The 122,936-nt window shown below is 43.2% G+C and overlaps 2 protein-coding genes and 1 long non-coding RNA gene across 7 annotated transcripts; 1 reads left to right on the top strand and 2 right to left on the bottom strand.

The window, feature by feature from the left end:
* Positions 1–40,152: 40,152 nt before the first annotated feature.
* LOC128134392 (uncharacterized) lies at positions 40,153–49,146 on the bottom strand. 4 transcript variants are annotated; one of them, XR_008232735.1, is made up of 4 exons: positions 47,492–49,146; positions 43,040–43,129; positions 41,291–41,426; positions 40,153–40,376 (listed from the first exon to the last, which is right to left on the bottom strand). It is a non-coding gene; the product is annotated as an uncharacterized LOC128134392 (long non-coding RNA). The 4 variants fall into 4 exon arrangements; XR_008232736.1 differs by having other exon boundaries at positions 41,291–41,423; XR_008232733.1 differs by lacking the exon at positions 47,492–49,146 and having other exon boundaries at positions 43,040–43,829.
* On the top strand, positions 41,493–44,350 carry SMIM32 (small integral membrane protein 32). The gene has a single exon (XM_052772062.1). The coding sequence runs from the start codon at positions 42,310–42,312 to the stop codon at positions 42,628–42,630; it is 321 nt and encodes a 106-aa protein (XP_052628022.1). The 5' UTR covers positions 41,493–42,309; the 3' UTR covers positions 42,631–44,350.
* Positions 49,147–53,664: 4,518 nt separating the features above from the next.
* SMAD5 (SMAD family member 5) lies at positions 53,665–81,765 on the bottom strand. Of its 2 annotated transcripts, none has more exons than XM_052816560.1 (7): positions 81,412–81,765; positions 62,828–63,456; positions 61,321–61,572; positions 60,003–60,122; positions 59,135–59,356; positions 56,597–56,853; positions 53,665–55,637 (listed from the first exon to the last, which is right to left on the bottom strand). In XM_052816560.1, exons 2-7 carry the CDS (start codon positions 63,228–63,230, stop codon positions 55,494–55,496), a joined length of 1,398 nt encoding a protein of 465 aa, XP_052672520.1. In that variant the 5' UTR covers positions 63,231–63,456; positions 81,412–81,765; the 3' UTR covers positions 53,665–55,493. The 2 variants fall into 2 exon arrangements, with proteins under 2 accessions (XP_052672520.1, XP_052672519.1); XM_052816559.1 differs by lacking the exon at positions 81,412–81,765 and adding an exon at positions 73,231–73,382.
* Between the last annotated feature and the right edge of the window lie 41,171 nt (positions 81,766–122,936).

The following is a 122,936-nucleotide window of genomic DNA, read 5'->3' as shown; positions in this document are numbered from 1 at the left end:
TTGGACATCCTGGGGGAAAGGAGGGGAAAGAACCTCAGTATTGGCTGAAAAGCCAAATAACCTTGTTCTCACAGACTGTAAGAAAAGCCCTCTGTCCTCTCCACCTCTGCTCAAAAAGAAAAGAAAAGAGAGAACATTTATCTTCACTTAGCACTGAGTATCTCCTGTTACAGATTTCTGAGTGATTCCGCTACCTATAAAGCAGTAGGAGAGAAAAGACATTCTTCCTCTCTACACATTACGTTAGACATCCTTAAATAGCTCTCAGACTGTCCCGCAGACCAGGACCAAAATGACAGTGTGAACCACCGCTGTCTGACACTTGTGATATTCCTGCTTCTGTGTGCACATCTGTTTGAGTTGCCTTGTGCATAATTCAGCACAATTGTACACATTTCTTGGTTAACGTACTCAAAATAATCGTTACTCAGCTTGATGACTAGGTCCTCACTTACAGCCATCTGGATGGTTTATTTTAGAAAGTGATTTGAAAGAACAGTGGTTTATTCATAATTATTACGAGGGCTCTGCGAGAACACGAGGGCTGCAGGGATCCAGCTACTGGATGTACCTTGCCTTTCTCTCATCAGCCTCCAGCTTCAGGTTTACCTTAGAAGTTCCCACATTTTTTGAAGGAGGAAGATAACATCTATCATTAACCACAACATGCTCTTATCATCAGACTTTGAACACCAACACCATAAAGGCCACCTGGCTCCAGAGATGATTCACCATAAACCCACCGACTGGTAGTTGCCGCTTCCACACCACCAGCACATGTCAACCTGCACCGGGCTGCGGCCAGATAACAGAACTACGCTTACCATTAATGCCAATTAATGTTCAAATGACTCAGACCTTTTCTGGAAGTGTTGCCTTTCAGCGTACCGCTTGCTGCGGCTGGAGCCGCACGTGGCCATGGCAGGCTCAGGATGCCTTCGACATAGGTCTGAGAGGCTGCAGGCCCCCTGCAATGCAAAAAAGGAGAGGCACTGTACATTTAGGAGGGGGTTTTATGTATCTCAGCCAAGCCTCACAGTACCTAAATGAGTACTGTGCATTTGCTGCATTATTTTTTGTGTCCCTTTCGCCCACACATGCAAGGAACCTGAGCTAGTGGCTCTGCCACAGACTTCATACCTCATCCTAGCTCCAATGGTTTCTTCCAATTTTCCTCTAAAGGGCAGATTACCATGCTGTTTTCAAAGTAAATACGTTTTTCCTTGGGTGCAGAGGTCTCCTTGGGTGAAAAGGTCCCAATCATAACCTCTGGAGAGGCAGGAACATGCCCAGCAGCCATGGCAGAATGAGCTGAAATTATCACAAAAGGTCACTGAGAGAGAGTTTATATTATAAACATGGTTCTGGTCACCGTAAATAAGCAGCCGTCTTGCTAACCACAGAGTATTTACATGCCCAGAGGGTAAGCACAGGGTATTTACAAGCCCCGACGGGTACTGCTGGATCCTCCTGCAGCGGTTTTCTCCTTGGAAGAAGTTATCGTGACTGTGGAGCATTTCCCATCTCTGAACCACTGATATGTGGGGCAAAGCCTCTGCGCTGCTCGTTTCCCCCGAGCCAACACTGCCTGTTTCGAAAATGTTGCCATCTGTAATTACTGCACAATGGGGTGAAGTGAGGGTCCTTTGATCACGTATTTATTATATCTCCCCTGCTTTGAAGATAACTCTGCAGAGTGACAGCATCTGTTTTAATCCCTAGGTGGTGCCAATAAATACAGGAACTGGTAGTTTAATACAACGCTATCTGTGGTCTCATATTCCTTTAATAGCTAATAATAGAACAAAACTACAAAATATAGCAATGATCCCACAGCTGCAAACTACCCATTAAACCAACACAAGACGTGTAAAGGATGGCTGTTAGCACCCTCAAAGGCAGTGAGTGAATCATCTAATGCCCTCCCATCTGCACAAAGGATTGCACATTCCATTTATTTCTACAATACCTGTCAGAACAGAAAAAGAATTGCATTTTAAAAGGGTATCAAAAATCATCGCTGTCAGGACCAGGCTGGAACCTCCTAAATTGTCAGATTTCACAGCAGAGACTGCATGACACTTCTGCAAGTCTTTCATAATCCTGCCATGTCAGAAAGTTTGGGCTTGCAGTTTGATCTGTAAAGGAATCGCTAGCTGGGAAAAATAAGCAAGGCCACCCATTATATTTCACAAAGAACAAAACAAAACAAACAAAAAACCAAGCTAGAGGATAGATTTGGCATGCTGAAACAGACAGATATTCCCTCAACTACATTGCAAGCGTCAGGAAGATGCACTAGCTTGTTTCCCACTGTGGATTTTTAATAAAAGAAACAGAAGCAAATAAGGAGGGCTGATACCATGAGTCTGCAAAGGCATCTGTAATCTCAAGCGAAGGAATTTTGCCTATAGTTCTTGCTCTGTGGTCTCCAGGGATGTATTCTTAGCTGGCATTAATCGGCATGGAAAATCAATGCAGCCATGTGTATAAGCTGAGGCTGCTGCCTAGGTCTTTCTTTTCCTTCCCCTTCACTTGCATAGAGGTGTGTATGTGGACAAATTGCTTCTTGGGATGATATGTGCTAACTCCACATTTCCTCCAGTAAACTCATTTTTCTTTAATCCCCTCTGGTGCAGAGGCTTATGAAGGGAGTTGTGATTCCCAGCTCTCTGCCTTTGGCTACACCTGTGATTAATACCATTCCCTGAGTCTTGCAGATTTAGGATTTTAAGAATATGGTGGGAGAAAACTTGAATTTGTCAGGCCCCAGGACTCTAAAGTATTTTGAGTGCCACATCTTTCCTGTGTGGCATTAGATTATCCTCATTGATACATTATTTTATCCAGACTTTGCATTTCAAGTAACAATCCTTTAGGGGTGCCTTGTATCCATTTTTTGTTAAACACGTAGAAACACACTCAGGCTTTTTTGCTGCTCTTTCCCTTGACACTGCATTCTTTTTTGGCTGTACCCTCCTGCTTATTTTTCTCTTATTTAAAGCTGAATAGTTTACTTTTCTCTTTTATTTCTACTCACTTTTTCTCTTATTTCTTTCTGGTCTTTGCAATTCTCTGGTGCTGATGTGAGCATCCCAGAGAGGGCAGGACAGAAGTCATGCAGTCCCAGCAGAGTGGTCTCCTCTCGCAGGATCTGCGGGGTTCAGTACCGTTCCTTGCTCTTTATTGGACTTCTATTAAAGACTGAAATAACAACTGTGACTCTCAAACATGCCGATGTGTAACACGCGCATTCAAAAAGCAGCCGGAGGATTGAAGCTGGTAGGAGACGTGGACGGAGGAACATCAAGTCGGCAGGTCCCAGCGCAGCACAGCCGAGGGCCAGGCACCCATCAGCTCACCCTGTCCCAGCCATGTGCTCTACAGCACCGTGTCACACCTTTCTCTGGAAACCAGAGGAGTGCAATGAGCACAGGCTTAGAATATTCCTTGCAGAAATCATTTTGCTGTCTGTTTTCTGCAGGGCTTCACGTGCTGAGAACTGACTACTACCACTGCAGGATAAAAGGGAAGGAAGACAGCTTCCAAGAACAAATGGACATTCAGCAGCAGACATTGGATAAATCTCCTAGAAGGCATGTTATATGGATCCCAGCAAATCTGCAGCATAAACCAGAATTGTGACCAATCTGTATGTGATTAAGAGGGAGCCAAGCTTACCTCTGTCTTCCCTCCCAGTGGCTTCTTCTCCAGTCCAGCGTCAGAGGGATTTGCTTGACAGTAGCAGAAGCAGATGGGAACCTACAGTTCAGATGATAAACAATATAAACAGGGAAACAATAAAATCATTACACGGGTTGCACTTACAGGGGAATGAGAGCAGTAACGGTGGCGTAGCCAGGATGGTGCAGCTCCACAAGCAATAGTTTGTAAATGTCCCGAGGAAGGGACTTTCTACTCAAAACCTTGCGTTTTCCCAGAATTACCACCTGGTCTAGTGAAAGGCTCTGCCTTTCCCTACGGATTTGGTGTCGGTCATGGACGACACTTGATGCTGGCTTAAGCGAGTGTTAATCCTCAACTCTCACCATGGGAAGAGGTGACCTCGTTGGACACCACTGCAGGCATGGGGCAGAGGAGGAACACGTCCAGCCTTGGCTCTCTGACACTGCAAAACAAAGGACAAAACGAATCTGACTTAATGACACTATCCAAAAAGAAAGCGCTTATATCTCTAAGGATTTAAGCCATTCTATCACACGTTGCTCCTGGCATGAACTGTTGGCATGGAGACTGATGCGAAATGTAATACAACATAAATAAAATATTAATGACATAGGAGAAACCAGCAGTGATTTAAAGAGATACTGAGCTGCCAACCAAGCTACCGTTTGGAGTTCATCATACGAACAACAGGGAACACTATGACTAAAGCTATAAAGGGCAATGAGGAATAGTCCCGTTCTGCCAAAATCTTCTGGCCATCAAAAACACTCAGAAAAGTCTGATTTGGCAGAGGGATGAAGTGAAGAACTTCCTAAAAATATTTTTCCTTTTTCCCAAACAGAAATGAAAGGAAGGCCCCTGCCTCATGAGTAGCAGGACCAGGCCAGCAGGCTGTGGGACATGGCTTAGAAATGCACCAGATACATCACAGCACTCACTGAGATCAGAAACATGCAGTCACAGGTCTTGCCTCACAGTCTTGGGTTGCCTTTGCAAGAAAACCAATACCCAGAGGGGAGGAGAAAGGACATTGCCGAGGTGGGATGCCCGAAGCCGGGAGCTGGGAAGCATTGCTGATTTTATTAGCGTGGACGTAGACCGAGAGATTCAGGCTCAAATTCCTGTTTCAATAAGAAAATTGTTCCAACAGGTTCAGCTGAGTGAGAAACTAACCCCAGATTAGCAAAAGCAGTGTTAGGGTGTTCACTGGAGGGAGGAAAAGGCAGCGTGAAAAATGTATCCCAGTCTCCCACACCTTGCGCAATCACCTTTCCCAGTAGAAATGTTGCTTTTAGTGGTACACTCCCGGTTTGAGAAAGTTTTTTTTCAGCAAAGCTATTTCGCTGAAAAATTCCCAACAATCCCTAATTCTGAATTCTCACACTAAATTATATTTGAAGTGACACACTTCCAAAACATGCAAAGATAATGAGCATTTAGTATCACCTAGAGCATGATGGAAAAATACTAAGTGAAATCTGATTCTTATATGAGCTTTTCACAGGCTCAGATAATTGCAAAGCTGTTGATAAGCTGTCAGAGAGTCAGCAGAGGGGCAGAAATCACCAACTTTATTGAAATAGCTGGCCTCGGCAGATTTACATCATTGGACATGGAGGCAGAATTTAATCCCAAAACAGCACATTTCTTATTTATTAATGTCTAAAAGAATGGGACTTAAGTCCTCCCTACTCACATCCCTTTTCTCTTTGCAAGGCTTTGTTATCCACATCCCTTGCTCCAGATCCTCTTACTGGTTGCATGTAAACAATATTAAAAAATAAATATATTTTCTGAAGCCCGATAATTTCCCATTTACATAAATCATAAAAATTTCTCTTGCAGGAATTGGAAGAGAAAGACCGAGGGGTTTGGGAATAATACAAGTCTATCTGGACTACATATCTGAGAGAGAGCTGGAGATGAAAGACTCCCAGATACAACGCAAATTAATAGTCATAATTTAAAAGCCCTGTCTCCAGGAGATAAAATTGTCCCAAGTAACTACTATAAAGGCTGAATTTCTGATACGGAACTTACAGCACTTCTTATTGAATGCTCCGCACATCACAGACCCACATCACAAAGTGCTACTGGAGAAGGACATTATGTTGGCTGACAATGGAAACCGAAGCATAATCACTGGCGATTTGCGTACTGTCATTAACTTGCTATTCAAAATGAACCGGAGACAACTGAGAGATACGCATCCTCCGGAGCCACAGGGCAACAAATTCAAGGGCCTTTTTCTGTTTGCAGGTGCAGATAAATCAACTGTGTATTTGCGCATGTGAAAATTTGTCACAGTGCCTTTTGCACAACTTGTAAAACTGCGTCTAAAATATTTTAAACATAATCTCATTGTAGAAAGCCTACACAGGCAAAGAAATTACTAGGAATAGTATATTGAGACAATATACATGGAACAAACTAAGTTCACATTTCTATCAGTTATTCAGTGAGTGAGAGCTAATGTTTGGGCCAGACCACAGCTGTATCAGTTTATTACGCACTATCTAGAAAGCTGCATGAGGTGCTTATTGACTCATGGGGATGTGGGGAAATACAGGAGAATGGTGTGGAAGTGCTCATTAAAGTGTTTAGCACATGCACCTATTGTGCTTGTTTTCCTTCTATTGTCTCTTAGGCAAGCCAGGAGGCTGGGCCGTTCTCGGAGAGAGGATGTCTGAAGTCAACATCAAAAATATTTTCCTGGGAAGTGGATGCTGAGTTTATAAACAAAAGTACTCTCAGCCAGAGGCCAAGTGTCCTCTTTGCCTGGTTAATGTCACCTCTGCACCTTCCACCATCCCTCTGAATTCATCCCGCTGAATTCATCCCGCAGAGGATAAACCTCCTGCCTTACCTGCTGTGGATGGGCATCTGCAAAGGGCTTTGCTTTGCAGTAGTGATGCTGAATACCTATTCCTCTATACCTTCTCCATATAATTCCCCTCTCTGGACTCTATATTCTAGACTGAAGCTGTCTTTATTCAGAAATAACTCTACAATTCTCACGTCATTGTAGAAGAAAAAGACAAAACCAGGATGTCTTATTCAGAGCACCTGTCACTAAAAAAAAAGGAATACAGAAAACCTGTCCAATGAAAACAAATACCCACTTGTGGTTTCTTTCTGACAGTGCCCATGACCCCCAGCCTGACTGTGCTTCTAAAAAAGGGTTCTTATCTCCCGGTGCCCTGCATTTTCCTCTTTTCTACAATGTCCCTACAATATTCCTTCCCCCTGTGCCCCTTGCCTGTTCACACTCTTTGGAGCAGTGCCCTGCAGTGTAAGCTCCTTTCTATCCTAACTACCCACCTACGGTTGGCATCTTGAGACACTAATCCCACTCAGATCAGCCTTTTTGGTGTTGTTATCATGCTATCATGTTGCATTATATTTTCATTACTATAGCTTCAGATGTTACTTTAGTCCCATTAAGTGCTAGCAAAATCCTTTGTGAAGGTACTTGCAATTAGGTAAATAATTATAGCGCATTTATAATAATTCACCTAGGATGCGGAGCATTAGGCTGCTCAGAAAAAGCTCCTTTCCAGGCAGGTAGGTTTCACCAATAGTGCCTTCTCACTGCAGAAGGTGAGGGTGACTAGAGATGGATACCTGGGAGGAACGATCCCAGCTGTACTCCCAGCCTGACCCATTTTGAGCGTTGAAGACAGCCAGTGCAGAGGGCAGCCCCTCCGCTGCTGACCTCGGGGACTCACACAGCCCTGTGAGGTATTTTTCTGGAGCAGGGCCCCGCAGGAGTGTGTTGTTCTAGCTACCATCTACTGTCTGGGGTAGAGCATCAACAGCATCCGTTGGAGGGGCTATTGATAAAAATCGTGTACATGGCAGCACTAAGGCATAATATTAGCACTGGAAGAGAAAACCAGCAAATGTTCAGTTTTGAACAAAAACGGCAAGGCAAGAGCGTGTGAGAAGTGCAATGAGCAGTCTCGGCAGCATTTCCTATTTTTCTCAACTGTCTTGTAACATCATGCAAAAGTAAGGTCTTTCAGCAACCCTACCAGACACTCTTCCCTATGCTGCCTGCTGAGCAAACCTGAGAGACACCCCAGCACCAGGAAACCCACAGGAGTCAGCTGCCGTCTACTTCCCAACAAACAGCAGCACGTACCGCGCTCTTCAGGCATTGCAGTAGCGTGCTGCTTTTAAACGATGGCTCAAACACCCTTAAAAGCACCCATGTTTTGTCAGACTTCTCCACAGGAGACTTTCCTGGAGGAATTTAAGAAGTTATTTGTATCCCCTCCTTCCAGCCCAGCCCTAGGGCTGTTTGCTGGCACGGCCAGCACCCTCCCCTGCCCGCCGCGCTAGCTCAGCTCGCGGGGTATCAGTCACTAATTGTACCAACGAAGGTTATTAAAATAAGCCAGCCGATTTGGGGCAGAAATAGTAGCCCTTATGTAGTTTTTGTCAACTTTGGCTATGGCAGCGGTTATCATCAGCTGAGGAGTTGTAGCAAGCGTCAAGTGGAGATGGTTTCTGCAGCTGCCTCAGCAAGATCACAGCAGAGCTCCTGGCTATGCCCTTTAAATGTTTCTCTCATTGAACATTCAAAAGCTGAAGGGCTCAGACACATTCTTTGCCCCTCATTTCATGACAGCTGACCCAATAACATACAAAGGGAGCTGATTTGCCTTTGGAATGCCAGATTTTGCAACCATGGCAATACGCAAATGTGTTTCCTTTCCCCTTTCTCAGGGAAACAAACTGAAATACAAAACCACAAGAAGAAAAGAAAAGTTTGCATGCTCAGTGAATCTGGTGGTGAGCAAGTAATATCAGCTGGGAAGAACCCACCAGAAATGTCCAAAAGTGCCTAATACAAATTCTCTGCAAAGGATTGACAGCTTCGAAGATTCGTACGTGTTAATCTACTTAGCTGAATTGCTATAAGCATGGCTCAGCTTTTAAGACTTGCTATAAGCTACCAAACAACCCTGCCTGATTAGTTTTAGTCATTCCAGCGCAACTTTTTGAGTCAGAAGAATTTAGTTTTTCTATTGCAGAAAATGATAGTTCTGCTTTGTAGGAGTAATGCTTGTATGCAAGGAAAAGTCAGAACCTGAGATGAACCTCAATGTATTTTGACCTCGTGCACCATCTGAGCTACAGGGGTTTGTTTTCTTTAATGAGAAACCCCCGGTACTTTATAGATACAAGCTTTATCGCAGCAGAACAAAATGTTCACGTCTTTAAACATGCTCATATACTCTGCGGCTCACTTCGGATGTTCATCTCACCGGTGATTCCCACCCTAGCCTTTTCACACACCATTTCTCCGGGTGATTGCAGCTTATTTTCCAAAGGCAATCTAAAAGTCTCCTTGAGACGTGCAACAAAATTCCTCCAAGTAAATAGGAAAAAACTTTCACAACCGCCTTGTGGCTGTTCTCCAGCGAAAGCTGTGCCTTTCCTTTTTGCTGGTCTGTTTGCATTGCGAACAAAAGCACAGAGCTGCTCTTCACTGAAACTGCTCTTGCTCTGCAGCGTTTCACCCTCCCACATCCAGCCTCTCTTTAGCGTGTGTTTCCCTGCTACGGATGCAAGGCAGCAGACGCATGGATACCCGGGATGGCAGAGCAGACGCTGCGCTTCATCCCCCAGCCCATGGGAGCGAATGGGCGCCTTGGCTTCAATCCCGCTCCGACTCGCCTGGAGACTTTGACACTGAAAGGTAAAGACGATGGCTCTTCACGCACCGCTTTAGTCATCGCAGCAGAAATCATTTCCGTCTCCGCGTACCTACCGGGAATAGCTACAGGAACATACTGGCAGCATCCTGTTGTTTCTGAAAGAGAACTGCCCCACAAGAGCTTTCCCATGTTACCTCACTCCTCTGCTATCCAAAGCATCCGTCTGTCCTTGCTGGCTGGGAGAAGCTTTTTGGACATACAGAAGGGCCCTGGGCTTTCCTGGTGGCAGCGGGGCACAGTGCTCAGCCAAACTTATCGTCTGCTCCTCGCACATCTCTGGCTTTCAAACCGTTGTGTTTTATAGGAGGTGTGCGGGCGGGTTCGGGGAGGATGCCCAGCTTTTACACGGGTGAACGGAGGACTCGCGCTCTCCCCTCTCCTGCCTCCCGCACCTTCTGTCCCACTGGTAGTAACCTGTTCTCCTGCGGCAACTCCTTTCTCACCACGCAGCCCCCAAACTTGCAAAAGCCCACAGACAAACGCAATTCAATAACGAGGAGCCTAAATGCACTAACACACGCTTAAATGCAGAAGCTGCTGTTGCTAATAGAAACAGATGCTCCATTTCTATAGAGGCAGTTTCCTCGGTAACTGATGCCAACACAAGGCCTCATCCTGCACGGTGCTGACTGCTCAATGAGAGCAGAGAACCACATAGGAGGTGCCGAGCATCTTTCCATAAACACCCTGTTAAAAATAGGCAGGGTCTGTAGCTGTTTCAAAAGCAGATTTTGATTTCTCTATAGTGTGAAATAGTTACAGGAGGGAGGAAAACATTGCCCCATCCACAGGACATTTGAGCAAATGCTCTAATGAGAACAGTCACTAGTTTACAGCACACAAGCAATGTCACACCTTTAATCTCACATTTGAATATATCATGGTGACTCTTGGCCATTAGCTTTAACATCAGAGAGTACAAACCCCATGGGAGTGAAATAATATTAAGGAATTTATCTAAGCATTTATCAAATGCCATATGGGCCACACAGCTCAGGCTCCCCCCGTGTCCATACTCACCTGGAAATGCCAGGGGACCCCTGAGGGCTTTTCTGCAGCACTGGAAAATCATGGAAACTTATTCAGATGTGACATGGATGCGTTCACAACCTGGGATTCCCTGGGCACAAAGGTCCCAAGGGTTACAGGAATAAGAATGAGCAGGTGAAAGTTGGAAGGCGTGAAGTAACCGGCCGTTTTGGGAGCCGGTTCCAACCCCAAATCTGGATCTGGTTACAGGATCTCTAGCCGTCCAACCACTGCAGCCACCTGAGCGTGCCGAGCCCCGCGTTCTCCCAGCGCATCTCCTGCCCACCTCCAGGGAGGAGGCAGCTGCCCGCACTGCCTCAGGCTGGCAGCCACAGCCTGCACCCACCGGGTCACGCAATGCGCGGTCCCGTGCCCATCCAGCTAACTGGAATATCCTGCTCTGGGTTAGCCCAGCTGTCCGGAGGCAGCCGAGGTTGAGGAAAACCAAGGCTTATGCCCCACTCCGTGTCTGGCCCTCGCGGGCAGCAGCAGGCACAGAGGTTGCAGGAGTCCGAGACACATGCAGGAAAACATATGAGATGTGGAGACTTCAACAACGGGAGGGTGTCTCTCTAACTGCTCACGAGTACTACACCTGCTACTATTCCTCCCGTCATGGTCTAAGGGGCACACATCCAACTAAGTTGTTAACAACTTGTCTCAACTCCTATTTAGTTTTGAAGACCGCTGTTCCTATTCACAAGCACTTGGATGCTGAAAAGCTCTCCTAATTTTCCAGCAATACCAGATCATCTGAAAAAAAAGATTTTATCTCTGCCTACAGACCTTGCACTGCCTGAATATGGTCTGGTCTTGATGACACTTGACAGGTTATTGGACAATATAAAATCCAAAATGATGATATCAGCACTTTATCTGGTTTGAATGGTAGATTCTCCTCTGATTTCTATAGGTGTAGCATCAAGCAATACGAAAAACTGATTTTACGGAGTTGCTTTTTTTTTTCCCCTCTCTGCAGAGATGGTGTGAAGAGCTATTACATTTCCTTCCCTCTGCCCTCAGATCTGCCCGAGACCTCCCATAAAAGAGCAGCCACTCTTTATTCTGCTGGGAACTAAACAGAGCGCAGAAACTATCGCTAAACGCAGGCTTGCCTCTCCTGCAACCATGGGAGAAGACACAAGGTCCCTGCAGGACAAGCAGCCACCACGAAAGCTCCTCTGCTCAGCAGGGGAAGCCCCCGATGGCTGTGGGTTTGGAGTCAGAGCCCTGACATCCCCTGTTTTATGGACAGCTGTTCTACTGGTAACTGTATTCACCATGGAGGTACTGGGGAGCTCCCTCCCGTTCCCAGAGGAAAGACGTGTTTACCTGATACCCGCTGCCAGTCAACCACAGCGGGACAAGAGCAGCACGTGCTGCGGCTGGCCCTGGGCTCTGCACGTGTGCTCAGTGTGTACGTGATGTTGGCCAGTTTGCTGGCTAGACAGAAGTCTCCGAGCCCGTATCTCAGCTGGCTACCTCCTGTGTTGAATGGCAAGAGAGCTGGGAGAAGATCTTACCCGTAAAGTCTCTACCCAAGGTCCCTCTGGGGTGAAGGCTGCTGTGGGACACGGGCAGGCAGTGGGGACTATGGGATGCCTGACCACAGCCAGAGCTGGAGGAGACCTCCGGGGTCATCTCCCCCATCTCCACCCCGAAGAGCAACAATCATGCCAACGTCACTCCTGGCAAATGCTTTTCCAGCATTTCCTACCCTTAGAGATCCCAGTGACAATGTCTCCAGACCCAGTTCCCCTGGTTCATATCCATGCCGTTACCTCCACCAGTCACTCAGCTGTCTTTTGCCACCCTCCCTCCCAATCAATCATGTTTTGTCTGTCTTATTCAGTTTTGTTCTGCTCCTTTTTCTGTTCTCTCCCCGCCTGTTCTTTCTCTAATTCCTGACATTGATTTGTTTCTCTTCCAGCTTTGCAACTCAGCTGAGCTTTTCAACACCTTTTGTTCCTCCCCATTCTTCTCTTCCTCTCCCCCTCCCAGATCCTCCTTGTGTCAGTCTCAAGCACAGACCAGGCTGTGGAAGGCAATTGGCTCTGAAAGCCTTTCCGAAATGTATTTTCCTTCTTGGAAAGAATCCCAAAACCAAATAATAAATGTTTATTTTAATTAGTGAGAGACCACTGGCCTAGTATTAAAATCACCTTTTGCTGACAGGATGCACTTAACTGACTGCCGATTTCCTCAGTCAATGAGGCTGCTGGATTCTTTCATTAATTCCAGCCAAGGAAAAAACAAGTCCCACGACAGACTTGGCTCTGCACATAAACAGCACCCGTAATTATGGCAGCACATCTGTAGTTAAGGTTAAGCCAGTGTGCTTCTGCAACCTGTGATTTTCCAGGCTTCTAACCTGGCAATAATGGGACTTGCTGAACCAAAACTTCTGCACTTTGCTCCTCCGCGAGTCTCATCTGCAGCAGCACTCCAGAGAGGCAGGAATGCACTTTTAAGCCAAACGAATTGGCTATTAAGGTAGTTTCCTACCCCCTGTGTTAGTCTTCCCATCAGATAACTGTAGTGAACCAGGGAGCTTGACCCCGCCAGCCTTGTGTGCAGATACATGGCTGGAACTGATGGAAGTCCTTCTCCAATCTCTGGGCGTCACGTCTACGGCAGGGTCCATCTCAGATTTCCTCAATGGACAGAAATCAACTATGACCCAACCTGAAGTTTCTCTGACTCTCTAGGGCAGGACAGCTCACTTGTTTAACCTTTGCAAGCATCTTCTCTGAGTACCAGTAATTCCTTGGTTTCCCTATGAAGGTTTTTCGATTGTTTGGAAGGGGACTTTTTTTGGCTAAAGATGGAAGTAATCTCTTACACTGAGATTCCAGTTAACACCTGTAAATACCAGTGCGCTGCATTTCCCCACTGCCTGGACGAAGACACTGATATAATCTCCCAGTGGTTGGTAAGTAGCTGGGGTGTCCCCCTTTTACCATCGTCACGTAGTATACCCATTGGTGACCTTTGTCATGTCACGGTACCTGCGTCTCTGTGTCCTCCAAGCAGTGGGTAGGCTTCCAGGAGAGGTGCTGAGCAATTATTAATGCAAGTTCCTGGTGTTCACCAGGAGATGTCCATCCAGCCCTTCAATGCCTCTGTCTCTGAGGGGATGGGGGAACCAGTATGCATTGACTGAATCTGATCCAGGAGGAGACACAGCCCTGAGCTTGGGAAAGCAGATAGACTTGCTTCGCTGCAAGGTAACATGTGCTGCAGCTGCCAAAATCCCCCAGGGGACATGACCCCTGGAGACTTACCTTCAAGCCTGGCATAGCCCAGACCTGGGGAGGTGCTGGGGTGAGCGCTGGTACCAGAGCCAACCCGTCGCGGACAGCGGGGGCTCGGCTCTTCCTTGCAGCCACCTCTGGGATGAACCCAGCAAACCAGCTGGGTTGCTTTGTGGTTCGTCGCTAAACCTGCACTGCTTTACCCCGGGTAGTCATCCCGGCCGAAACACCTCCCAATGATACCCCCCAGAACAGTTCTTCCAGACGGCGTTTGCAATACACCTACTCGTAAAACAGGCGATGCTGCTTTTGGTAGGACTGCTGCAAGCTCGCATCGTGCTCCAGCAAACCTGCTCAAAGGTAGAAAAGTTTCTAACCTGTCTACTAATTTGTTGAAGGCAGACTTAAACAAATACCTCCTTTTTTTCCTTTCTAAGTTTCTTTTAAATGACAAACTCCTTATCTCCTGATTCAAGGTTAACATTTCTCCTGGTTTAAGAGAAGCGGCTCGGATCTGAGACATCAGTCAGCCTTTTGCTGGCTGACACATCCCTACGGACTGAGACAGGCTCACTTGCTAAAGTCCTGCTGCCACACAATAGTAGAAATGTTTTGCTTGTTTTTCAGAAATTACATCTGAGTGATGAAGTTACAGAAGGAGAGAAAGGGTCTTCAGTAGAATAATTCTTTTAAAATATATGCAGGTTTGTCACAATGGGCTGTTCTCAAAATCAGTATGATGGCATTAAGTGCCAAATTTCTACTAAAAATTAAACCTTTAAAACAAATCCGTATAATGTCCCACCCCTTTGCTGGGGAAACCTAACAGCTGGCTCGTGCATCAATAATCGCACATTCAAAAGAAACAGCCACCATTTGTCATTCTCAAGCATCAACAGAGAAAAGTTTGTAGCCACTCTGCTACACACCCCCAGAATAAGGAGGAGGATTTCCAAGGGCTGCATTTGCAGCTTGCCTTTCTCCCAGCCAGTCACCAGGTACCATTTCGGAGCCAGCAACCGTCAAGCTGAAACCTCTGCTTCTGACAAGCTGCTCCGTAAAGGTCAGCCACTCAGTAATGAAGCCGTATACACCAACGGCACAAAGAGAATACAAATGACAGGCAGTTCTGGGAAATAGCAGTCCCTGCGCTGCACGTGCCACAGTATCTGTCACCAATGGCCCCTATTTTTAATTTGCCCCATGCCCCCAGCAAAGAGAATCAGAAAATATCAGGGAGTCAGGACGGGAAATCATCTGTCCACGTTTCTTCTGCTCCGTATCAGACCAGAACCATGTTCGAGGCTTTCTAGGAAAAGGTTCGGACAGGAATTCACTTGTTCCACGTGCCACGTCGAGCATCGAGCCCGCAGCCTGGCGTGCTGCTAACGCCGCGCTGACACGGCACCGGCTGAGCTGCCACCTTCCCCTGGCAACAGGGACACACACGCAGGGCTGTCCCCTTCCCTCTCCACGCTGGTGTCTCTGATGTCTCATTTCAGTCACTTTTTGTCCGTCGCTTGTCAGGAAGAGAGCATCTTTTCATTTCTTATGAGCCAGAGGAAATCCTCTTAGAAGCAAGCGCCGTGATGACACATTCCCGAAGATGCCACGCACTATCCCACAGGGATGCTCCATGTGTCACCTTGCAGTTGTGATGGCTGTCCTTGGCTCTGACGGACCTGTGAAGGTCTTAGCTGGATCAGGCATCACTCCACGAATTATCTTTCTCCTGATAAACACATATATGTATAATACATATACAGATATATTATATGTGTGTATATATATACACACACACATATATACATACACACATTACACAAAAATACAGATATATCATATAAAAGAAAAGACAGTATTGGACCTGACGATGTGTTACTGATTACCTGGAATAACAGAAGGCGGTGGCAATTTATTTTTTTCTACAGGAGAAGGGGATTTAACAAAATTACAATTTAAACATTATTTATAGGGTAACCTTGCCTCCAAAACCTCTTACAGCAGAAATAAATTAGGGCTCATCCATCATGAGCAAATGCTGCTGTTCCAGTCTCCTCTGGCACAGTTTCATACCAGACTAGGCAATTTCCCAGGATTTCACCAAGCACCTGGAGCTGATCCGATCTCGGCTGCCTTCGGCCACGCTCGGCTGCGTGGTTAATGCACCCTGCCTGCACGAGCGGTCCGGGTGAAGTCAGCACAACATTAAGATAATTTGGAGCTGCCTGATTCAGATAATCAAAGTCAGATCCCCAGGGCTTGTCTCCGCTGAGAAATCAGCGCAAAACATCCAGGATGTGAATTGTCAGTGCCACAAGCATTTGAATTAAGTCCTCCTGCTCCCCACTAAAATGAATTTCTCCCAGTCCAGCCTAACCCAGTTCCCAAACTGAACTGAGCTCAGCGACACGAAGGTAATTTCGGAGAGGAGTGAAGGTGCTGTGGTGGAAATTAGTGCAAAAAGCTGCAACTCAGCAGTACTGGCTTTGCCTGCTCTTCCAGACATTCCAGATGGGTCTTTGGACATATTTCCATTTGAAGGTAGGAGAGTCATCTTCCCTCACTTCCTACCCACTATCTTATTTTAAGTAATGAATCACATGTTTTACTTTTTTCCTCTTTTTCCTTTATCAAACTGAAAATGCAGATCAAGCTTTTCTAGTCCTTCAAAGCTCCAGACTTCTGCAACATCAGCAGCAAATAACTTCTGCTGCTATTAAACACTATTTTATCATTGCTAAGTGTCATTCGTCATAGAGGAATGACACTTTTCTGATTTCTTAAAATATTCCCCATGGTGATATACCTTGGTTTTTCCCTATTTAGCAAACTCACTTCTGATATTCAGAAATAAGGGAAATATTCCACTCTGAAATTTCAGGATTAACTGGAAATCACATCCACGATGTCCGCGAACCTCCTGAACCATGGAGGAGGTGAGAAGACCGTGCATGCTGTTGGGTCTTTTTTTGTCAGGTAAAGAAGATTTTATATACTTCTATAACAGAACATGAGACCTTGGAAATTACTTCTGTGTGAAAAATGACAGAGAAAAGCAAAGCAGCAAACAAAAGTGCCCCAGAGCTGATGGCATGTCACCAGAGCAGCGTGCGTGATGTCCTTCAGCTGACAGCAGTTTCATTAGCAGCTGAGCATGCTACATTTGCTCCAAGGTGCCTAAAACACGCCAGACTGACAGCTCTTCGGTTGCTTTATTGGGCCTGTTAGAGACAGTAGCAGGGAATCAATTAGCAGTCAGAATATTTAAGTTGTTTGTAACCGTGTGGACAAACACCCTAAAGCGACTCTCAGCCCACCGCAGATGCTCCACCAGCACTTCATCACCCCGAGGCTGCAGGCGTTTTAAGCGAGGAGTCAGAGACAACGATAAACAAGGACAATTTGGGCAAATTGTGCGAGAAGTTGCTCCATCACGAGGATGGAGCCATTAAATCTGGTCTGTCCCGCAGAGGAGGGATTTGCTACGGGGCAGCTCAACCCTCACCCAGCTGCAAGGAGCCATGTTACCCCCCCAAAACCTCACATTTTTTAAAGTTCTTCCCTGGTGTGAAAACCCTTTCTGGACTTTGGGGGAGAGAGTTTTCTGGGTCAATCCTGTCAGTAAAGTGCCTTTTCCAGGCAGCAAATTAATTTCCAACATAAAAGCAGAAAAACGTCAAAACTCAAGAGGAAACAGAAGGTAGGAAAGCTAGGAAAATAATTGCCCACTTGGCCAGACTGAAAGCAGCAGATTGCTTTGCAAGCTTATTCAGACCGCATGCAAGTATCCAAGACTTTTCTCTTGTAACTGGTAAAATAATCAATACCTACCCACTTGTGAAGTTTAGTGAAGATAATGAACTGGCGAATATTTATAGCAAAAGCCATGGCACATTAGGTATTCCAAAGGACTTATGTAAGTGCCACTTTCTTTAATACAGCTTAGAGGAAACGGTTTAAGAAGCTTTATCAGCATAAAACATATTTTGAAATTCATGAAAATTAATAATTGGCATAGCAAAGTCAAAGCCATCTAAGCGGAATGACTTAACCCTCCTGGACAGTATTTTTCACTAACTATAATGGTTAATCTGCCAGTTGAGAGAGGAAAATTCTCTTCTATTGTCAAATACAATGAAACAAAGGAGGAAACTTCTCCAGCTGATGGGGACTTCATGGGAATAAATGGAATATGGCAAGTTCTATAGAATAAGGCCCATTCTTCAAAATAAAACAAATTAATGTTGACTAAGCTGAGGAAACTGAGTCAGAGCAATTTCCTTGTGACTGAACTAAGTGCTGGTATTTAGTCTGGCCTCAGCCTCTATCTCCTGAGTGGGTATTTTCTTTGGACCAGGCCCTACGGGGCTCACATGAATTTCCCATCAAAGTCCTTTACTCTGAAATATTTGCATTGTTTTCACACCCATTCAGTGGTTGACTCCAACATATATTTTAGCATACAAATGGCAGAGCCTAAGGCTTGGATTTTCCTCCAGGAGGTTGTAGCAGGGAGTCCCTACGGGGGCCAGGGCAGCATAGTCCTGCACTGTTACACATTCCTGAATTTGCTCAATTAAAAGTATGAATTAAACATACATCTATGTATGGAGAATTGTGACATGGCTTTCTGCAGTTTAACTTATATCCTGAAATTTGTCGAGCTTCATATCTTACCCTGCCATTCTTAATTCTTAATTCTTAAAGAGTACCCAAACCCCACTTACCACAGTAGAGGAATTTAGAAGAAACTTCCTCTCTCTCGGGTCTCAGGATAATTGTGTGCTCTTGGGTCTCAGGATAATTTTGTGCTTTACGGAGTTCTTTGGGGTAGTTAAGGGCACCTCAGGCTTGGGATGCATCCTTCCATAGCTACAAGCCAGCTCCTGGTAGCAATCATTCCTCCACGGAGAACTCACTTCCCGCTATCATCAAATACATCCCTATTAACAACTAGCAAGTGATGCTCCCTGCCAGTCAAACCAAACCATTTTTGCTTAAAACCGACTACATGTCTTCAAGCTTCCTCCTACCAAGAGCTGCAAACTAAAGTCTTGTATTTATCCTAAATTCAGTTAACTTCTCTGTGGCTAGTTTCTTGCACATTCTCTATTCTTTGCTGACACCAGGGACGTCGTTTACCCTGTTACATTAAATGGGCCCTTCCCAGTTCCCCGTTTAGAGGAATCTGCAGGTGCCACTGGTGGATGCCCCTGGGCTGGGCTGACTGCAGCCTCCTCCCATCCATCACTTCTTGCTGACTTCTGCTCCTCCCTTAATCTCAGGCTGCCGTTGTGTTATACAGATTTCCTGGAGGTATTTAAAAAGAGATCATTTTGGATCGCAAGACTTTGCCTGAATCCTTCTCTTTTCTGGCATTTATCACCTGCTGAATTTTGGGGTTCTTCATTGGAAGAAGCCACCATGTCAAAGAAAAAGTGGTTACCAAGGCTTGTTGAGTTTCAAATGAAAGTCACAGATTATCACCAAACCACACAGGATTTGTCTCTTTGAGTTATAACGGGTGAAGATTTGTAGCCTACTAAAATCTAAGATAAAATGAAATCTCCAGCATCTCTATACCGCTAAAATGAATCATTCCCCCTCAACAAATTGAAACCGCTATACTTCCCAAGGTTCTGTTTGTAATCTACTCAGCCAACAGTCATTTCTACTTTATAGATATATAATTTGCTTTTGTTACAAAACTGTGAATTCTGAGAAGCACACTGTCTACCTGTCACTATCTTCCACAGCCTCCAACACAGATGATGATGCAATTTTTCATAGGGATACTCCTTGGGGCAAGGAATGATTTTTTTCTCTTTTTGTGCATTGTGCCTGACACAGCAGGGGCCAGATTTGTACTAAGCAGCATATAATAGGATCTACAGCATAATGCAGTATAATGAGCGATAACAAGCAGAGTGGTAAATGATGTCATTTAGTGCATACTATCCCTGTGGTCCCCTATCATCAGCTCTTTATTGAACAGGCTTGTCCTCACAGTTTCTTACTGATCTAAAAGTTTGTCTCTATCATTATGCCTATCTGGGTGTCTATTTAATGCTCTTCTGCTGCGGCTCCTCTTTTCCTGTCCCTCTTTCTCAGCCTGCTCCAGGGAGTTGGGGACTACGTTCCTGTTTATCCCTTTTTTTTAATTCCTTTGCTGCTTCACTTCCCAACTTTGCAAGCAACGTGGACAGTCAAGTGCTTCTGAAGGCCAACACATGATATGCAACCACAGAGAGGCAGATTGGTCCCAAAACACGAGATGATCCTCACAACACCCTTTTGCTGCTTCCTCCACTGTTTAAGAAACTAAACCCAAACACTCTTCACAGCACATCGCTGCCAACTCTTCCTCAACTTTCTTTAGCATCTACTCAAGCTCCATTTGCAACTCTCCTTCCAGACCGAAACACACACAATGAGAAGGCAGCTTTGCTCTGACCTACACCCTCCAGCTAACGCCTTTGCCGCAGACCTGCCCCCCACCAGACCTGACGGCGAAGGCGCTGAGGACTTTCACATCCCGAGATTGTCGTCCCAGGTTTCAGCTCGCATCACTCTCAGTCCTCTTCCCATCTGCTCCACCTCCTGCTACTTCCATCTTCAGTCCGCACATTTCAAAACAAGCAGCGGGAGCTAATACGAGGCTGCTTGCTTATATTTCTATTAATCTTCTTCCCCTCATCCCATCTGCCACCTCTCTTTTTCAGTCTGGCCCACCCAGCTCCCAAATTTACAGCACTCACAATGCAGGAGAATTAATCAAATCCAATCTCTCAGCAAAATCTCTAGCATCTGCTGTTCCACATTTGGTTCCCAGCAAGGGCTGCTCAGTCCCAGCCTCATCTCCCTTGTTTGTACCGCAGTTCCTATTAGACCAAATGAAGAGCGTAATTAATTAATTGGTACCCGAACTTGAAAGTTTCACATGCATCATTAGAAATAATCAAAATAGCTCTGCTGTATGGGTAAATATCTTTTGACTATGGCTTATCTTTTACTGTTTGCACAGAAGCCCCAGCTCGCCCGAGGGACTCATCACTGCAGGTCAGAAGTAGGTGAGAGCTGCAGGCAGATAAATGGAGGGGAGGGAGAGCAAAACAGGGAAAGACAGGCAAAACTTATCCACGGTCTATACCATGTGTTCACCTGAATAACACTCATATGAGTGTGGTTTTCTAACAGAAGCTATGAAAATTTTTTAAAAAAAAGAATAATCAGAAACAGTAGGTTCACCTCTACTAGGCTTACCTATTTTTTTAATCAGTATTTCTCAACAGTGAGTAGATTTCAAAGAAGAGATTTTTAAAATCATAACCACAATGGTTGATTTATCACAGATACTGAGGCCAGGGCAGGTGAAGGCAGCTCTGAGCACTCTCAGATGCAGAGGGCGAAGCCCCAACAGCCCCAAACTGTACCAGACCCAGCTGTGTTTCCTGAATTTCTTCCATGCGTCCCCCCTTCGGGAATACCTTGTCCTGCATGGCCTCTCTTTGCATTTGCCATTCATGGATTTCAGCAGATAGCGGTGCATGGCATATCTCTCAAAGAGGCATGTTAGCCCTTTTTGTACCAACATCTTTGGTCTGCCGACATCAGCTCAGTGAAGCGGTGGCCTTGGGGACACTAATGGAAAACCTATTATCCACCAGCCCAATCCCACTTCTGCTTTCTTTTGGAGGATGGTACCTCAGGCATTCACTTATTTGACATTCATTATTTTTTCTGGAGCCCAGCTGCTTTAGCTCTACCCCTAATTTCTTTTCTTTGCAGCACAAATCATTTAGATGCCTGCGTAGCTCTGAAACAAAGCAGCCGTTTCTTCCTGCACAGCAAAGCCTGGTGCCTTCTGCTGAAGATAATTCATGCACCCACTGTTCTCAGCAGCAGGGATGTAAAGGGAGAGAGTTGGGGTATGTTTAATAAAAATACATCTTACACTGTTTATTGACTGAAAAGTTGTTCGACAGATGCTCCATCCTTAGCTATGTTTAAATTATTACCCAAGCAAACAATACAAACTGCACACTTCATCTTATCCAATACAAAAATAAACAGGACATGCAAAATATATGGCCCTGGTATAAGATCCCATACAAAGAACAGTGATTTCTCCTTTGCTTAAATATTTTCTGCACAATGTTTGCTCAGTAATTTATTCTTCCACTGGCTACAACAAATTAAATGTCAAAATCTGTTTATCTTATGAATTTTCAAGACTAATAGTGAGTCTCTCATTTCAGCTTAAATAATGTTGTCGGCGAGATACCTCTTGATGGATTGTATAAATAAAGCCAGATACAGAGATTAAAAAAAAAAACAGGAGCTGGGGTTTTTTTCCCATTTTTCTTATTTTAACAAAGAGGCATGTGAATACTGTGATCAGCTTTACTTTCCCTAAAATTTCCGAGGTCTTTATAGCAGAGAGAAAAATCACTACCTGAAATGGATAATGGATTATAGAAGAGCTGCTTTGCTGCTTTCAGGTCCTTCCTACCACCTCCCCTCTGCGTCCTGCCTCGGATGCAGGCGAGAGGCAGGAGGGGATGGGGTGAGGCTGGGTGCTGGGGGGGTCCCGGGGTACCAGGTGCCCGCTGTCCCCAGCAGCCCAGCACGACCAGAGCCTGGGTGACTCGCGTGCAAGTAGCTCCTGTGAAACCAGACTGGTTGGATGGAGGCAAAGAGGCCAGCCTGAACTGCAGAGCCCCCCTCCCCTTCAGCTGGGGCCACCCCTCGACCGACTCTGGACATCCTTGGACAAGCCAAGACATGCAAGTTGGCCATCAGCCCAGCCTTGCAGGTCATTCCTGTAGAGTAGTACAGATGCTGCCATAAAGACTGACAAAAACCACTTTTCACCCCGACCTTTGAAGTCTGGAGCTACGTCAGACATACCAGACACCAGATTAGGGAGCGGGAGTGAACGTAGCCGAGGAAGGACCTGACTCATTGCCCACCATGGCCCTTCATCCCATATCTGCCCAAGCTGGGCTCTCCAGGGCTGCCACAGAGCCTGGAATAAGATCCTAGCTAACAGTCTTCGCATGCACTTAGTATAAATGTTTCCCACTAATTAAATTATTTGCTCACAAGGTGTAAATGGACTAAGCCTGGCAAAGACCTTTCATATCTCTATAGCCACTTTATACTAATTCACAAAAAAATTATACGAATTGATTTCTGATGAGCCTTAAAAGGCAGAGGGAGGAAGAGTCAATTTAGAAACATCCTGGCACTGCTGCCAGGAGCTTCCTATCATTTTCATTGCAAAAGCAGAATTTGGGCTGTTCTCTTGCTTTCTTGAAGCTCAAAAACAAAGCAACATGTAATGTAGCTCTCCAAAGCCCGAGAGCCGCCATCCACCTGCTGCCAGCAGTTCCTGCTGATTGCCACTTGCTTGGAGCCCACCCAGGACAAAAAACATGAGGTTTTGTATTAAGTCTTTTGTAACAGGATGAAGGACAAGTTCCTGCTTTGCTTTCACTCCTGGCAGCCTTAAAGCCAGCAGCAGCAAGCAGCAGAGGGGCAGACAGGAGCCTGTTTCCTAATGTGTCTGTAATTCACATGCTGCACCAGGGCTTTAGCTGGGGAAGTTCCGATATTGACTTTTTGGCTCTGTCTCACCATGTCACTTCCCACCAACTATATTTAAAGAGAAGTCGAACAAAAGAATAAAACATCAGGGAGCTAATGGGTCTGACTGATGGTGGTGTTTCTCCAGATTTAGGCAATTCCTCTCAAAACTCTGCTTCAGAAATGCAGAAAACCTGAATGCAGAGACCAGCAGCAGGAGCAGAGCAATTTCTGTGATTAGTGATGCAGGAACAGTGACGCAGCCCTTGAGGGAAAGGAAGGATGCAGGTGGAAAGGGAAGGAAGGAGACAGCCTCAATTTATCAGTTACTAATTCAAAGAACAGATTAGCAAAATGAGGAAAGCCCAGGGGTAAATAAATAATGCTTTGGTTGCTGCTTAGCTCTGCTGTTGCTGGTGGAGAAGCCAAGCTGCGGGTCAGGCAGGGCTGCTGGGCTTTCAGCAAGGGGCACCGGTGGGAACCTGGGATGACTCGGCTGAAGAGAAGAGATGCCCTTGAGAAGGGATCAAAAGTGCAGCTATTCGGATAACTGGGATGTTTCTCTGGCTCTTGGAGTATACAAATGAGTGTGGTGAGGGTGGAGCAGTGATAGGGTCCTTTATGTTTAACAAGCTTTCTGCCAGAAGGTAAAAATGCATCTTTGAACAGTAAAGGGGCAGGAGGGATGGCACTGACACCTTCCTGAGGAAGACAAGCATAATATAAAGCAACTTTCTTACCACATCAAGAGAGGCAGAGAATTCTCATACTCAAGGATCCCACCGTACCTGTGGGTATTTCCAAAGGACCTGAAGAAATAGGGCCTAATTTCTCTCCATAGCCAGGGGATTACTTGTCCCAACTTTGCAGCAGGGATGAAACAGCCGTGCATGGAGGCGTTTCTTCTGTTTGTCCAAGCATCCTTGATAAATCACATCTCTGCCATACTTGGAGGGCTGCACATTGACATCTGCAGGTACAACCTGCCCAAGTGGCCACTCTCCAAATGAGCCGTAGGTCAGGGGCGTGTTAGAGACGGTAACAAAGCTGGCAGGATCCACGCTAGCATCTCATGAGCCTTATGATAAATGTTTCTAAAAAGGGCCACAGCAAGGCTCTGTTCAACACTGCACATAGTTTACCTGAAGAAGGAGCTGGGAGGGGACAGGAGCGATGGGAGATCCTGGAGGTTCCACATTTGACGCTGGTCAGGGAGATCTCACATGGACTCTTGTGCCAGCAGACACGTTGGGGGAAATACTTGGCTTAAAAACACCAAACCAAAGCAAAAAATCGAGAGTGTGTTACCTGAAGTGTCTTTGATAAGAGCTTTGCAGTAAGGAAGCCCTCAGTTTCTTATGAAGTTGAAGATAAGGAATTTAGCAAGAATATATGGTAAATAGAAAACAGTAACCTGCTCGGAGTTAAGTACGTTAACCACTATCCAAATAACACCACTGAAATTAAGATAAGAAAAGCAGGACAGCTCCCACACGACCTCTGGGAGATGCATGCATAAAACGGTTCCTTCATTTAAATAACAGTTTTACCCAAGTTTATTTCTTACTAAGAGGGAGGGAGCATCTCTTGCAGCTTCTCACCAAGAAAATTCCAAACTCAAGAGAAAATACCTGTGAGTAAGAGGATTTACTTCAGCTTTCTTTGCATCCATGCATGTTGCTGAGTCTCATCCCAGTGAATTATGATAGATCACTCAGTCTGGGACCTTTTTACAGTCTTCTGGAATTAGCTCCATTAACAAGTGATAGAAATATTCCATTCAGGCAAAAGATTAGGAAAAGATACACACTCTTGGCATGAAAATTAGCAGCACATCCAAATGAATTTATGAGCTCCCGTCCCTCCACCCTGACACCAAAGGCTCCAGCCAGCAGCGGGCTCAGCCTGGCTGTCCCAGAGGGGCAGTAAGGGCTGTTTCACATTTTACGAGTGCTGAAGGAGATGCCCACTCTGCCTATCATCTGCTGGAAGTCAGACCAGCTGTTGGGAAGACCTGAAGGCACACAAAGGGGCTGGAATACCACTGGAGAGGCAGGAACAGCCCTCGGGAAGGAGCTGGGCAGACCTGGGGTCCAACCTCCTCCACCTGAGCAGCCAGTTCTGCCGTGCCTGCCCTGACACCACGCACAGTTAATGGTCTAAGAAAATAGTGTGCGCTCGCAGTAATGGGCTATTAAACCTCTCAGCTGCTGCAGGGGGAAAGTCAAATGCATTTTCCTGTTCCTGTGAATTGGTCACATCATGAGGAATGGATGTGAACCTGCTTTCCACTGATCAACAGCAGCTACGCGGTCTCAGCTGCCAAATGCTGCTTGGGAGTTAGGAGAGTTTATTGTCGGGGAAACAGGCATATACGGGGCTGGTTCATTAGGACTCATGAGCTGGAAAATGCTTTCAAAATGCACTGAATAGAAATATAGCTCAGGAGAAGAAATACATCATAAAATGCCTCTTTGAACATTACTGTCAACGATCCCAGTAGTACAAATACTTTTATGGTATGTTTGCTTGTGAAAGAGACTGTGAAAGGCATTACTCTGTGAATATTGGCATATTTTCTTCAGCAAGATGGTACTGCACAGAGGTATCGACACAGGCCCCAAAGTAGGAGCAACTCAGATTATCTTGAATACCAAAATGTACAGTTGTGCATTGCCTGCAAAGGAAATAAGGATAACTTGGTATTGCATAACTATAGCCTCATTATCATCATGACTCAATTATTATTTTTACTGCATAGCTTTTTCCAGTGTCAGACCCACAGTTATCTCTAAATAAGAGTTTTATATTCCCCTTCCTGTAAATTGAACTCGGAACAAATAAAATTTTGCAAAATACATTTTGCTGACCTTTTGCTGTTGCCTTCGTGTTAGTCTGTCCCAGCCAAATCCCTGCGCGTCCTCTTGGACAAACAGTTAAACTCCTTCCACCAAAATTACACGCTGATTTTGCAGACCCCTTGTTTTTCACTGTTCCATTAGAAAGCAGAAGCAACAGCAGAAGGCTTATCTAAACACTGACCCCAAAACATGAGAAACTTGCAACCTCTGCACAGACAGTCTATGAACTGAAAAAAGGGCTCAGTTACTTGGCTAACAGAAATATTTACCCAGCTCTAGGGAAAATACTCAGCCACAGATTTTTATCTAACAACTTCTCTGGTGACAGTTTAATATGGAATTTGGACTCAAATGGGTAATTGAACTTCAACAAGCTTTTCCTACAAAGAACACTGAAAATTGCACTTCCTTCTCGCTGATGGATACTTTCATTGTTTATGGTATAATATTCTCTTAGCATATAGGAGATTACTCATATTTTATTGCATTTACAGACATAGGTCCAAACACATACACAGGTATTGTGTATACCGCTGAGATGTTGCAAAGAAAAAATGCCGATATTTTCACATCTTGGGAGAGGTTTTAACCAGCTCCCAAATGTCACATGGCAGTTAAAATGGAACTATACTCATGTTTTTATTCAAATAACTACTCTAAAATTACAAAAGATAAGTACCACCTTTCAGCATGAATAAACTTGAATACATACTAAAAATAATTCTGCATTAACTCCTGAAGTTACTGCCTTCTGGAAGGTGTAAATGGATAGAGTTTGCTATTAGATGCTTTATATAACCATATGTCAAAAAATTCAATAGAATGAAAATTGCATATCCAAAAAGTGAATCTGCAGCATTTTGAGAGGTAGTTTTACAATTTATTTTAAAAAAACCCAACTCAAGTCTTTTAGCTAAGCCCACGATCTTTGACACAATTCACCTCTTCACTCTGAGTAGATGGCATCAAAATTTTAGGGGATGGACGAAGAGGTCTGAAACACAGTTTAGTGATTAGGGTACAATTCTCTCACCCTTACAACTGTTAGTACTTAAGAGTGTGAGTAGCCCTGCTCAATGCACTCGACTGCAGAGTAAGGAACAACTCGAAATGAAGGCGGCAAGCAGTGTCTGACCCACTATTGATAAACGAACTCCAGTGCTAGATTGTGGTTTGAGCAATAACCCAGTGCCCCCCCCCCTTTTTTTTTTTAATATCACACCAGATTTTTTAACGCAGCTAACTGGGTGTCGGATGAACTATTTTCTTGAGCATCTCTGGGTCAAGATGGCCCTGGATGGTGATAGGAAGAAGTTCCTCATCTAATCCACACCCTCCTCCTCCTGCACCCTCTCTCACCCCTTACGGCTGACCCTGGGAAGCGCAGAGTGGGACCACGAGGGATCTGGCTATCGTCCCTCCATCCCGGTGCCGCAGAGTTACCTCCTGGTCCATATTATTCCTTGGTGAGAACAGCACAGGACGTCACCGTTTGGCTCTGCTGCCATGGAAGATGCTGAGACTCCTGAAAGCTCAGAGAGGAGTGAGTTATTACATGTCACTTACTTCTTATAAATAAAGTTCTCTCAATACATTGTGTGGCAATGGGTGGAAGTACGCTGCGGTGAGAGGAAAAATGCAGCAACGCTTCGGTAATTGTTTGGGGGTTTCTTGAGGAAGGGCAGTGCTGGGTTGTGTTTCTTTCTCATAACTTGGAAGACAATTTTCATCCTTGAATCAGGCATTATTTCAGAAAGTACAGCTGCTGAGATTCACCAGGAGTATATTTGAAATTGTGAATAATAAAATATTTATTAACCCAAGCATAGCAGATTACAGCCTTTTATTCCTAGAAGATACAGTGCAGACAGCTTCTATCTATATGCAAGGATGAGTTCTGTAAATCCAAATAAAGCAATATCATAAGCAGGCAAAGCATAATACAAAATAAAATCATAAATACTAAGTAAAGAGTTTGAGAATTATAGCAAAGAGTGACTTCTGATCATTTAAAATATGGAAGGCTATACCTTACTGTAACAGAATACTCCAGGACTGATCATTTGGGCTGTGTTGTTAAACACATGGTCTATAAATACATTGACCTTCATTCTGCCACTTCTGTACACATCTTCTTTAATTACAAAGACACATTTTTTTTTAAAAATGGTGTATGTTATTATACAATAGCTCTACTTCCCAACAATATAGTGGTATCCACATTTCAAGCTGATAAATGTGCAATACGACTCTAATGCAACTCAAAGTTCCAATTTCAGGGAGGAAATTACACACTGGGCCAGCTCCCGGAGGGAGTTCATAAATTAATTCGGGGTCCCAAATCACTATGCGTGCAAGCCAGTTTTCCAAAGCGTTACTAGGTTCAACAACGTTAAGTAATTTGGGGGAAAAACAGTTCCCTGTAGAAATCACAGGAGCGGATAGTCTTTCCACCAACTTCAGCCATTGGCCCTAGCACCACGGCAGGCAGCGAGACTCCCCGTATAACCGGGGAAGAGTTTCCTCACAGCTCTGCTGATCTGTCCTCTTGAGGACCCCCCTTTCCTTGTGGACGAGAGCGCCGTGATCGGTACCTTTGGTTGTGAGTTGCAACGCACAACCTGACGGACAAACTCAACTTTACACATGAGTGCTGTGACGCTTAACTAAGACAAGAATTTGAATATGTGGTTGAGGCTGCAGAGCAGATTTTCAAGACAGGTCAGCAACCGTCAGGTTCTTTAAAAAGAAATTCTGACCAAAATCGTGACAGTGGAAACAGCTACATGTTGGGTCTTCTGCAGACTTGTCCCATCCCATTCACTGTATTGTACTCAACATCCACTGTGGGCAGGATAGAACGGCCTAATTTTTTGTTGCTAAGAGATCTATTCCGTACGTAACTTTACAGACGTCCTTGCTCTAAGTTTGCTCTACTCCGATGACTTCACCCCTCTGGAAGTATAAGTGCCTGCCTCATTTGGACACAAAATACCACACATTGAGAGCGGGAGGATTTTTGAAAGTCCACAGCTTGCCCTTCTGTCTTCTGACACGTGTCAGAAATTTTCCCCTGACTCAATGGGAGCAGAGTTAGACCAGCACAGGCTTCCTTTTACAGCCAGTCCCTGCAGTCACACATTTGCAAATCATTCTTAGCTGTGGATATTTATGCTGCAAACATCTCTTCTTTTATCAATAAACCCCTTTCAAAGCCAAGACTTTGCTATGTGATGAACTTGAATTCAACAAGCGGACTTCAGGCATTTGTTGAAAGGCCAGAAAATATGAACGTACAGTTAAGGACCTTTATCTTTGGGAGCAGTCATTTGCCAACATTTTCCTCCTCTCTACGTACATGTTTTAGCAGAGCTGCATGATTTTGTGTCTTACATAATATAGACTGGATAATTACCAAATATCCCATATGTTGTAGGTCATTCCCACAGCTGTTGACACTTAATCTCTTGTCTCCTGTTTCTCCATGAGCAGGCATCCTACCAAGTTTTGATGCACATAATGTATTGGGTAGAGGAAAAGGATTCATTTTCAATAATAAAAAGGAAAGGGGGGGGGGGGGGGGGAAGAGAGCAATGTTTTGACCTAGCAGAGCAAAACATTTTAATTGATAAAAAAATCAGTCCAAAAAAAGTATCAAAATCTCTCACAAGACGGCAAAAGTTATCAAGCTCTGAATTTGAGGGGTGGATGCTGAGGGCGGGCTGGAATCTGGAGCAGAGACAAGAAATTATACAAACAGCAACTGTAGGAGAAGAGAGGGTATTTACATGAGACACGATAAGCAGTGCAGTGCCTGACACACTGATTCAACAAGGAAACCATTGCGGGATCATTTGTTAGTGATTGACACTTCAGATCCCGAGGTGAAGAATTCCTGAGGCTCCGACAGTCTCATGTTTGGGGGAAGGTAATGAGAGCATTTTGTGAGCAAAGTAGGTCACGGCTCAGCAGGAGAGGCACGTTGTCACATTAAACTATGAAGATGAGTAGCTTCCAAGAGGTTTTCTTTTTTCCTGCACTTATTTCATTTAGCCAAATATAATCCATATTTTAAAGAAAACAAGATGGTCGTAATTTATGGGTCACCTCATTGTTCTTGCAACGTCTTTGGGAAAGAGGAAAGTGATTGCACTGTCTCACTACAAAAGATGGTGATTTGAGTAAGTAAGCTCAATTGTCTGAACAATATTCTGCAAATGAGTGTAAAAAATTATGTCAGAGAACAAAGCATGAGTCACACAGAATTACTCAATAAGAAACAGCAAGTCAACTTTCATAGGATTTGGCTAATGTGGATATCTCCCGGAGTTACGCTTAGCTGCAGCAGCAGTCATGATGGAAACAAGACACACACAGCAATAAAAATACTCAGTCATTTCAAGAGTAATAAGTGGAAAATTTCAGGTGACAAAAACCAAACCAAACCAAACCAAACCAAGCCTCAGTCACGTCATATTTTTGATAGCTCACGTAAACTCTGCAAAGTGAGCCCAGAAATTATCCAAAGAGGTCTGAGGAACTGTGATGTTTTGCCCGCTATCCCGTCAGGAACAAGAGACTAATGACAGGAATGATTGAGGCTAGATTTTGACACTTGAGAGTACATAGAGTAGGTGTAGAAAAGATTACAGTTATGCACACAGATGGAAGAAGTAGATCACTGGAGAACAGAAGTGTGACAGTGTTAAGACAGATAAAGTAATTTATTTTATAGGAAACGATTATACAGTTGAGAATCATGGGGCTTTTTTTTTCATCACAGTGAAAAGGAGAGAATATCTGATTTTCTTCCACAAGATCTACAAGATGTGTCATGTGATTCTAATGGCGTCAGAGAGAGACACAATGGTTTAGAGAGTGGGCGAACATTCGGATTTCTACCTGATTGACAGTGTGCAAGTCAGGGAATTGGCCCGGCATCAATGAGGATCTAATTAATTTTGGCAGTAAATACTGCCAACACTGCAGGAAAATGGTCATGTAATAGGTTCAGAATCAATACATTGTCCTATATTTAAAGAGTCACCATTGAAATTAATACTAATTTTACTAATTCCCTGCCCCAGGCTTCCGCCCGCAGAAGCTGGAACAACTTCTAGGTTTAGGAGTGGGGTTTTGCCAGTGTTTCTCAGGGTCCATTTAATCTAGCGACCAAACATAAAAAAAACCCCAAATGCTGGCAGTCACCCACTGGGAGTTACCCAGATCTCAAATCTGGCAGAATATGGTCTTCCGCTCTGAATTACAGGATTTCATATTGCTTTGCAGCAGTGACACCATGCACAGACCAGAAAATATTCTGCCTTCGGGTACTAACGCTTCTGTCTTTTGCACCAAGTAAAGGCATGCATAAAGCAGGATTGATTTCTAACATCAGAATGGTTTGTATTCCGGCATGCTGAGGCCAAATCCTGTCTTCTAGCCAACCCAGGAGTTTCACATAAATTAAAAGATCAAATCTGAAATTCTATTAGAAAATGATGGAAGAAAAAAAATCTTTAAGGAGGAGAAGCAGCTTGAGGTAGCTCAAAATTATTTCATAAATTAATTGACTTTGAAGTAATTGGCAATACTATTTAGGCACCAGGTAAGCAATTAATTATTTTATAAAGAGTTCTAAGGGACGTTAAAAGTGGAGGGCAGAATACTTGTACAAAACATATGTTTTTTTCCTGCTAATCTTCCATAACATTATCTGTAAAACATGCGACAGTACAAAGGTATCAGAGTCTTTCAAAGTCTTTTGTATATTCTTCCTCCGCACATTAGAGAGAGAGACATTAAGAGTTGAACAAATCATCAAAAGAAAGGTATGTGCCTAAATACTCTTCGTTTCAGTAGCCTACATATTTTCCGAGGATCCAAGTCCAGAGACACCAGATGGCCATTTTTCTCAGATATTTAGGCACCTACACATGCAAATAGGTGCCCAGGGGTATTTTCAAGCATGTCCAAACACTTTGCTCTCTAAATAACCATTAAAAATATTGATGCAGGCAGCATTTTCATCCTACGAGATTTTTCTAAAATATCAAAGGGAAAAATACCTCTGTGGAAATTTGTCAGTAATTGAAAAGATATACACCTCCAGGCTACAGAGTGGGTACCATGTAGATCTGCGATATTGCAGCCAAATGCAATATTAGACTGGGCAAAGCAATGGCAGCGGCTCTAGAAATAACCTGGCACTGGAAGAGTTAAAAACTCCAGTTGAAGCTAGATAAAAACTACAGCCAAATTTCTTTGTATCGCAGCCGTGCAGTTATGGCTGGCTGTGCACACAAGGTACCTGCGCTCCCAAGGTTCAACTGCCAAAGGTCTTCGGCCCTCCCTACTCGCCAGAATTCCCTAAAAAAAGGATGGGGACACAAAAATACACTTGGGAAGGCTGATTTTAAGAAATTCAGCTGAATTTTACCCTATAAACATTCAGCAAAGAGTCTCGAACCACAAAAAGAGAGGACCAAAGCAGCTCAGAGTGGAGAAGACCAGAAGTATAAACACTAAACAAAAATACCAAGATTTATCCCCCTCTTTCTATGAAGGTGGATTTTGTGTACTCTAACACCAGCAGAGCTCTCTGTTAAACCAAACAGCCTGTCCTGGGTTTTATTAAGGAGGAATAGGGTGTTACTTTGGTTCTTAAAAAGAATATATGTTAAGAAGAATATATGACAGGTTTTGTCCTAGAGATTTTTTAGGTTCCTGACACTTCAGCAAATCATTGTGCAGTAAAATACAACAGAAGACTGTCTTGGGGAACAATTAGAGAGTTTTAAAATGCAACAAAAAGTTACAGGGAAAAATCTCATAGCTATAATTCATAGTTTTGTCTCAAAGGGAATTAACAGAATTTTATGACTTTGATCTTCTAAAGAATGAGCTTCTTAACTTCATTAGCCATTTTTCTTAATTTTAAATAGGGATGCCACAAGAGAGAAAACCCCAGCGTTTTAAAAGGGACAGTCCCTTCCATATTTGTCAAAATTGCCCTGCTGAAGGTCAGCTCAAAAGTTCAGTTAAAGAGATTTTATGCCAGACAATCTGATATAATTAATGAGTATTCATAATTAATGGCTGGCTTGATGTAGCCTTTGAGAAGGATCGCAACCTTTCTCTTTAAGATCTCAGCATAACGATTTCTCTTTATGACAACATTTCTCTCTACTGAAGAAGACTAGCAATGGGTTAAATGATAGCACGAGTTAGATAATTCCACTATTAACCAAAGTTAAAAGTCCTTTAGCTTGCTGTTCTCAGACACCGTACTAACTACGGATTATAAAGCATGAATTTTAATATCAATGCCGTACTCTATTTCTCACCAGCATAGGTTCAGAACTAATTAAAATACAGCGGGAATGTATTTGCCTCTATCTAAGCAAGGAACATGACTGAGTAATGACATTTTCTTGCATCACCTCAAAAAGAAACAGCACTTGATAACACTGCTTTCCTCTGCAAAGTTAAAAGTCAGGTGAAGTTTTATTTTACTAAGCGAGGGCGGGCATTAGTTGCAAATATTTCAGGGGGCTGAGATTTGAGGTATTCCTATTTGCTTTATATTCCATGCAGTTTTCCTTTTATGAGCACTGTTATAGATGTGAAAAAGATAACATTGTTATCCTAACTGATACTGGTTTTTGAGCTTTTCAAATTTATTTCCATGAAGTTATGGCAATGAAATTAAAACCAATTTGTTTGCTCCATGAAGGAGCAGATGTTCCAGAAGCAATAAGATTTGAGATTATTAAAATAACCCTCGTCACATGCTGATAGATTTTCTTTCGAAGTTTATTTAATAAGCACAGGTTTCAGACCATCTTTCCCGACCGAGGGCATTTCACAGCTTCCCTGGGTGCTGGCCAGTGACCACCAGGACGATGCCCACTCACACATGAGCCACCACCCCACGACGGAGCACATCTCCAAGGCTTCCCAAAGCAAGGGCTCTTCCAGCATGCTGCAGTCCCATCCCATCGGGCAACCGTGGGCAGCTACCTTGCCTTGCCTACTAATAATTACAGTCTTAGGCGATGAGAGCCAAAGACACCGAGCCATCAGAGTTAATGCAGAGGGTGAAGAGGACTTACAAGGTTAAGCCACACTAACAGGAGAACCAAGAAGATGAGTAAGAGCCGTTTCCCCTCCAGCAGACGTTGACGGCCGGGCTTGCCGCTCACAGATCTCTTTTCCCATCTCTGCCTGGCAGCTGGGCTCTCCTCTTTCTTCTAGCTTATACAAACACACAAATAACCTAAAGCAAACCTTGCTTTCCATAACGGCCTGACCGGTAACCTCGCATAGAAACAAGGAGAGGGTACTCCTGGGTTTATGGGGAGCCTTACAAGTGTGGAATATGAGAAAAATTGACTGATTTCATCTGATTCAAGGCTGGGTCTGCTCCAGGCAGCGACATCACATAGTCACTTAGATAATTAAATGGAGCCTAAATATAGAGTGCTGATAATATATAACAAGTCCTTCCCCAGGATTCAGACTCCACCACAGAAGAAGGAATAAACAGACACAGAAACCTGAGGTACATGTCTATGAGCCTTTTTTCCCCCTTTTTGGGTAAATATGTTTGGTGAACAGTGCAAATCTTTCAGATCAGCTCTGCTGTAAGAATTGAAACTACAACTTTACCCTTTCTTTGTGCGTTTGCAGGTGATTTGGGAGAGCAGAAGAAAGGGAAGAGGTGGTTTTTCTTAGTGAAGGATTTAATCCAAACAAATGGAAACAAATCCTTTTGTTCTGCCATCGTCCAGATAACTTCAGTTTGGGAGACAAGAGTTCAGCTGACGGAAACCTTGGCTCTGCTGAGGATCGACCGTCCCCTGCCACAGGCAGGCCACGTGCTTCCAGAGGTGCTCCGTGTGTTTCACAGAAGGTTTCTATCTTAACACCAAACAGACCTTTGAGTTAAAAACAATGAGCAATGTGATTTGTTGAGTCAGACTGTTGAATGACAAATTAGAAATCATAAAAGTGTTTTTCTTTATCAAGCAACACACAAACAATTAAACTCCCCAGTTCCCCGGCCTGCTGAGGAACACCGTGTTCAATTTTCCTTTAATTTTTTTTGCAGTCATAGATGCAAATATGCCTTAAAGCGGTAGCCAGCCACAGTGAGAGTTTGGTACTTCCCCAAATAAAGTTTATCTAAAACTCTGAAGTTTATGCCTAGTCTGAGAAGGGTGATGTGCTGCTCGCTCACTAACCTGATCTGCTGTTCCTATCACCGAGGGGCACCCAAAAACCTGCGAGTCAGCCCCATTTCTATGATCGTTGTTTCTCTGAGCTAACGCTGCAAGCAGGCTGAGCTCACGCCAAGACCAATAATAAATAACCAACCTTGAGCAACCCATTTGCTTTATTAACTCACATAAGCAGGGAAGCAGCAAACCCTAATGCTGCTCGGAGGTGAGGATTGCCTTGCCGGGGCAGAGGAGCTGTGTTAGAGCAACGGGACGAAGGTTTAACTTTCCAGAGAATGTCAAAACCCATTCAGATTTCAGCTCCATCGCTCCCAGGGTTCATCTTCCTCTTCCACCCTGTTTTAGATGGTTCTTTAGTCTTTTTTACCACATCAGAGCACCTTGCCACCTTCACTAATTAACGCTCCAGACCCCTGCAGGGTAAGGAAGTATTATCAAGTCCATTTTTCAAACCGGGAAGGGGGTTGCAAAATAGACATCTTGTGGCACAGAAGCTGATCAGAGAGATATCCAGGCTTGGCTCGCATGCAGGGAGGGAGGGTGCCCCTGGTCCGTCAAAGACACTTCCCTATGTATGTCTAGGGGATCACCTAGGTTTAATAACTCACTGTCATTACCTGGTGTTGACTCCCCTCAAAATTTACAATCAATATGGACCTTAAAAAAAAGCAAAAATCAATAACCAGAGAAGAAAGAGGAACCCTGTCTACCCAACCTGTCATCTGCCATCTCTCACACACAGCCACAGCTTCCCATCACTGACAGACCGTGCCCAGACACCTGCAAGAAAGGAGGACAAAATTCTGACGCCAGACAGGTGAGTTGTACAAGCAAGAAGCCATGAATGAAGACAGGCTCCACTAATAAAAGAACCCTGTGATGATCTATGAAGCTTCCCAGACAATCCTTGTCTCACCCCAAACACCTAATGCTGGCAAAATTAAGGTAGGGAGAAGCAGGGAAATGCCAGAGGAGGAGGATTGCTAGCTGAGAGTTTAACACTTGCTTAAAAGATGATGGGCACCCCCTAGCCCCTCCTGATCTGAATTCCCTACAATGAAGATAATACTATGGTTAAATGTGAAGTTTTACAGCATACCAGTGGAACAGGCAGGAGGAGGATTATATATACAGGTAGGATGTGTTTTGTGCAGCAGCCTGGAGAAAGACTCATTTTATTCCCTTTGAGAAGAGACATGAATAGGAGGGAGATGAAAAGCACTATTCCCCACAGCCTCCCCAAATCCACTTCTGGTCCCCAGGGAGTGTATTCAGGCTGGACAGACATTGCCTTTTATTCATATTGCAGGTTGGAAAGGGATTGCTAGCATCAAAAGCAAAATGTATTCAAAACTAAAACCTCACAGTGAGTGGTAACATTTCATCCCTTCTTAACTAAAATTCAACCCCTGATAATTGGGGTTAAACGCTGGGAATACAGACACTGCCTACAGCACGTAGCCCTGTTAATGCACATACCTGTTCTTGGGCATATCTCGCTGGGTAGCGAGAGGCTGGACCAAGAACCGGCCCCAGGGAGCACCGTCGTGCTGCAGCGACAGCACTAATACGGTCACAAGCCCCCAGAGCAGCAGCCCGTGCCTGCCCGAGGACCGAGCTGACACACATCTGATGACCTGGGCAAAGTCTTTCTCCTGCCCAGAGCTGGGCTCTCGCAGAGCCCAGCACAGCGTCTGCGTCCCCTTTCGCACCCAGCTCAGCTCACAAACCGGTGCCTCATGACCAGAAATCAGTTTAAGTGTAAAGGAGGTACCAAAGACAACTTTTCTCTACAATTACACCTTTTGCTTTTACTTCCGAAACACCCTCCTGCTCATGTTCTACATGCATGGATGTACTGCTGCTGCATCCCCTGGAGCATCACTGGATGCCCACCCACACGCTCCTGGCTGCACGAAACTCTATCAATTTGTGCTCTCCCTTCTGTATACACCAAGCAAGCTATTACAAAGAGAAAAAGAGGCACTGCAAAACCCCCTTGAAGCTCTGTCGAGCTGCTGCAGTATGCTGGACTGGTGATGGGAGGGCAGGGAGGCTGGGATGCTGCCACTGTTCACCAAACAGCCAGATTTATCTCCCTACACCCACTTGAGCAGTGGCAAAGCTTACCTGGATGGCAGGAGGTACAGGATCCTTATTCCCCATCCTCTGATGGAGCGTGCCTTGGTGAATCATGACGCTCCTCGCAACCCAGAGAATAACAGAGGATTCGGACGCAGCCCTGATTGCATTTTGCACACAAGCTCCCCTTTCCACAGACTTCTCTGGAAACTTTCTAAATGCTACTGCTTCAGCTGGTGCAAACATGCCCCGAGAAACCTAATGTTAGAAGTTAGTTTTAAATAGCACACACAAGCTCTTTCGAAACAAAATATTTCCAAGACGTCTCTGCAATTGGGCCAATTTCTTCAGGCATCCAGCCCCATATTTAGGCACCAAAGGCAAGATCCCCAGGTTCGGTGTCTAGTGCTTAGTTTTATGCCCCTGCATTTGAAAATATGGTCCTTACTATCTGATTCTCAGGCACCTGGAAATAAGTATTTTCCTTTGGAGTGATTAAAAAAGGAAAACATCTCTGTATATTATTTTTATTTTCTTTCCTTTATATGGCTTTAAGGCTGCTTTTATGCGGCACTGGAAAGCTACAGCCCGTGATTTGTTGCATTCTGGTCTGCTAATAGAAACATCCCCCCAACTGCTGCTCACTCCTAAGAGCAGAAGGATCGTAACGCAGATTGTAAATGGTTGCATTACTGAGAAAGATAATGTTTCTTTCCACTTTCATTTCCCTCAGTTGATATTTATCGTGGTAGGGGTTGCGTAAGCATGTAAGAGAGAGATCATGCATTATTTACCAGTCTGGAAATGGGGAAAGGCTCCAGCCTTTCACAGCGCGGCTGAACCCCGAGCGTTTCCCACCCACTAAGATTTGCATCGTGTTTGCTGGTAGCTTGGCTGAAGGATTGTTAAAGCAAATACGAACGCCCTGCCAGCCCGAAGAGCCGCAGCGGACTGGTGCTGAGGGTCACAGCCTCTGTTCTTCCTTCTTTCAGCTCTGGACAGTTTACATTACTATTTATTTCACGCTGTGGCAAGACTGCGCCAAGCTCAGGCCAGAACTGCCACCGAGTCACCGCGAGCATCGATAAATTCCTTGGGGTCAGCTGGGGCTCCGGGAGGCTCCGAGACAAAATTTCTTGCTCTTGAATGTAGTTGAGGGGGGGGAAAGACATGCCTATAGGGGAAGGTGAGATAGGAGCAGGCAGAGAGCCTCTCCGGCCCCAGGATTGTCCCTGCGATGCCACCAGGACCAGCGATGCTGACCCAGCTTCCACATGCGCCAAGAAGTTGCAACACTCAAAGGTTTATTATTGTTAAACTCCAGCCTGTGTCAGGGGCTCTGTGTTTGTCCTTGCAGCACCATTGCCAGTGCACATTAAAAAAATAACAAAACAAGTCATTAAATGCTGGAAACCTTGGGGGGGGGGGGGGGGGGGGGGGAGGAAAAGAAAACAAGAAACAATAACAACAAAGCTACTAAATAAATTAATGAGGAAAAATTACAAGGAATTAAAGATTTTAAGTGCTCTTCCAAATTAAGGAGAACAAAGGGAAAGGATCAGCTCTTTCTTTTGCGATCCAGGTATTATTTATGACAATTTAGCTTTTTTAAGATGAAGCCTGAATACAGTGCTGCAGAAAACATATTGGATTTACTCCCAGGGCTTCTCATCAGTTTCTCTATCAGCTTCAGCCAGCCAGCCAAAAAGCAGGAGGAGTTCAGTGCACTCCTGAGCCTGCGTGCACACAGGGCACTTGTAAAACACTCAGAGGATTTATCCCAGGGCCGGGTAGTTGGACCGTGACCATTAGTAACGGTCCTCAACCGCTGGAGCAGAACTACTGTATCTTCGGGGCAGAAAACAAATCTTCCAAGAATGAGAGTGAGTATTTTGCAGGAGTAAAAGGGAAAAAATAAATCAAGATTCCGGCTCTGTGTCTGCCTGCAACCTGCATGAGAACAGGGGTGGAAAAAGGAGGCGCAGGGGGGACACCCCGCGTTTGCAGGGAAGCGGCACGCAGCCCCACGAGGTGGTACGGAGACGCTGACCTGGCAGAGCACAGCCCGGTGGTCCCCCCCCAGCAGCGAGGGGACTGTCCCACGGACGGGACTGTCCCATCCCCATCTCCGATGGCTCAGGGGAACGCTCCCCGTGGGCTCGAGGGAGGGAGGGAAGTGGAAGACGAGCCCACGGCCACGGAGGAGCCATCGGGCAGAGCCCTTCTCTTCTCCTACCTCTGCCCAGTTTGACTCGGAGCCATCAAGTGGAATGTCACAGGGCAGCCAAAAACACCCTTATGTGCAGGGAGAAAGTGCACTCACGACTACAAAATTCACGTGCATCCTTTGTAGTATTCCCCCCCCCCGCAGAGTTGGTAACATTTGCAGAGAAGCTGTTTATCACAAACTTTTTGCTAAAGTATGTGAAACATCAAGACTGTCCACGCTATTTATAGGACTCAGCCCCCAGATGCCTTCCTGCTTTTCCTACAGACTAATAAAAACAATAAAGTAAATAAATAAAAAAGGATGCAAAGTTTGGTTAAACTCAAAAACAGTTCAGGGAGGAGAAAGCTGAAGACGGGACGGTGGTGGGAAGGCATCCAGCCTTCCAGCCATCCATGTCGTTCTGCTGCTCACAAACTCTTCGATTTCAAGGAGACATGGTAGGTAAACCAGTTGCAAACTGTATCAGCTTTTTTATGACTCTGTTGATTTTTCCAGCCCCCACACTGTCTGCCTGCCTCAATGTTCTTTCTTTGAACCCGCACAGAGTAAATAGGTGTAACTACTGTGGCTCTGCAGGCAGGAGACGTGTCCCCAGGAGGAGTGTTAGGTACAGGCAGGGAAAGACCCCCCAGCCATCCTGGAGAGCTGCATGTGGAAGAGCCGGCTCACTTGGGCTGAAAAAAAGGTGGGGAGAGGGGGGAGAAGAGAAACAAAAATCAGGCAAGCCTTAGAGGAAGATCTTGTGAATTCAAAAGGTCCCCGAGACTTGGAGGTAAAGACGCAGGTAGTGGCTTTTCTGGGGACAGATGCAGAAGGATGGGGACAGGGATGTGACAGCCTCCAACCGCCCCAGCAAAGCTGCTGGAGGCACAAGGGGTTGAACTGGAGCACCTGGAGCTTGGCAGGGGATCAGGAACACGCTGACCAGGGCCTCAGAGGGTGTTGCCCTCTAGCAAAGACGTTATTTTATTTAAATCTAACTGACGGGAAGATTTCTCCTCTCTCCATTTCCCCCTCTCCCAGCAGAAACATTTATTATGCTAAGTGAAACATATAACCACCCGGGACCATCGGCTGCAATATCTCATCATAAGCAGCTTTAGCGTTTGCTTGGATCAGCACCCTGGGACTGGAGAAGGTGTTTTACCCTTTCCTCTGCCCAATTACCAAGTGCTCCTCTCTTTCTCGCTCCTCTCGCCCCCAGCTCTGCCCCCGGCCCCTTTTTCAAGTTGCAATGCGTTAAAAGTATGAAGGGCGCTTATCTGATGCATGGGAGCGAGAGATTGTGAGAGCGAGCTGGCAAGCAGCCAGCAGCTAATAGCAGCATAAAAGCAATTTGATGGAAAAAAAAAAAAATTAACATGCTAATTGTCAGGCTGGAAAGGGTACCGGGGTTCATATAGAAGGAGGGGGGAAGAGGGGGAAAAAAAAAAAAAAAAAAAAGACATTTTCTGATTACTCTAGATTTTAACAATGAAGGTCTGAAGAAGAAAGAAAGGTTTTGAGGGAATTTTCTTCTTTTTGTCCCATTCTCTGCTACCCTCCCCCCCCCAGCTCAAAACCTCTAGCCAGAGCCTCAGGCACTCACGGGGATTTATCAGAAGATCTCTTCCTTTTTAGCATCGTGTCACTGCCAGATGCACCACGGGCTGCAGAGCCGGTCGGCACCACCACGCAGTTCTCCCCTTCCCACGGTAGCGAGTGATGCTGCGGTGCAGCTTCTGCTGGGGGGGGAAAAAAAGTCATGTTTGACACAACCCTGCACAGTCCCACCTCACAGCTCAGCTGAGCCGAGGACAGAGAGGAGGTTGCCAAAGAACTAACACCCCCTTACAGGGAGGCTTTTTTAGTGTTTCTTTTTTAAACAAAGGACACTGATTTTTTTTTTTTTTTTTTTTTTACATTTATTTTTCTCAAAGCAATCAAAAAGAGTGCGTGGAAAGCTCAAGCAGAAAGCTCAGCCTCTTAACGCCGGCTCCACAGCGCGCCGTTAACTGGGATTAAGAAAGTCAACTAACGCTTCACAGCACCGGGATTTCAACAGCACGGAGCCTCCCGACGGCAAATCCAGCAAGATCTCGAAGCAGCAGCTGCTTCTCCCCACGGATGCCACTGAACCCCGAATTTGGGCGCATCCCACTTTGGAAAATCAGCTGGAAATCCATCGTGCCTTCCCTTCGCGGACAGTGAGCGCTGCCAGCCAGAGCCTTGGGTCGTCTCTGCCGGCAGCCGGGTCAGGCAGAGTCTTTTCCCATGCTGGTGGAGCAGGGCTCCCAGCAGACTCCCGGAGCTCCCAGTCCATCCCAGCTGACCAGCAGATGATCCAGCGCATTTCCCCAAAAGAGGTGTGCTGGGGGAACAAGGGCCAAGACACGAGGTACCTGTATCATTTTTGATTAATATTTGTGGATTAATGCTGTAAATACGAGCCAAGAAGATTTAAGAGAAAGTCACTGAGCCATGCAAGTGAATTAATTTGCCTTTACACAAAATGCGGCTGGTTGTCAGCCTTTTACAAGCAGGAACGTTATTTCTTTCCTATGCCAAAGACTGACTGCATTTGCTCTCCTGCTTTACTTCTGCCGTGGAGGAAATTTAAGCAAGAACATGTATAGTGAATTGCTAAATTCAACCGGTACCACTGAAGCTCACCTTATCATTCAGACCAACACGCCCTACCTGAGCGGCACACCGAGACCCGTGAGCTCCTCCGCTTTTTACATGTCGACAGCCAGGGTGTTAAAAGAAGGGGAAATAAATAAGCCAGACCTGGTGACTTACATCATTCTGTTTTTCTTTCTGCTCTTGACTGTGACGCTCATTGTGCTCTTCATAAACTGCCAGCTGAAAAATTCTTTTTTTGCTACTCTTCCTTACGACAGATCGCTCAGAGAAGCGAGGAGCCCGTGGAGGACACAAGCTGTCTGACACTAGAGAGCAACTATGTCTTACAACAGTAGCAGGCACCAGAAACCCTGTGCAATAAGGCGTTATTGCCATGTGTCAGTGAATGGATGTGACCCTCTTTAGAGTAATAGCCTGCATCGCAGGAAAAGATTGCTGAAAAATATGCTGTACGCAAATCTGAATAGCTGTAAATAAAAAGCTCTGTTATGAACTGGAGAATGCTTTAGCAAATTTATACAGTTTTATGCAAAAAATTGCCCCATGATTCCAGATTAAGCTCTATATGTATGCAAATGTCATCATCCACCCATTCAGTGTCCATACAAGGATATTTGCATTAACAACAGTCTCTGATTTGGGCATCTGGTGGAGCTTGTTACCCGTGTTTATGAAACCATAGCATCAAATGTAAAAAACACAGTATATTTACCTAACAGCTCCACGCTGAGGATATGAGTTTACTTTCCAGACCCATTTCTCTCAACTGCTGCTGAAACTGCGTGGTAATGCAGTGGGAGTCCTGCCAGGCAGGAGGAGAAAACGAAAAAATGTTTATTTAGACTTTTGATTGTGATTCTGTTAAGGGTGTTTTTGATAGTTTCCTGCATCGTCGATCAGGTTTTAAGTTACCGGTTATGTGAAACACTATATACCCAAGGAATTTGTTTTCAACTTTCTTAAGTTACAAAGGAAATTATTCACCACAGCATAAAACTAAAATAATCAGGATAGGGAGAAGGAAGGAGAGAAAATAAATATCATTAACAGTATGTAAACTAATGAAAGGGGAGAGCAGAGTGCTCCGAGTTCAGTACAAAAAGTAGATAACTTCTGAAAGCCATAAACTACAGTTTTATAAGAATAGTTGCTTTAATGCACAATATCCCCACTCCTTGCTCTTTATACAAATCTAGCACAATTAGAAGCATGCTTTGTCAATACGGCAACAGCTTGATTCAACACTGATCACTGGCAAAAATCACCATTTTCAATTATTAGCTATCCGATTTTGTTCCAAAAGCTTCTGCTGAACCTCATTAGCTGACATGCTATTTTATAGATGCTGATTTCTAGTAAACTTACAGTTACAGCACAATTCCAGATCAAACTGCATGAACCCCAGAACAGTATTTGTGTTTCCCACAAACAGTGGGCAAAGGGCTTGTTTTTTTTTTTGACCCCAGTGGCTCAGCATACAACTGAATTGCAGCTATCCAGAAACAGAGTCCTAAACTCTATTTTAGCTCCAGTTTTTTGCTAGTGGATCATCCATCAGAAGAATGGGGTTCAAGTCGTGTCAGATGCTGTGCCCCTAAATCCGTTCTTAACATGCGGAGTACAGCAGAGGTGCTGTGTGTATGTATGTACATAACTTATTTAATCCAAATGAGGAGATTTTACAATGCAACTACACGCACATGCAGGCTTGCACTTGAGCACACAGACAAAACGTGTATATACAGGAGCCTGTTTGCAAGTTGTTTTTTTACACAGAAACTGCACAGTTGATAACACTTCCATGTCATTGTCTTGGTTACCATGTTTTATTATGCTCCAGTAAGTTGAACTACTATACAACAGGCTTAAATATTTTATTCCTCGATAGGTGGCCAATTTTTATCTCCTCTGAACCAAATTTAACTGGTGTAATTCCAAGTAATTACTCTAATGTAGAAAGCGAGATTAAATTCAAGTGTGTTTATCTCAGCCCTTTTTGAATAAATCAAGTTTTATCAAATCAGACATTTCTTATTTATTTTTAAGTAACGACAGCTTGTTTTCAGCTATCAGCCATGACGAGTTCGGTCTAAGAATTTCTGCTGGCAAAAGCCTCAGAAGCCGATAAAGCACATGTTGCATTGCACCCTACTGTACTTTATTTAAATATTCAAGAATAACCTCAGAATAATCCTGTTTTTCTCCACAGCCTGATAGTTGGAGTAATAGCCCAGAAGAACCTGTCACACTTAGAGTGCTAGCTGATTTACCGGGAAAGCTTTTATGCATGCCCTGCGTTGCTCTCATCAATACCCCGAATCATTTCTATTGCAGAAGAAAGTTCTCTTAATGACATTTTAATCAATGTATGAAACATATGTATAAGAAAACATCTGGTATATTCTCTTTCACCAGGCCCAAAATTCAAGCTGACCATAAAATCCACTTCTCAACCACAGGCATGCCAGAGAGGGACCGATGGGCATTTGTTCACTTGTTGTAACTGGTTTATTAAGTGCATGACACACGCGGGCTCCCAGATGCGTACTCCATCCCTTCCCCTCACCTTCTGCCATTCACACTCCTGCCCCGACACAAATACACCATTCACTGTGTCTTTATAGCAAAGCCCACTTTCTCAATGTGCCTTTCAAAAAAGCCTCTCGACACTTGCAGCCCTGCAGCAGCCTCCTGCCTGATGGCTTCTCTTCAGACTGGAGGTCGATACGCTAAAACACGAAGGACGAGTGAAACACCAGAAATCTGGGACACGATGTTGTGAGAAGCAGGGTGGCCCCAGTTCAGAGAAGCTCTTAATTATATGCTTTGCTTTCGAAAGATGAGTAGTTCCCGTAATGCTTTGGAGAGCATCCGTACACTTAAAATACACGGCTACGTGCTCTGCTGAATCAGGACCTGCATGTTAAATAAGCTTTTAACTCTTCTTCCTCTGGGCCAGGGAAACAACTCATCACTTCCATCTGGAAGCAGTGCGACCTTTCGCATCTGACGCCACCCTTCCGACAGGTGATTATTATTGTCCTATTTCAGTCTGTTGGCTTTAATCTTAGTCCACGGACGGCTTTGAACCCAGCTGCCCGAGCCGCTGGCACAGACAGTGCCCGCGGGGAGTTTGCCGCAGCGCTGGTACCGAGTAACCCAGCAGGAGCCACCAGTGCGATGCTCCTCGGCAAGAGCACCCCAAAACTGGGAGCTCACTCATCCCATTGCATTGCCTGAACACCAGGTTTGTTAACATTTCAGGCACCCAGCAGGACCCATCTTTCTTCTTGCATTTCCTACCTGTAGGTGGGCTGTGGTGGGCTTTTCTATGGGTATTCACCCTCCTGCATTTCCCCTTCCTCCAAGCAAAAACAAGGAGCTGAGCGTTTTCTACACGTCATGCCACGTGGCCATCACAACTGATGCCTGGAAAGGACTCACCTGTAGGACTGGCAAGTCTGTCAAACTAGACAGCAAGGCAAAAGGCAAAGAATAAATCCCAAAAGCTGAATATTTCATGTCTATTTGGGATATCACAGTCTGGTAAATATACAGGTGCCACACGGCAAAGTGAAAAGCAAAACTGCATTGCATGATCACGCTCTCCAAACCCGTGTCAAACCACAAGAGCCACAGCAATTTGTAACTGCACTTGCTCTAACGAGTTTTCTTTTAGCAGCATCTTCAAAAGAAATGAAAAGCCCTTATCCAGTACACCACTTCAAAACAGGAATCACCAAGATGAAGACTCCTCGCAACTCAGCTTCAATTAAGAAAGAGAAAAGGGGACTTACGGGTTTAGTTACACTCCTCCCGAGCTTTTTCTGTCCCTCCCTGAATGCTGCTCTGACCACGGTCCTTGTTCTCCTAAAACTTTTGAGAGCCAGGAGCTTTATCTACCTGGTATTCGGAATATTTAAAACACTGGCAGGTAGATCAGACTGAGAAGATGAAAGGAAGACACAGTTGGATTGTGTTCACAGCGCATCTGGCTTTAGGAGGTTGTTTCTTCCAAGCCTTAACTCACAAGACCCTGAGCAAATACAGAAACTACAGGTATAAGCAAAGAAGTTTGGGTTAAATCCATTAATCCATACAGAAAGTCTCCCAGGCAGCAAGTTACACACACTGCCACATCTCTGCAAGTTTTTTTCCTCCTATCTCCCTCGTTTTTGCCCTCCTGGCAATATCAAATTCCTCCCTGCGGGGGCTGAGCATTTGCCCAGGCAGCGCCTATAGAACCACGGGTGAATCATCTTCACAGGCACAACCTGTTCACTCCTGAACTCGCACTTCCAGGTTTAACATACTGTATTTGCCTTTAATTTCTTACAGGAAACTTAAGGAGAATTCCTGCTATAAAGATCTTTTAGAGTGAGACTCTTCACCAGAGACCTGAAATCTCACAGATCACAGGGAAACTAGTCTCCATGTGGCTCTTGCAGAAAAGAGCCTGTTTTGTCTATTTTGTGTGGTCTCTCAAATTCTAAAGTCGCAGTCACCCACGCAGCTCAAAGCTTTCTCAAGAGGCTCACGAGTTTGCTGACAGCAGTTTCTATATCTAAGAGACTTCAGAAAATGAGATTTTTGCAGGAGCGACTGGATTACACAGCACTTCTTATTTAGTCCTGGAAATAACCATGTTGTTTGCAATAGCAGATGTACAACTTCAAAAAGAGAATGGAAAAAAGGTATTTATAAAGAACAAAATAAAACTGGCCTTAGAAGAAAAGAGCTGTTAATTTAAAAGGCTTTTTTAAAAAAAAAAAGTCTTATGGAAAAAAGGAGGAGTCCTGCATGAAGCAGGAACACAGAACAGCTGGAGACAACCCAAGAGCTTCCACCTCCCAGAACCTCACCCCCTCACCTTACACGTCCGTGGGAGTAAAAGAGTTTTACAGGGTTTGTCTTTGTGGGGGGATTTGATAACTAAGTAGGCTTATTTCTGAACACAAGTTTGAATTTTATTTTCTTTTACAAGACTTCAGACAGAAAAAATTTTACCTTGCCTTAGTTGTCCTCCATCACCTGTAGCAGGTGTGGACGCCTAAAGCATTTCCACGACACTGTCGCCGTTTCTGCAACCACCACTCGCACTGGAGCGGCTGAGTCTCTGGTAAGTCAGAGCACCCCTTTGATGACAGCCAAAACCAAGTCATACCTTGAGCAGGAGGCTGGTGGGCTCCCGTGACGTACAGCAACACAGCTGCCCGTGACCACCCTCGGGACGTGTTCCCTTACTGCTTTCGTCCTGCTTCTCTTCCCTCCAGCGTCGCACCAGCAAGTACCATTCAAACGGCAATGCAGAGAGTTAATCAATTAAATACAGAACTGATTGACATGGCATAAACCTACTTTGCAGCTACAGCTGGTCTGGCTTGTTAGCAGTTTCCCCAGTCACATACATTTAAGGGAAACATTGCGGCTAGCACAACAAAAGCTTTGGATAAAAGAGAACTTAACAATATGCTTCTCTCATATGATTTTCTATAGACCTGTGTCTTCATTTCATGCACTGAAGTGAATACTTTAGTGTTCTTCTAGAGCAGAGCTCCTTCAGCAGAGACATTCACACAGAACTGCTTGCTGCGGGACTGCCCAACAGCAACCGCTTCTTCTAGATCAGGTTGGACCATCGCACTCAGAAAACGGGACACTGTTGTGATGCTGGCTTCTTGCCATCCTTCGAAGAGCAGGCGATTACCAATCCAGCACAAACTTAAGTTAGTAGTGAAAAAAAAAAGTCTTCCCTGGCAAGGTATCTCTGCTGCAATAGATTGCCTGCCTCCAGATTTTTTGAATTAACTTTTAGACTGATTTTTCTGTCATTTCAATGTTATATGGTGCCAGCAGCTGCAATGGTTTGCTTTTAACTGGACCCCCACATGCCCTACAACCACATTTACCAGCCGATGAAACTGCAGCCTCAGACTTACCTTTAGAAGCAGGGAACAGGAGGATTAAGGGAATCCCTTGGGTTTGCACTCAACCAGAGCTAAAAAAATGTTGCTTAAAGAAATACTTGTACAGCACACTTGAACACGTGGCCCTGTAAGGCAGTTAACAAGTACAATATATTTTAAAAGAATTTGATGCAAACTGCCTGGAAATTGTAAAACACTGAAGCACCCATCACACAGGTATTGTACATGTTTGTGCTCAGGCTAAGTTGTCTTATATTAAGGCTTGCTCCCTCTTTTTAATGTGAATGCACTCCGAGAACTCAATCAGCCAGAGGATTCTTATACAGAATCTTGAGGTCTAGTCTTTTGACTGTGCTGGACTTCAGAGACCTCTCAGGATGGTTTTGGAGGAAAATACTGCTAAATATCGAAACAGGGCAGAGAAAAAGCCAGACTGCGTGTTTTAATCTACCTGCAACAAATGGCTAGCACATACTCAAGGCATGACATGGCATTTTCCTCAGCGTGTCTGAAAACCTGGGCACACAGTCCCCCTTCACCTGATTAGGGGACAACACACATGATAAGAGGTAAAAGGAACAGAGACTTCAAAATCGTGTTTCTTATGAGGCTAAAGGACCCTTCTTCCAACTTGCAGGAACTGGAAAGTCATGGAAAAGAACAACTAAACTGAACATCTGGGAGAAGCAGCAAGACATTAGGACTCAAAGAGTATTGTCCTTTCAGTGGCTTTGGTGATGGTTTTATGCTGTGGGCATTAATAGGGTTGGTTTTTTTCCCCTCAACATTTAGTTTCTACCTTGACTTCTGCTGTTCCCACAGCACAATTCTCATACCTCCACTCTATAGCTTGCATAGGCTTCGTTTGTCAGTCTAGGTAATCTACTTTCCAGCATGCAGATTTCTTCTACTTTGCTATTAAATTTGTGAGTGGTCAGAGTGAGAATTCACGCTACAGAGCTACAGACAACCATCTTTGCTGTGCCTGTATGATAAAAATACACAGGATGACATTTCTTTACTTCAGAGTTTATACACAGATACCTAAAACTAAGGGGAATGATTATCTGTGTTGAATGGTACCAACCCAAAGTGCAAACACTGGTTGACTACAAAATGCTAATCAGCATATGCCAATTCTGTCAATACTAATTGAGCATTAAGATGATGCAGCACCTAAAAACATTTACAGTTAACTGAGTGGCTGGCAATTCACAGGTACTTTGGGGCTTTTTACAAATGCCTCAGTGCACACAGAAGCAGCTTGCTCTGCATCCTAAATCAGAAGACTAACAGTGCTTAAGATTTCAAGGGAAACTAGAGCCAGTATCACCATCGAGTGTAGTCCAATGATTTTTTTTTTTTTATGCTAGCAGTGTCTGGAAAACACACATTCTAAGTCATACAGACCAAAATACTGAATTTGGCAAAATAAACGGGATCAGCATTTCCACGATACGAAGTGCTTACTTCACGAAAGCTATTTGGAAAAGCCCGATTTAAAGCACTGACTTGACACTCCCATCACCAATGTCCTCTGACCAGAGTGTCTATAGTAAAGGTAATTTCCCAAATTTCCCTAACTTCTATGAAACAGTTTTTCTAGATGAGTAGGATTTCTTAGTATGGTGCCAGAGAATGCACGGTCCTTGGCTACAACAGGGCAAGGAGCACTCCAGGACAAGAAAGGCAGATTTCTCTTGGCACAGGATATAGGGCACACAATGTTTAATTACTTTAAATGCCAGTGAAGTATTCACTTTTTATGTAGCAGTGAACAGAAGTAGCCTCTGACTCATTCACCACACAATGCAGGTTGGAGTGGGGGTGGAAGAGGTGGGTATTGCCCAAAGCTTTTTTTCTTCTGAAAAGAAACCATAAATGAACAATTTCACAGGTTACATTGGCTGGCTACTCACAGAGATGTAATTATCAACTGTTACTATACCTCTAAATTCCCCATAGAGAAAGACTAGCAAGATTAACAAAACCTCTTCAATTCTATAAAATAAAGATTTAAAAGTTTTAATAACCAAGATTCTCTTTCATTTCTTTGTTTGTTTTTCACTTATGTAGAAAGCTATTAATACAAGTCCATATGAAGTTTCTGGAAAGTCAACAAGCCACTGCAACACTTACTTTGAGATGTTACTTACAAATTAGACTGTATCATCTAGGTAATACTATCATAGTAAATCTTCTGGAAACTTTACATGGCAATAATTGTTTTGGAAGCAAAAACATCAAAACAGTATCAGGAGATTAAAAAAAAATTACTGAGTGATTGGATCCTCCCTAGCATAGTGCAGTTGCACATTCAGAAGAAAAAAGCTATTATTATTGAGACAATGAGAGAACTACACAGTGTTACTGCAAGGTGGCAGCCTGCTAGCCAAATTAAATCCCAAAGCAGGAAGCACAGACAAGATCAAGTAGTATCAACACTTTGTTTCGGTTTTATACTAAAGAAATAATTTGTCCTTTCTATAGTTCTTCTGTGGATATCCCTGTGGAATTGGGATTCAGTATTTTTGTACTCATCCTGCCAAAAAAAGATTTCTTTTAATTTGCGCACACCACCAATTACTATTTCAACTTCCCTTTCTGTAATATCTTGGTAAACCAAGAGAAAAGTTTTCCTTCCCTCAATCTTAAAAAAATAAGGCTAATAGTAAAAGAACAGCTCACTAAACTCCTAAATTTGCTTTTTATTGGAACAGTACTTACGTTTCAAGAGATATTCAAACAGCCTTCATTTCAATGAAAAGGCTATCGGTCATCAGTTTAAAGCTGTACACATTCAGACATGATGACGGTTGTTTAAAAATGTTATGGTCAGCCACAATAGTAAAAAAAAAAAAAAACCAAACACCCCAACCAACCCCAACACAATAATCAGAGTGTTGCTGAAGTCTTACAGAAATACATTTTTTGTACTACTTATTTAAATAGTTCTATAAATACCAACAAATTGACACCATTTTTGCTGGCTGCATTCTACAACAAGAAAAAAGAACTCTTAAATAACTTAATGAAACTATTTAGTCTCTGCTTCTGAGAGCACTGCAGCTTTTGTGTTACCAAAAAGCTATAGAAAAGTACTTTTCAAATTACAAAATCACATTTGTATGAGGAGGAATATGTACATAGCAAGGCATCAGTCAGCATTGAGTTACAAGAACTCATAAATCAACCCTTGTAAACAAATATTTGAGACGTACTGCGTTACAGATAAAGGAAATAAGAAAAATCTGTGGGTTTTTTTGTTTTGTTTATTGAAATATGAGCAGCAGTATGCAAAAAATATCTTTAAAAACATAACATAGCAAAACCTAATAATTTTAAAATTAACAAAATAAAAAGATGTTTAGAGTTAAATGAAAAAACTCATTGCTAGAACTGTGTTTCCTACAATGTAAACAAAAGCATAAAGGTTATGCTTGCAACAAACACAGAAGCAGGTTTATGGAGCAGCACAATAAAGCAACATTATGTTGTAATCTGATGGTTTGGTCTATTGATTTGAATTCAGAATGGGTTACCTTCCTAAACAGAAACCTCATAACTACCAAAAAAAAAAAAAAGTTAGTCACATGTTTGTGTTTTGAAGCAAAACATTTAGAAAATGTTTTGGTTTGTTTTTTGTGTTTTTGTTGTTTTTTTTTTTTTTCTAAAAACCATCACTAGCAACACTCTGGGCAACTAAAACAATACCCTGAAAAAAATTATTTCTTCAAACTAGGGAGAAAGCCTGATACATTTTAATGCTCTCTAGATTTACATTGCAAGAGTATCTGCCCAAGAATTGACAACTTTCACATTGTAATACTGGGGGGTGGGGGAAATAATCATAGCTTCAAGCAAAACCCAAAATAATTCCAGTATTTTAAACAATTCTATACCTAATCATAACACATGGGCTGTTTCATCATTCTTTTGACTAATGAGCTGTTCGGTTAGATTTGTCTCTCATTGGTCAGTCATACTAGAAAGTTTTATTTTGGTCCTACAGATACTATAACCCAATGTCATCCCTTCATGTACAACTACTTCATGCCTAATGCAATTAAATGAATGTAATACTTATGCAAGGCACTGGATTGACTGCCAGCAAGACTGAAGTCCTCTAAGGAGGAACATCCAAGCTACTATCTTATCTTAGTGACTCTAAAAGCAAACCCAGAAAGAATTTCAGTACATGCCTCTTCTAGGCTCTTTGCTGGTATTGCCAAAGCTGTTAGTTAATGCTGTGGTTGGTGCAATGTAGAAAGATGCCCAAAAAGAAGAGAATACTTACACTACAAAAGCCAAAACAGTTTTCACTGAAGAGTAACATTCAGCCTAAGGTGGGCTACACTGGGAAGGCTCCATCTTCCACTACCACACTACTGGCTGATTCAATTTCTCCATCCCTCCATCTAGATCAAGAAGTGACTTATACACAAGTATGCTGCAACAGAAGCAGCACTCTGCTATTGCTATACTTAAGCCATCATTAGGGTCAAACAGTTCTCCATTCCATCCATCCTTGCACTGATACCTGAATTTTGTATCAGCAACAGCACAGATGAACTAAACATGATTAGCAACACCATGAACCAGCAGCACACAAAATTTGCTAACTAGAAAGCTCTCAAGTCCTACTTAAAAGGAACAGAAAAGTAGAACATAGACAAATCTTACTGGGTCTGCTCCTGCAAGCCTACCCTGGCAAAATCAGCAGTCACAAGGATATCCCCAGCACTGCATATATTACAGTTCAAGAATATGTACACAAGCAGAAAAACGCCAGAGTACTTTACTACTTAATGACAGCATCAGAAGTGGGTTAACTGGATATTATTGCAGAAATTATGGTTCAGTGCACAGGTAGCCAATCTAACCACAATACTAGCACTAAGCACCAGCTCTGGCTCATGAACACCCACTTCAGCACCCATTCTTGAGTCATTTAGTTGGCCACATCTAAACATACAAGTGAACAGAGATGAAGCCAGGTGAAAAACATTTTGGATAAAGTAAAATCTTGTACCTACAACTGAGATCTTTCCTTAATCCAATGTGCCATGACATTTATTATAAAAGTTAGCCAAGAAAAAAAAAATTCCTGTAGTGTCAAATATACATATTCAGCAACTCGACAAAAGTCAGGCGTGGGGAGAAGAAAATAGAAGCCTGATCCTGTGGCCAACTGACTACGCATCTTATTTGATCAAAAGAACCATCTGTGGGTTGCAGTTCCAAAGAATGACAGAGAAGACCCCAAAGGTGAGCGGCAAATAATGTTATTCCCCTTCTCCTGAAGATGCACTTGTTTGTTTTTAAACACACTTGAGAAACTGCTTAAAAAAACCCGAAAACCAAAAAAACAAAACACCAAGTAATATAGAAATTCCTGTACAAGAGAACATTAGGGTTCTGCAGAAGTGTTACAGTTTATTCCTTTAAGGCATTTCATAAGAAACATTTTAATGACACGTAAACAATTTTATTCCTTTAAGATCATTTGTTACTTAGGTACCATATGATGCATGATTTCCACATTTGAGCAGAAACTGTCATTCAATAGAAGACACAAGAACTTGTGTAAGCAATCGATGTCTCAGGATTGCAGTAATTAACTGCAACACATCTTTTAGTAAGTATTTGCATTTTAGAGTTTTCAGCCTCTCCCCCAAACACTGAACCCTTTTCTGAAGAGGTGTTCAGGCAAGAGAAAAAGGAAGGTGAGAAGTTAAAAAAATACAACAGGTCTTTTTCTGCATGCAAAGAAATTTTGTATATAATTCACTTCTAATTCTCTTAGAATATTTCTTTCAGCCTCCTTTTTTATTATTTAAAGGGGAAAAATATGCATACGTTAAATAACTGATTTCTTTTAGTGTTTAGTACAGTGTTTAAATTCTCTACTGAGTAATACAACAGCACAGGCAACAGGATTCCTTACATGTGAGAGAGAAATTTCATCATCATATTAATGCAGTCCTTCAATCCCATAAAGCTGCCAACTACAGTTACGAGTCTTCTGATTGAACACCTGCCATCATGGACAGGATCAAGACCACTGTTTCATGTAGGCTACAAAGAAGTGATTACTTTTGGTCATTACCAACAGGTCTGTATTAAATTACATGATCTGGAAGTAAAAGCTTCTGCATTCAGTTACTAATTTGCTAAGCCACTCACAGTCTTCAAAGAGACTCAAACTCATACTGAAAGTGAATTAAATACAGTGTAATCACTAATACTGCATAATGTCTACTGAGAGGTTAAAAAGGCCTAACACAGATCAATTCCAGACAGGTAAAATGAACAGCTAGAACACCAAAAAGAAAACAAAAAACTTATTCCTTCCAAAAAGTAGTAAGCACTGCCATTTACAAAAAGTAGTGTTTATGTTAAAATAGAGAAGGGTACCTAAAAAGAAATAGCCTTGGCAACCAAATCCAAATGGCATGACTGTAAATCAAAGCAAAACAAGAATTACTACTCCAGAAATGTGCAAGATGTTTACCTTGTATCAATTACTATTCAAAATGGTGGTTAAAAGAGATATTACAAAACTGAAGTGGGAAAAGGCTAAGAACTGCTATTCTGCATTAATATACAGTGTGTTTATGACAGCATTTTCCAATAGACAATACAAGTGTTTTTTTACACCACTCCAATATTTGTAAAAAGTATATTTCATGTGTACACTTAAAAAAAAAATCACATTGTTCAATCTGAGGCAAATTAGCCATAATAAAGTCTAATTTTGCTTATGACAGATGTCAACCTTAAGATGTTAAACAACTATGCTAAAAATACAGCTTGCAAGCTGGAGCTGCACATGTTCAAACAGTTTCATAAACATTTAAAAAAATCCCAAACTATGATATGTATTTATTTTCGGAAGTCAGTCTTCATAACTCTTGTCCCTACAGGACAAAAAGAATAACATTTTCCAGTTAAGACATATGCCTGTTTAAGTTCTAGGGGAAGGAGGGGAAAAGTGTTCTGAATTTTTCAATAGACTTTTTTTTCCCTTAGGGCTCAACTGTCACTTAAGCATCACGAGAACAAATTGAAATGTAAAACTGATTAGCTATACACAATGGAATTGGTCACAAAGGGATTTAAAAAAAAAAGTTAAACCGTAAGATCCATTCTCCATATAGCTCACAGTATCCACACTGGAAGTTTCTCTAGAATTAGAATAAGTTCGCTAAAAATAAGGCTGAAGATAGACTTTCAGCACTATGAAACAGATGAGATGGGATTAAGAGGAGAACCCATTTGTGTAAGTACTTTATCCAGCCACTGGAGGGGCCCATGAAGATGAATTTCTATCCAGCATGGGGTGCTCGTGACATCTTGTCGGTGATATTCAGCTCCCCAGCCCTATAAAAATTAACAAAATGTTATCAATCAAGTTGAGGACACACTTGTCTTTCAAAATAACTGTACTAACAAGAAGCATGAAATCACATTCTAAGATACTTATCTGAAGATAACTCACAATCTAGCAACAATTCTTATCTAAAGGAAAAAAACCTGAGGTTGGGAAGGAGTGGGAGGGAAGCTGCACCTGGAAGCCTGAATCAAGTCTTGTCTGCTACAGACTTGGAATGACTACATGAGCTCCTCTGTGGAGTGCACTGCTGACTCAAGAATGACCCCTGGCTATGGCCACATCTCTTCTGTTTCTCCCTCCTGCTCCCTATCCTCCACACTCTCAAACTGAGTAGTATTTATCATAATTGACAAAACAAACAAGACACCTTTTGGACAAGATGCAAAAAAACCCCTGGAAAGCCCAAGTCTAGACTCCATGCTAAATCTGAAACGGACAGCATCTTGATTAAACAATGTTGAGAAAACACTACTGTGAGAATAACAACAGAGTTTGAATTCATAAATTCAAATCATGTCTTTTTTCCATAATCAATTTTTAAAAAAATAATATTAATCTCTGAAGGAGCTGCAATTTTTTCTGCAATCACTTATGCTCCTCTCTACTGACATTCTTTTAGCGGTCTTGTAGTTCGCTTTGTTCCTTCAAACTCAGAGCATGAGCTCAATTCTCCTTCAATAAAATTATAGCAACCACAACGATTAAATCCCTATCCTGAATACTGAAGTAACTAAATACATAGCCAACATTCAATACAGCAATCTGTGCTTTTCCTTTCTTGCATCAATTTCCAGCTCTCCAAATTAACCATTTTCAACAAACTTATAATTGAAAAGAACCACATCAGGTCAGGATAGCTTTGCTACATTGTTACAGTGCTAATGTAATTACTGCTGAATACCCAAATCCACAATAAAGTTAAATGCCCTCAAAATAATTTGTTTACCTTTACGAAACTCATTCGAATGGTGCACATTTTGGTGAGCTCATATACTGCTTCAAATCCATGGTTGACAGACTGAGCTAAAAGCTGAGCGAACTCCTGATTGTTAAAAATTTTCAGACTGCATCCACTAGGAATCTTGCATACAGTTGTTGGATGAAAGCCGTGGTGGTAGTTGCAGTTCCTGCTCTGTACAAATATGCTGCTATCACTTAAACACTCAGCATAGACCTCCCCACCAACATAGTAGAGATGAACTCCTTGAAAACAAAGACAAAAACATTTCAAATTACTTTTTTCCAAAAATATAGTACTTAATAACAACTCCCTCGAAATCAAAGACAACAAAGTAAATTTTCTGTTTCTCATTTCAAAATACAGTAGGCTTCATTATACATCAGCCACTAGATGTCCTTCTCTCATCAATTACAGAACAGAACAAAAAAAAACTACTTCCACATGTCAACAGTTATTTTGGGCTATTTTCCTAGAGAACTTATGTGGATTTTAAAGCTCCAGTTTCATAAAACTGGTAGCTTCTGCCTATGGCAATTCCAACAGAAATAAAAGTGTCCTGGGAGAAGGGGTAGTGATAGACATGAATGGGAAAGTATATCCATAGCCTGCTCTGATTTCAGTGTATTTTATCAAGCAAAAGGAGAGGTAAGTCCAATTAGTTGCACAACTTAAGGTCTGTAAAGCCTGATGGTATTTAAAATCAACAACGCCCCTAGATTTATCACATCTGCCTGGATTCAGCTATGTACATAAGTGCTTCCCTCCCTTTATGTTCTTAAGACTATATAACACTATTAATAACTAAAAATCAATATATAAAAGCTGTTGATCCTTTCAGCATCCAAACACAGATTCTCACTGCTACTTCAGTTGAGATACTCGCCTTCCTTCTCCCAGATCTTCTCCCTTTCCCGCACCCACCACTGTTACATGGTTGGGATACAGTTCAGTTTAAGTCTTCCTTGCAATACCCTGAGAATCCACTGCAGACTATCCCGTGGTTTGCCAGATGAGGCTGCAGCAAGTCAACAGATGCAAGTTAATCTTTCAGACAGCAGCAACTGTTGCGAACATTGCTAGATCCACTTGGGACTAAGGTAGGATGAAGGTTACACAGAGGAACCATTGGCTTCCAACACCTATAAGCAGCTGTCAGAAAATCTAGGGTGGGCAAGAATGCGTTTTCACAACACAACCCTATTTATTTAAAAAGACAGGGACCACCACTTGCTAGCTAACTTGTTTTGGGTAAAGACCATCTGAGAGATCTCCAAAGAGGGGAGCTAGATAATGTAACAGTCTGAGAAGAACACAGATACTTCAAAAATAATCCAATGCACAATGAGAAGTCACTTATGCTTGCAATGCAATGTACTACAGAAAAATGCTTAGCAAATAGGATTGGGTAGTTTTAAGGAGGCAAAAACCAAAAGCCCTTCCAAACAAAAGCCATAAATAAATAGTATTTTATCCCAAAACAATCTTAATGGTTCTCAGAACTGTTACCATAAAGCAAAGTTTTAGTTTAATGATTAGTATTAGAGATGTAGACATTTTAAAGCTCATTGCAGCCAATAATATTCTACAACGTGCTCTCTGGATTATCTGCAAAATTTTGCTACATTTATAGTAGTTTCTAATTAAAAGACTGTTAAGGGACAGGATGGGTCTTGAAGATGTATTACAAGCAACAGTGACTTTCATCAAACAAAACTCAAGACGAACTGTACCAAATTATCTCAGGTGTTAAAAAGGCCTCTAGATACGTACAATAGAACCAGGGTTCCCTTCTCAGGACTTAGTTATAAAAAAGGAGATATTAAGAAAAGGAGTACTACATTTTAAGATAATCCAAGCACATTCCATCAAAGATGAAAAACGAGCATCTATGTGTGCTATCAGCCAAACAGTACGGGAAAACTAGAAGATCTTGCAAAACCTGCTGTCTCCAGGAATCCCTCCCACACACATACACACCCCATGGATTCACTCAGACAAATGAGCCCTTGCAGTTTTGCATTAGCACTTCAAAGTCCAGCTGCCAAGTCATGCAAGATATTTGAACTTACTGTAGACAGCAGCGTAATACCTTGCATGAACAACAAAATAAATAAAAAAAAATCCTTGATATACTGTAAAGTGGTATGAAGAATTTGATTTAAGACGTAGATATAACATAGAGCATCAGAAGTCCTGCAATATGTTTCTTGGTGCTGAAACACAAAATTCTACATACAGACTATCATTAACCATAACAAACAAGCCCCCACAACAACACAGTTTGGTAAGGAACAGGCAATATTTAGTCTTTTAAATTAGTGCCAAAGAAAAATGTATGCAATTCCTAGACTAATTAGAATCAAACCATGCCTAAATTGTCTTCTGACACCGGAGAGGTAGATAATGTATCACAAATTACTTCTACTATTCTTATCTGAGAATAATCATTGTTGCAGTATGCCAAAGTTGAAATAAAAACAAGGACTTAGCTTCTTAATCATGCGTAACACATCTAAGCTTTACCTTTTCCAATATGTCGTCTAGTGTTCTCAATTGTTGAGTTGCGATTAACATTTGAGAGCAAACCTAAGCAGAACCTGTTTTTGTTATTGGAGGGATCTGTAAACCCATCTACTAAGACACTTGTAGAAGATGCATGAAAAGCCTCCCCAACACGATTATTTAATTCGTAATACACAATCGAACACCAGTGTTTGGGTTCTTCATAGGCAACAGGTTGAACATCTGAAAATAAGCAAAACGGAAATACCAGTTTACATAAGCATAAAAATATTAAATCTAAAACTGTAAAGCAGGCCTTCCAAAATATCAACAGATAACTAAAAGCTTAGTCAACAGTTATGATGGGCAAGAACTGTCCTGACTGAAGATCTTACATCATTTCTACTTTCATGCATTTTAGCTAGTCCATTGATTTTACAATTATTTTCCTATTTAAGCCTGATACTAAAAAAAAAAACCCTACACAAAAAATATAGATGACACTGATATCAGATGAAACATGACTCTTCTGTTCACTTTTAAAAAGCTTGTTATAATTGGTATTTTGGGACTCCATTTTCAGAGCCTTTGTGCATATACAGTTCCAACAGCAGGCAAAGGTAGCAGAAAAGACTAATTCTGAAAAACGAAAAAAGTTCAACTTGCTGTAAGCCATACTATGCATCTGACGCTTTAAAAGCAAGAGGTGCAAATAAGCGAGGCAAGTTTTATTTCTCAATTCTTTGTTACAGCCCCAGTTTGCCTTGGAGGACTGCTTCCACTTACCAACAAGGTTTACTGTGCCATTTGAAGTTAGTCGTTCAATTTGGTCATGAGTTGTAAGAAGCCAAACTATTTTAATTTTACACCATACTTTTACACAACTTACCTCTGGTAGATATATTTGGCATGATTTGAGGGATCATTGTATTGCTTGTGTCCATAGACTGAGAATTATCCTGCCCCATTTGATCATCAGGGGGCATATATGCAGGAGGTGGAGTATCAGCTACAAACATGAAAAAATAAGAATAAACCAGAATAAACCTCAACAATTTAGAATATTTATTTATTCACCCTACAGTTGTAAAGACACAAAAATACTCTTGAACAAGAGATGTTAAAACATTTGGACCCATTTTCAAACTAACCTGAAGACAACCCAGCCAGCTGTCTTTACAGTAAACTTGTTCAATAGTTGGATTCTTACCTATGGGACTAATAACAAAATTGGACACTTGAAAAAAACCTGAGAGATGTGCTTTTTTATTTTTGCCTTTTTTTACTTTAACAACTGGAGCCCTGCAGCTGGGCAAGCTGACTATAGTTCCCACTTTCTATAACACAAACATTAGCTTTCTTGCCTACCCTCTTCTCTGTGTTCAAAAAGAAAGAAGTAGTAGAAGAAATAACTTTATTTGCCGTAACGTAATGAAGGCCTAAACCAGTTATTTTTTTGCTGCTTCTGTAGGCCGAGTTCATTACAAAAGCGTGGATCTCTGCATTCTTCTATTCAGCACAGTAGCCAGTGTACCAACACACTATTACCCCCTATTTCAGAAATTCCCTCCAGATACCATTAATGCATCCATCCCAATGATTACAGTACTTATCCAAGAGGGATACCCCTCTGAATGGACACTCTTTTTGCAGCACTGGGCAGCCAGAAGGAACAAAGATGAGGCTACTGGAAAAATAAATTCATTAGTCTATTAATTTCTTGCTTTTATAAACCACACCAATAACCAGACTCAATAAGGCTTCTTTCCGTTGCCCCTATCAATTGTTGGGTTTTTTCCCTATTTTCATGCAAATTGGTTAAGTTCCTATCAAAAATTTGCTATTTTTTCCAGTTAAATACTACATGTAAGTGTCTTTATTCAGAGAAAGACATCAATAAACTACTTGCTCAGCCTCTTACATCTGCTTTCTTTTCATTGCTAGATATTATTCTAAAGTACGTATCACTTACTCTACACTGAAACTGTGCAAAGCAACTCACCACTACTGGATCCGTGACAAAAAACATTTGGAAAAATAAAACTGTAACAATTAACTCTGACCAGTGACAAAACTAGGAAGAAAACCCCCTAAAATGTAAATAGAAAAGCAATTTATTGCAAGTATCACAAATTCCTGAGGTAAGTCACAACAGCATGTGACATTTCAATTATTTTTTATTAAGTTGACATTTAGGCTGTACTTACCCGGTAGCTGAAACGGACTAGATGGTCCAGAGCTAGCTGGGGAGCTTGGGTAAGTGCTGCTGGCTGGAGAAGGTGGATAGGGACTGTTTGGCGAAATGGAAAATGGAGTGCTGTTGGGTTGCTGGAAAGAATCTGGAAATGTCGCGTTGTGTGGCATATGTGGTTCATTGTGGCTTAGGTTCCTGAACTGAACTAGTAGACTGTGCTGTGGATTGAATTCACTATGTCTAGGCACTAATACTGGAGGTAGAACTGAAAAAAAAACCAAACAAAACCCAGATAAATTAAAAACTGAGATAGAAGGAAAGAGATACAAATAATGTGCTATTCTACTCATCATGAAAATTTCAACACTAGCTGGGGTGGAAAGAGGAGTAGGGGATTTATCTGTCATGCCTTTACCCTATCCTCTCTCCCTTATTTTTTTACATTACACTTCATGGAAGACTTAAACTTTAGCCTCACAAAAATCAGAGCAAAAACACACTTGTATTTCACGAAACTTGAAGCAGACCTTTTTTGAAAAAAAAAAAAAAAAATCAAACAAAACCAACAAGAGAACAGTCCACATGTGGCACATAGCAAAGTACTGATTTATAAGTGCAAAACTCACTGTATGTGTACATTATGAAATCAGTAAAAATGGAAATACGGTCTATATTACTATACTCTAATTACATAGTTTATATATAGTCCTTTTCACTGAAGACAAACAAAATCTATACTACAATATACAACTATTGCTAAGCTGGAGTTTTAACTTTTAAATTCAAGAGTGCTGGAGTCTGGAATTCAAGTGCTAGAGTAGAGTGCTTCAGCACTACAGCCAGCTGGAGTAGACTTACAATCATTTTGTGGAAAAATAGAAGCAACTTTTCACTCTACTTTCCAGAGCAACACACTTAATCTCTCCCACTCATAAACATAATCGTCCTCACCTTCTCCCATGGCGACACACCTTAACAGCAGACTTGCTACCTGACACAAATTTAGTACCTACCTTGCTCTAACTGATATCACTCTTGGTTCTGTTCAGCTCTGCTGCCTGCTAATGGGAAGTCAAGTGGGGAACACTACATCCTAGAACTTATTATCTCCTCAATTCATGTCACTCACTGATGAAATATAAAGCCCCCGAAAGAAGTCTACCAACGTCCTTGCAAGGACTGAGGTTTTTAAATAAGTTTCTCAAAGAAACTGAAGTCTTTTGATCACTGCTTTCTATTTTATTACAAATGAGGACCTTGCCACCAACTTTAAGGGTAGCAGGCTTAAGAGATCTGTGGGAAAAGTGTGATTTACCACAAAGAAAAGCAGCTAGTACAGAATGGACAACACACCTCCCCAGAACCCCACCAGAAAAGTACACTTTGAACATTCCTCTTCCAAACTCCCTCATACACCAAATGTAATTTGTTATACAGTACTGGAGAAGGAGGAGGGAGTGAACAGTAAGTGGTTCCTGGAGATTTTGTTCAGTTTTTAAGACAGCCATGTTCAAACATACCTGGGCTCTCCACCCTCTTATAGTGGTATGGATTGATGCAGACTTCCTTCTGTTTAGATCCAAAAGGAAATTCACAAATATCCAATGGCTTCAGCTCATGATGGCTTTGTAGATCAGGCCAACGCCAAACACGACAGTAAATTACATGGGGAAGGCCTTTCCTGTGTGAAACTTGAAGTCGTCCATCTAAAGAGCGGGGGATAGTAACACACTTGCTGGGCTGTCCTGGACTGCTCAAGGCTTTCTCCAGTTCTTCCATAGCACCCTTCTTCTTTTTCAGCTTTTTTACCAAAGCATCAACAGCTTTTTCTGCCCATTTTTCCTCTTCATCTCCTTGTTTCCAGCCCAACAGACGCTTTACAGCTGGGCTAGTAAAGGAGAACAAACTGGCCATTGACGTCATTTGACACAAGTCTTCAAAAGGTTTGCTGGGTTTTGTCTGTTGGGTGTTTTTTGTTTGGTTGGTTTTGGGTTGGTTTTTTTTTTTTCAAATAAATGTCAGTGTACACCAACAGCAGTTATTGCTACTGAGCAGCTGTATTATTTCTTGGAGGCTGACAAATGAACATATAGATGTCAGCGGTGAAGTCTTCACAACAAAAATAATGATCAATTCCTCCAATTTAGTTCTATTAAAAAGATAAGTTAACGAGTAGTTAGTAAAACAAGTAAAGAATGTGGTAAAACAAAAAAGCAGATATTAAAAGAACCCCTGTTTCAACCCCAGCCATTGCACCTGATTTTGTTTCAAAACAAAATCCTAAAAGTACCAGGACTCACCCCAGAGCTAAGTAAAGTAAAACATGATCAGAGTCCCCAATTCTGGCATTACTGATTAGTGGGAAAAAGGACAGTCAAGGGACCAAATGGACAGCATGGTTTTGGTTAACAATGTTCCTTAAACCCATGACTTTCCTTCAGAAGACAGGCTTGGGGAATATGCTTTAAAACTGGTATTATATCACTGTCATGGTGTCTCACCAGAAGACTTAAACTCGCTATGAAGAAACAGGGAAGAGGCACGGTGGAACGAGTAGTTCCACAGCCAGTACTGCACTGAAGTACTCAGCTTCTCAAATGGATCTTTATTTCCCAAAAGGAGAAAATACTAAAGCATCTGCTTGTTCTTGAGCTCTAATTAGGTACCCCATGTTTTTTTGAAGAGTATTAAAAAAAATGAGGAAGAAACTGTAGATAACTAAAAGAAAACCAAAAACAATTAAAAGAAAAACCCAATAAAAAACCCAAACCAACCCTTCCCCAGCCACTCAGAAAGGTGGTCAACCTTCTCAGCTGCAGCTATTTTTACCCTGCACTTCCTTTATCTTTAAAGAAGAATATTTGAAGCGTTGGCTATTTTTAGCCTTTGAGAAAAAAAAAAAGTTTTCTTTTCCCCAGAAAAAGAGCGGGGGGGGGGGGGGGGGGGGGGAGGCATGGCAGAGTAAGTACTAGAAATGTGACCTTTACTACAAACTGCCTCAGAAAGGAGGAGCAGAACACTGTGCAACTCAGTCATCATGAATGGTGGTGTTTTCTACCACTCATCAGCTCTAATGCAAATCCTCCCCCCACCAATTTAAGGAGTAACGATGACAAGAGGAAATGATGTGCTGTGGCAACGAACTGATAAGAACTTGTAAAATCCCTTGTGAATACTAAATAAGCAAGTATAGACAATGAGCAGCTGGCAAAAAGCAAGAGCAGAGCTAAGAGAAAGGATGTCAATAACAAAAGATGCTTCCTTTCTTGCTACAGAGACCGCCAAACAACATTGTCTCTCAACTTTTGATATACTGTGGTGAATTAGAACACCTAACGTATCCCGAGACACCAAATCTGCACATAAGAGGAAAAAAAAGGAGGGGGGAGCAAGATTTAAGTATGTCTGTGCTGGTTCTCTTAGATTGCTACCTTTAATCAAGGGGATCTTTTTTCCTCCCATCTTTGATTAACTAAAAGTCATCTGATAAGGCTTTTCTAAGTGTCTAGGCACATTTACAAGCTCACTCAGACACATGGACAGGTACTTTCCTATAACAGAACCATGTATTAAACATCAGCCGCCAAAGATACAGCAAACATCCCTAGACAAAGAATTTATAACGTCCCACATGTAATCATCCTAGATCTTTTACTAGGGAGGTGGAAGGTGAGGAAAGCAGGGAACAAACCCAAGGACACTTGGCTACGATGAAGAGTGTAAATTAAAAAACTTATAAACACCATTTACAGGAAAAAATCCATTTATTTCACACAGTAGCTTAATCCCATTGGTACTTCTTTGATTAAATCATTCAGCTTTGTTTCAGTAGTATGGAAAAAACTGGGAAAAGCAAAACAAACAGAAAAACTGTCTGAAGATCTTTCTTCCTAAGCTCTCATAAAAAACAGAGTGGAAAAAAAGAAATTAAGAGAACAGAAGTCTCCCGCTGCTTCAGTAAGTCCTTAGAAGAGGGTATTGCAAAAAAAAAAAAAAAAAAAATTATGTACCACCTTATTTCTTCAGAAATAAGGACATGTCTGCACTTTAAGTATAATTTAGTTCCCTAGAACGATTACACATATGAGAACCTTTGCATCCTTCAAAGTAACAGGAAATTCATAAAGGGAGATAAACTTGGCCAAGAACACAGACTAAATTTATGCTTTTACTGAGGATAAAAGTTTACTGTTCTAAAAAGTAAAAGCTGTTTATAGTAGCAATTAACTTACTTCCAAGCCTTGCATACATTCAATAGCTGTAAGATATCAGCAATTGCTCACACCCCTAAATGAGGAAATGAACCCACCCAGAATCTCAGACCAGAAAGAAGACAATTTAAAAAGTTCTATTTTTGTTTCTCAGCTATGCTTTCAAAGAACCTTAAGCATCATCAGAGCAGAAGATACACTGGAAAATTCTACAGTTAAGTTGAGCTCAAATGAGATTTTAAACAACGCCTCTTGACTGTTGCCACCCTGATCTACTCCATTACAGATGCCCCATCTCTATTAAGCAATCAAGTTTACAGATCTACGATTCTATTCCATGATCATGTATAATTTTTTTTTCAGTATTTTGAACAGAACAGTAACATGCATCAACTAGGAATGAAATTTTACTGGTTGTATATAATTTCAACATCATTTACCCACAAGTATGCTCATGGAATAAACAAGCTAACTAAAAGCAAAGAAAGTTGGAACAGTTCTACTAAAATGATGCTTTGCAGTAACTAGTATTTGTAGGGCAAGTGTCAAGAGAATTTTGATAAATGACTCTGTCCTATAAACTATGGTTTTAGAAATAATCTGCTTGGAGTAAGTAACATAATTAACTCTAAAAGCTTTACATTAGTCTGAATACCTATCAACAAAAGCAAAACCTAGTCGAACAAGTATTCCAGAAGCATAACAACAGATTTGATCAAAACTGTTTCAACTTCTTCAGAAAAAGTTTCCACATACATGCTCGTACTATAACCACTGAAAAACAAGACTGTTGAAGTTGAAAACTTTAATAGCATTTACTGTAAATCCATTCTGGCCACCCATGAGGCTTTCACGACTTCTGCTGAAGCATATTTTTACCTGTTCAATAAAAGCAAGGGCAAAAAAGAAACCTTGCAACAAACTACTAACAGACTTTGAAAAGTATGAATGACACTGAATTTATCTCGTTATAGGCCTTTTGGAAGTTCATTTTGTAAGGCAAAAATACTGAAGGTTTACAGCTTTTGCTTCTTCCTAAGAAAACAAGGTAGAATTAAAAAGCTTCATGAATTATTTGTAGACTAAAGGTGTTTCCTTCTTTGGAGCTATTTAAGGTCACACAGCAGTAGGTTCAGGCATTTATGTAGAAACCAAACATTTTCATGTAGAAACTGCAATTCTTCTAGGGTTTTAAAATTTCTGAATGAGCAGCATAAACCACGTTTAGAACATTTACTTGCATTGGATGTAATTTCAGCATCTAATTTTTGAAAGGTTTCTAAGTAATCATGACATCCGCTAGAAACAGCTTCACCAGATCATCTATATTTACGATCAATTTCTTCCAAGACTTTAAAAGTGCATGTTATGAGTTGTGACTGCAGTACAACAGTGCATCACTGTAAGATTTGAGCATAGAAACAAATGCTTTAGAGAGTCATATTTTCATTCATATGTTGCAAGAATTACTCGTATTGTTGCACCTCTAGACGCAGCTGGTAACAACTTTCATGGAGAAAAAAAGCTTTCTTAAATTTCCTTAAGAGGCAGAAGGTCTATTATGCATTACCTTCTTTTATTAAATAACTTTCCAGCTGAGCTACAAGAGAACATTGCCTGAAAAACATGTTATTACATTTAAAAAAAGTTACAAACACTCTTTAAAGAGTGAGTGTAATGCATTGCATGGGGTAGCATGAGGGGGCTTTTAATGGGCAAGTATAAAAGGAAGTAATCGCTGTATCAAAATTAGACTTTGGGGCATGCATTATTTATACGTTTAAAGTTCTTGTTAATGACTACAGCAAATGGAAGGAAACTAGTTGTGTGAACAGGTCCATTGTTTGAACCCCTTCTTAATACCTCATCATCAAGCCAGCTAGATATAAACAAAGTTGGCTAACAGCAGAACTTACGCATTACATTTCATTTGTGAAGATGGAAGAAATAGACTACCTTTCATCTACCATCACAAATACCAAGCAACTCAAATACCTTTTGGTTCCTCTTCCGAGATTTTCTTAGTCTACTGTACTAAACTGGCAAGTTTAGCAGATTAATTTGATTCGCTATCAAGGAATCTTCTTCTGGCTAAAAGGGCCTGAGCAAGACTCAGAGCAGAACAGATCAATATAAAATTACATACAGTGTATTTATTTTAATGAGATGCACTTTTTACGTAACATGTTCTGCCACTGATTCCAAACTGATTTCCCATCTGCAAAAATCTAAATTTAAAGTACCATTAACCAAGTGACCCATCACCCCAAGCAGCATGGCAATAAACGATGCTTTTCGCAAGCATAAGAATAAAATGGGTTAACAACTACATGGTCCTTATCCTTTCCTACAGCCAATACTAAGCTTGTATTGCAAATGTACAAGCACTATTCTTTTCCTGCTTAATTTACTTGTTTGCAAATTAAGAATGCTTCCTGTAGCATCATACCCAATCTGAAACAAGGAACTTTACTGTTCATGATTAGAAGCTGCTTTGAGACTCAATTTCATAATATAAACAAACCACCACTTATAACTAGCTACACAATTGGTAGTTCATTAGAGCTGCTGCAGATTTGCAGTTAAAACTGCGTTTTGCAGTCAGCTCTTGTCCTTCACATTATTGCCCCTTCAAACTTAGAAATACTGAAGTATTTTGACTCCATGCACACGTTAATATATTACATATTCATACAGAAAGCTCAGAAACTCTATTACAGTATACTACAGCATATTATGCTCTATTCAGTTATCAGTATTTTCTTTAATACTGTCTAAAACTACAACCTCACATGTCAATTTCACCTGGTTTTACCAAGGTCCTTCTTTCCTTATAAATTCCCTGACAGGAATTGCACAGGATTGTGCTTGGGTTTTGTTATCATTTTACCAAGTCTACATCTTACACTGTAGCCTACCATACAGTCCCATGCAATAGCATGCATTAGAGCCTTTTCTTGAGGACAAATACAGAAATGTTAGCTCCACAGTTTTTCCAGACACATCAAGGATAAAATAAATCCTAAGGTTACGCAGTGATTAAAAAACTTGGGTAATAGACTTGAAGGGCCTACATATTCCATACCATTGCCACAGCCTCTCAACAGAAAAGATTTTTCTTCAATTATCCCCTGCAACATCTTAGCCATGAAGAATATCATCAATGATGCAACTCTTTTTTTTCCCCTTGCCTCCCTTTAAGGGTAAGTAAAAGATGAAAGGAGATTTTATAAACGATGTCAAAAAGGAACTTGTGGTATTTTCATCAGAACTGGGCTTGCCTATCCAAATGCACGTCCAGTTGACCAAAACCTCTGATAAATGGTTTTATACTAGCACGAGATTTCTTTGCTTCAAACATGCCTTGTAAGGCAATATATTCTAACTAATAATACATCTAAACAAGAACAGAAAAGAATTGTCTGGTATCTTCAAAAACTTTACTAACCGTGACTGCTCTCCAAACAAAAAATGTATTGACAACCTCAGACATGGCTTTCTCACACAATACTTGTTCTTTTCATTTCCACATCTGTACATCATCTAACACAGCTTAAAAAAACCCTGAAGCATTTAGCTCTGTCAGCTGAGAAGTATTTAACTACCACTCTCTTAAAAGAAACATAACAAAAACTCTTAGGCCAAGCACAAGCATCAAGTAATACACTGTACATGGAAGAAGTGGAATCATAAAAGCCATATAGCTCAGATAGCAAGAGTGATGCTTCTGGTTGTATTTAAAACCTTCTCAAAAATTACTGTTGTAATGATGTAAGTGATAATGATTTATATCACAAAAGAGGTCCAGTCAGAAAGAGTTCACTAATAGAGCTCCACTGCATTTCAAAAGCACCCTCACTTCCAACTGATGTCAAGAAAACCTCAGAAGAAGCATAACCAAAGACTATAAAGTTTGGAATTTGTTCTGCATCATGGCAAAACTTGAGTTTAACTGTGATACAGGGGAGGGGAGGGGAGAGGGAGGGAGAAAAAACGGAAACTTCCCAAGCCTGAAAACATTAGTACCTATTTCTTAAGGCATCCACTTAGAACACAAAAATCCAACACTCACATGGCCCTAGTCTCTGCAACTACTCTAATTACTGAGCAATTAGCTTTTGTAGACGTTCTCAAAAACTACAAATTCCATCTTAGAACCAAAAACTCTCTCCCTTAAGTGTTTTGTCAGAACTGTGCATTTTCTCACACTTCTATTTCAGCTAATTGGCACTTTCCAACAGAAGCATTATGCTGAAAAATGCCACCATGAACAGTAGTCAGCACATCTGAAAGTCAGCCCTGAATCTGCCTCATGTTTTTCAGGTTATTTAACATCTACTCTAACCACAGCAGATAACTACAAGTTAGCATCCATTTCTTAATTAAAATCACATACAAGAGCATCGCTAAATTTCACTAAACATGAAAACAAAAGTCTATGCCTCCATTGGTAGGTTGGTGGATACGGACAAGCAAGTGGGTGATTTGGAATGTCCTCAGTACTACACCTGGAGAAAAAAAATGGGAAAATAAAGGACATCTTACCCTTAAAAAATTAACAAGCTGGACAAAGCCTTCCAAAATTGTAGACGCTCATACACAAGACCTTCATTAAAGAACAAGGTCCTAAATACTGCCACTAACAATGTGAATTGGTAACAAAAAGTGTAACCTGAAAGAAGGGACTGTACACTTTCATAAAGCTGTGAAAGAGGGGAAGAAAAATAAAGATGTATATGTGTGTGTGTGTGTGTTTATATACTTCCACTCCAACTGAATTGCATTAAGACTGTGACAAGTTTACAAAAGCTACAGGATTTGGAGGGAACACTGACAATAGTAATTCAGCAAGCTTTTCTCCCCCTTGCACAGATGAATGAATGGCAAAGTATTCTAAATTTGTCAGTTTGTGACATCCACTGACCCAGAATTCAGAGACACTACCTCATAGTTGGTGGATCAGTAGCAGCGATTCTGACAAAGATCCTCTGTCAAGGATGACAGTCCTGGCAGGCTCAACCTTGGTGGTAGGTCAGTAGGGATACAGACTTGGCAGGCGGCGTTCTGCACCTTGCCAACCCACACTGGTCAAGCACGCTGAAGTGCCAGCCAAACTTTTCTACGTGGTCACAGGAACACAGCTAAAAAGGCTTCCAGAAAACAGTGCAGGAACTTGCACTGCAACCAATGATAACTGCAGAAGTCTTAAATTACTGTTTGACTTGCTTTTAATGAGTTATCAATGTTTGCCATGAAATATTTAAAGCGTTCTCAGCTCACACAAGAACAAATCTTGTAATTCTAAGCATGAGCTCCTTACCTGTTGCTATTAAAAAATCATTTAAAGATCTTTAAAGAAGAAACATTAACACATTAAAATTAATATCAGCAAATCTATCATAGACATTAGAAGAAATCTGCATTTTAATTAAAAAAAAAAAAACCCCAAACCCAAAACACCTTAACTGGCAGGGAAGGAAGATATAAGGGCTTGCATTAGAATTGCCACAGCAGTCTTTCTACAGGTATGTAATTCAGCCAAGAGCAACAGAAGAGTTCTTAGAGTTTTCTTTAGAGAACTCAAAAGAAAACATAGAGGACATTTTTCTGAAATTAAGAGTGTCCTCTGGAATATTAAAGATCACAACATAATTTGCAAATACCATTCGAATAAACCCAAAAAGTCACTTAATAGAGCATGAACACTCCATCTTGAGAGATGGAATTTCTTCCAGCTCAGATAATATTCTTTCATCATGAAAACTCTGCACAGGAGATCACCCACTCAAGGTGCAAGATTAAAGATCTGACTCCGTAACAAGAACCAAGTAGCACAGGGTCCACAGTTATAGTTCCTTCAGGTTCCACCAGAGGTTAAAACTCCAAGCCTCAAACAAAAAACACCCACCACAGCTGTATGCAGCATCATAGCAGCACACCCTTCTGTTGTGATCTTTTGTCATCAAGAGAAAGAAATGCAGAGGAAGCCTCTCCTCCTTCTTTCCCATTTCTCATCATCATGACTGTCCATCCTGGGCTTCCACTAGGAAAGCCTTGTTTAGAAAAAAAGAAAATTCCTCCCTCAAGTGTATTCTCTCCATATTTGAAAGGAAAAGAAAGGTTTGACAAAGGCAGGTACCCCAATAAGCACATGGTTTGTTGAGGTTTTGTTTTGGTTTGCAAAAATAAGTGCCAGCACTTAGCAGCAATTTCAAGGCCAAGTTAACAAAATTTTAATATCAGAGGTAAGAGTAAACCACTATCAAACGGTAAGGATTAAGACATTAAGTCCAACAGCACCCTACACAGACAGGGCACTCTCAAAAGTTACAACACCCTAATTATGAAACATCTTCAATTAAGTTATTTGCTGCTTCTATTAACTTCCATTACCATCAGCTGCCAACTTCAGAAAGTATTGCAGCTTTTGACGATGAGCATGGGCACAGGACTGCAACAGTGTTTGCACCTTCCCCCCCCCCCCCTTCAATCAAATTCTGTGAACTTCCATAAAGGAGATATGCAACGAATGATGCTCATTTCAGTTTTCAGCATTTTAAAGCCACCCATGGAAGGTTAAGTTATCTGAAATTAACAAAGGAATGAAACCCAGCAAGAGATTTCATCTAAAACCATCACATGCTAACAATCTAATTTCCCATGACAAGACAAAACTTATAGGCTGATGCAAATTTTGACAGTTATTCCTTGGAGGTTTTGTTAAAGCAGAGAGCCCAAGTCATTCACTGAGTAAAATCCCTAAATCCCTACAGATTCCACCAAAAGATTCAACAACTATCACTGAACCTATTCAATAATATAGTCAACAACTACTGCTGAATCAGTTCTTCCCCACCTCATTCTACTGAGAAATACCTTCATTTAATTAGCTGAAAGTCACATCAGAAACTACACAACTGGAAGAGAGCACAGGTCACTTGATTTCCAGTCTCGTGCTTTTAACCGCAAGACCATATTTCCTCTATTAAGTTTACAACCCGCAGAAAACAAGAATTGCCGTTCTAAATCACTGAAGCGGTCCATCTGTTGTCAGGCAGCTGTCAGTACTGGATGCACGCAAGGCAGGCCAAGGTGGACAAGCGTGTGCGTGTGCCCTAACATCGCCTCCGCAGGAAAAGAGCCTCTTCACCGACGGATTTGAAACATGTGGATTTCTCACTCTCCCCTTTCGTTTGGTCGGGCCTTACTCCAGCTAAGAGCGGAGCTCCTCGTCTTAAAAAAAAAAAAAAAAAAAAAAGAAAGAAAAAAAAAACCAACCCCAAAACACCGAGCCTCTTATTAGCATTGCAACAGTTTGCTCCTACAGTTACGTGCACAGACTTATTTTTATCGACACGAAGCGTGTTTTAACAGCCCAGCGGCGCGATCCTGCTCTCCCCCCTTTCCCTCCCGGGGCTGCTCCTTCCTCCACACGCCGCTCACCGACCCCGGGCCCCCCGGCAGCCCCCCCAAAGCCTGTCACCGAGGGGGCCCGCGCCTCCGGGGGAGGCCTCGGCCCCTCTTAAGTTTCCAAAAAGGCCCGTCCCCTCACACACACCGGCAGCCCGAGCCGCAGCTCCCCGCCGCCGCTCGGCGCTGAGGCGTCGCCGCCGCTCCCCCCCCCCCCCCCCGCGACCCGCCACCCCCGGTCCCCCGTGTGTCCCCCCCACCCCCCGCCGCCACCACCACCACCACAGGCCGCCCCGACCCACCCGGCAACGAAGCGAGGCGACCTCCCCGGTGTCCGTTAGGCTGGAGGCGCCGGCTGGGCCGCGGCCGCCCGCTCAGCAACAAAACTTTATTGGGAGCCCGCGGAGGGGACAGCGGCGCGGCGGCGCCGGCGGGGCCAGCGCCGGGACCCGGATGTGCGCGAGGAGGCGGGGGTTGGGACGGGGGGGGGGGGAAGAGCGCGGGCGGGACGGTGATGGCCGCGCATGCGCGCCGCCGGCGGGAGGAAGCGGACGCGGCGGGAAGGGCGGGCTGAGGTGTTGTGTGGGAAGGGCCCTGCGGGAAGCGAAGCTGTACCCGCTAAAAGGGCGTGAAATAAAGAAAAAAGCGAGGTGTTCGGGGTTTGTTGTCGAAAAAAGTAATTTACCCCAAGGTGGAGGAATAAAAAAAAAAAAAAAAAGGTTTCCTCAAGCTCAGCGCCGTCCCGCGGTGACTCCCCTCACCAGGAACGTGCCGCCGGGGGCCTGCTGAGGGCCCTCATGGCAGCCGGTGGGCGAAGGCCGCGCTGCGATGCCCGGCGCGCTGCTGGGGCCGAGATCGGCGATTTCTCCCGCCCCGTGCCGTGTCCTGGCCCGCCTGTGGCCAACACTGGCCCACCGGCCTCCGACACCAGCCCACCGGCCTCGGCCCTCACGCGCGGGGGTTGTTTTGGGGCGACGGTTGGGTTTCATCGGCAGTGCTGAGGTACAGCGGGGGTCCTTCGGGTGGCTAGTCGCTAAAACCATGTGGGAAAGCTTCCAGAAAACGTGTTAGCAGTGGTAGGAATGACTCTAGAAAGGACTCTACCGATGAGGATTTTCATACCGTATACAGTGCCAGTATGGGAAAAACTCCCGCTTTTCTCGCAGTTGTCCTCATCGTGTGAAATGGAAGTGACCGCACTTTCCTCAAAGCTATTTTTTGGAAAAAGCGCCAGAGAGGTACCGGGCCCAAACCACCTCCAATCTGCCACAACAGCGCCTGACATCGATCAAGCATACTGCAGGCATAATTGTTCATTTCTTGTCATTTTTAACTAAGTAAATTGATTGATACAAGGGTAAATTAAAGAAGAATTGGGTTCCTCGCCACGACATGGTGCCAGAATGTTTTCATTTTTTAAATTGCCCTCAATATACAGCTGACTTTTGGAACGCCCAACACCTAAATTTCCACTAGATCTGAAGAATATGCTTACTTCCATTGAAAAATCAGTTGTCCGTTCAAACGCCTCTCATCGTAGGGAAGGACCTGCAAAGTCTTGTTTCCCTTACAAAAGACGAGATAACCTTAGAGCAACGCATGGAAGGCTTAACCGCGTTCAGCTCTGCTCGTCTTCACTCGGTTCACAAGCAGGTGGAACTGCTCGCCACAGAGTCCTGTTGGGGCCCGAACTGATGGCATTGAGAAATTTAGCTTTATATGGGCCACAGGAACATCCACAATTAGGGGAAAGTATTTCACACTTCAGCCCACAAAGTCATTTTAAGAAGAAACTTTTCCTATAGGAAGATCACTTCATAACCCAAAGGCTTCCTTCCTCAGAGGAGGCCGATTGGAGCCTGTTTCAGACATGCTACTGAACTAAACTGAATCCTAGTCTGATCCACTATAGAAATTCCTACAGAACAGTTTCTTCCTCTGGGGGAAAAAAAAAAAAAGTGTAGGAACAGATATATGGGGCAAAATCATCATTTGTACATAAATTTGTATCTCTGTTGTAGGACATGTAACTACACCATCTTGCAGCAGTTAAAAATCTGGCATACCAATTGCATCTGGCATGCCAACTGAATCTTGCTATCAAACAAATTCCTTTTGGAAAAAAATATTAGAAAGAAGCAAATGTAATGAAAAGTGATTTTATATATACATATATATGTATATATACAAATACATATATAATTAAGCTAAAAAGAAACCACATGAAAGCCCATGTTTTATTTGTGTAAATTGAGAGTAAAACATCTACCAAAAAAAAAAAATAAAAAAGAAGAAAAAGCAGCATAAAGTTTGTAGAAACAGGGAAAAATATCCAGTGAGCCAAATTGAAGTTTCAATTTCCAATACATTTGAGCTTTGAAGAAATTTTCTTCTGGTTCGAAACTACGTGGCTCTTGATTATTTTTGATGTAAACAGAAGTTTTTAGCAGCAGTGTACTCTGATCAGATCTATACAGAGGTCAATTAATAGCCCAACAGGATATCTCTACTAAAGTTCATGACAGCGGTGAAGGAGCAAGGCTTTGGTGTAATTTAGTCACAGAACAGAGCTAACCTTTGGGGACTCCTATGTATCTCTGCACCAGCAATTGTTCTGCTTTGGCCAGGCAGTCCAAAATATGGGACAAAAAAACCCCTGTTGGTCTTTTTCCAAATCTTTTGTGTAACTTAATTAATAAACCAAGTAACAAACAACAAATTGGCAGCAGGCATTTTAGGTGTTGTTCATGTGCCAGCCATCATGTCTTTACGAAACAAAATGTTCTCTTATTGAGAAGTTACAAAACAGTTGTATGTTGTCAGATGAAGCTATAACGCAGAGCTCCAATGTGCTTCCTCCTGCGGAGGTTTTAGAGTGCCAGTGATGAGGAAAGCTGAAGGTGTGCATGCAAGTGTATGGGAGAGGACAAGGAAGACTGTAAGTTTTCCAAAACGTTCTCAGTTTAAAACTACAGGCAAGTAGACATGTCTGCTTGCAGCACACTGCTCCTCAGAAAGCAGTGATTCTTAAGCACAATATACAGATTATTTTGGATTATGGTGTTAATGAATATGATCTACTGGCTGAAAAATAGTTTTCCTCTTTTTTTTGCCATTTTGTCACAGACTAATGTTGAATGGGCAAAACTCAAATGTCTAAAGTCAAGTTATCTCCTTCTAGTCAATGAGACAGAGTAAAGGACCAAGTAAATGACAATGGCTATCTAATGATTCAAGTCTGTATACCCATAAGGTCACAATAAAATTAACACCACTTTCACCACTGTCTACTTCATACATGATGTCTGTCACTTAAATCTGTAGTGCCACACTCCAGTGGGTCCATTCTAATAACATATCAACTTCAGTAAAAGGCTTGCAACAAGGAGACTCAAGGCATCCTGAACACAGTTTCCAGAAATCATGTGATTTCACAAATTCATGAATTTCACAACTCCTGGAACCATCAATCCTCTTTTAGCATTGGCAAACCTAGACTTTCCAACACATAGACATGCAGCTGTGATAATCCAAGGAAAAATGACTAGCTAACCTTCTACTTACCTGAACATTTTAATTCTTAATTCCGTGTTCCGATTCTGCAGAGACAATGGCACATGTTTATACTTCTGGTCCTGCCTTGTAAAGTCAACTAAAGTACAAGTACCTGTCTCACATTCCTTTACGCACAGTCTAATGGCAATGAAGACAGAAAACTGCCTTCTCATAAACCTACGTTACTGTAGATGTTTATGTTGGAGCTAGCTATAACCTTACAGTGTGATCAAAGTACAAACAATCAACAGAAAAACTACCACTGTTTTGTATCAGGCCTTGCATGGTTGAGAAGAAAACATGAAGTTCAACAAGTATCTTAAATTACATTATTTTGATTTTTTTCTCAAGGTTTTGAATATGATCCCTATATTTCTTAATGAGGTTTTTGTTTGGTTAGAAATGAATAGTTTGAAAATCAAATAGGTTGTTTGAATTATAAGGAAATAGTCTTGAAAAAAGTTGCTTTATTATGAAACTTTGGCCTTCCTGTGACTTCTAAAATGACTGCATTTTTCAACTTAATTCCCTATCAACTTTCTCAATTGCTGGGGGGAGCGGGGGGAATGTTGTTTAAAAAAAACCCAAAATATATATATATATATATATATATATATAAAAACAGTTACCATGTCTCTACCCACATTCAACATTTGCAAAGCCACTTTATAACTATGTTAAAAAAATTCCTGTAGTGTGAAAGATGGCTTGGATATTTAAACCAAATCTACCTTAAAAACAGAATTGGGGGAAATGGATAGGATAGCTCAAGAAAGTTCCACTCTCACAGCTGTCAGCTGAGAAGAAATGGGGGAAGGGGGAAATGCTGAGAAAGGAATTTTTTTTTTTTTTTGGCAGTGAAGAGAGGAACATGCCATCCCTGTTTAAAAAGTTTCAGGGTGGGAAAGGCTAAGGAGGGGCTAACATACTATACATACCTTTATGTATATTTTTGAGGCAGAAAAACAGTGTTATGTTTGAGCAGAGTTCAGCAAGTGGAAAGGGAGGTGGCATTCGTTCTGGCCATGTGGTCTTCTTAAATAACGCCGCAATTTACAGCGCGCTGAGAACAAGCGCAGTAGATGGTAAGTGGCTGCGTCAACAAGAAGGCAATACAAATGTTGTGTACATTGCATCACATATGTAAGAAAATGAAAAAAAAAAAAAAGTTTAGTGTCTGGAGGAAATATATTAAAAGTGTTTCTCTCCAAGGCCCTTGGTGGTGTGGGTTCCTGTGAAGTTACACTCACTGGCTCACAGCCTTTGAATTCTAGGAGAGTAAATTATGTACCCTGTTATTGTTACAGCCACACTTCTGGGTACCTTGCATGACTCAACTCACACAGCAGTACAGAGAAAGGGAGAGAAGAATTAGTCCTGTTTCCTGAAGCTACAGATATAAGACATTAACATCAAATTGTAGACCAGGGGAGGGAAAGGCAAGCCAAAGGTGTACTTCCCAGCAAGTTTAAAGCCGCAAGCTTTTCTTCCTAGACTGGAAGAATAAATGAGAGGAGACATGTAACTGAATACTGGTACCTCTGTGGAGATGTTAGAAACAAAGACATTATGTAAAGGTTTTGTAAGTTCAGCTCAACAATGTCTTTTCAGACTCTACACAACAAAAATGTGAATATATTTGGGATGGTATATCTAGTTTGACAGATCTGAGAGTCAACTAATGGTGCAAAACTGAACACTCAGTTCAAGAAATAAGTGTCTGAAAAACATATAAAAAAGGGAAAATCCTAAGAAAGGAAAAAGGACATTGCAGGAAGAGTAAGACATTTAAGTTGTAATGAATAAGAGAAGCCTTTGCCTGAGAACTGTCACAAAGTCCCCATCAGAGTGTGAACCCTCTTCCACTGACACCTGTGGATAGAGTCTGGTCAGGGCAGAGTACTGCTAAATTGGATCTGCTTCTTGGAACAGGGGGTGGAAACCTTCCCGGAGGAATGGAAAAAATGTCCCAGCTGATTAACACAAAGTAATACACTGCTCTCACAGAGGAAATGATAAAGAAAAGAATTTTAAATGGCACAATTCCTTTGAATATTCCTCCAGTGTTGCTGTTTTTCTAGACCATCGCCCAGCTTGCCCTCACCATTGCATCAGCAGTACAGAAACATGTAGTACTCTCATTCTTCTAAATCAGTGATTTTCAACTATTTCCAGAACATGACCTCACATTATAAGAACACTTTCTGGAGTCTGACACCCACTACTAAGCTCAGACGAAAGATAGCCCCTGCCTTCTAAAAGCTGTCTGCAGCAACCAGACCAAATTACCTGTGGACAACAGAGAAGTTGGATCATAGAAGTGGGATAGAAAAGGTAGTACAGAAAGAGAATGAATCTAACATCACTGTTAACTTCCTTCCACGTACCATAACCACGTGATCACTGCGAGCTTTTTTCTTTTATGAAGACTCTGCTCAAAATTAGCCATCAACAAAATTGTCTCTTATTTTCGTCTTGAAGATTTACTCACTTCTATACCACCTGTTCTACGTCCCACACCGTTAGCCAAACCCAGAGCCTCCTGGGTGTATTCTTTGACATTATCGCCTGCATAGACCCCGCTTTTCCTGGAGCTCTTCACTCCCAAGCCCAAGCACTGTCTTCTGATTCTCTCTTTTGGAAGTGACGGACGTTTGGGTGGGACGCATTCTTGCTTTGGGACAGTGAGGAGATCTAACATGAAGCCTCACACTCAACATAATCATTTGTTGACACAGTCATGAGCTGGAATTCCATTTCTTGTAGCAATAGTTGGGACCAACATCCACAATAACTGTGCACTGAAAACTTGTATTTGTGGCTCCATGGCCAAAACCACAGGAAAACTATTTTTAGCGCAACAGAACTGTAAATAGTGGAAGCACTGAAAATTTAGCTCACATCATGGGCCAAATTCTTCTCCTGGTTACACCCACTCTATGGAGAAGCTTGGATATAATAAACACTCTGAAACAGAAATTAAAAAAAAGAGGGGGGCACAACTTTTGCTTATGAGTAAAATCAGTATTTTAAACTTTAACTGAAGAAAGGTACACATCCTCCAGCATTTCCTCAGGAAATAAATAAAAGGAAAGGAAAAAGGAACAGTTTGAAATAGAAGCAATCTATTACAATAATTGTACCTATTACGATAAAGATAATCCATCCTACTGTATATGTCTGAGCAATACCTATAGCTAAAATCTCTCTCCATTCATTATGCAGATACTTTTGGCTTAGACCAGTGAAAAGGACACTGAGTTTATCTGTATCTTGAGAGAAGACGCAGCAGATGAGTGTAGCCTGTGAGTAACAAATCAGGTTTTAATAGCTAGACATACACTTAATTACTCACAAGCCAACTTTCTAACAGCAGTTTTATCACCTCAGGATTTCACAACACAAAACAATTAGTGATGGCAATGCAGAGTACTCAAACTTTCTCATGTAGAAACTGACAGGACCTGACTTTCTCCTTTTGGGTGTATTTCTGCCAAAGTCCCCAAGTTACAGGATGCTGGGCCTTTACAACTTGTATTTAAATTTCGTGGCACACTTAGGGACACAGCTTTTTTTTTTTTCCACCCTCATGACCAAATAGTTGGGTTTAATAATTTCCTCTACAGTATCAAGATCTGCATATACAAGCATAATAATGCCTATTATAAAATTAAAGCGCTTTTGGGCATAGAGCAGTGCAGGTTTTGGACAGCATGTTGCAAGTTGTTTCCTTCTCTTCGCAAAATTTGCACAGAAATTTTATTTTCCTTTCTTTGCTTTTTGTTAGGAGAACAGGGAACTGGATCATTTTCTAAAACAAAAATTAAAGCTTTTTGGAGAAGCCAGTAAGATGAGAAAATCACAAAACAGGTGTTTTTCTCATAAAAATAATAAAAAATGTTATCTTTCATTCAGTATTTTATTGTTGATGAGTTTTCTTCCACTCTTTAAGCACTGCCCTATGACATATGTTTTAAAAGGAAATACAGGAAGGAGAATCAAAAGGCAAACACCACATTTGCAATTTGGGTTATATTTTTGCAAATCTGAAATAAATTAGGGTTATTGTTATTGTCTATACACCTTCATATGTCACACAGTAATGGAAAAAATAAAAAGCTGATAAATGCTCCAGCTGCTTAGATGGGCCCCATGTAAGGCACTGTCACTAAAATAGTTCACAACCCTAATTACAATTCACCACATCTTGGGAATGACATTTAGGATTCTCAAGGCGCTTTTAGATAATTTTTAGACTCCATGTAGAAGTTCAGCTGTCACGAAGTCGGTTTTATTTTGTAACAGATTTTATCCTTTGGAATGTTATGTTTGGATTGAGCTGAAGATACGGAAAAATACATGCAATATAGTTTGCTTACCCAACTGAAATATAACTTGTAAAACAAAGCTGAAACTTTTTGTCCTTTAATGTTCATATTCTAGCCTGTGCTTGCCTATAGCTATTTAGATTGGGGGGGCGGGGTGGGGGGGGGTAGGGGAAAAAACTCTCCCTTACTGCATTATTCTGACTCCATTAGTGCAGTCAGAGAGAATCACTGCTCTCTATCCAGTAATTAAAGAAATATTTAACATTGCAGGACTTAATTGGAATCCCAAAAGTTAACAATAGCCTCTGCTATCGGTGTCGCTATCTCAGGGGTTCTGTTTTCACAGGCGTATATTTAGATCTCGGCCACATCGCCCACTTGCATTACAAATAGTACAAACCTCCCCCCCCTTAGAAAAAAGAAAACAAACAAGAAGCTCAGTAAAATCTGGAAACTTTTATAAAGTGACGCCATCTCCGCGAATCTCCTTCCCTCTGCTCTAAACCATACTTCAAAGCTTAACAAATTAAGTGGCAGGCAGGCTCTCGTTAAAAAAAAAAAAAAAAAAAAAAAAGCAATAACAAATGAACACAGCTTTACCTTCCAGCAAATTACTGCAGCTCCATTTTCTGAGCCTTTCTTTTTTCGCTAGCTGCCTTCCAAGTATTTTCTATTTCTCTCTCTCTTTCTCTCATGCTGGCGGCAGGGCGGCTGGGGAGGAGTCCTGCGCAGAGGGTCCCCAGCCTGCCGGGGAGCAGGGACCGGATCGGGTAACACACCCAGCAGCACACCCAGAGCTGGCTGCAGAGAATTCAAATTCCCACTTTAGAAACTTTCTGCAATACTTGTGTGTCAAGTCTATTTTTGCTTCCTTCCTTCATCCTGTAATAATGCTCTTCGGTCCGATGCAACGCAGCCATCTTTTGTGCTGCGTCTTTCGTACGATCCGTAGATCAAAAGCACTTTGCCGGTGTAAATCCTGGCTTTGCCTGAGCTGGCTGATCCCTTTCGGGGAATAATTTATCTAGTTCGCAAGATGGGAAACAACTACAATCACAGTGTATTGACTCTTTGCATTGAGTCTCTCCGCACAAGAAGAATACTCACAATCTGAATGCATTTAATGGATATAAATGTGTATATACATGTATAATACATGTAAATGGATATATACACACATATAAATATCTATATACACATTTAAGGCATTCAGATGGTATGTCTATGCGCACGTGCACGCACACACCTCAGAGTGGGCCAGTTTAATTAGGGTAATGGTGCTTTTCATGTAAAAAATAGAATTATAAAGTGAATGATCTTCACACCAGGCCTTCTACGTTTGCGTTTCACCACTCTGTGTGTATATACAAAGGTGGCAAAAATAGAAAGTAACGTTTATAAATGAGAGTGTAAGTCTGCAAAAGACAGATTGTTCTCTGTGAATCTACTGAGCTAAACACAATAAAAGCTGATTAGTTTTGTTGACAACAGAGCTCATAGAGGTTTCAAAGTCCGGTTAATAGGAACAGTCTGACAGCTGCACACCCTAGAAGAACCACTTAAAACAGAAAATAAAATTAATGCAATTAGCTGCTTGCAGAATCAAAGCATTCTTACAAAAATAATGAGATTATTATGATTATGTCTAATCATTAGCCATTGGTCTTCATGAAGATGGCTAGGGTTGTGTCTAAATGATCAGCTCAACCGTCTCAAACCCTTGTTCGTGAGAAACCTTGGGTCTCCCTCACACTGCAAGCTTGAGTTCCCTTGCCAGAGCTCCGATTATCTGGCAAGATTTGAGCCAACAGTAGAACGGAAGGTTCAGTCATCCCCCTAAGGCATGCAGTGGGAAAGGATGGGCATGGCTTGTGAAAGGAAAGTCAGACTTTGCAGATCACTACTAGATTTCTGAAAAGGATTCAGCCAGAGTGTGAGGAAGATAATATTCTTCTTGATGTACTCTACCTGGATTTCTAAAAGACTCTTGGCAATGTCTCCCACCTTTCTCAGGGAAGATAATCTGCCAGGGAAAAGGAGGTAATGGTCTCCTAAGAAGGTTTAACTACTCAAAAGAAAGGCAGCAAAGAGTGGCAATATCTGGTTACTTTTCACAGCAGAGGGAAGTGGAATTTCACAGGCAAGCGTGCGCACATTGGTGCTGCTCAACACATTGCTGAGTGAGCTGGAGAAGGCAGGCAATCTGTGGATAACAAAGTTGTCTAGGAAAGTGAAGATGAGGACTCTGTGTGAAGAACTGAAGGAGTTCACCATACTGAGTGGGAAACAAAAGGCAGATGAAATTTGGTGTAAATATAAATGTAAAGTTGCACACGTGGAAGTGAGGTCACATCCAAGATGACGTGCTCTGACATATCATTACTCAGGAACAGTACTTTGTAACAGTCCGATGCAGGTGTTGAATGCATTTTCGATCACCAAGGATTGCTCTGAATGTCAGGAATTGCGACAAAAGGAATGGCAAGCAAAGCAAAGAAGATCGCTCTGACGCTGTGAATTCCTGGTGCACCTGCATCTCAGGTTCCATGTAGAGGGCCAGTTCTCTGTCTCAAAAAGCAATGCTACGTCTGGCAGAGGTACAGACAAGGCCAAAAAGAGTGATCTGAAGCATCAGATGGGTCCCATGCAGGGAATATCTAAATAGTCTCTTCCATCTGGAAAAGAAACAGCTGAGAAGGGTTATTACAGACATCTGCAAAAAGCCCAAGTGGAACAGGGAAGGTGAAAGAAGACTTTGTCTTCCAGTTTTGGAGGAGGTGAAAGGAAGCTCAGCTGCAGGCTGTTGAGAAGAAGAAGGTAGTTCTTCACACAAAGTGTAATAAGGGGTTCAAATCTCTGCCACTGAACATTGTGGGCACTAAAAGTTTACATGAGTTCAAAACCCAAAACCAGTGACGGAGCAAACTCACAAAAGAAAAACCCATTAAAGGTCACTAAATATAAGGACACTGACCTCTGGCTCTGGAAGTCCCTCGGTTGCAAATTGCTGGGTGAGTATGTTGTGTGCCACTACTGTTTGCCCTGTACTTACATTCTTCCTCTGGGCATCTGTTGCTGGCTGAGCTAGACAGACCTTTGATCCCATCTGGTAAGGTCATACTCACGTTCTTCACATGCTGTTAGAACTGCTTTTCATCTGAAGCTCATATCTTACTGCAGTCATATTTTATTGTCTAAAATACCACAAGTTCTAGTCTGCATTTCTTTCCAAATTGTGTGATACCCCATTTCTTCCTCTCCACCATTCTGCAAATATCGTTACATATTTACAAGTTACACATTTAAATGCATCTGTTAATAGGAATAAAACTCTTCTGCTCAAAAAGTGTGACGTCGTTTTTGTTTGGTGTACCACTCTGCCTGTCTCAATATGTTCAGGAGCAAAGCTTCCAAAAAGTCAATAATGAGTTTACACTGTGTAACTCAAAAATGCATTAACTATTCTAATCTACATTAAGAAGCTATTATTAAGAACTCCACATTAAAGGTAATTTAAATAGAAGCTTCAATTTAGTGAAGCTTCAGTATGGCAGAGCACAACTATGCAGAGCTTATAGCCCAACGCAGATACTAACTGAACTAACCATATAACATCTTTTCATCCACGTTTTTATATCATTACGTACAACAACGAACATTATGTATTAAAACGTGCATCTGGTCTCTTTCAGTGATACCAGAGCTGTGCAATAATGGGAAACTTCCCTTCATGCCAAACAGGAAAAAAAAATGGCTTTTTTACATTTTCTGTGAAGTGAAAATGGTAGCAGGGAGGACAATCATTTGGCATTTGAAAAGTTGTGTTTTGATAGAAAAATCCTCCTTTTAAAACGGTAATGTAAATGTGGAACATCTAATGGAAAAGTCATTTCCAAAACTTGTGTTTTGACAGTGATGAGATGGGATTGCAGCTGAACTTTTCCATTTGTCCATTCTCATCCTTCCCTAAACTAGCACTAAAATGCAACATACTTCACAAGGTATTTTAACAAATTTATTTATGCCAGTGGGACAGATTTAGGCCAGAGTTTCTTCGGTCCAGCTCAAAAGGACAGCAAAATACTTGATGAATATTTGATTATTACTCTAAGAGAAAGGCATTTTCATTCCTATTAGAAATACAAAGAAAATTAAGTTCAGCTAGAAACTGCTACACGTCCAAAATCAGTCAGATATATCAGTGGCAACTTCAGAGCTGACATTTTTAATTCAACCCCAATTTTGAATTCCAAAGACTAACCTGATACAGAGGACCTTCATGTCAAAACACAGAGCGGTTGTATTTGCACTGCAGTTCCCACCACCCCCTAAATACTGACCTTTTGGGGTTTCATAGACCAAGGAGGGGCTTCCATTCTAGATTACCGAGGATGTGTTTCTGAGAAAGCCACACAATTCAACTTGAAATAAGCTCTTTCCTGCCTTTCTTATACATAACTCATCACACCCAGATTTTAATATTTGTGTTCTTGTTTCAAGCCTATTCTGCCAATTTATTATATAAGCAGCACCTTGATCTTCATTCTGTTGAACAAATTTCTTAGAAAAAACTCTGATTTTCGTGCCAGTTTTTATTAGTGGGATAGCTGGAACTGCTGATAGAAGTCTATAAACCTCGGTTTTAGGAAAATACTGATTAGGGCTTACATTTAAGCATGAGAATAATCTTCCATTTATTCAGCGAAGTATTTATGGCTGTGCTTTACTTTAAGCACATGCTTAAATTCAATTAACTTCATTTTAATCATGGGCTTAAGTGCTTTGCTCTCTCAGGATAATAAGACCATCGGCATTTCATTTAGCTGGCTGAGCTTGTTTTTAAGTAAATCTCGTACTCTCAAGCACAAACTGACAAACATGCAAATAAGAGTTACCTTTTTGCCTAAAGACAGAAAATGATAAACGGAGTCGTTTTCCAGTCCATGAGGGGAAACACCTAGGCATGGAATAGGTTTTCATTTCCCTGATACTATCATATTAATTGTCTGGTAGTGAAACGCTGCCTTGGAAGAAGAGATTGTGCCATCTTTGATCTCCTTCTGTACATGAGCAAGGAGAGACATAAGCGTTATTTTCCATTGAAATGAAGAACGTTTGTTTGCTTGTTTGCGAGACAAAAGCGAATGTCTTTGAGACATTGTGGGCCATAACTTCACTTGATATAAATTGGCACGTCTCTCTCATTCCAGGGGAATTACACTAATTTTACACCTCAGAGTACATCTCGGAGACTTTCCACGTCATGTATAAACTTGAATAGAGAGATTCTGTATCATGAGGTGAGATCATAATATGCAAGGGTTTCACAGACATAAAACTATGAGGTCTGGGAATGCTTGACGGTAGCTAGTAAATACAGTATGGTCTGGTCATTAAGTGGGACCAATTGTTTATAAGAAGAATAAACCAGCTGGTAGGCAAAGCCAAAAAGCAGTTTTCTTTACCATGGTACTGCTAATTAACAGCTTTTCCCCACCGAAGCAGTAAAATGCAAAATTGTGGTTTTATTAAGTCTTACGTGGCTCAAAAAAACCCTTTCAAAAGTCATTAACATTTGATCCGTTCACGAGAGAAGTGACCATTTTAAAAAGAAGTAAAAGAATAATTGAAAAATTTGAACGTAAACCAGCTTACACCACTGGCTAGAATATTTCTGATGCAAATTGAGAACTGACATAAAATAATGCCAATTTTACCACCATTCAATTTTAAAGGAAATAAATTGTGTTACCTTGTCATAGCTACTTCAATTAATGTGAAATAAAAGATTTTCAGAATTCTGTAACACTGTTAAGTGTTTATGGAACCAGACCAAAAGCAAGTCCAGCAAAATTGGAATTTCTGTTTTCCATATGGTTACTTCTCTGACTAGTGATATTAATGAAGGCTTGGTATAAAAAAAATAGATCAAATGCATGTAGCGTACTTCCATTTTTATCTTCTGAACATTACTGCAATTATTTTCATACACAGGAAAAAATATTTCTAGCGGAAGAACAGCAATGCTGAGCGGATATTGAAAGAACTTCAGGCAGGAAACCTGGTACCTTCAAAACCAAGAGTTTTGAAAAGTCTTGAGTGATTCACGACCAGTTTAGAGAGCTGAGAAACTGCCACCAGCTGCTCATCTCTGCAAGAACTGGAAGGCGACTGTGGGTACAACCAGGGCACTGTGGGTGCCAACACCTGAACTGCCACACGCACCTTTGAGGATATCCCCAGCAGAAGGCAGAGCCATCACTCACACCGCCACGCACCCCGGGGAGCTGGTCCAGCCCGGAGAGGTGGAAGGAGAGTGGACTTTCCCTCCTGCAGGCCAGTATTGCTGCAGGAAACGAAGATGAATGATAATAAAGTGAGATTATGAGACGCTTGCAATGAGCACTCAGGGTTTTCTCTCAAATTACAACGTATTGGTACTGCTGCTGGTGGCTCCAAAATTTAGGGACAACAAAAAAGCTGAGTAGGATGGCTTTCCCAGGTCCTACCCTTCACCTGACTGACAAATACCTTTTTCTACCTGAAGAATTACTGGTTTTGGTTTGCCGAGGCCTGTCTTTGGCTGATTGTTTCCCCTGCCTGCCTTTCGTCCTTTCCACTTACTTTCGCAGGCTTTGCACTGAGAAAAGTGTAATGCCATGTATAAGCCCTAAATATATTGTTTAGTCCTTTCTTCTAAAAGGAAAAAAAAACATCCAGGGCCAGAATGAGTTCAGGCTGTTCAAATTCCTGACATGGAAAAACCTGTGGTTAGTCAAAGATAATCCTGTTATTTCCACCAGTTTTACAACACTATAACCGTCACTTCCCGTTGGGTGGTTATGAAGCTACATCAATGCAAAGGGAGAACAAAGTTAAACCATCCCAGCTTCTGAGTACAGAAAGGCTTTTGGACCTCCATAAAAGTTCACTTCCTTGTTGTAAATGACAATAATTCAGGACAATTCTTCCTAGGTTCTTTGCATTTAAACATCAAATAAGATGCAAGGCTTCAGAAGTGCTTTCAGTCTGTGCTAGAAATCAGAGAAAAAAAAAAAGAATAAGAGTTAATAGCTGCTTTGCAGCAAATTATGATTTACAGCTGGTTCACCATTAATGTGTACCTGAGCAATGACTCTGAGTTCATAAAGTTCAGTGAATTCAGTAAAATTTAAATGAGATTATTGTATATTAAAGGCTAAGTCATATGGGGTTTTTATGCAGGCAAAAGCGTCGCTGCTTTCTTTCTGAATAGGGCCTGATTAATGACAGCAGAATTCAGCTCTATGTTAATGCACCATTTAGTGCCCCACTTTTGCACATTGCAATGCTACATCTGTGCCCATTTCATGTTCTCAGTTAAACTGTAAGCAAAAAAGAATAGATTGAAATGGTGCATTCCAAGTATCTCTCACATAGTCTCGCTCGTAAACTGAATGGCCCTTTTTGTAACCAAAAGGACCAGAAACAGCCTCCTTTCCCAACTGGAGGTCTTTTTTAAATCTGGCTTTTAAAATTCTTTATGGTAGTAGAGAGAAAAAAAAACCATAGTCTATATTGATGCTCTGCTTACAGATTGTCCTCCATAGCAAGGGGCACAATGCGCTTCCCTGGCCGATGCATGGTTGCGCGAGAATCATCCATTTTTATCACTTTCGGTTATTGTTTCCTTCCCTCACCACAAATATTTCCCACAGTGCCACTGTTTTCTCTTGGCCTCCTTACTCATCCAAGCTAATAGTTAGGGGCACACTGGGCATTTTGTTATGCTTTTTTTTTATGTTCTGGTAGGCATGAAAACACTCAGTAGGGATTCCATTATGTTTTAGCACTTGTGTTGAAGGGTGAAATAACTTCACAGCCTGTCAGAGGAGTGATGCATCATGAATAGTTCCTTCTTTATTCTACATATTTTTATTTAAACATTCTTAACCATGTTTTGTAACAAGCTGCTTTCACTGTACTAGACTGTCTGGAGGAGGAGGATCTGGTTTAACTTTCAAATGACCGTGAAAGATTGGAGAGAAGCAACAAACAAGAACATGTCTGTATTAAGTTATCAAACTTTTTCCAGGGATCTGAGGCTGGAGAGCCAAAGGTTAGCAAAGAGATTTTACCTTCGTTCAGTGTTTTGCTGCCTTTGTTTTCAGAAATTTGCATTGTTTTCACCTGGGTACTGATTTCATCTCAAACGTTGACAACTTTGTCCCTTCTGTGAATTCTTTGAAGACTGAATGTGTCAGAACTTAGATGGGCAGAGCAAAGAGCAAACCAGTGTCAAACCCCACAATGTCCGTCTTCCCCATTGGCACTCTTTTGCTGATAATCTTCAAATTCTTGTCAACAACTCCTACATTTCCAACACCAGAAAACGTCAGATTTGCCATTTTTGTGGTATTACTAGAACTGATCTCATTACCACATTCAGCTAAATAACCGTACCAAGCCTTTGGTTAATGGACATCTCTGATGAGTTCATTTTCGTGAAACACCCAAACCTCCTTTTACAATATCAAATATGTGAAGGTTGTTTAGCCTTAGCGAGTGCCTTTCCTGGAAGGGACTGTGGCACAGGTCAAGGATGGAGCATCAGCAAGGGGGAAGAGGAAAGAGCACTTTCCTCCTCTCAAACCTCCTCACTTCAACCCAGAAGTTACTGAGTATTCCTGACTCTTCCTCAGCTCTTTAAAACAAGTATGTCAGCGATGGAAGGATTTTGTATACTCACAAGAGGAAGTCAAGTCACAAAAACTCTTCTCGGTCTGATAGCATCCTTCTGACTTACCCCAGCTCTCTTTTGGATTTGCTTTCGGAATCTCTCAGGGCTTGGCCAAAGCCACCAACTCTGATGGTACATCAAACTGGGACGATGCATTAGCAGTAGTACAGCCTTCATTATTTTGCCTTATGCACTAACCTGTGCTCATCGCTAACATTTCTTAAATAAGCCACGACATTATATGTTCCCCCAGATGTCCTCCTTTAAAAACAGTCTAGACACTAAACTCTAGAATGTTAAGTTGAAAACCTAAGAGCAATTTCTTCACAATACTTGAATCAGTAGCATCTGTTGTCGCTTTGCCCTAACCCCCACTCATGGTGAGCACGACACGTGCTGACCAGAGGCAGGCTGAGACTTAGGTCATGACTCAGAGTGTTGTTAATCTTCCTTCCTTAGTGTTTCCTTCCTCCCTGCCTCCAGGACGTGGGTCCTACACCATCTTTCTGCCTGGAACAAAGGGTGGCCCCACCGCGGCATCTCGGGCTAACCTCTTGCAAAGGAAAGGAGTTCACTGCGCACGCAGCCCCATCAGTTCCTGCTGACATCCAGGGAAGGGACAGAGCTGCCCTGCTGAGACTGCTCGCTTTGATGCTACTCCTGGTCGTAGTATCAGGAGCATCAGGCTGTGGAGCACGTCCAGGGGTCTGCTTAGCAAATCCAGACCTGGCCAAGTTCGAGCACTCTGTGCAAGGTCCTTCATTTCACTCAGCATCCACAGTACCAGGATGCCGGTAGGCAGCAGCTGTAAAAAGCAGGGTCGTGAAGTACAGAGACCGTAGCGGTGTGCTGGCTTGTGCCTTGCCTGAAATCACAGGCTGTGCCCATCACATCACATGGGCTGTGCCCATGCCGCACCTCCAGAAATCGGTGGTCTCATGCCAGCCCCCACGCTGAAACCAAAGCTCTGCTTCCCAGCCGATGCGCCTTATCAGCTGCAGTCTGGCCTGTACAATGGGTACCAAGTTTCTTACATGCAATGACAAGCTTCACACCCTGTCTTCTGCCCTTAAAGTAAAAAGCAGAGGGAAAAAAAAAAAAAAATTTAAATCCATCCATTACTCCTCTAAAAAGGTGGCAGTGAACTGGACTTATGGAGCCTGCACAGTAACGGGAAACACAAGAACCCTCTTTCTAAATCTCTGTAGTTCTGTGCTGATTTACAAGTCCCAGAGACAAAGTTCATTAACAATATTCCCCTCGTGATTTAACCTGGGAAAAATTTTTTTCACCCTGGGCTAAGAATATATCCTAAGAATGGTAGCCCAGTATTATCCTATTGACCCCGCAGAATAAGGACTGATTAAAATAGATGGCTATATGGATTCAGTGGCATAGATGTGCAAACTAAAGTGCTAGCACCAAAATAATACCAAGAAGCTTTAAAAAAGCAGTAAGACATTTTGGATCTGTCCTCAAACTGAATTGTCGTTGATTTACTGTAATGGGAAGAGTTGAAAGGAAGCTTTGGCCTCAAAACTCATAGTGAACAATAACGAGGTTTCTACAACGTGATGGCAAATTTACAGAAAATAAGGAGAAAATTTGGGGAAGCTCTGCACAGTGAATCTAGACTGCCCTTTTAAGGAACAGCACGTAGTGCTGGGGTTTGCAAAAGTGATTCAGTAAATTTGGCAACACAAAGGTAACAGTTGCTTGTTTTTTCATCAGTTCCATGGTTTTGATAACAAACCCTTTTCCTTTCAGTTTTCTGGGAATTTTGAGAAAACCTTTTTTTCACTTTTTGAAAATAAAATCAGCAGCTCTTTTACCAATCCATTTATTATGGGAATAACCGTGAACTGCAGGGTAAAATTGCTGGCTGCATGCAGCTTGTGCTCAAAGGACACGCACCAGACTTCATGCTCCCTCCTGCCTCACAGACATTTTATCAGCTGGAAGAAAATTAATAACATCCCAGCACTGATTTGCATTCACAAGCTCAATGAAAGAGAGGCAACACAGAAAAAGTAATCACACAGGAATGTACAGAACATTAAAATCAGCAGCAAAAGATAGTGTATAGTCAAAACACAGGTGCTTCATCATCATATTTTCACTCAAGTATCCATATCCTCAAATAACCTGCACAAAAATCCCTGGAAGAGGTGGTGGTGGGAGGACTCCAGAGGATCAAGGAGACAGTCTGAGGAGGACACAGAGCTGGCGCTGGAGGATCAGAGGCAGCAGGAGCGTTCTGGGTTCAGCTTCTTCACATCCGTACAAAGCTGCCAGATCACAGGCTGGGCTCTCTGGTGGGCAACCTGCTTTTATTTTATCAGAACAGTTAGGACCTGTGAGTTACACGCATGACAATTACGGTGGTTTGTGAACAGAGAGTAAATAAAATACACCCTTTGGGCTTGCTTGGCTGTAAATTTTACAGCTAATAATTCAAAATCAGGTTGAGAAGCGGACCCTTGCTGAAGAAGGGGAGAGGAGAGGGCAGGGCTGGACATCACAGTGCACAGCAGTGCCAGCTGCCACACAGAATTTGGCGTTCATCATGCCAAATACACCGAAACTAAATCACGATAAAACAGATACCTTAAGTTTCATAGTGTCTGCGTACACGTTATTCCGGTTACGTGCTCCCTTCGTCAGTGTAAGAAAGGCATTTGAACAGCCAGAGCTGTTGAAGAGCAGGTGTCTCGTACACTTTTTTACCATCTCTGGTCAGAAGCAGGAAGGAGAGAAACCATGTATGCCTGCAGTTATAAACCAGGGGCCTGATCCAGAGTCTACTGAAGTCAACAGAAAGGTTTCCATTGACGTCAGCAAGCGCTGGGATGGGCCCCCAGAGCTTCACTGCATGCTAACAACATTTTGACTGTTGTCAGCTGGAGCTTCGCTGGGCAAATTTCAGGACCGGCTCGGATGCCCAGGTTTCCTCTCCTCGCACGATGGGTAAAAGGGCAGCCTGCAAGCACGGGGCTGCGGGTTTTAAGGCTGGTTCTAAACAAGGACGAAGCTTCAGCATATTGTGCAGCAGCCTTGGTGTGTGCTAAATTAATGCCATCTGCTACTGGCCTTCCTCCCCTTGCCTCCTCCCACCTCCTCCCTCAGGGGGCTTCTGACAGTGGAGAATAGCTGGAGTACAGTCACAAGCATCACGCCTCTTCCTGTCCCTAACACACCCTTTACACCCTTTGTTTCTCTCTAAGTGTCATGGGTGGAGTAGGATCCCAGTATGCTGGCTCCAAACCAGCTGGCAGCATCTGGCCAGGCTCAGCCCCATTTCTCCTGGACTTGGAGGACCTGAGGCAGGCAGAGCCTTCGTTCTGCAATCTCCAGGGGTGAACGGCGGTTCTTTTCACCCAGGAGAGGAGTTATTTTCAGTGACGTCACCGCTCTCCTGGCCGAAAACTTATGAACTTTCCAAATTCAGAGAATTGCAAATACTGCATGAAACCTCTTCTCACCCTAGGTTGAAACCTTTGCCAACAGCCCTTTCAGGGGAAGGCTCCGTCCGCTAGTCTGAAAGTTCAAAAGGTAGGAGCCGTTTCTCACCATCAGTGTTTGTGAAACGCAATTGAAAGTAAAGATCCTAATTACATTTGGCATTTCTAATAGTCAGTCTCCCGCTAAACAAATGACATCATTTGTGGCATTGGCAGTAAAAGAGCCCACTGTAAGAGACTGTAAACAAGAGTCTGTCCAGCCTCATTCTGCTCTAACAAAAGGAAGGGGAAGGGGGGGGGGATCTTGCTAAATGACCACGATGTTCATTTTTTTTTTCAAGTATTAGACATGTCCTGATACCTCTGCAAAATGGTTTCGAAATGGGGGATAAAGCACGCTCAGAAACTGGGAATTGGCAAACATAAGGAAATCACAGCACTCAGCAGCGTGCAGCCGCTCGGGCTGGGGGCATGGTCACCCTTTGCCTTCCTGGATCTAAATTTTGTGGATGTTAAAGATCTGTGAGGCTGGATTGAACCTCCTCCTGATTATTGAATGCTGGATTTCACGTTTTTATGGGAAGCATTTTCCAAAACAGGACTTACATTCACGATTCCTCTTGGAAAAAGGGTTGCACATCATTGCTCTCTTCCTCAATACCATATTGCGTGTTCCTTGCTCTTCATCTGCGGGTGTCACAGCTCCCACCTCTGTTGAAGGGGGAAGAGGTGGTTGTATTTAAGCCTAGAAGGAGCTCCCTCTACAGAGGAGCAAAGTGGCTCTTCCCCAGCAGGGAGGAACTCTGCACAATTTTGGTGTAGCAATGGATCAGCCTGGGCTTTCAGGGGAAATACCAGAATGCAGGAGCTGTGCCTGCTGTATTTCAGTCTCAGGTTGTGTATTTTCTGCTTTGCCCCTGTGCAGCAGCCTCTCCCGCAGCTGTGCTGGGAATCAGTGCAACGCCAACTTGGAGCAACCCATGCTGCCAACACAAGAGGATTCTTCAGAGCTCTCCTTTCCTCATAATGATCCTGCTTGACTCTGCTTAGTTTGTGATATTTGAGGGCATAGCAGCGTGAAGTGGTTGAACACAGACCATTAATTGTAACAGGATGCGGTTAGAGGCTTTGTGATATCTACATGCCCGTAACTGTAACCTGCATTCAGCTCTTTTCAGCCCTTCATGCAAATAGAAGTAACATTTGCATTCAGATTGCCCTTAGTGCATAGATGTGCTGGATGATAAATTAAAAGTACAGTGTAAGGGCAATACCCATCTGTTCCATGTCAAATATATATTGGTTTTTTCCTCACCAGGTACTGTAGATGGATGCCCTTTGCCAGATTTCTTTTTAGGCAATTGCACTTACCGCTGACAAACAACTGCTCATTTGGACTGTGAGTTGAACTATGATCTTAATACTTTCCCACTGCTCAATTTTTGAAATCTCCTTCCTAGCTGTGCTTCTGATAGCTTCCTTACCCTAAGGAAAGATCTTCTCCTTGGTCTTTTTTTCCTTTGCAAAAGTAAAATACGGGATACATTCTTGATCCAAACATATGGAAATATCCCTTTGCCTGCAAAGTGAGATGGGTTCATAATGTTCCTTTCTCGTATTAATTTAGTTGCTAGATGCTCTCTGAATCACTCGCAGTATCATCATGCAAACCCTTTCACGGTAGTTAGGCTTTATTCATAGGAGCACTCGCCTTGCGGAGTGTGAAAGAGGCCATTTATGCTTAATAATGATAATAACCAGCAGTTGGAGACTGGGAAAAGAAAGGAAAATAAAACCCCGCAGAACTTTACAGGAAAGGACATTTAGTGTTGCCAGGAGGGTGAGAAGGTCAGACATCTGGTGGTTAGTCTCGCCCTGGATTACAGGCAGGAATGCACGGCCGCGGAGGTGGGGCTCGGCCGTCCGCCGTGGCAAAGGCGCTCACGGCTGGTGGGACTTTGGGGTGCTCCGGTGTGCCCCCCATTTGCACAAGACTTCTTTTGTTCGGGGGTGCAGAGCACAGAGCGGGCTCATTCTGCACGGCCAAACTCCCAGGGAATGAAAAACAAGGAGGAGAAAAGCGCGCCCTAAAAAAATTTTGGAGATTAAGCTTGGGTAAAGACTACCAATGGAATATTTATTAAATCCTTCAGAAATAATGTCATATTCATCCTTGTTAATTATGAAAAAAACCCAACAAACAGGGATCTCGGAGACCTGCGTGCCTTCACTCTGTGGTCCCAAACCTTCTGGGCATGGACTGCCAGATATTCATAAAAAAGCGTGTGTTTCGGGAAGTCAGCTGCAAACCACCTTGCCACTTGTAGAGCCTTCTATAAAGGGCCACAGACATTGCTGCTTTATTCCGCTCTAGGAAGGCAAAAACATTGCAAGTGTGCTGAAACTGCGGGTATCAAAACGATGCAGTGTCCTTCTGTGAAAACACTGGGATGGAGAGCCCATATGGTCAGCTCTCACTTGGCCACAAGTTGTTGACATATATACAGTAAGGGGACCTACATTTTCCTAAAGCCTAGAATAATGCTTGAGTTTAACCTTCAAGAGCTCAGCGATGCACAAGGAGTATCTTCTTATCAAACCCTGTAAGATCTTACAATGTTTTTCCTTCAGTCCTGCAATTTCAGCACCCCCAGCATTTATTGTAAGTTATGTCAAACATTCACTGTGTTCAGTTTACGTTCATCTCCATCTATTTTTAACAAAAAATAAATCAAACGCACATTGGAGCAGTACAGTATTTCTCTTGAGTATCATAAGACTGCTTGATCACATCTTTTCCTGGCACTTAGTCCATTGGTTTATGAATTATTTTGTTACACTGAGTGCATAGTTGATAGTTTAATGGCTGGAAGTGATTGTTCTTGAAATATAGATGGAGTTGTCATGGTAATACATTGCTAGGAAGATTAAAGCGTGCTTAGATTAAGGCATGCATTGAATTCTCAGTTGTTTTAGCTACTCTTTCCTTGCCATGTTTGGAGAACATCTTATCTAGTGCAATCCTCCAAGACATCATACTGGATTCCCCGTCAAGCAGTGACTAACCCAATGCTTTGAGTCACCAATTTGCCATCCCTGGGCTCCTGCCAGTCCCGTGCAGCGTGCATAGGGGCCGGCAGGGCAGCGATTGGCCTCCAGCACTGCCTGTTTTGCAATACCAGGAATTCCTTCCAGCCCCTTTGAACTAAATCCTGAACAGACTCACACTCTGCCGGAGCATTTGGCTCCAAGATACACAGGAAGGTTTTCAAAAGCACAAAAGAGTTCAGACAACGAGAGCTGGTTTTCTAGAATTTGATTTTTAAGAGTTTTAAAGGAATTGGTAGCGATAGATGGGGCCTGAGGAGATTTTCAGAAACACGTATTGAAAGTGTCACCCCTGGGGTTGCCTCCCACCCACCCCATGCAGCAGTTTGTTCAGAGAAAGTCACCATAGAGATTCCTATCAAATGCTGACAAAGAAGATTTTAGTCGAGTATCTCAGTATTTCTGATAGGCCGATAGCATTTCTGGCATCTGTTGAAAGAGATCAGCCGACACCAGTCAAACCTCTGGTCATCTGTGACCTGTCACTGGGGATTTTTTCACACAGCCTCACTGACAGAAATGGAGATAGTGTGGGTGGGTGGGAAGGGAGAAGCATCATTTCCCCGAAACGGGCTCCCTGTAACCAGCCCACTTCAATGTTCTCGATAGATTTAGTCCGTACTTCCCTATCTACACACAGTGAAAAAGAATAGAGACAAAAACCTTACCTTTGAGAAAATTTGTATGGGAAAGGAGCATTATTGGCAGTCCCATGTGGGGTCTCAAAGTCATGCTGGTATTTGAACCATGAGCAAAGAACCCTTCAGACATTGAAACTCAAGGAAAAAAAAAAAAACAAAAACAAACCACAAAAACCCAACAAAATAAATGCCAATCCGTGAACATGTAGAAATACAATTTTCAGAATTGCCTAAATGAAACAGAAGCCCTATATTTATTTCTGAACATCCTATTGCTGTGGACAAAGCAAATCCACAGCAAGAAGAGTTAGCAAACAGTTTATTGTCAAATCCACTGACACAGAGTAATAACTACTCATTGCAACTGCAGTCAACACCTTTCTTGTAAATCCAGCAAATAAATATTCACTGCCCTGTACGTGATCTGCAGCTTGCAGCAAAGATGACCCCAAGCACATCCCAAGCACATGGGAAAGGGATCAAAACAAAAAGCACGTGATGGTTCTTAACAGAAACTACATTGGCCATGGAAGGGACAAACACACATGGCCTTCAGATCCGTGTAAAACAATACCAGCGCTGCAGCAGGGCTGAAACTGGGAAAAGCAGATGCTGCCCAAAGCAGAATCTGCTTGAGAAGTTTAACATGCACAACACACATCAGGAAATCAGAGTGCTTTCATGTGAGCAGAGAAGAGCTCATTGCAAGCTTATTTCCAGCTAGCGTTGATGAACCAAATGACAGACAGACTCAAGAGGCAGAATTCAGGCCAGGATCTGTAAGTTCACTCAGTCTGGTTGAGTTAGCCCTTGTATTCAGCTTCTTGTGGAGACAGGAGCCAGCTACAGAAACGAGGCCTGGCTTAAGGTCAAGAGCTACTGAAAAACATAGGAACGGTTCTGCAGCATTTCCTCTTAAGAGACACTATTATCCACAGCAAGGAGCAGAAAATTTCAGCTGGTGCTCATTCATGGGAAATTAAAAACTCACACAAAGCATGAGGATCCCTGAGACACGGCAGGAGGGGGGGGATTCCCCCCCAAGCCACATGTTTTTGACTCCATCAAAGATGCATTCAGTTTAACCCTCAAATCTAGAGCTGTTTCTGCAAACATAAGGAAACCATCTCTAGATTTTAACAGGTGCCAAATCCATTGTTTTGGCTAGAGAGTCAAATTAGCTTTGCGCCAGTGGAACAGACTAGGTGATTTACTGAAGTCCCTTTCAACAGTGCTTGCCGTAATTTTATAAACCAATTACAACATGCAGAGAGTTTAAAAGCATCCAAGGGCAATGTTGGCCTCCTCGTGTAGTACAAACTTGTGCAGATTGCATGGAAGTTACCAGCGTTGTTTCTAAGGACTAATACATCTTAATTCTTTTAGTTATTCCCAACTCACAGAAACAGACACGGAAAATTTACACTGTATTTATGGCTGATTTGGAACTAAGACTGAACTTATGGCTCAACCAGGAAAAAGTGGCAGATAAATCTCATTAAATAAAATGGACAAATGTTGGTGGTGTTCATGGGGGCTGAGTATCTCCAGAGGAATGCTCTCTCCTTGAACGGTCCTGGGGGAAGGTGTGGAGCTTCGTGGGTGTGCGTGCCGGTGGGGGTTCACTGTTTTCCACGCACACAGCTACAACAGCCTACACGAATAGGAAAGGTCTGTTCACCACATTGCAGGTCTTCCATTCTCTTTCTACACCAGGGTATTCGCAATCGAATCTTGAAGTGCTAAGGCCGCAAAGACTAAAGCTTTTCCTCATCTGTCTTCACCAAGCACGAGAAGGCGATGCTCAGAGTCCCAGCGAGGAGGCGCAGGCGTGCTGCATCCACGGTCCTCGCCACTGCATCACTCCCGGCCTCCGTGGATCTCCTGCAGGATCTTGCGGAGGAACTGCGGTGCCATGTGAACAGGGTCAGGTGAACGGCAAAGCTCAGGCCAAAAGTGACATGGGAAACAGCTGGATCCTGCGAAAGGGAGGTGGCTGCGGAGCTGGTATTGCTGTTGGCCGCCTGCCCTGCCCTGGGGCAGCCACGGTGCCGTGCGGGGAGCGCGGAGGCTGCAGAGGATCTGCAGAACGGAGCGGGATGCAGTTGCCCCATGTTTAGGATGTAAACCGAGCCTGTCAGGGTGAAGGAAAAGTAGCTTGTGCCCTGAGGCTATGCTTCCTCGTCCTTTCTAAAAAAAAAAAAAAAACCAACAACAACAACAAAAAAAACCAGCTTACCCCAAAACCCAAAAGATTATTAAGAGCATGGGGCTGACACCTTCTCCAAAAGGATTTTTAAAAAATCCTTTGCCTTTTCAGAGTGTTATCTTAGGGAGAGTTATCCCATAGGCATCGTGTGAGGCTAAAACTCCTCTCCTCATCAGGAGCGACAAACATCGCTCGCACAATTAACACGGCTCTGGCACTGGTGTGCAAGCTGCCAGCCAGGGAAACATGCAAAGCAGCCACTTGAAAAACAAAATTCCCCACTTTCTCGTGCATGTGGAATGAGCATGATTTATCTGGGAAGGAATTTGCCCTCAGTGTTGATCTCCTTAAAAGAGACGGTAACTAAAATAGCTACAGGCCACTCGAAAATTAACCAGTTGTCGTGTGTAGTGACTTTCCAATCTTTTCCCCTCATCCTAAACCCAAACTCTCATCCCAGCATCTGTGTCAGTCCTTTGTCAGCCCCTGTCCCACAGCACATCACGGCGATGTTTCTGCATGGGGCGGAGATCGATATCACTGTTGGATGATTTCTGATTCAGCGGAGAAGCTGGGAGCCCCGCTGGCACGGGCTGCTGGGGTAGGAGAGCCGTTCCCAGCTTGGCCCAGGCAGAGATCTTCCCAAGAGTGGGAAAGAAGAGTTATTTGGTAGGCAGGGAAGAAGCCAGCTGACACAAATTGCTCACCCAGCCAAACAACCAGGGTTGCAAATATCAGGAAGCAGGATTAGAATCACAATTTGTTGGCACAGACATTATTGGCTTAATATTGTTTGTGAAACCCAAAGTGAATTTGCTGGGGGGGGGGGGTTGGGTGGGCAGCAACCAACCAACCACCAAAAAACCTCCCAAACAAAACAGTCTGTCTTTTGTAGGTTCATGTATGAACTCTCCCACACAGCCTGGGACCAAGTTTTGGATCGAGGCCTCAGCTTGGCTTTCATTTACCAGCCAAAAACAACGGAGTGGATTTACTGGGGCGGGGGGGCAGTGCTGGGCAATGCGAGGGAGGTCGTCATCTCCGTGGGTTGTCTGGCTGGTTTATGTTTCCCTGCCTGCATCCCAGCTGTAGCTGCCTTTGCATCCCCATGCAAGGAGGAAGGAGATGAATCCGACTCACTTTGAAGAGCTCCTCGAAGCTCCAGACAATTAGATGCTGTCCCACATCAAGATGTCGTAAGGAAGATCATACCATCATTGTAAGGATGATGAGGTACCAGACAATGTAACAGAGGTTTTATCAAGTCTTTTTACTCGGGTTAGTATTCACAGAAATCTTTGGTTTAGTCTTTTGCTTAGAAATAACAAGAGTTCATTGAGGGGTTTAACGAACCTTTAAAGACATCACTGCAAGGACTGCTAAATTAACCTGCCAAAACAGCATTATTGAGCTACTGGAAATTCACGACAAGGAAATGCATGTTTAATGTACCTCATTTAACTCCTATTATTCAGAGGAATCAGCAGGTGTATTCCTCTGAAGCACACAAGATGCTAATGGAGACAGCATGCAGTCATTCAGCCTGTCCCTTTCTAGAACTGAAGAAAAACAGTCGGAAAGAAAAATACTCTTTCCAATCTCCCCAGAGCCCTCCAGAGGCAAAGGGTTTTTTTCAGTCTGTCTCTAAAGATCCAGCATTTTTCATTCTTTTCTACTGCTTCAACCAGCGTTTATCCCCCACTTGCTACACGCTTCACCGCAGTTCAGATGCCCTATTCCAACAAACTTCTCTTTATGCACCAATGCCTAAATATAGAGGTACTTATTTATGTACTACTCTTGCAGCGTCAAAGTAAATACTACTAAGTGAGTTCCTGGAGCACAGCTCAAATATCTGCCCTAAAAAGCTGATTCTTGCTGTTGTGGCCTCTTGGAGCAAAGCAGCGCAGACTGGCTGCATTGAACAAACATCCACAGAAACAAAACCAGGGTGATGCTGCAGGTGAGACAGGGCAGGTCTGTGTTTGAAGCATGGGGCAGGAGACCTGGCTGAGTCTCCCAACATGCCAGAGGCATCCCCAAGTCCATCGGACCCATACTCTGCTCTCATTTTGTGCACTTCAGACCCAGGCTACGACCCTGAAAACCCTTACTGCCCTGCTCGCTCACCCGGGGAAGCACTTTAACACCTTGCCTGAAACATCACCAAGCACTTAATTTCTGCACATGCCCCAAATTGTTGCAGTACCCATGGCCCCAGTACGGCATCCCCCCGGTTTTCTTTCTGCAGACCCGGCTTCTCTCAAGGTGCAGTCACGGTCAACCCCACACTCACACAGCAGTCAGTGGTCCAGGCTCAATTCCTTTTTTTTGCATGAAGAAAATGAAAGCCGCATCTTGGACTTCCCAAGAGAGCACCAGGGCTACCAAACTATTGGCAATTATTTGCGAACGCGTTATTTCACCCTGCAGATAAAGGCGCACAGACATATAATTGAAGATTCACTGATGCCGAGAGCAGGATGCTATAGCACGCTGCCCGGATCCTGGGCTCAGGCAGTGTGGAAGGGGAACAATTCTGATCTTTGCTTCCAAAACTGCTCCATCTGATGGCGAATTGATGTAAAACATATCCATAACTCTAGAAGTGAGAGCCCAGGTCTGGCTGAGAAGCTGGCCCTTTGCTCTCAGCTTCCACCTCGAGCACCAGCTCCTTCGGTGCCATCGCAGCAGGGTGCAAATGCTCCCACCCAGCCGCAATAACACCAAGATGCTCTTATGACAGCGGCTCGAGCGCTTAGGAGAGGCATTGCATAAAAGTGCCCATCACAACCACACGTGGAAGGGACCCTCCAGACCACCCACTCCAGTCCGACATCCCCAGGGCAGCAACCCGAGACCTGTGCGAGACATTTAAAGTGGGGCGATCTCTATCCCCTCCTCCCCAAACCTGGCAGCGCTCCCGGCTGCGGTCTGTCCTCCCATCAGAAATGCTGTCGGTGAGTCTGCAAATAACAGTGCTAGCCCCAGGCTTTGCCAAAGGGCCATCCTCCGCTTCTGGGCACATAACAGCAAGGGAATGATGACAGGAGAGTAAGAAACAGATCTTTATTGCTTGGCTTCGTGCTCCCTATGGGAAGCAGCATTGGGGAGCTCTCCCACTTGCTGCTGATGCCAAGTACGTGGCAGCAAAGATTAGGATTGCAAACCGAGCCTCGCTATTGGGATGGGTGCATCCTAACATAAGACAATGGAGACAGTTGGAAGAGATAAAAAGAGGGTTATTCTGCTATTTCCCATAATGTGACTCTAGATTGTGCTAACGAGACGAGGACGCCTTCTGTAAGCAGAGCAGTTTGAAGCAATAATGCTATTTCCCTCGCTTCATTAGACCTTCCTGTTTGACACTGAAGAGGACAATCCTTCCTGATGTCCTGCATCTGCATTGCTCAGTATCCGTGTCCCTTTTTCCCCACTTATCTTCATTCCCATGCAGGTATTTGCAGAGCAGTGCAACCAGCAGCCGATGGGCACGAGCTCCCCAGCCCCTCTGCCCTCCATTTCCCTCAGTGCTATGGGTTTCTGGAAACAATGTTGGATTGCTCCTGCTTACTAAATCAGTCCTGGTTTTTACAGCACCGTTTAAACTACTTCCTCAGGAAATTTCACAGGCACACTGGCAGGCATTGATTTCAAGCAGAAAATATCCCAGCAGGAAACTTAAAAAGGAAAGATGTGCTGTAATTATATCTCTTCTGGGCTTGCAAGACAGAGGAAAACAAGATATAAACTAACACATGCACTGAAGCTATAATGTGCAGTAATGCTGTAATTAATACAATCAAAGCTTTCAGAGCACTTTTCTTGCAATCAGAGTTTTGAAGCCTAAGTGCACAGCTTTCCATTTGGTTGCACACACGATCACAGCAGTGTCATTGCTAAATGGCACAGACCATGTCATCTCATCTTCCGCAATCCAGTTAAAAAAGCACAAGCAAAAGTACCTGTGACACTTTCTGGTTCACAAAAAGGGCCTGAGATGCAAGTCCAGGTTTTCAGTCCTTTTCTAGAAATAAGCAAATGCTCTAATAGAAGAAAAACAGCTGCACAATGAATGTGGATAAAGGCTCTGAGAAGGCGTGAAACTACTTCATGCTGTCACACCAATAGACATTAATTTTATGCACCTTCTCTGAAACTACCTTTTCGCAGCCAGTTTAGGATCTGCACATACCTTCCACCCTTTACCTAAATGAAAATTAATCTGTGCTGTCTTTTTGCTTCAAAGCATACATGATTTAGAAAGCATGGATGGGGTTTAGGGTGGTAATTACTTTCAAGTGAAATGCCCAGCTGGAGAAATGAGAGTTGGAGTTGGGGGACTAGATTCACAACATTGTTTCAATAAAATTAATTTCAGGATGTGGGCACTAGAAAGACGAAGTATCTTGCTGTAAGTCCCATGATAACCTGCAATTGAACCCAGGTTTCCCTTGGTCCAGGCAGCATCCTACCTGTTGGATTGTGCCTTCTTTCTAGAGTGCGCCTAAAATGCAGATGTCCTCTGGCTGCAGAGCAGACATAACATGGATTGAAAGTCTCTTGGTGTTAGGTTGCTATCTGCCCCTCCTTTGAAAGAAGAACCCTAATAAAAAGGGATACCCCGCTCCTCTAGTGTCCCAAAGCCACCCCATCACGTTGGGTAGCAACGTGGAAAATCCAGAGTCAGACAGTAGCACGTAAAGATTTAGTGAAGGATTAACCCTTTTAGCCAAGGTCAGTCGGAATGAGACTGCAACCACAGACCACGTCGAATATGCTGCAAGTCGGCACCAGGAGCCGCTGAACAAGAACGGTTTTCACTTTTAGCATCCTTGAATTTGCAGTGCAGAGGACAGTCACCCCACGGAGCAGTCCTGGCCCTGACACAGCCAGGCCCTCTTCGAAGTGGCAAAGTCAATACTTTCACCCAAGGGATAAATGCAATGAGGATTTCGGTTTTACTAGATTTTGACCATACTATTAAAAAAAAAAGAAAATCACTTCCCAATACTTGCATCTGGAAATTAGTCAAGGAGAAGCTTGCTTTATTTTTCTGAACCTGATTTTGCAGGAACATTACATAAGAAGTAGTTTTTCATCTCCCACTTCTATAATTTAAAGCCTGTTTTGACTTTGCCACATACGCTCAGGTACAAATGTCACATTTCTTTATAACAGGAGAAACCACACTTAACTATTTTACATCTCTCCTCAGAGCAGATTTACCTGTTGCAGTTTGCAGGAAAAAAAAAAAAACCCTCATTATTGGCACAAGCAGGAAATTCAGGCATAACTTTATAACCATGTTTTATAGATGTGATCTGCAGGTGGGGCGTTCCTGGAGACGCTCCTTTCTCACCCTGCCGCTGCCTTGTAACTTGTTCCACTTTCCTCACCTCAGAGCTAAAGAAGAAACGAAGCTTTTATTTCCAGGCTCAGTTTTGTGTTGTTACCAGCACGGCTATTTATAATCCCTGGAACAATAGCTGACCTTGGCCCAGCGCGAGCACTTGGATACCCTGTGCCTGCATTGTCCCGCAGCATTCCCACCCGGCTGCCTGCGGCTGCCTTCCCTCCCCAAGGCTGCCAAGCCCTTGGACGCAGGGTGGGGACATCACAGAAATCATAAACAAAGCGAGGCAAGCCACGACACTCAAGGCTCGACGGACAACGCATCCGAAGCCGGGGAGAGGTGATTTCTCCCTCTCCCAGCAAGTGCAGAGAAAAACTTCCCTGCTGACCTCTGTAATGAGATAGTTTGCTGTGCTATCAGCAATTGCTTCTTCAAAGTATAAAGCAAACACTTCTCCTTGGCAGTTTTCTGCCTGGAAAATAAGCCAGGTGTCCTGCTTTTCCTCCCGGGTTACTTTGGCAGTAAGGAAACTGCAATTAGAGAAGAGCGGGGCACGCACCACTGCCTCGACCCCGCAGCCTTGCGGAGCCCTGGCTGCCAGCCACGGTCCTGCTGTGGGTCAGTGGGGCGAGCCTGCTGCGCTGCAAGGGAGGGAGATGCTGCCAGCCCCCACCACCCTCGTACACGGAAAAAAAAAAAAGCCTGGATCCCTTCACTCGCTGCTTATCTGCCGGCCCTGCCCGGGCAGCGCTGGCAGGGCTCCTCGGCCGCACGCTGGCCAAATCCTCCGGCGTGTTTGCAAAAGCAGGGCGGTGTTGTGCGATAAAGCCAAGGCCGTTGGCCAGCGAGTGGCCAAAGGGCCCGGCAAGGAAGGGTTAAGTGAGGAGGAGCAGTGAACTAAGAGGGGTGTCAGAAATCAGCCCCAAAGCGGGAGTTTCCCCTGCTTGCTATGGGCTAAGATGGACAAACTCGTAGGTTTTCAAAACTGCCCATGGGGAGCAGGTCCAGGGGTGCAGGGAGCTGCCAGTCAGAGGTCCAAGCGCTGCTTTGGACTTACTTTTGAGCAGAGATCCCCACCAGAGGGACCTCTTGCTCAGAGCTGGGGAAACCAGGCTCCAGCCATCCTTCTGGGCTGGCTCCTGCCCCGCTGCCCAGCTCCTGCTCCTGGGTGAGCCATGGGCCGGGCAGAGGCAGCTCTCGGGCTGCGCTGCCCATCTGTTTCTCCCTGGGTCAACATTTGGGTCTCCTTGGGTCAACTCCTGGGTTCAGGTCTTTTGGAGAAAAGGCCTGGATTTGGTGGGGAGGGGGTGGGAAGCTAACGCAGGCAGCAGCCCATCTCCTGCAGGCATGGCGGGGGGGGGAAGGAGGGCAGCTCCACACCCGGCTGCGATCCCTTAGCGCATGGCCATCGTGGCTACCATGAAGTTACACTGTTCACTGAAGTCAAAATTTCCCGTACGGCGACAGTGAGGAGCAGCAGCCCTCACTCTGAGCCCAGGCTCAGATGAATATCTTGGGATACAACTACCGAGCTCCCAGGAGAGCAAAGCCCCGTTCTCATTTTCAAGGAAACGACACATCCTCCTTGTTCCGGCAGCAGCTGCTGCCGGTGCATGTGAGGAAGGAGGTGCAGGAATGACGAGGTGCTTTTGGCCTCAATTCTCAGTAAAACTGCTTAGGAGCCACCGTGTACCCACCACTGGGGCACAGGGACTTCAGCACATCGACAGCTTCTGCCTTTCTCCATCCATCCCAAATCAAACCTCGTCAAATAAGAGAAAGCTCACGTGCGTGGTCCTTGTGCCACACGATCAAACAGCCCAAGATCCGGTAACCATTCACTGGGAATCACGTTCCTTTTCCACCTGATTTAGACTATACACTTGAATTTGCAGCTTAAATCCAAGGAGGGAAGGAACCTTTCATCCCCGACGCTAACATTTGTGTAGGAATTTAATTTAATTCCTTCTGATTTCGGGATTTCCCAACCAGAGTGAAATCAAATCAGGACATTTGCATAAAAGCGTTTGAGAAACTGGGTTTCCCATCTCCCATTAAAAACCGCTTCATTGTGGCAACTCCCCATCCACACCTGAAGGAGAGGCAGAACACCCAGCCATGCCCACAGTGGAGAAGCCACGCACAGTTAACCCCTCTGTGGGTAGATCTGAGGCTACACGGACCAAGTGGACTTTATCAGAGTGGCTATTTAAGGCTGAACAATTTCCTCCTCCCTCTCCTAATAGGATCCTCAGCTGGCACGGGGCCCGGGGCAGGAGGAACCTGCCAAGGAAGCAGTTCTGAGCCCCAGCCGCTCTGCCGGGAGATTTTTATTTCTCTCTAGCATGACTCCGAGCATAATTAAGCTCCCACAACAATTGGATTAGAGGTTAGATTGCCTCCCCAAATCCCCAGGAGAGCAGCAAAAACAAGGAGAGGATACGGAGCTGCCCGAGAGGCAGTTTGGGCCAGCACGCACCTGCAGCGAACCCCAACCAGCCTCCCAAACAACACCCAGCGGGTCACGTAACGCCAGGAGGAAGGCTGGCCCGCAGCAGCCGTCACCTCCCGTTAATATTGCATTGCTTTTTCACCTTAGCCTGGGTTAGCAGGGGCGGCCTCAGAGCAGAAACGCTGGGATGGAGTTTAATTGCTGACGCTGTTTGGAGAAGAGGTTCGGGGGCAAGTAAACACGCGCAAACATTTATGAGCAGAAGGCTGAGATTAAGCCCCGGTTTCCAGATGGCCTCCTTGGAAATGCACTGGAATCGCTGCTCTGTTGCAGCATGTAGGGTGCTGTCAGGCAGCACGGGAATTGAGGAACAGCTTAAACCCCTTTTTCTGGAGCTGGTTAAAGCCCAGAGCTTTCCCTCCAGCCCTACTTCCCCAGCACCACCCAATACCTCCATCCAGGCTGGAGCTCCAACCCGCATCACCAATTTTTTTTACAAAATTGGGTTTAAAAAGCCCCCCCTTCTCCCTCATGGCATTGCAAAAGCAATGTTAAGCAGTCGGGGGGGGGGGGAGCATGGCTGGGTGCCGCGCTGGCAGCGCTCTGCCCGCAGGTGGCAGTGCTGCCGGCACTTTGCCTGCAGTCTGGCAGGAAAATCTCTGCTGCAGCTCAGGGGACCGTGTCACTCCGTGTCACTCCGTCTTCTGGTCACCTGGCTCTGCACCGAGTCAGAGTAACTACTCTTCTCATGTGTAATTCGGTATAATAATAATATAATTTGGTGTAACTCGGTGCAACTACCCTTATAAAAGAGGCCTTAAGTTTTTATGCCAGCATCGGATGTTTTATTGTCAGCCCAGGGAGCATCCTTCTCCCTGCTCCCACCAAGACTGGCTGCAGGTAGCAAGCTCCTTCCCCTTTCCAAAAACATTTTTTTTATTTTACTCCCCTCCCAGGAAAAAGATTAAAAAAAATAAAAATCAGGATTTTTCTCAGGTCATTCTCCAAGAGCAATGGTAGAGGAAGGGGAACCAGGGAACTTTCCCACCTCTGGGAAAACCTAAGAGATTAGCACTGGCACTGCAGGACAGGAATGCTGCTCTCCAGCCTCTCCTAAGGCAGTTTGGGTGGAAACACCTGGCCTAGTTAGACAGCAGCTTGCTGGGCAGAGCGCGCTTAAGCTTTGGGCACAATATTCATTTATAGTTTGATAATAAGAATGCAGGCATAATGATTCATTTTTTTTTAAATATTTGGGGGCTTTGTACTTTCATAACAAAGAAACTAAAACCTTGGGAATTAAACCACATGAAGAGCAAGAACCTTCTTGTTGCATAGGCACTGGAAGCAGATGGACTCAGCTCTTGACTTGGGTTGGGGTTTGGGGTTTTTTTTGAACCACAAAGCCATAGTTATAGCCATGAGAAAACCTCTTACATTTTGGACACCGAGATCGTGCTGATTTAAGGAATTTTGAGGATACCCAGTGCAGTTTGGCTGTTTCAAAGTTTTGTTCTGTTGTTAAAACAAGTTCATCCCTTGTACTCGCTGGATTGCAGCCATCCCCTGCTCCTGCAGCCGTACCCCGCCACATCTTCAGCAGCACCTGGGGAGGGGAAGACTTCTACTGTACATGGCTCCGAATTACCTCATCACTTCTTGCCTCTTCTTTCCATTCGTGTTTTAACTTTTCATTCTTCTCCCTAATGTGGAGTCTGATCTCTGTGTTTCCAGAGGTGCCTCCTGCCACCTCCTGCTAGTCCTTTCCTCTGCTCCCCTCGCCATGTGCTGCAGCACGGGCTGCTGCTCACCAGAGCTGCCCAAAAACGCCGACTGCTCCCTGCACCCCAGCCGCTCCCGACGGCTGCGTTTTCCTTCTCATCCTTCAGTGCATGAGCGGGGCCCAGCACTGCACGGGCACCATCCTGCCCCGACAGCTCAGCTGGAGAATCCAGGCAAATTTAGTTCACAACTCACCATACATGTGGCATGCCCATATATTGTTATTTACTTTGATGGGAAAGATATTCCTGAGAACAAAACCGAACATCCAAAGTCACCACCAATACTTCATCCCATTATCACGCAGACTTGATAACACACTGAGCTACTCTGCTGCATCACATTCTCCTCTCCTGCACATTGCTGTGTCTTCAGTGCCTGCTTCTCCAAGTCTCTGGTTTAGGTGGCTTTCTTGTACTTGGGACAATTATGCCCATCTGTTTTATACTAGATTCCATCAGTTGTTGGGGTTTTTTTGCCCACACCTGGTTGCACCACACTTCAAACATGCTCTGGACGCACCATGAATCAGCTATCTTTTTTTTTTTTTTTAATATATGAATAATTTTGCTGTGGGGCAATTATCAATGATGATAAAAATAGTAGTCCTAAATGCTACCTCAAAAAAGTGGTAGTCACCCACATGCATGACTCCACCTGGTTATTAATAAACTTTGTGCTGACAACTGAAATGCTTAATAATTATATGGTAAATTTCCAACTTCAAAATTGTCCCACAGCCTTTGCAAACAGCTTGTGCTTCCTTGCATATGCGGTAAGGCCCAAAGCAAGCAGCCTTTCCGCGAGTCAGAAACAATGGCTGCAAGCTAAGAATCACAAGTGCTCTGAATTATGTGCAGATTAATTCTCATATTGATGTTAAGGGGGTTTCCTTTCTTGATATGATCATTTCCTTTAACTGCTGAACTTGGAAGGGAGCCGTCCCCTGGGCCATTGTGCAGGGCTGTGCCCTGCTGGCCGTGGGGCGGCTGGTTTTGGGAGGACTGTGTGTGCCTCTCCTGGCTCTCCTGCTCCAAAGGAGCTGCCTTGCCCCCGGGTTTCATCGTGCGGTGACATGGGGAGTCATTCTGCAAACATCAGCACTGAGGGGGGGTCCCGGCCACGCTCTGCTGCCTGGCAGAGGAGGAAAGCCCTTGAGATTTCCTTTGGTTTTGCTGCTCACCTGGTGGGGGGGGTCACTGGTGGGGCTGCTGCTCCGTGAACAGCCCCCTGCCAATTCCCTGCTCTTCCATTGGGAAACTCAAATCTTGTGCTGTTTAGTCTTAGTTTTCTCCTTTGGGACAAAGGGCAGCTCCTCCCCAGCATTGCCTGGTGTCCTCAAAACACCCCATCCTTTCCTGACCCATCACTTGTTGCCTGTTCCAGCCTTCTACCTTTCCTTCCCAGCGCCATCCGGGTCCCTCTCCAGCCCCACAGCTTTTGCTCAGCAGCGCACATGTGCAGATGCTGTTTTGAGGGGTGATTAAGCAACATCTCCCTGCAGCAATCTCCAGGCTGCACTGCACCAACATCTGCTTCGAGCCCTGTTTTCCCAGTGCCCAGACATGATTTCAGCACAAAGTGGCTTTTCATCATTAGCAGAAGCAACGATGCTTTAAGAATTACGTGCCTGCCTCATCGCACTGCTGCCGATTAACACTCCGCAGTCTTGGAAGAAACAATTCAACAAAAACCAAGGAGCTACAAAGGGAAAAATATTCCCTACGGCCAAGTTGAACGCCCACTGAAATCCCTGTAAGTATTTCCACTGGCTCCAGGGAGAATTGGACCAGTCACTATCCAAGAGACAACCTATAAATGGATGATATTTCTGTGTGAGTCATCCATATATACAGCCAAATTTAGCTCCTTTCTCCAGCGGGTCTTTTGTCTTGTCAGTGCTCTTTATGAGGAGCTCTGTCCTTCTGTCACCTCAATACTTTAATGGCCAGACACCTGGCATTGCGCACAGGGTGGCGACCGCAGGCTGCAGAGCACGAAGCGTCACCTCCTGACTTTCTGCTTGAACGTGAATTCATTTGTTCCTTCATGTCAGCATTTGCTTATGAGCATCACCTTCCATAACAAAAATCTGCTCCCTCCGTTTTGAAATAGCACATCGCCATGAAAAAGGAGGGCTTCAGAAGACCACGGTAGTTTGTCAAGGCATTTTGTTACATGGCATTAAAATAAATACCTGCCCAGACTCATTTCCCAAGGAGCACACCCAGGAGGAATGCTGCTCCCCTGGGATCTCCAGCAATGCTCTATGCAGTAGCTGTCAGCTAGCTGTTGCCATCCTCCCTCACTGATAACTTTGTCTAACCAACAACGAAAGAGCTTGGAGTCTGGAAATCATACTGGAAGATGGCTTTCAAAGCCATAACACGCAGCACTCAGCCATTACCTGACATCTGAAGGAGCAGCAACAGAGAAGGAGCTACACCACCACCTTTGTAGATCCAGACATCAAAGTCATTAACCGGTAAATTCTGTAGCTGGAGATCTTCAAAATGTTTAAAAGAAATAAGCAGCAGCCTTATCTGTTAAAAGGGTTTAAGCAAATTGAGGCTCTTCAAGAACATCCAGAAAAACAAGCAGACATGGGAAATAAGTCTTCCAGATCCAAACCCACTCTTGTCTGCTTCACCAAACTACCACTCAAGTCAATTTAAGGGGATTTAGGAGCACCCGATGTGTTTTAAGAGGGGATTGCCAAAGACACAGGTGGAGAGAAGAAAAGCAGTAATGAGAGAGAAGCCCTTAAGAAGTAACAAGGCCTCCCTCACACCACGTGTTTGAGACGGAGGAACAAACAAAAGCTGTAATTACTAGAATGAAACATTTCCAGAGCCAACAATTACCCAATTAAAATAAAGGCAGATATATACAGGATGGGCCTGAGGACACGTCCCCAAACTGGCCCTCTATAAACAACGCTTTCTGCCAGAAACTGGGCTTTCTGGCAAGACACAGCCAGTCCCCACTTTGAGGGATTCTTCTGGGCAGACAGTTTGTGTTTGTTACTGTCATTCGGTGCCCTGAAAATACTGTCATCTCATTTGCCTACCTGGGAACTGCCCACCTCTACCTCAAGCACATCATGTGAAAGCCAAGGCTTTTACCAGCCACATCCCTGCCCCCTCCAGGGCTCCAGAAGAACCCATGACCTCAAAGACTCACAGATCCAATGCAAAACGGGATGCTATCGGGTGATGACCAGTGGTACCTTTAAACGGTGTAACAGGATCACATGCAGAAGATGAAAGAAAAAAAAAAATCTTCATCTGCTTAGTAGATGTTTTTCCTTTAGGAGACAGGAGAGATGGGTTTGGTTGGCTGCCTCCCATGCTTGAAACACATGCACTGTCCATTTGGACCTGTCCAAATTTCATTGACTTCATTACACTCCCACATTACATGGCATGATTGGCCAAGTGTAATCCTAGAAGGTGTTTAATTCTCACATTTTCATAGGCTACAGCCAGAGGCTCAGTGTTAACATCATAGATGGTCATAAAGTCATTGCCTCATGCTATGGAAACTGGCTGTACAATGGCTCGCTGTCACCTTCGAGGATCATCTTTCCTACACATCCCAGTGCCTTTGCTCTATGTCTCATTTCTCGGTATTAGAAATTAAATTGTCCTCACTCTGAAAGATGAGCGCGCAGATTTTATGGTCTCTGCAGTTAGGAGGAAAACACATTAAAATATAAACCTTAATGCAATATTACCTCTAAAAGTGTGGTTGAGCGACAGCTGCTCTTTTTCCCCTAAGTATAATTTTCAACTTTTCAAAATTCCATTTAATTAAATTCATTTGTAGCAACAAAATTAGAATCTAGATGACTAGGGAAATTTCCTTTGACTTACAATTTCTCCAGTTTTTTAATTGCTTGGCTCAAAAGCAAGCAGAGCTTTTCTTATCAGTCTTCTGTGCTTATTGTTAATTTTCTTCTATAAACTAAACTCCAGACGTCTTCCCTGTAAAAGCATGCCAGAATTTACAGTGGCACCAAACTGAAGCAATAATTCCTGCAGAAACTAAGCAGCTTTCATTACTGTCAGCATGTTTTTCACATCAGAGGAAAAGGTTGGACAAGTCAAATGTCGCATAAAAGGTGGGATCATTTTACTAGGAGAAAGGGCTGGAGGATCTCAGTCCCCTTGGTATTTAGCAGCTATAATTCCTCCTACAAGGCAGAGACTAAACTGCAGAAATCTAGAGACAAAATACTGAAACAAAAGCTTTCTCTTAATTTCAACAGAATTTGGACCAGCACAGGTATGCAGAAATAACCTTGTTTTGTGTCTCCTTCAGCTCTTATAGAAGGTTTTGGCATCACTTTTAGCTGGAGCAGACTATGGCTGCGTAAGACAGGTCTGCAAGGAGGTTCACCAAACTGAGGAAGCAGCTAGCAGACCTTCAAAAGAGAAATCCATCCTGGAAGCCAATATCCAAGTTCCTCATTAACTCTCTAGTCACCTTGTGCAGCCCCCAGGAATTCATCCAAGAGCTCTGGGGCATTGGGCATTTCTCTTTAAATTCTCTCAGCACCCCAGTCATTGTATTTTTTAAGTTAATTTTTAAGGAAGCCTCCTTTGTCTCTCTCTCTCTCTCTCTCTCCTCACTTTCTCCTCCTATAAATTCTTGTTTGAATGTTTGGGGACAACAAGCCCAGGTCCTGCTGACTGACAGTTTCTCAGTCAGCGTGGAAGGTTACAGCAAAGGAATAGCAGTTGTCAAGAGCCCTTCTTTCTTTGACCTTGAAATACATTGTGATTTGGAGGAACCACAGGGAAAAACCCAAGAGGATATAGGAGTAACCCAGTACAGAGAGGGGAACACAGAAATAAGTCTTTTACCCTCACACAAGAATAGAGGCACTTTCAATCTGCAATCACTACTGTGGATAGGCAAATTCAAGAAGACCCCTTAAAGCTAAAAGCCCATTGTTAAAAAAGATGAAAGGGTTTTTTGCCTCAAGAGTGGCCCAGAGGAAAGGCAGCCAGCCTCTAAAAAGCCTGGAGGAGCTCCAGACCTTTGGGCTGTTTTCCTGCAAGAACAGCTAGAGAGAGTGATGCCCAGAGACCTACATCTGTCCACGCTGGACCTGGATTTGTTCCCCACAGTTTATGTACGTGGTGCTGCTGAACTCATGGTGGAGGAAGCACTTAAAAGAATTTTTTCCATTTACCAGCCCACACCCACGTTCTCCCACTTTTCAGAGTAGCAGGAAGTATAGCAAGTCCTGACACTGTTATATAAATGAAAATCGTCTTAATTACATGGCAACGGACACATATTTATGTTGATGTTTAACAGCTGATGAAGAAATAATTGAAACTTGAGATTAATAGTTGATTTTTGAAGGAATTCATGACTAGACCATCAGTGCTGACTCTGGAGGAGGTTCAGTCCCAGAGGGACTAAGGCTCCAGTGTGCCTTAACATCACTACCAGTGATTGCTAGAAATGTTAAATTAGGAGCCAACTGATGCTTGCATGGCCCATGCCTGGCTCTTGGTCTGTATTAGCATTCCAGATTGCACAACCAATGGTGGAATAACAAAACCACACAGAGAGCCACAGCCATTGAAAACCACAGGACCCAGCCAAAAGCCTGGGCTTTTTGGTTGCAATAGAAACAGAATATTTTCTGAGTAAAAGCAGAGACACATGCTTTCTTCAAGACCTTCGGGTCACACTTAGAATTTAACAGGTTGACTACAGCCAAGGAAAAAAAAAAAAAGGCACATGGTAGAGCAATAGTCAAGAATCCTAATGATGGTACTACACTGGTTTTGGTTTTGACCATGAATTACTGTTCCTCATCACAACATAATGTAGTTCTCTATCAATCTTTTTGTTTGTTTGGGTTTTGGTTTGTTGTTTGTTTTTTTTTTTTTTTTTAATTCAGAATTAGCTGGAAAAATGTCAAGTTAATATGCAAACCATCAGCTGCATCTTTTTTTCCACTAACACCACATTCAAAAGCTTTTGTCTGACATCACTCCAATGACCTCACTCTTTCACCATCCGTTTCTGTTCAGCATCCAGATGCATTAGAGTCCAATCCCTCCAGCTTCCAACAGCCAGCAAGAAATAAAGGGGCTTTTGCAAGAAGAGGGGAGTCTAGGACTCTTTCCAGGAGCTTGGGGAGAGCTGCCCTAGTGTGGAGATCCACAGGGAACAAAGGGAACAGGAGTGGGAAGAAAGATGATGCTGACAGACCCATGCTTGCAAGGCACGGTGCTCCATTCAAGACCTTCCCGAAAGTGCACAGGAAAGGGAACTTCCAGCCATCGCCTGCCCTTCGAGCCAGCCCTGCGGCCACCATCTCTGCAAAGCCAGGTGAGATGCTCTGGATGTCACGTCCCAGCCCAGACCTGGCCCAGGCTGGTCTCTTCCCTTCTCAAAGGTGATCCCGTCCAGATCACCAACACCTCTGCAGAAAGGATGAGGTGGCCTGGGACTGACAGGTCTTGGGTCAAGGCTCAGTGAAAATCAGTCCTGATTCTGCAGGACAAAGTGAAGGCACTTCTCCTACTTCATATGAAGTGTTGGTTATTGAGGATTCGGATCAAGATACAGTAGCACATTTAAAACAAGTTTGCAGATGGTAAGTAGGCTGCAAAGGAAAACCCAGCACATACAATATTATAGACAAACTGAAAGCTTGAAAAAGCAATGAATTTAAGGAAATGATTTCTGAAATCCCTAGACTGTCTGCATACAGTCTGACCATATTAAAACGACTGCGCTCGTTACACAACTAAAATACTTGACATGCCTGAAGAAACCTTATGTAAACAGGAAAATAAGCTTGCTTACATTTTATTTAGCAAAACTGCCATTTGTCATGGCACTGTGCTGTAAGCATTGACACAGCAAGTAGTTTTCGTTTTCAAAATGGAACAGAAAAGAGGAACAGGTAGTGGGAGAGACCATCCCAGGAAAACCACACAAAAACATGCAAAATACCCTGATGAGCAACACTCTGCAACACCTACCTTCCCTGCTCTGCTTCTATAGGAGAAACTTTGATGCCTGGAAAGAACAGCCAGTGTAAAGCAATAGGCATTGCCAAAGAAGAATTCTAGTTTCTCTATCTGGGATTAAAATTTGCAGTTTTCTGTGAAGCACCTTTGTGATCTCTCCTTCCAAGTGCTTCAGACAGATATTCTTTTTCTGTTAGCTGCTTACCATTTGCAGGAGATGGTTGCTTTGGAGAAACCAGCGGTATGCCAGAAGCTTATCCAACAGGCTACGGTTTGGACATGAATGCAAGAAGGGAATAGCTTTCAGTATTAAAAAGACATTTTCCATTAATATTTGGATGTCAAGTGAGTAATTTCAGCATGTGGAAGCTACCGCTGGGGAGGGATGTTCATGTGTTAGTTAATGAGCAAAGGTCATCTAGCCTATGCAGCCTCTCTGGAACAGACTGGCTGCTGGAGGTGGAACAAGTGGAGCTTGACTCAAAATAGTATGGCCTCAGCCCAGCCTCTGCTAATGAGTCATTTTGATCTGGGAACATTTCTTCAGTACAGCTGCCTTCAGATCTGAGCGTTGACATGAATGGTTGAAGTCTTCAGAGACATAGGAGAGTCAGACACCGCTTCCAACACGCCCTTCAAGAACAGGGAGTTCATGTGCTCAAGCATCAGGGTCCACGTACGGAGCCTTCTTACTCAAGTGGCACAAGTGCTGGAAATGGCCAAATCTTCTCTACAAGTTTTTTCTCCTCAAAAATACCCCCATCCATAGATGTTTCCCACACAGAAGTTGGAAGAAAAAAAAAAAAAAAAAAAGACTGTGAATATTCAGTGTTTTAGATACTTGACTCTGTGAAGCTGAGCATTTAGCCATCTATCTGCGGTCAGAGGAGAGGTGTTCAAGTAGCAGTAGCTCAGCTACACTCCAGACTCTTCCCTGATAGCACCTGGCTGTGTCGGACAAGCAATGCTCAGATAGCTGACCGTGTTGGTGCTGCGCCTCAGCTGGAGATGTTCAACACCATCCTCTGAGGAAGGCGACCTACAAACTGGGAAGTCACCTTCAGTGTGAAATCTCTGCTTATAACCCGAATGATTGAACGGTTCTGGATGTTTCCAGAGACCTTCTGGGTTTCTGCTCGTACCAAGCTGCTCCCTGGAGATGGAGTTCTGCTCAGAGGGACCGAAGGAAGAGTACACAGAGACGGTACGCTGGATGTTTTCTAGAACTGATATGCAACAAGAAGCATATTAGTACAATCACAAGTGACAAAGGGAGGGATTAGAACAGAGAAGGGAAAATATGAAAGATATAAAAGGAGGGACAACAAATTGTTCCAAGAGGGAAAAAATTAAAACTAGGCATTTCTGAGGTGAACACAAGAGGAATGGAATGGATCTTACAAGGGAGCGGAATGAGGGAAGAGATACATTGGTAGATGCTTCGCTGAACACAAAGCTGCTCTGACAACCCAGCAGGGAGGGTGCTCTTCTGAAGATTGTTTGCCAAGCTAGCTTAATGCTATGTTTAGCACTTTTACAGTCTAGTCAGGCAAGATCGAGGATGAGGAGACAGAGCAAATGGAGGGAAGGCAGGAGGGACAACATTTGTTTAAGTCACAGGTGAGGAAGCCAAAGCCAAACAACCCAGACTCAGCAGCAACAGGAGGAAGAAAACTCCAAAGATGCTCCATGGTCTCCCAAGGCTTGAATATTTGGGCTGAAGGCTACTGGTGCCCAAGTTCTAGTGAACTGGGAGCAGCAGAACAACTTGAGGGAAACCACAGGATCCCAGGGCAGGCATCTTGGGATAGCAAGTCTGTCTGCAGGATCTCTGGGAAGAGAGGAATCCCACAAACACCTTTACTAGAGCCAATTCTTTGTACCAGCGACAGAAGGGAGGCTGAGGACTTGCTCCCAAGCAGTGAGAGGCACCTGGAGACCAGGATGACCCATTTTAAGAAAGTTCTGCAGCTATAGAATAGTTCACAGCTGCTCCGTGGCAGACCAAGGCCTGGTCTACCAAGTGTGACTTAATCAAATAGTTTTACCTTTGTTCCCATGATTTAATGAATGTAGGAATAAGAAGAAAAACCCCAAGTACCTCCTACATTCATCCAAACCTTCCATTTGGTTCTGACATTCCTTCTTTCCCTTCTCCCCTTTGCCTCCCAGGGCCAATAGCATTTCCATGCCATAAGCTGGAAACAATTAATGCAGAGACAACAGAAAAACATCCTTTACAGATTAGTTCACCTAAGTAATTGCATTAGTGTTCTCAGCAAAACTGTGTTGAAGCCAAAAGGCTCCTGGCTTCAGTGACTGCAGGTGGTTCCAATTAGTCACCCTCTTACAAGTAAAAACACAGGCTTGCTGCAAGTGACAGCAATTCTGCTCCTACAGTAATTGCGTGACACAGTTATGATATATTTGACTGCCAGAGATATGGCTATCTACTCTCCAGAAACAGATTACTAGAACCAGAAGAATGTGGATGGAGTTTATAGTAAACATAATTATACTACTACCTTACAGTGGTGGTACGTTTTCTACATAAGGCTCATAAAATGCAAGGCATCTATAAGTGCAAAATGTGATGGAGAAAAAAATCCTCACTAAAATCCAACAGATGAAACACAGAATAAATTCCAGAGTCTTTGCCAGTATTAAGCTAGCAGCAATTACAGCCACTGGAGACCAAAACTTTACAGATGTCTGCATCCCATCAGCAGATAGTTGCAAAAGGACAGGTAATGGTTCACAAATACACCTCATACCATGGTTTGAAGGGCCACACTAATGTGAATACACCTACTACCTGGATGGAGCTGCTGCTGCTATAGGTGTAACCGTGGTATTACAGTACTGTATTATAAATTTAAGTACATATATTAGGTACATTAATGTACATGTCTATCTATTTAAACAGTTTACTTAACTGGAGCAGATTTGCATGGCTGACAGCACTAGCCAAAGCACTTGCAGCTGAGCCTCAGCATCATCCCAAGCACGATGCTGAGATCTTCAAAGTTGAGATGGGGTAGGAAGGGACCAAACCAGAAGATGTCTCACACCCGCTGTAGGCAGGCAGGGCCAGGGCCATCACTAAAGGGCTGTGAGCAGGTGCTGCTCACTATCTCATATTTGCATATCCTTGGCTGAATTCTGGCCCTGGTTAAAAATAACAAGTGAAACAGAAGGTAAAGACATCTTTCCACAAAGGAGTGGGCTGGAAGTAGATACCTCAAGGGTACAGCTATGAATAGAACCCTGGTGGGCGAAGCTCTTTTGGAACAGCAGCACTAATACGTGTCTTTGCTTTTGGACCAACGTGTGGCACATACAGGTCACCAAAAGGTGTTACTGTCAGGGCTAAGTCAGCCCAGCAAGGTACGTATATGGCACAATCCATACAATTAACAAGCCCAGAATTACGAGGACATTGTGGCAGAGCCTCATTCCTTCCGACAGGTCCAGTTTTAAGAGTCTAATGGGAACTGTGATTAATCAACAGGGTAAACTCTTTCACTCTTTCTAGAGGCTGTCCCACTTTCAGCAGGACAGCCTCGCTCAGCTAAGCCTCCAGCATGGAGCAGAAAAGCCATCCTTTGCAGAGCAGCTGAAAAAACAGGAGTTAATGTTTCTTCCTCTTTTCCATCCCTCTCTAATCAGCTGCCATCCCTGGTGAGCATCTAGGAATGTCCCAGAAGTCAGGGAAGAAAATAGTTTTGAGGTAAGAATCATTGCTTTGGGGACAAAGTATTAGAAGCAGGGTGTAAAGAGGCATGGTACATTTTAATGCATGGGGGGATTCAATCAAGCTTAATTTCCTCTTCCACTATTGCAGCTAGGAAGAGTCTGTGGAACTGTAAGAGGTGTCAAATGCTTAAACCTGACAAGTTAATTCCCTGCATTGTGGAGCCAAAACCAGATGTGAACCCATTAACCTCCACCTGTTGTAAATCTCCAGCAAGTTCTGTGTGCTTAAGGGCTGCCTCGTGACCAGCTGGTCAGGGGAGATCCTCTCCTCCAGCCTCTAAGAACCACCTTGGGCTTTGTAAGGAGCCAGCCAGCTTGTATACTCTCCAACATTTAGTTCACAGCACTGCCCGAGTCCATACAAGGAGCTGGGAGACCTCCTGGATCTCTCAGGGGAGGAAAAGCACCAAGCTGCACCTGAGGTATGGGTGAGCTCCTCTCTAGCCTAAATCCAGCCTGAAATACCAGCCTCAGTTTCTTAAGCCCAAGTGTGAACTATGCTGTAATGGTCTCCATCTCTTACCAAAAATCCCATCCAGGATATAAGAACGCTTTCTCATTATCATTATACTGTCAAAGTTGGGGGTTCAGGGGATCAACATTTCCCACCAAATAAGGGTTTCACTGGAAAATTCCTAAACTGGATGTAATTTGCTCCTAAATGTAATAATAATTCCAGGCCAGATCCTCAAGTGCTGCAGCTCCAGTGCCTGAGGCAAGGTGGGGTGATGCCACCTCAGCAGGGACCTGGCACACAGCACTTTGGGCAGCTACTTTCCTCTCGCTTTTTATGGATATTCCAGTTTGCCTTTACCTTAAACAACCCAATCTGCAGTGGGCAGCTGTAATTAGATCTGTAGCTTGCTCCTTTTTTCACATCTTGCTGTTCAAGCTGTCACGGTGATCTCTCGCTCTGAACTATCTGTAATCTCGTGTTTGGCTGTGGATGGTGCAGGCCAACACATTCATGATTCAATGTTTGTCTCGATCTGGAACGAGTCAGCTTTGCCTTTCAGGACATGGTTGTCTACTCCCATGTGGTGTTGTCCCCAAAACCCTGCAAAAGGAGTTCTTGGCATTGCTCTGTTCCTGTCATTCCCTACAAATCATGTGGAGGTTGGGAGAAAAATATCAGAATAGCACATTAGTACTTATTTATGTTAAGGTAAAATTAAAAAAAAAAAAGTGTAGGAGTCAGGCAATGCCCATCCAAGTTGATGGGCAAAGACTTAAAAGTAATCTGCAGCCCAAAGCCATACAGCACCACATTCTGGGAAGAGTAAAGTTCCTTCTAAACCACGTTCTTATTTACAGCTTAGTGATAGGCAGCCAGAATTTTCTCATCAGTTATGCAGAAAATGGATTTAATTGCTGGCCTTTCCAAAGTAGGCTTCTACATAGACCTCCTTGTCACAGCAGTGGCATCTGACCACAGCTCAGTTGCTTTGTCTTGCATCTGCGTGTTTAAGATGTTGCTGAATCCCTGTGGTCAGAGGAAGACATTGACCGTGGAGACAACCGAATCTAAACAAGAGTCACAGGACAGCAGACAGCGAAGAGCTGAGGCTGTTCCAATGGTGCTGATACATAAAGGCAGGGAAACACAGACCTTAGGTGTGTCTCCTTGTCTATGCATGCAAGATCCACATCAAGGCTTTGACCAATCGTTGGGTAAAGCCATCACTAATGATTTTGAAAAGCCATACCTCTGGAGGGAAGGTATGCATGGAAGAACAACCAGTTGAGTACCCCAGCCTCCACACTATTAGATCTGTATCTAATAATGCATCAAAGAGCTCAGAGACTTACCCAGTGGCAGTGAAATACCTTAACTGCTTTTTCAAGCCTCACTTGGTGACACTTGGGGCTCTTAAGCATTGACTAGGAGCGAGACAAAACATTTCTCTCTGCTAAGATTTGCCCCTCCTGACTGCCTACACATCTGCAGAGGCTCAGAGGCACATTTCTTTCCCACTAAGTGTCTGGTTCAAATTAGACTCAGAAACTTGTTCCAGATACCAGAACACGGAGAACTCGTGACTCATGCTCCGTCATGTCTATTCTGGCCCAGAGGAGCCTGGTGCGTCCTGCCAAGCAGGGAAAGGAAAACCCAGTGATGCTTTAAAGGGTACGGCGGGAGGGTGCTGCAGCAACAGGGAGCTCCAAGGAGTCTGCACATTCATGCATATACTCAGCCAGGACTTGCAAGCAGAAGTCAAGCCTCTGATGCAGGTGATTTAAGGTCTAGGATATATATTTAATTCCCACAACAGGATGAACACACACTTCTGAGCAATTCCCAAGGGAAAAGTTGCTCAAGCATGGCAGACTGTACCTTGGCAAACCTGTGCACTGAGGGAGATTCAGCATTAAAGGGAGCTGGAAGATTGATTACGTGGTGACAAACAACTAGCGAGATATCTTGCTTAGAACCCTTGTGATCAAGAACATTTACGTGGATACTAGCCAGAGGTCCCCGCTTTTCTTTTCAGCTACTATGGTGTCTTTCCAGCCGCTGAAAAATTCGGCTTGGTTTTTCGTATAGTATCTGCAGTGACAGCCTGAAAAAAAGAAAAAGTAATCACAAAGGGATGTTTTCCTTTATGCATGGGGAAAGCATGGCCAGGATTACTGCCCATACCACCTGCCTGCAAAGGCAGGAGACTGAACCCTTTGTTTTGTCCCACGTGCACCCTTCCAGGGTGCCAGGGTAACAACCAAGACAGACCAAACCTAAAAGCAGAGAGTTTAGCAGCAACCTACAGAGGTGATCAGCAGAATGGAAAGCAGGATTTGAGAGATGAAACTCCTGCAGTTTTCTCGTGTAATGAATTTCTGGATAGTGAGCTGGCAATGTAGCGCACCACGTTCCCAAGGAAACTGGCAGGGACCTCTGAGAGCCATGGATGTCTCTGACCACCAGCCAGCAACGCTCCCCTTCATCCCACACCGGGCTGAGACCTTCCTTCATCACAGTCTCGCAATAAAATCAAGTGCTCACAGAGCTGCCCACCTGGGTGCTTTATTTCCCACCGAGAATTAAACTAGATAGAGTCCATTCAAGTAGAAAAGCTATGAATGAATTTGCTGCTAAACTCCACATTTTATACTGTAATAAAGCCTTCCTGAGATCCTACTACTCTTAGACACTAAAATTTACAGGAATCCTTAAAACTTCATTTCCTTGTACAATCTTTTTGCCTTTTAAAAGGCATGCTGCTCACCAAAAACCACCCAGACAGCAAAGTGCGATTCAGCCCAGGCACTCTATAGCCAAGCTCACCGCACACAATTGACTCGTTTCAAAGAAAATTAACTCGCATAAAAGAAGTGGATAAGGATTTGCTACCAATAGCCAGGAGTTAAACAAAAGAAATCTCAGCATCAGAAAGCTCTTCTCTTTCCATTAAGGTACCATGGTAAACAGAGTTTAATCAAAAAAAGGAGCTCATAAAAATATCTGTATATGAAGGCAATAGTGGGGATGGTAGAGGCAGAGTTATTTTGGTAATTCATTCTTCGAGAGACTCAAGATCTGTACTTCTCCACTTCAATTTGACGATGCTTGAACTGGAGAATACAGTTTCAGAATTAATATGCACACTGAGGACATTTGCTTTATTTCATCACTATTCCA

The sequence above is a fragment of the Harpia harpyja genome, chromosome 20 (assembly GCF_026419915.1).
Source record: "Harpia harpyja isolate bHarHar1 chromosome 20, bHarHar1 primary haplotype, whole genome shotgun sequence".
NCBI lineage: Eukaryota > Metazoa > Chordata > Aves > Accipitriformes > Accipitridae > Harpia > Harpia harpyja.
The sequence above is the reverse complement of the archived record's forward strand: the minus strand, read 5'-3'. Positions and strand labels throughout refer to the sequence as shown.

Bases quoted from the DNA above. Each gene is read 5' to 3' on its own strand.
- SMAD5 (XM_052816560.1), bottom strand. From the start codon at position 63,230: ATGACGTCAATGGCCAGTTTGTTCTCCTTTACTAGCCCAGCTGTAAAG. The intron at 60,123-61,320 runs GTAAGTACAGCC...TCATGTTTGTAG, and splicing joins TAGTCCGTTTCAGCTACCGG to CTGATACTCCACCTCCTGCA. The intron at 59,357-60,002 runs GTAAGTTGTGTA...GCTTATTTTCAG, and splicing joins GCCAAATATATCTACCAGAG to ATGTTCAACCTGTTGCCTAT.
- SMIM32 (XM_052772062.1), top strand. From the start codon at position 42,310: ATGTATAGTGAATTGCTAAATTCAACCGGTACCACTGAAGCTCACCTT.